General features: G+C 44.1%; 2 protein-coding genes across 3 annotated transcripts; one reads left to right on the forward strand and one right to left on the reverse strand.

Moving 5' to 3' along the window:
- Window positions 1-1124: 1124 nt before the first annotated feature.
- On the reverse strand, window positions 1125-21809 carry LOC139543102 (guanine nucleotide-binding protein G(t) subunit alpha-2-like). Of its 2 annotated transcripts, XM_071349271.1 has the most exons (9): window positions 21333-21785; window positions 15416-15458; window positions 15007-15148; window positions 13675-13835; window positions 11566-11694; window positions 7629-7758; window positions 7048-7201; window positions 5297-5501; window positions 1125-1691 (listed from the first exon to the last, which is right to left on the reverse strand). In XM_071349271.1, the coding sequence occupies exons 1-8, from the start codon at window positions 21442-21444 to the stop codon at window positions 5314-5316; spliced, it is 1059 nt and encodes a 352-aa protein (XP_071205372.1). In that variant the 5' UTR covers window positions 21445-21785; the 3' UTR covers window positions 1125-1691; window positions 5297-5313. The 2 variants fall into 2 exon arrangements, with proteins under 2 accessions (XP_071205372.1, XP_071205373.1); XM_071349272.1 differs by lacking the exons at window positions 1125-1691; window positions 5297-5501 and adding an exon at window positions 5561-5646 and having other exon boundaries at window positions 21333-21809.
- A 27137-nt stretch (window positions 21810-48946) lies between these two features.
- On the forward strand, window positions 48947-116230 carry LOC139543104 (AMP deaminase 2-like). Its single transcript, XM_071349273.1, has 18 exons — window positions 48947-49362; window positions 79884-80008; window positions 80183-80313; window positions 80571-80639; window positions 81538-81649; window positions 81939-82125; window positions 84577-84724; window positions 85007-85096; window positions 85469-85598; window positions 85978-86172; window positions 89005-89136; window positions 99394-99557; window positions 99894-100020; window positions 100708-100871; window positions 109602-109722; window positions 111142-111315; window positions 113556-113666; window positions 114379-116230. The coding sequence occupies exons 1-18, from the start codon at window positions 49257-49259 to the stop codon at window positions 114583-114585; spliced, it is 2493 nt and encodes an 830-aa protein (XP_071205374.1). The 5' UTR covers window positions 48947-49256; the 3' UTR covers window positions 114586-116230.
- The last annotated feature ends 6365 nt before the right edge of the window (window positions 116231-122595 follow it).

Genomic DNA, 122595 nt, shown 5'->3' on the forward strand with positions numbered 1-122595 from the left:
TGACTAGTTAAAGGTTAAATAAAATAAATGAAACCACCAGCTGATGGTAAAGTGTGATTATATGATGTCCATGTTCACAGATCGTTCAGGTTCTCTATGTAATAGTATTAAGTACATCTCAACTCTTGTCATCACAGTGTTCTGATTCAATTGTATCTATCTAAGGTGTTTGGTCCATCCACTCTGCTCTCATACAACAGGTCATACAGAAGAGGAATAGAAGCACTGTTGAGGTCAATTCAGAAAGTAAACAACATTTCTCATTTTCCTCATTTGAAGAGAATTGGATTTAGAATTGAAATGTCGATGTACTTCATGAATTTAAATGGAATTGACTCCAAGTCTAAATGATAGTGCTGCAGACAACAGTTTGTTTTCTCGGTGTCAGTACTGTCTGTAATCTGTGTCTGGTACTGTCTGTAATCGGTGTCAGTCCTGTCTGTGATCTGTGTCAGCACTGTCTGTAATCTGTGTCGGTACTGTCTGTAATCTGTGTCAGTACTGTCTGTAATCTGTGTCTGTAATTGGTGTCAGTACTGTCTGTGTAATCTGTGTCAGTACCGCCTGTAATCTGTGTCAGTACTGTCTGTAATCGGTGCCAGTACTGTCTGTAATCTGTGTCAGTACGGTCTGTAATCTGTGTCTGGTACTGTCTGTGTAATCGGTGTCTGGTAGGGTCTGTGTAATCGGTGTCTGGTAGGGTCTGTGTAATCTGTGTCTGGTAGGGTCTGTGTAATCGGTGTCTGGTAGGGTCTGTGTAATCGGTGTCTGGTAGGGTCTGTGTAATCGGTGTCTGGTAGGGTCTGTGTAATCGGTGTCTGGTAGGGTCTGTGTAATCGGTGTCTGGTAGGGTCTGTGTAATCGGTGTCTGGTAGGGTCTGTGTAATCGGTGTCTGGTAGGGTCTGTGTAATCGGTGTCTGGTAGGGTCTGTGTAATCGGTGTCTGGTAGGGTCTGTGTAATCGGTGTCTGGTAGGGTCTGTGTAATCGGTGTCTGGTAGGGTCTGTGTAATCGGTGTCTGGTAGGGTCTGTGTAATCGGTGTCTGGTACTGTCTGTGTAATCGGTGTCTGGTAGGGTCTGTGTAATCGGTGTCTGTGTAATCTTCAGTTATCAAAAAACAGAGTACAGAGAAGTCTATCCATCTTTATTTGTTTGTCTCTACACTTCGAAAATAAGAACAAACGTATTAATCAAAACGGTCCCTTTCTCACAGTACTTACGATATAATGATCTCGCCAAACAGAGTTTGGTCTATTATTATTTACAGTCTAAACTTGTGTCTCACAATACACAGTTTATGCTATTAAAAATAGACTCAATTAGAAATAGATGAGAATTTTCAAATATCTGCTGTTAACTTGGTAACTTTTTACAAGTTAAAGAGAAACCGCAGGAGACTACTAAAGGTAAAACAAAAACACTAGCTTCAGGGGTTTAAAGGTACGTTACACAATATAAGTGCCGTCCAATTCCTCACGCAAAGGAGCACTTTCTTTATTTTTTTTACAACAAAAATGTTATATGTTGATACTCTGTTTTCTACCCAATGGACTTGACGTTGTTGATAGTAGAGGGATGCATCCGAGGAACCCGGGGCTCGGCGGTGGTGACGATGACAGCAGATAAACCAACTGTCCACCTTCTCCAGCACAGTGCCCAAATAAAGCCAGTGAGTTGGCTCGTGGAAGTTCTGGAGAGATGAAGAAAATAAGGAAGTCCATTTAATATGTCACCTTTTTTTTAACATTCGTACATTATATTTTTGAGAGAGAGAGGGGAAAAAAACTTGGTGAATGCTACTTTTGTCATAGATCAATCATGTCTTCCGATTCAGTTTTTGTTTTTGGTCCCCTAAACTGGAACAAAAGGACACGCTCCAATGCTGCAATGCCTCAAAAGCTGGTCTAATATATATTTGACCACATTTGTATTGAGTAAAATATAGCTTAATCAGTGTCTTCTATTCAAAGTGTATAAAGCTGAAGCGATAGAAATGTAAAGGTCATTTCCGGTTTACGTCGACATACAGTCTCCTGTAAAGCAGGGAGTGTGCTGTACAGCTGAACCTCTGCCATACACATTAAATAGAGCCCTAGGTCTGTTTCATGGTACTTTAGGGAGGCTAATGACGAAAAATAAACCATGAGGAAAAAGCAAAGTGGGAGGGACAGGGATAGTGTGGAAATAGGGAGGGAAAGGGATAGTGTCGAGATGGGGAGGAAAGGGATAGTGTCGAGATGGGGAGGAAAGGGATAGTGTCGAGATGGGGAGGGAGGATACAGGGATAGTGTCGAGATGGGGAGGGAGGAAAGGGATAGTGTCGAGATGGGGAGGGAGGATACAGGGATAGTGTCGAGATGGGGAGGGAGGAAAGGGATAGTGTCGAGATGGGGAGGGAGGATACAGGGATAGTGTCGAGATGGGGAGGGAGGATACAGGGATAGTGTCGAGATGGGGAGGGAGGATACAGGGATAGTGTCGAGATGGGGAGGGAGGATACAGGGATAGTGTCGAGATGGGGAGGGAGGATACAGGGATAGTGTCGAGATGGGGAGGGAGGATACAGGGATAGTGTCGAGATGGGGAGGGAGGATACAGGGATAGTGTCGAGATGGGGAGGGAGGATACAGGGATAGTGTCGAGATGGGGAGGGAGGATACAGGGATAGTGTCGAGATGGGGAGGGAGGATACAGGGATAGTGTCGAGATGGGGAGGGAGGATACAGGGATAGTGTCGAGATGGGGAGGGAGGATACAGGGATAGTGTCGAGATGGGGAGGGAGGATACAGGGATAGTGTCGAGAGGGGGAGGGAGGGACAGGGATAGTGTCGAGATGGGGAGGGAGGATACAGGGATAGTGTCGAGATGGGGAGGGAGGATACAGGGATAGTGTCGAGATGGGGAGGGAGGATACAGGGATAGTGTTGAGATGGGGAGGGAGGGACAGGGATAGTGTTGAAATAGGGAGGGAAAGGGATAGTGTCGAGATAGGGAGGGACCGGGATAGTGTCGGGGTAATGTTAGCGATATGATTCTCTTCATCCATCCTCCTCACCCTCAGCCGTCTGAACCATATAAACTCAATTACTAGAAAGGACAAAGCTCCTCAGACCATGGTATGTCCATTCTAGTAATACATTTATATGGTCTTACCTGACCGTGTAATAGAAGTATAATAAGGCTGTAATAATTAGAACCATAAACTCAGCAAAAAAAGAAATGTCCTCTCACTGTCAACTGCGTTTATTTTCAGCAAACTTAACATGTGTAAATATTTTTATGAAAATAAGACCAATAAGACCATTCAACCATTGAGACATAAACTGAACAAGTTCCACAGACATGTGACTAACAGAAATGGAGTAATGTGTCCCTGAACAAAGGGGGGGTCAAAATCAAAAGTAACAGTCGGTATCTGGTGTGGCCACCAGCTGCATTAAGTACTGCAGTGCATCTCCTCCTCGTGGACTGCACCAGATTTGCCAGTTCTTGCTGTGAGATGTTACCCCACTCTTCCACCAAGGCACCTGCAAGTTCCCGGACATTTCTGGGGGGAATTGCCCTAGCCCTCACCCTCCGATCCAACAGGTCCCAGACGTGCTCAATTGGATTGAGATCCGGGCTCTTCGCTGGCCATGGCAGAACACTGACATTCCTGTCTTGCAGGAAATCACACACAGAACGAGCAGTATGGCCGGTGGCATGTCAGGGTGAGCCTGCAGGAAGGGTACCACATGAGGGAGGAGGATGTCTTCCCTGTAACACACAGCGTTGAGATTTCCTGCAATGACTACAAGCTCAGTCCGATGATGCTGTGACACACCGCCCCAGACCATGACGGACCCTCCACCTCCAAATCGATCCCGCTCCAGAGTACAGGCCTCGGTGTAACCCTCCTTCATTCGGCGATAAACGCGAATCTGACCATCACCCCTGGTGAGACAACCGCGACTCGTCAGTGAAGTGCACGTTTTGCCAGTCCTGTCCTGGGTTTGTGCCCATAGGCAACTTTGTTGCCGGTGATGTCTGGTGAGGACCTGCCTTACAACAGGCCTACAAGACCTCAGTCCAGCCTCTCTCAGCCTATTGCGGATAGTCTGAGCACTGATGGAGGGATTGTGCGTTCCTAGTGTAACTCGGGCAGTTGTTGTTGCCATCCTGTACCTGTCCCGCAGGTGTGATGTTCGGATGTACCGATCCTGTGCAGGTGTTGTTACACGTGGTCTGCCACTGCGAGGACGATCAGCTGTCCGTCCTGTCTCCCTGTAGCGCTGTCTTAGGCGTCTTACAGTACGGACATTGCAATTTATTGCCCTGGCCACATCTGCAGTCCTCATGCCTCCTTGCAGCATGCCTGAGGCACGTTCACACAGATGAGCAGGGACCCTCGGCATCTTTCTTTTGGTGTTTTTCAGAGTCAGTAGAAAGGCCTCTTTAGTGTCCTAAGTTTTCATAACTGTGACCTTAATTGTCTACCGTCTGTAAGCTGTTAGTGTCTTAACGACTGTTCCACAGGTGCATGTTCATTAATTGTTTATGGTTCATTGAACAAGCTTTGGAAACAGTGTTTAAACCCTTTACAATGAAGATCTGTGAAGTTATTTGGATTTTTACGAATTACCTTTGAAAGACAGGGTCCTGAAAAAGGGACGTTTCTTTTTTTTTTGCTGAGTTTATGTCATTGAGGTATTATGTCAGACATAATACAACATGTCATGTTTTAATTTAATTTAATTGCAGATGGACTGTCCACAGCCGGGCCTTATTACAGCGTATCAGCAGATGGTCTGTCCACAGCCAGGCCTTATTACAGTGCGTCAGCAGATGGTCTGTCCACAGCCAGGCCTTATTACAGTGTGTCAGCAGATGGTCTGTCCACAGCCTGGCCTTATTACAGTGTGTCAGCAGATGGTCTGTCCACAGCCGGGCCTTATTACAGTGTGTCAGCAGATGGTCTGTCCACAGCCGGGCCTTATTACAGTGTGTCAGCAGATGGTCTGTCCACAGCCGGGCCTTATTACAGCGTGTCAGCAGATGGTCTGTCCACAGCCAGGCCTTATTACAGTGCGTCAGCAGATGGTCTGTCCACAGCCAGGCCTTATTACAGTGTGTCAGCAGATGGTCTGTCCACAGCCTGGCCTTATTACAGTGTGTCAGCAGATGGTCTGTCCACAGCCAGGCCTTATTACAGTGTGTCAGGCCACAGGACTAATGTCGGTCCTACATAGTGATTTCCTGTTCGGCACTGAGGTGTGTGCGTGCGTCAGGCAGTAATATAGGCCGTCATACTGTACCTTCAGTCAGGAGCTGCTCAGAACAGCCCGGTGTCTTTTAGGTTGGTTTTGATGACGTCTGTGATGGTGTTGAAGGCCTGGTTCACGTCCTGTGTGTCTACAGCGCAGGTGATGTGGGTGTAGATGGGTTTCTCCGCCTGCCTCAAGTTCAGAGACTCAAACTGCATCTTCACGTGGTTGCTGGCGTCTTCGTATGTGTTAGGCCCTATAGGGAGATAAGAAGAGAGCTGTAAAAACTGATCAGAGACCAGTTGCTGGTGTCTTCGTATGTGTTAGGCCCTATAGGGAGATAAGAGAGCTGTAAAAACTGACCAGAGGCCAGTTGCTGGTGTCTTCGTATGTGTTAGGCCCTATAGGGAGATAAGAAGAGAGCTGTAAAAACTGATCAGAGACCAGTTTCTGGTGTCTTCGTACGTGTTTGACAGAGGGAATAAGAGGGAGTTTCTTATTGTGTTTTAATTGAGTGAGAAAGATTTCAATGTATTCATTTTTTAAAAGTTTTTATTTAACCAGGCAAGTCAGTTAATACCACCTCCTAGCCTTAAGAAGTTTTTTCACGTCCAGATGAAAAGCGTGCCCAAAGTAAACTGCCTGCTACTCAGGCCCAGAAGCTAGGATATGCATATCATTAGTAGATTCGGATAGAGAACACTCTGATGTTTCTAAAACGTTTTGAATGATGTCTGTGAGTATAACAGAACTTATTTGGCAGGCGAAACCCCGAGGACAAACCATCCATGAAAGAAAATGTTTGAGGTCACTCTTTTCAATGGGTTTTCAATGGGAATCTAGAATTCTAAGGCAGTTGCTTGCAGTTCCTATCGCTTCCACTGGATGTCAACAGTCTTTAGAAATTGGTTGATGTTTTTCCTTTGTGTAATGAAGAAGTAGGGCTGTCCAAAACGAGGGTCGAGTGAAGTGTACTGTTTGTTAGAGTCGCGTGACCTGAAAAGCTCGCTCCACTTTGTTTTCCTCCGGTATTGAACACAGTTTATCCCGTCTTAAATTTTATCGATTATTTACGTAAAAAAATACCTAAAGTTGTATTAGGAAAGTTGTTTGGACAAAGATTACAGGTAACTTATGAGATATTTTGTAGTCATGTTGCGCGAGTTGGAACCGTTTTTTTTCTGGATCAAACGCGCCAAATAAATTTACATTTTGGATATAAAACGACGGAATTAATCGAACGAAAGGACCATTTGTGATGTTTATGGGACATATTGGAGTGCCAACAGAAGAAGCTTGTCAAAGGTAAGGCATGAATTATATCTTTATTTCTGAGTTTCGTGTCGCGCCTGGAGGGTTGAATTATGATTGTCTGTCTTTGTTTGATGGGGTGCTGTCCTCAAATAATAGCATCGTTTGCTTTTGCCGTAAAGCCTTTTTTAAATCTGACACTGGCTGGATTAACAACAAGTGTAGCTTTAATTTGGTGTATTGCATGTGTGATTTCATGAAAGTTGAATATTTATAGTAATTTAATTTGAATTTGGCGCGCTGCCATTTCAACGGATGTTGTCAAATCGATCCCGCTAAAGGGATTTGATCCCTAAGAAGTTTTAAGAACAAATTCTTATTTACAATGACGGCCAATAGACACTGGGCCAATTGTGCTCAGCCCTATGAGACTCCCAATCACAGCCGGATGTGATTCAGCCTGTATTCATTCATCACACACGGTGAATAAACTCAAACCAAAAGGTCATGGAAAACAACATGTGTACCATTTGGGACTCAGTAGGACTCACCATCGTAGTCGGGGAAGCAGACATTGAGGTGGACATTCTTGATCTTCTCTTGGAAGATGTCCTTCTTGTTGAGGAAGAGCACGTGGGTGGTGTCCTCGAAGAACCTGTGGTTGCAGATACTGTTGAACAGATGGAGAGACTCGTGCATGCGGTTCTGAAAAGAGAAGAGGACAGAAGGATGGGGTCATCGTCGGGCTACAAAAGGGTCAAGCTCAACCTCCACCAACTAGCTGCGGTCACACTGGCTGGTGAGGTTTACAATATGGTTGAACATTATCAGCGTCTCCTCCTTCTCATCTGTACCCTCCTTTTTTTGTTTACTTTAACTTTGAAGTGTGTGTGTGTGTGTGAGAGTGAAACTGTGTGTGTGTGTGTGTGTGTGTGTGTGTGTGTGTGTGTGTGTGTGTGTGTGTGTGTGTGTGTGTGTGTGTGTGTGTGTGTGTGTGTGAAACTGTGTGTGTGTGAAACTGTGTGTGTGTGAAACTGTGTGTGTGTCTGTGAGTGAAACTGTGTGTGTGTGTGTGAGTGAAACTGTGTGTGTGTGTGAAACTGTGTGTGTGTCTGTGTGTGTGTATAATCACCATTTCCTCGTCCTCCAGCAGCACCAGGTCATACGCGCTGAGGGAACTACAGAACAGGACGCAATGGACGCCCTGGAAACAGTGGATCCACTTCTTCCTCTCTTCCCTTCTGCCGCTCATGTCAAACATCCTGTCCGTCAGAGAGACACAACAATCAATCAATTAACCAATCAATCAATTATAAAAGCCCTTTTTACAGGAGAGGAGCGGTCAGTAACTCCAGTACAGTATCATGAGATCCTCCAGTGTGTGCTTTTTACACATAGTTGGTGTGTATGGTGAAGAGCGTGGCACTTGTAATACAAAGATTGATGGTTCAACTCCAGCAGGAATCACATACAAATACTGAAAATACATGCACACTGTACTATACGTTGCTACGGTAAAGACACTACGACGTTGCTATGGTAAAGATGGTAAAGACACTACTACGTTGCTACGGTATACACACTACTACGTTGCTACGGTAAAGACACTACGACGTTGCTACGGTAAAGACACTACGACGTTGCTACGGTAAAGACACTACGACGTTGCTACGGTAAAGACACTACGACGTTGCTACGGTAAAGACACTACTACGTTGCTACGGTAAAGACACTACTACGTTGCTACGGTAAAGACACTACTACGTTGCTACGGTAAAGACACTACTACGTTGCTACGGTAAAGACACTATGTTGCTACGGTAAAGACACTACGACGTTGCTACGGTAAAGATGGTAAAGACACTACTACGTTGCTACGGTAAAGACACTACGACGTTGCTACGGTACAGACACTACTACGTTGCTACGGTACAGACACTACTACGTTGCTACGGTACAGACACTACCACGTTGCTACGGTACAGACACTACCACGTTGCTACGGTACAGACACTACTACGTTGCTACGGTATAGACACTGCTACGTTGCTACGGTATAGACACTACTACGTTGCTACGGTATAGACACTACCACGTTGCTACAGTACAGACACTACTAAGTTGCTACGGTAAAGACACTACTGCGTTGCTACGGTAAAGACACTACTGCGTTGCTACGGTATAGACACTGCTACGTTGCTACGGTACAGACACTGCTACGTTGCTACGGTATAGACACTACTACGTTGCTACGGTAAAGACACTACTGCGTTGCTACGGTATAGACACTACTGCGTTGCTACGGTATAGACACTACTGCGTTGCTACGGTATAGACACTACTGCGTTGCTACGGTATAGACACTACTGCGTTGCTACGGTATAGACACTACTACCTTGCTACGGTATAGACACTACTACGTTGCTACGGTATAGACACTACTACGTTGCTACGGTATAGACACTACTGCGTTGCTACGGTATAGACACTACTACGTTGCTACGGTATAGACACTACTACGTTGCTACGGTATAGACACTGCTACGTTGCTACGGTATAGACACTACTACGTTGCTACGGTAAAGACACTACTGCGTTGCTACGGTATAGACACTACTGCGTTGCTACGGTATAGACACTACTGCGTTGCTACGGTATAGACACTACTGCGTTGCTACGGTATAGACACTACTGCGTTGCTACGGTATAGACACTACTACCTTGCTACGGTATAGACACTACTACGTTGCTACGGTATAGACACTACTGCGTTGCTACGGTATAGACACTACTGCGTTGCTACGGTATAGACACTACTGCGTTGCTACGGTATAGACACTGTTACGTTGCTACGGTATAGACACTGTTACGTTGCTACGGTATAGACACTGCTACGTTGCTACGGTAAAGACACTGCTACGTTGCTACGGTATAGACACTGCTACATTGCTACGGTAAAGACACTACTACATTGCTAGGGTATAGACATTACTACATTGCTACAGTAAATATGGAAAAGGAGGACTGAGCATGCCCCCATTCTCATCGACGGGACTGTAGTGGAGTTGGTTGAGAGCTTCAAGTTCCTTGGCGTCCACATCACCAACAAACGAACATAGTCCAAGCACACCAAGACAGTCGTGAAGAGGGCATGTCAAAGCCTATTCCCCCTCAGGAGACTGAAAAGAATCGTCATGGGTCCTCAGATCCTCAAAATGTTCTACAGCTGCACCATCGAGCGCATCCTGAATGGTTGCATCACTGCCTGGTATGGCAACTTCTCGGCTTCTGACCGCAAGGTACAACAGAGGGTAGTGAGTACGGCCCAGTACATCACTGCGGCCAAGCTTCCTGCCATCCAGGATCTCTATACCAGGCGGTGTCAGAGGAAGGCCCTAAAAATTTTCAAGGACTGCAGCCACCCTAGTCATAGACTGTTCTCTCTGCTACCGCACGGCAAGCAGTACCGGAGCACCAAGTCTCCACCTTGACTCTGTCCTGGTACCCCCTGTATATAGCCTCCACATTGACTCTGTACCGGTACCCCCTGTATATAGCCTCCACATTGACTCTGTACCGGTACCCCCTGTATATAGCCTCCACATTGACTCTGTACCGGTACCCCCTGTATATAGCCTCCACATTGACTCTGTACCGGTACCCCCTGTATATAGCCTCCACATTGACTCTGTATCGGTACCCCCTGTATATAGCCTCCACATTGGCTCTGTACCGGTACCCCCTGTATATAGCCTCCACTATGTCTCTGTACTGGTACCCCCCTGTATATAGCCTCCACATTGGCTCTGTACCGGTACCCCCTGTATATAGCCTCCACATTGGCTCTGTACCGGTACCCCCTGTATATAGCCTCCACTATGTCTCTGTACTGGTACCCCCCTGTATATAGCCTCCACATTGGCTCTGTACCGGTACCCCCCTGTATATAGCCTCGCTATTGTTATTTTACTGCTGCTGTTTAATTATTTGTTACTTTAATTTTTTTTAAATTACATCACACTTATTTTTCTTAACTTCTTAAGCATTGTTGGTTAAGGGCTTATAAGTAAGTATTTCACTGTAAGGTCTACACCTGATGTATTCTGCGCATGTGACAAATAACATTTGATTTGATTTAACACTGCTACTTCGCTACAGTAAAGCCATTACTTCAGCAGCCATGTCCCAACAGTCCTGTGACCAGGCAGCCAAGAATCACGCTCTCATTAAGACGTAGCTCTGCCTTAAGTTGGGCTGTGTTTACAGAGACAGACCAATTCTGATATTTTGCCCGGTTATTGGCAAAAGAGCTGATCTGATTGGTCAAAAGACCCAAGTAGTGAAAAATAATATCAGAATTGGGCTGTCTGTGTAAACACAGCCTTAGACTTGTAAGCCCAAATGCTGCTTTCAGATCACAAGGATTTTCTCTTGGTCTAATGCAGGGCTCTCAACCATGTTCCTGGAGAGCTACCGTCCTGTATTTTTTCATTCCAATCCCAATCCCAATCTAGTCCACCTGATTCTAATAATTAACTGGTTGATACACTGAATCAGGTTAGTTACAACTGGGGCTGGAGTGAAAACCTACAGGAGGGTGGCTCTCCAGGAACAGGGCTGGAGTGAAAACCTACAGGAGGGTAGATCTCCAGGAACAGGGCTGGAGTGAAAACCTACAGGAGGGTGGCTCTCCAGGAACAGGGCTGGAGTGAAAACCTACAGGAGGGTATCTCCAGGAACAGGGCTGGAGTGAAAACCTACAGGAGGGTAGCTCTCCAGGAACAGGGCTGGAGTGAAAACCTACAGGAGGGTATCTCTCCAGGAACAGGGCTGGAGTGAAAACCTACAGGAGGGTATCTCTCCAGGAACATGGCTGGAGTGAAAACCTACAGGAGGGTGGCTCTCCAGGAACAGGGTTAGAGTACCCTGGTCTAATGGTTAAGATGTTGGGTAAGAAGTCGCTTTTTCAATCGCACCAGTTACACTACCTTGCCTTCATTTGACGTCTTTGCAGGTGAACTATAATGTACTGTGACAAAGGAGCCAGGTCGTTAGCTTCTGTAGCTCACCTGAATTTGACGTCTTTACAGATGAACCTCTCCTCATTGACCCCGCCGGTCTTGATCCTGCACCGAAGGATGTCCTGGTCGTTAGGGGTGAAGTCAGCCTGGGTGATGCGCTCCAGGTCACTGAGGAAGCTGTGTGAGAGGCAGTCAATCAATGAATCAATCAAGATCAGATCACTGAGTTAGCTTTGGGAGAGAGGCAGAGTAAATCAATCAACTAATCAATAAAATGTATTTATAAAGCCTTTTTTTAGATCAGCAGTTATCACAGAGTGCTTTACAGTAACTAGACCCCAAAGACAACAGCACTGTCTAGCATCCACAGAGGCCATAGACCAGGGATCCACAACTGGCGGCCCGCAGGCCAAACTTTGGCCCGTGATTGACTTTATTTGGCCCCTCAATTTTTCTGAACACCAAAAAAAAAACACTGAACAAAAATATAAACGCAACATGCAACATTTTCAAAGATTTTTACTGAGTTACAGTTCATATAAGCAAATCAGTTCATTTAAATAAATGAATTAGGCCCTAATCTATTGATTTCACATGACTGGGAATACAAATATGCATCTGTTGGTCACAGATACCTTAAAAAAAAGTAGGGGCGTGGATCAGAAAACCAGTCAGTATCTGGTGTGACCACCATTAGCCTTATGCAGCGCGACACATCTCCTTCACATAGAGTTAATCAGGCTGCTGATTGTGGCCTGTGGAATGTTGTCCCACTCATCTTCAATGGCTGTGCGAAGTTGCTGGATATTGGCTGGAACTGGAACACACTGTTGTACACGTGCTCAATGGGTGTTCTGTTTGGTGAGTATGCAGGCCATGGAAGAACTGGGATATTTTTCAGCTTTCATGAATTGTGTACAGATCCTTGAGACGGGGCCATGCATTATCATGCCGAAAAGGTGATGACAGCTGATAAACGACACAACAATGGGCCTCAGGATCTCATCACGATATCTCATTGTCATCCATAAAATGCAATTGTGTTCGTTGTCCGTGGCTTATACCTGCCCCATACCATAACCCCACCGCCACCATGGGGCACTCTGTTAACAACGTTGACGTCAGCAAACTGCTGGCCTACACGACGCTACACCGGGATTCATCCGTGAAGAGCACACTTCTCCAGTGTGCCAGTGGCCATCGAAGGTGAGCATTTGCCCACTGTAGTCGGTTAAGACGCCGAACTGCAGTCAGGTCAAGATCCTGGTGAGGACAACGAGCACGCAAATGAGCTTCCCTGTGATGATTTCTGAACATTTCTACAGAAATCCTTCCATTGTGCAAACCCACAGTTTCATCAGATGTCCGGGTGGCTGGTCTCAGACAATCCCGCATGGGAAGAAGCCGGATGTGGATGTCCTGGGCTGGCGTGGTTGCACGTGGTCTACGGTTGTGTGGCCGGTTGGGCGCCAAATTCTCTAAAACGGCAATGGAGGCGGCTTATGGTAGAGAAATTAACATTCAATACTCTGGTGGACATTCCTGCAGTCAGCATGCCAATTGCACGCTCCCCTCAACGTGAGACAGCTGTGGCATTGTGTTGTGTGACAAAACTGCACATTTTAGAGTGGCCTTTTATTGTCCCAAGTACAAGGTTCACCTGTGCAATGATCATGCTGTTTAATCAGCTTCTTGGTATGCCACACCTGTCAAGTGGCTGAATTATCTTGGCAAATTAGAAATGCTCACTAACAGGGATGTAAACAAATGTGAGCACTAAATTAGATAGAAAAACTTTTTGTGCGTATGGACAATTTCTGGGATCTTTTATTTCAGCACATGGAACGAACACTTTACATGTTGCGTTTATATTTTTGTTCAGTATAAAAGACTGTAAAAACACCAGCAAAGTTTTTTAATTTTGGAAATCTGTTCCAAAGTATTCCCATTCATAACAGATAGATATATGTGATCGTATACAAATGTCAGAAAGATTTGAAATTGTATTTTGGTCAAATATATCTGTTTATGCTTCTTGCTGTCAATTTGCAGTCTACAAATGATTTGTAATTACGTTCCGGCCCCCTGACCATCCGATCAAGAAGAAAAAAACGGCTCGCGCTTGAATCTGGTTATTGATCCGTGTCATAAACTCACTAGTGAGCGGAGTCGAGGAGATGATAGCCCTCAGCTGCTGACTCGAAACACTCCTGGATGCCAGGGTCCATCCACAGCTTCTTGATGCACTCAGCCAGCTCAGGAGACATGGTTCCCTCCTCAGTAGAGTTGGATAAGTTCTCCAGCTTCGTGCCTTCATCCTGGACACACAGAGAACAACACCCATACATGCATCAGTATAGTATAACATAGTATAACGTAGTATAACGTGGTATAACATAGTATAACGTAACATAACCAGGCAGAAAATAAACGCCTGAAACTACTGTAGATCCATCTACATTCTGATGAGAATACAAAAACAAACTGTGGGGGGAGGTTCTCTTCTGCACCGGTCAACCAATCAAAGTGAATGTGGAGGAGGAGTTAAGATAAAGTCTCGCCGCCTTAACGTCCAACAAGAGGAAGTTGCATCACAGGCTCTCATTCCATTTCCCCTGACAACCGGAACTCCACAGTAGTATAAAATGTCTACAGTATAGTATAACATGTCTATACAGTATAGTATAACATGTCTATACAGTATAGTATAACATGTCTATACTGTATAGTATAACATGTCTATACAGTATAGTATAACATGTCTATACAGTATAGTATAACATGTCTATACAGTATATTAAAGTATAACATGTCTATATAGTATAGTATAACATGTCTATACTGTATAGTATAACATGGCTATACAGTATATTAAAGTATAACATGTCTATATAGTATAGTATAACATGTCTATACAGTATATTAAAGTATAACATGTCTATACAGTATATTAAAGTATAACATGTCTATATAGTATAGTATAACATGTCTATACGGCTATACAGTATATTAAAGTATAACATGTCTATACAGTATAGTATAACATGTCTATACTGTATAGTATAACATGGCTATACAGTATATTAAAGTATAACATGTCTATATAGTATAGTATAACATGTCTATACTGTATAGTATAACATGTCTATATGTAACGGATGTGAAATGGCTAGCTAGTTAGCGGGTACGCGCTACTAGCATTTCAATCCGTTACGTCACTTGCTCTGAAACCTAGAAGTAGTGTTGCCCCTTGTTCTGCAAGGGCCGCGGCTTTTGTGGAGCGATGGGTAACGACGCTTCGTGGGTGTCAGTTGTTGATGTGTGCAGAGGGTCCCTGGTTCACGCCCGGGTCGGGGCGAGGGGACGGTTTTTAAAGTTATACTGTTACATATACAGTATATTAAAGTATAACATGTCTATATAGTATATTATTATATGTTGTAGTATAGTTTTACACACACACGCAAACACCCAGCCTGCAGTACCCACCTCCGCGGCCGGTGATCCGTACTTGATCCCCAGGATGCTCATGCCTCTGACGATGGACAGAGCTGACTGCAGGACGTTACCAAAGATCACCCCTCTGGACGTTACCTTCTCCTCCTTATTAAAACCACCCAGGTGGAGGATTCTGTGGAGAAGTATTGGGTTAGTATTGAGTAATTCCACTTAAAAAAAAAAAAATTGTTTAACGTAGTCCTTGTGCATAGAGTTGTATGGTTTGTGACATCTGAGTCTCAGTATCACTCTGTTAATTAACGTGGAATTTCCCTGTGGCTCAATTATCCAAACTGCCACCTAGTGGTGCTTTTGTGGCAATGCAGCTCACTTCTCTGCTGCCCCATATTAACAGCGAGAGAGAACCCAAAAGCGTACTTAATTTGTAACTTAAACTTACTTCATTTGTTTTACAATGGTGCTTTTCCCTGACTCCTCAGCACCTGAAAGAAAACAAAAATACACAATTTATTACAACCGTTAAATAAAGGTCAACAATGTCATTTTTAATTACAAGGGTTTCATCAGTGACTGGCTCAAAAAAAACGAGCTGACAAGGTGAAAAACCTGCCGAGGTGCCCTTGAGCAAGGCACTTAACCCTAATTAGCTCCAGGGGTGTTGTACTACTATGACTGACCCCTGTAAAACAACACATTTCACTACACTATCCGGTGTACGTGACAATAAAATATCTTAATAGTCCTGGACCTGGTGGCCAGCGAAACATAGGGTTATTCCCAAATGGCACCCTCTTCCCTACATAGTGCCCTCATTTTGACCAGAGCCCTATAGAACCCTCTTTCCTATATAGTGCCCTCATTTTGACCAGAGCCCTATAGAACCCTCTTCCCTATATAGTGCCCTCATTTTGACCAGAGCCCTATGGAACCCTCTTCCCTACATAGTGCCCTAATTTTGACCAGAGCCCTATGGAACCCTCTTCCCTACATAGTGCCCTAATTTTGACCAGAGCCCTATGGAACCCTCTTCCCTACATAGTGCCCTCATTTTGACCAGAGCCCTATAGAACCCTCTTCCCTACATAGTGCCCTCATTTTGACCAGAGCCCTATAGAACCCTCTTCCCTACATAGTGCCCTCATTTTGACCAGAGCCCTATAGAACCCTCTTTCCTATATAGTGCCCTCATTTTGACCAGAGCCCTATAGAACCCTCTTCCCTACATAGTGCCCTCATTTTGACCAGAGCCCTGTAGAACCCTCTTCCCTACATAGTGCCCTAATTTTGACCAGAGCCCTATAGAACCCTCTTCCCTACATAGTGCCCTCATTTTGACCAGAGCCCTATAGAACCCTCTTTCCTATATAGTGCCCTCATTTTGACCAGAGCCCTATAGAACCCTCTTCCCTACATAGTGCCCTCATTTTGACCAGAGCCCTGTAGAACCCTCTTCCCTACATAGTGCCCTAATTTTGACCAGAGCCCTATAGAACCCTCTTCCCTACATAGTGCCCTCATTTTGACCAGAGCCCTATGGGACAGATTGAAAATAGAGCAGTTTGACAGAACAGGCTGTGTGGAGATCACTGACATCTCCTTACTGGGACTCAGAACACAACAGGACAAAGGTCTGGATGTCACTTAAAAAACCTTCATTTTAAACACTATTGTTTGATCCGTGCTTAATAGGATGCCAGAGGCAGCCTGGATCTCTGAGACTTCAGGAAAAAAATACTTTGATGTCACCTAAAATCTTTATTTTAAACCTTTATTTTAAAACCTTTAAAACTAAAATACTATGGGTGCCGACCCCAACATGTAACCAGACCAGACCAGAACCAGATCAGATGGACCCTTATTCCCTACATAGTGCGCTACTTTTGACCAGAGTCCTATGGAACCCTCTTCCCTACATAGTGCACTACTTTTGACCAGAGTCCTATGGAACCCTCTTCCCTACATAGTGCACTACTTTTTACCAGAGTCCTATTCCCTACATAGTGCACTACTTTTGACCAGAGTCCTATGGAACCCTCTTCCCTACATAGTGCACTACTTTTTACCAGAGTCCTATTCCCTACATAGTGCACTACTTTTTACCAGAGTCCTATTCCCTTCATAGTGCACTACTGCTTAAATAGGGTTCCGTTTGGGACGCGACCTGGTTCTCTCAGGCAGATTAGAACAAAGGCCTTGGTGTCACTTATTTAAACCCCTTTATTTAAACACCATATTGAAAAGAAGCCCCCGGCTTTATTGTGTTTTTAGCCTCGCTAACTGTTCATGTTTGTAATGCTGTGTCCAGCTGGATCAACCTGTTCATGTTTGTAATGCTGTGTCCAGCTGGATCAACCTGTTCATGTTTGTAATGCTGTGTCCAGCTGGATCAACCTGTTCATGTTTGTAATGCTGTGTCCAGCTGGATCAACCTGTTCATGTTTGTAATGCTGTGTCCAGCTGGATCAACCTGTTCATGTTTGTAATGCTGTGTCCAGCTGGATCAACCTGTTCATGTTTGTAATGCTGTGTCCAGCTGGATCAACCTGTTCATGTTTGTAATGCTGTGTCCAGCTGGATCAACCTGTTCATGTTTGTAATGCTGTGTCCAGCTGGATCAACCTGTTCATGTTTGTAATGCTGTGTCCAGCTGGATCAACCTGTTCATGTTTGTAATGCTGTGTCCAGCTGGATCAACCTGTTCATGTTTGTAATGCTGTGTCCAGCTGGATCAACCTGTTCATGTTTGTAATGCTGTGTCCAGCTGGATCAACCTGTTCATGTTTGTAATGCTGTGTCCAGCTGGATCAACCTGTTCATGTTTGTAATGCTGTGTCCAGCTGGATCAACCTGTTCATGTTTGTAATGCTGTGTCCAGCTGGATCAACCTGTTCATGTTTGTAATGCTGTGTCCAGCTGGATCAACCTGTTCATGTTTGTAATGCTGTGTCCAGCTGGATCAACCTGTTCATGTTTGTAATGCTGTGTCCAGCTGGATCAACCTGTTCATGTTTGTAATGCTGTGTCCAGCTGGATCAACCTGTTCATGTTTGTAATGCTGTGTCCAGTTGGATCAACCTGTTCATGTTTGTAATGCTGTGTCCAGTTGGATCAACCTGTTCATGTTTGTAATGCTGTGTCCAGTTGGATCAACCTGTTCATGTGTGTAATGCTGTGTCCAGCTGGATCAACCTGTTCATGTGTGTAATGCTGTGTCCAGCTGGATCAACCTGTTCATGTTTGTAATGCTGTGTCCAGCTGGATCAACCTGTTCATGTTTGTAATGCTGTGTCCAGCTGGATCAACCTGTTCATGTTTGTAATGCTGTGTCCAGCTGGATCAACCTGTTCATGTTTGTAATGCTGTGTCCAGCTGGATCAACCTACTACTTTCAAAGATTAAGAGAAAGTTAGACGCACAAATATCATACCCCCCAAAAAAATGCTAACCTCCCCTTATTTAAATGGTAGTCATGGTATCTGTAGTCATGGTATCATCCACATTAATGTAAAAGTGTTCAGAAACATATTCTATTCTTATTTACAATAAAAGTGACTCCTAAATGACACAATACATTATTTACCGTTCATTTCTGTTGGGCACAAAATAATCTGAAACACAACAGAAACCAAGAGCGAAGGCATCCAACAGCTTTGTAGAGTCACAAGCTTGATGTAGTCATTACTGTGCTATCAATATGGGACCAAATACTTCACTTTTTACCACTTTAATACTCAAGTGAATTTGTCCCAATAGTTTTGCTCCCCTAAAATGGGGGGACTATGTACATAAAGTACTGTCATTTCTAAACGGTTCACCTGATATGGATGAAAATACCCTCCAATTAAAGCTGACAGTCTGCACTTTAATGTCATTGTTTGATTTCAAGTATAAAGCCAAAATAAGAAAAATGCTTCACTGTTCCAATGATTAGGGAGGGCACTGTATATACTGACTGTTTCTGGATCTGACCTTTGACCTTGATTGAGACTTTAAGTGGCTACATGCAGAGAGGCTAAGGGAATGACCCTTTTCACACTACTGAACTTCAGCCCAGTCAAACCCTGCTGATCTGAGAACCCTGCTGATCTGAGAACCCATCTGAACCCTGCTGATCTGAGAACCCTGCTGATCTGAGAACCCTGCTGATCTGAGAACCCATCTGAGAACCCTGCTGATCTGAGAACCCATCTGAGAACCCTGCTGATCTGAGAACCCTGCTGATCTGAGAACCCTGCTGATCTGAGAACCCTGCTGATCTGAGAACCCATCTGAGAACCCTGCTGATCTGAGAACCCATCTGAGAACCCTGCTGATCTGAGAACCCTGCTGATCTGAGAACCCATCTGAGAACCCTGCTGATCTGAGAACCCTGCTGATCTGAGAACCCTGCTGATCTGAGAACCCTGCTGATCTGAGAACCCATCTGAACCCTGCTGATCTGAGAACCCTGCTGATCTGAGAACCCATCTGAACCCTGCTGATCTGAGAACCCTGCTGATCTGAGAACCCATCTGAACCCTGCTGATCTGAGAACCCATCTGAACCCTGCTGATCTGAGAACCCATCTGAACCCTGCTGATCTGAGAACCCATCTGAACCCTGCTGATCTGAGAACCCATCTGAACCCTGCTGATCTGAGAACCTAATGATCTATAAAACTTTTACTTTTACTCCGCTACATTCCTAAAGAAAATAATGTACTTTTTACTCCATACATTTTCCCTGACACACAAAAGTAGTCTTTGAAATGATTTATACTTTTACTTTTGATACTTAAGTATATTTTAGCAATTACATTTACTTTTGATACTTATATATATATTTACAACCAAATACCTTTAGACTTTTACTCAAGTAGTATTTTACTGGGTGACTTTCACTTATACTTGAGTCATTTTCTATTAAGGTATCTTTACTTTTACTCAAGTATGACAATTGGGTACATTTTCCGCCACTGTGTGAAAGTACAGTTTGGATTGGGTCAGCGTGATAGTGTGAAAGGTTAAATGATGTCTGACGAGAGGACTGGATTCTGAGACTGGACTAAATCAGTTAGAGTAATAAGCTTGGCCTCTCGTCAGCAAAGGGTACATGATTGACTTGGACCTAAAGTAGTGATTCTTTCAGCACCTCACTGTGTCCAGACTTTCCCCTGGACTTCTGGGAGGGAGCAATGTACCTCAGGGAGAAATGTACTTCAATGTACCTCAGGGAGAAATGTACCTCAATGTACCTCAGGGAGAAATGTACCTCAATGTACCTCAGGGAGAAATTTACCTCAATGTACCTCAGGGAGAAATGTACCTCAGGGAGCAATGTACTTCAATGTACCTCAGGGAGCAATGTACTTCAATGTACCTCAGGGATAAATGTACCTCAATGTACCTCAGGGAGAAATGTACCTCAGGGAGAAATGTACCTCAGGGAGCAATGTACTTCAATGTACCTCAGGGAGCAATGTACTTCAATGTACCTCAGGGAGAAATGTACCTCAATGTACCTCAGGGAGAAATGTACCTCAATGTACCTTAACGTTCTTAGTCTGTACTTTAACAATGTTCCTTATTTTCTAGGTTCAGTCACATATATCTTAAAACATCCTAAGAGAAAGAACATTATGCCTTGATCGGTGTTTGTTTGCTCTTAACTGTCAATGTTCAGACAAAGTGTTGCTCTTAACCAGGGCTGCCCAACCCTCTTCCTGTAGATCTACTGTCCTGTGGGTTTTCAGTCCAACCCTAATTTAACACACCTGATTCTACTAATTAGCTGCTCAACAAGACCTTATTAACTAGCTGAATCAGATACACTAAATTAGGGAAACCTACAGGACAGTAGATCTCCAGGAAGAGGGTTTTGGCAGCCCTGCTCTTAACTGTCAATGTTCAGACAAAGTGAATAATCAATTCACAGACAAAAACAGGACTTAATTGTCAATATTTGATTGAAATGGGACCATAGAGAAAGTATCATATCATTTGAAGGACTATATTAAACAGTAGAAACATTAAATGTGCAAATTAGTTGTTTTTCCAACAGGTGACATCTGGTCAACTCAATTTAATTTTAAATAGTTTTAGTGCTATCCAGAGACCAAATGTGTTGTGTTAAATATCATATCATATGCCACAACAAATATCCTGTTTATTATTCCATGGTATTTAGTTGAAATATATCCTTTCAGTTTCTCTATGAACAGGGAAAAAATATAATGGGGGATGTTAACATTTTAGCTATTAGACCAAAAGGACATCGTTCTGGTTTCAAAGTCTCAGATAGGGTTAACTCTTCACAATAACATAATGATTTTAAAATCACCTCCGATACATTCACACCAACGGGTTCAGTTCACCTACCCAGCATCAGTACTTTCACTGCCTTGGACTCGGCCAGCTGCTTCTTCAGCTCCTTGGAGTCTATCCCCTCCTCTCCTTCCATCTCCAGATCCTCAGGCTCGTCCATCGACATCTTGGCGGTTAGTTGTCCCGGAGTGCCTAGTTACACAGAAACAGCCTTTCAGTCACTAAACGATGTGTGATCGACCCAGATAAAGGAACAATCAGTTAGGTAGTTGTTGGCTAAGTAGGCTACTGTTCAAAGGTTGAGTCAGAGTGTCGCTCCTCTGCAGGCTCAGGTGCTAAATGTCACTCGGGTAGTCTCTGTGGTTTAAAGCTCATGTCATAGAACATGGAACCAGAAGCCAAATCCTATTAACACAGCTAATCAGGCCTGGACTGAAGAGACCAAAACACGACCAATTTGGCTCAGCCTACGATTGGTTAGGGATTTGTCTCCTCCTACGGTTGGTTAGGGATTTGTCTCCTCCTACGGTTGGTTAGGGATTTGGCTCCTCCTACGGTTGATTAGGGATTTGGCTCCTCCTACGGTTGGTTAGGGATTTGGCTCCTCCTACGGTTGGTTAGGGATTTGGCTCCTCCTACGGTTGGTTAGGGATTTGGCTCCTCCTACGGTTGGTTAGGGATTTGGCTCCTCCTACGATTGATTAGGGATTTGGCTCCTCCTACGGTTGGTTAGGGATTTGGCTCCTCCTACGGTTGGTTAGGGATTTGGCTCCTCCTACGATTGGTTTGGTCGGCACGATTGTGTGAGAAGGTTATGGGTGTGTGCAGGCTTTTGATCCAGCACTGCTTTAGACTACCTCATCACAACCGTTAGATCAGGGATTTGGCCTACCTCCTCACGGCCTTGGATTAGGGATTTGGCCTACCTCCTCACGACCTTAGATTAGGGATTTGGCCTACCTCCTCACGACCTTAGTCCAGGGATTTGGCTACCTCCTCACGGACCTTAGATCAGGGATTTAGCCTACCTCCTCACGACCTTAGGTCAGGGATTTGGCCTACCTCATCACGACCTTAGTCCAGGGATTAGGCTACCTCATCACGACCTTAGATCAGGGATTTGACCTACCTCATAACAGCCTTAGATCAGGGATTTGGCCTACCTCATCACAGCCGTAGATTAGGGATTTGGCCTACCTCCTCACGGCCTTGGTCCAGGGATTTGGCCTACCTCCTCACGGCCTTGGATTAGGGATTTGGCCTACCTCCTCACGACCTTGGTTCAGGGTTGGCACGATTGTCGTCAGAAGGTTATGGATCAGTGTGCAGGCTATCTCATCACAACCTTAGACCAGGGTTAACCTACCTCATCACAACCTTAGATCAGGTTTAACCTACCTCATCACAACCTTAGATCAGGTTTAACCTACCTCATCACAACCTTAGTCCAGGGTTAACCTACCTCATCACGACCTTAGTCCAGGGTTAACCTACCTCATCACAACCTTAGACCGGGGTTAACCTACCTCATCACAACCTTAGACCAGGGTTAACCTACCTTATCACGAGAGTGTGATTCTGACTCACCTCCGCTACACCTTAGACCAGGGTTCAGCTCCCGCCCGTGACAAAGGCAACTACAGGAGTGGAGTTGGTGAACCCTGGCAGAACCCTGGTAGAACCTTGGTCAAACCCTGGCAGAACCCTGGTAGAAACTTGGTAGAACCCTGAATCAGTTCAAGAACCTTGGTAACCTCTCCGGGAGAACACTTGTAACCCCAAAAAGCGGAAGGGAACCCCGATCTAAGGCTACATTTCGCATCTCTCCATCTGGACTCACGTGCTTTCCTGAGATAGTCAGCATCAGATGGACGTCACTGAATCTACCCTAACAGAAACGCGAAGTGACAGCTAGCTAATTTACTCCAGAGCCAAATCCCCAAAAGCTTCCATTGTCAGCTAAACATGGCCTCATCATCTAGTCAATCCAATGAATGTCTCTAAGGTGTGGATGGCTGGACTAGGCCAACCACACACACAGGCGCGCACGGACATACACACACGCAAGCGCACACGGACATACACACACACGCTTACATGCATACGCGCAGATGCGTGCACACACACACACACGCATATATATACACACAAGCACAGACACACACACCCACCCCCACCATCATCACTGCTGTTCTGTTGAGGAGATTACCCCCACAGAGCCCCTGATCCCCCCAGAGAGGGACAGGCTTAAACCGGGCAGATGGCCCCTTGCCATCTGTGTGGGTGGACTCTGGGCAAATAGGGGAGCAACTGGGTCACCCTGCTCAGCCATGGAACGGCCCCCAAAGCTTTGCATGTCGTGAGTTTAATACCAAGCGGGTGGCCCCTGTCTCAGACTCCCCGAGAGTCGATCCCCAAGCGTATTGTACTATTTTCGGGTCCCATTGATTGCCGTGTGTGACTAACTGGTCTCTGAACCCAGGTCATCTGTGCACCACAACACTGCGAGGTTCCCCGATGAGTTAGATTCTAGGCGTTACTCACTACGACAGCATGGTTTGACCACATCACCATGGTTACACATGATCAATAATTTTTTTCTCTTGTTTTAGATCAGCTTCAATATTTCAGATAGATTGTAGCTTCTATCAATGTAATTGTCTGCATCATTTCGAATCCCCCATATATGTGTTTTTTAAATGTAGAGTACGAGTCAAAAGTTTGGACACACCTACTCATTCAAGGGTTACTCTTTATTTTACCTGTTCTTTACATTGTAGAATAACAGTGAAGACATCAACACTATTTAATAACACATATGGAATCATGTAGTAACCAAAAAAGTGTTGAACACAAACAATATATTTTATATTTGAGATTCTACAAAGTAGCAACCCTTTGCCTTGATGACAGCTTTGCACACTCTTGGCATTCTCTCAACCAGCTTCATGAGGAAAGATTTTCCATTGTCCATTGTTGTGACCTAGATGAAGATCGGACCAAATTTTATGACCAATTTATGCATAAATCCAGGTATTTCCAAAGGGTTCACATACTTTTTCATGCCACAGTATATACCTTGCTGTGGTGTTTCACAAAAGTTCTAAACCTTTCTATTCTCATAGTTTCTACAGATTGTAAATTAAAGATACACATTTTTGCTAAGAGTATTATTATATTATTGATCGATTTAACTATGAATTTTCAGCCAGCAGTGTTATTTGCAGAGTTAATTATTCAGCCATTCCTGAACTTGCAACCAAAAACAAGCCAAAAACAAATGATCTAATGATTCTGTCTCTTCGCAGCAAAATCTCCCTTCTTAGATCCATGTAGTATTTGTGTTCATTAATTTGCCATGAAACTTTCACACAAACAGAATTCCTATACCGTGGATATAAGACGGTGTTCTATACCTATCCCACTGTATTCTACTGGCTCTACCTGAAGCCTGCATGGGCAACAGGGGAAAAACCTGCCAACTGCCCAAAAGCTTTGCATGTCAACAGTTTAACTTCAATACCACGCGTGTAGCTCTGTCTCAGACTGAGATAAAGGAATGAGAGTCCCTCACACGGAATATTGCTGTGCCACAGGGGGTTCATTCACCCAAATAGATGGAAATAGACTCCCAGCAGAGCCAATCCTATTGCCCCCCTGCACGTTTTTGAGTCCCGTTAGTTCACGCAACTATTTGTTAGAGCCAGTACCATGTGTGACTGACTGGTATTTGAACCCAACCTCGCCTGCTTAGTCACTGGCTGCTACCTCAAACCAATTTGTTAATTTGTTAACTAATTATAGGTTATTATTGTAAGACACGTGTATGTCAGGGGTTTATTGCCTATATTTGAAGCATAGGGCTTTTGAGGTGGGCCGTAGACCAGTTCAGGTAAATACGCATTTAAAAATAAAAAAAAATGGGCGAATAATGGCTGCCTCTAGGAGAAAAAAATGTCTCAGCGTATTAGAAATTCCCGGGCCCATTTCTGTTCTCAGTCCCTCCCTGGTAGAGCTGTCTGCTCTATTTGTCTCTTTCTCTCTCATCTCTCTCTCCTCTCCCTCTCTCCATACCTCTATACCTACCAATCCATATAGGGTCATAGTCTCAATTCAAAGGGATCAGGGATACATTATCTTCATTCACTTTGAATTGACACTATGAAACTGTGGTGAGTGATAGTATGGTGGTTTGAGATTCAACAGATGGTATTTAGTAACCAGAGGAGGGTTCTGTAGATAAGTCTCATCCTTTATTTATACCTGTAGTCAATGAGCTTAGCCACAGAGTTGGATAGAGGGAGCACATGGCCCAAAGCCTGTTTCAGCATGGGTAGCACCGCCTGAGGGCTTTTTCACCAAAGATGGTTTAGTATTGAAGATGCCTAAAACGCTGCAGGTCGATGTAGGCGATGTCATGGTGACTTTAGTTAGCTAAGTTCATGCGCAGAAACATAATTGGATCTGAAAAGGTTTTTGTCATGCCCGAACTGCGCATTCCGTCAAATCAAAAGGCATTTCTACGTTATAAAGTTGTGAGAATGAAAACATGACAGTTTGTCACTTTCACGAGGTCGGAGTAATAACATGTTCAACTACTTAAGACATTGGTTCGAATCTAGGTTGTGCCTTTTTAGAAATCGAGAAAATTAACAACTTAGGAAGAATTGTTCACTTCTCCCATTGACTTGCCAAACCCCGGTCTGTCTCTCTTGGTATTAGCCTGCTAGCCAAATCTAATTTTATTGGTCGCATACACGTTTAGCAGATGTTATTGCGGGGGTGTAGCGAAATGCTTCCTTACATTAAAATGGTGGAATCCCTCAATGGCATGTAGGGCCAGTTACAGGGTTTATCTAGTCTGTCTCTATGGTATTAGCCTGCTAGCATGTTGGGCCAGTTAGCGGGTTTATCTAGTCTGTCTCTATGGTATTAGCCTGCTAGCATGTAGGGCCAGTTAGATTGTTTACTCCAGGCCCTAACCAATACAGCTATACCATAGATAAGTGGTTTAGCCTATAAGAGAGCTTATATAGGGATACTCACAGTGATGACGTAGAGTAAGCCACTACTCACAGTAATCCCTAAAATACTAAAGCAACTACGCACGCAACCTTACAAATTGTTTTGAATACCATACTTATCGTTAAGTTTGTACTTCCTCTTGGGTTGGTTTAAAGAAGCAGACAGTGAAACAAATTCTACTTTTGAGGACAACCGGAAGACAGTCTTGGAGACGCATTCCATTTGAGGACTGGATAAATGGAAATCACATTCCATTTGAATAATGCACATTAGAAACTATCCAATCACCATAGTGATTTGACACAACTGTTGATACAATGTTTAAAAAGTTGATAAAAAAAAATTAAAAATAAAAATTAAAAATGGGAATACACTATTTACATAATATTCAGAACCAGTTTCAGTGTTGTTGTTTTAAAACAGACTGGAATTAAAATAGATTTGACCCCAATCTAGGCTGCCATCAACATCACTTTATGGACACATTGGAAGTGAACAGTATACAAAATGTAGCTACAGGAAATGGAGGAAAGGTAAGTGATACAAATAGTTTACCACACAGGGCCATTTAATATCTACTGTACGGTATTAGTCTCTCCTGCCATTTTTGTTGTTTGTTTACCTTTATTTTAGTAGGCAAGTCATTTAAGAACCAATTCTTACTTACAATGACGGCCTACACCGGCCAAACTCTAACCAGGACCACGCTTGGCCAATTGTGCGTCGCCCTATGGGACTCCCGATCGCGGCTGGTTGTATTACACCCCGGGATTGAACCAGGGTCTGTAGTGATGCCTCTAGCACTGTGCCTTAGACCGCTGCGCCACTTGGGAGCCCAAATGTTTTAAATGGTACAATGGGATGAATGAACAGATTGGGAGAGATGAACGGGCTTATCTCAGGACAAGGATGACACTATTCTCCATCAGCTTTAGAGAAGGATTTTCCATCTTGGCGCCAATGCCAGGTGACGTCCTTCAGTGGAAGTGAAAGTGTGTTAACTCTCTATTATTGGCTATTATATATTTTTGACCAATCGTGCCCTTAGCATTGATGTTTTGATCTGCACTAGTCTCTTTTTCTAAGAGCAGTGAAGTACAGACACAGTATACAGAGCAGTACAAAGGCCTGCATTTTCACAGACTCCGTAACCAAAATACAGGTAACGGACCTGTGTGATTGGTTCTCTGCTTCTCCGCAGGTAAATTCATTAACACTTCCGTTGTTTAACACCTCCCTAATTTGAACTGGAAACAGCATCCATGGTTTAACCACACCCCCAACTCCCTGCCTCTCCCAATTGTCCAGTTACCCACTGATATGTATAAAAGGGACATACCTGCAAGGAAGTGATAAAAAAAGGGGCTGTTTGAAAGGGGGTCATGAAAAACATTGCCTTGTATTTTTTACAGGTAACATACCACATCTTCTGTCTGAAATGGGTTTAATAGTCAACTTATATACACACACACTTACCCCACCAGACATGCCACCAGGGGTCTTTTCACAGCCCCCAGGTCCAGAACAAAATCAAGGAAAGTTACAGTATTATAAAGAGCCATGATTGCATGGAACTCCCTTCCATCTAATATAGTGCAAGTGAAGAGCAAACCTTGCTTCAACAAAACAAATAAAGCAACACCTCACGGAACAACGCCTCTATCCCATGTGACTTACTTTTTGTGTGTATGTACTGACATGTACAGTACCAGTCAAAAGTTTGGACACATGTACTCATTCAAGGGTTTTTCTTTATTTTTTACTAGCTTCTACATCGTAGAATAATAGTGAAGACATCAAAACTATGAAATAACACATGGAATCATGCATTAACCAAAAAAAAGTGTTAAACAAGATTCTTCAAAGTAGCCATCCTTTGCCTTGATGACAGCTTTGCACACTCTTGGCATTCTCTCAACCAGCTTCACCTGGAATGCTTTTCCAACCGTCTTGTAGGAGTTCCCACATATGCTGAGCACTTGTTGGCTGCTTTTCCTTCACTCTGCGGTCCAACTCATCCCAAACCATCTCAATTGGGTTGAGGTCGGGTGATTGTGGAGGCCAGGTCATCTGATGCAGCACTCCATCACTCTCCATCTTGATCAAATAGCCCGTACACAGTCTGAAGGTGTGTTGGGTCATTGTCCTGTTGAAAAACAAATGATAGTCCCACTAAGCTCGAACCAGAATTCTAAATAAATCACAGACAGTGTCACCAGCAAAGCACCATCACACCTCCTCCTCCATGCTTCATGGTGGGAACCACACATGCGGAGATCATCCGTTCACCTACTCTGCATCTCAAAATAACATGGCGGTTGGAACCAAAAATCTCAAATTTGGATTCATCACACCAAAGGACAGATTTCCACCGGTCTAATGTCCATTGCTCATGTTTCTTGGCCCAGGCAAATCTCTTCTTCTTATTGGTGTCCTTTAGTAGTGGTTTCTTTGCAGCAATTAAGCCATGAAGGCCTGATTCATGCACTCTCCTCTGAACAGTTGATGTTGAGATGTGTCTGTTACTTGAACCCTGAAGAATTTATTTGGGCTGCAATGTGAGGTGCAGTTAACTCTAATGGACTTATCCTCTGCAGCAGAGGTAACTCTGGGTCTTCCTTTCCTGTGGCGGTCCTCATGAGTGCCAGTTTCATCATAGCGTTTGATGGTTTTTGCGGCTGCACTTGAAGAAACTTGAAAAGTTCCCTGAATTTTTCCAGATTGACTGACCTTCATGTCTTAAAGTGATGATGGACTGTCATTTCTCTTTGCTTATTTGAGCTGTTCTTGCCATAATATGGACTTGGTCTTTCACCAAATCTTCTGTATACCACCCCTACCTTGTCACAACACAACTGATTGGCTCAAACACATTAAGAAGGGAAGAAATAACACAAATGAACTTTTAACAAGGCACACCTGTTAATTGAAATGCATTCCAGGTGACTACCTCATGAAGCTGGTTGAGAGAATGCCAAGAGTGTGCAAAGCTGTCAACAAGGCAAAGGGTGGCTACTTTGAAGAATCTCAAATATAGAATATATATTTTGATTCGTTTAACACTTCTTTTGGCTACTACATGATTCCATATGTGTCATTTCCTAGTTTTGATGTCTTCAATATTATTCTACAATGTAGAAAATAGTGAAAATAAAGTAAAACCCTGGAATGAGTAGGTGTGTCCAAACTTTTGACTGCTACTGTTTGTGGTACTGATAGATGCACACACACACTACATGTTATTTTTTTTTAAGTATATAAATTGTAAGTATTTTATCTGTAATGTATTTTTCGTTATGTTTCAGACCCCAGTAAGACTAGCAGCCCCTATTGGCGTTGGCTATTTGGGATCCTAATAAAAATGACATTCTAAAAATAAAATAAAAGCTGCGATGTCAAAATTGGGTATATTGTTCAAAAAAAGATCTATGCTTTTCGGTCTTAATTTACGATTTGTTGACCTTGTGGCTGTGCCAACTAGCGACAACTCTGTAGAGCTACCTCCAGATTCATGACAGTAAATGCCAACCTGCTATTTATAGACATTTTTCACCGCTGATACCTAGTCATCTCCACAAGAGGGAGCTAACATACGCTCCCTTTAAAAAAATGTTTTATTTCACCTTTATTTAACCAGGTAGGCCAGTTGAGAACAAGTTCTCATTTACAACTGCGACCTGGCCAACTCAGTCCTTGACTGAGTGACGTAGGAGGCATTCTAATAACTCTTGACATTACACTTGCCCAATATCCCATAATGCTTAGCAATACCTCACACTTTTGTGTATGTTTTTGTATCTATATATACATTTTCTTTTTGAGGTATCAATCACATTAACAGATGGTGCTTTGCACGCACGGTTTACCCTCCTAGACGGCGAAGACATTTTTCTTCCAGTCAACCTATTTTTATAGTATGTCACATAAAAGGTCAATTAAAGGTCAAATAGGACCCTATGACTTTTGAGCTCTGGTCCTCTGGTCAAAGATAATGCACTACACGTGTGTGTGTGTGTGTGTGTGTGTGTGTGTGTGTGTGTGTGTGTGTGTGTGTGTGTGTGTGTGTGTGTGTGTGTGTGTGTGTGTGTGTGTGTGTGTGGTGTGTGTGTGTGTGTGTGTGTGTGTGTGTGTGTGTGTGTGTGTGTGTGTGTGTGTGTGTGTGCGTGCGGCCATCTGTCAATTATAATTTTTCTTTTGTTGGAGATTTCCACCAGCATAATGCCAGAGACTCTACTATCCACTGGTTAAATTGCAGGGTTTATCTTGGTAAGAACACCTCGATGCTGTTGAGTGGAACAAACTACCACAGCAACTCTAAGCCAAACCATAATGTCATTTCAAAACAATGTCAAAAGCTGGCTAATGATTAAACAGTAGAACCATTGTTCATGTCTATATCTCTGTAATGTGTCTGTATCTATGCAATGTGTCTGTATCGATGTAATGTGTCTGTATCGATGTAATGTGTCTGTCTATGTAACTGTAACTGTATCTATGTATCTGTATCCATGTAACTGTAACTATGTAATGTGTCTGTATCGATGTAACTGTATCTATGTAACTGTATCTATGTAACTGTATCTATGTAACTGTATCTATGTAACTGTCTCTGTATCTACGTAACTGTATCTATGTACCTGTATCTATGTAACTGTATCTATGTAACTGTATCTATGTAACTGTATCTGTATCTATGTAACTGTATCTATGTAACTGTATCTATGTAACTGTCTCTGTATCTACGTAACTGTATCTATGTACCTGTATCTATGTAACTGTATCTATGTAACTGTATCTATGTAACTGTAACTGTATCTATGTAACTGTAACTATGTAACTGTATCTATGTAACTGTAACTGTCTCTATGTAACTATAACTGTATCTATGTAACTGTATCTATGTAACTGTAACTATGTAACTGTAACTATGTAACTGTATCTATGTAACTGTATCTATGTAACTGTAACTGTCTCTATGTAACTGTATCTATGTAACTATAACTGTATCTACGTAACTGTATCTACGTAACTGTAACTATGTAACTGTAACTATGTAACTGTAACTATGTAACTGTAACTATGTAACTGTATCTATGTAACTGTATCTATGTAACTGTATCTATGTAACTGTATCTATGTAACTGTATCTATGTAACTGTATCTATGTAACTGTAACTATGTAACTGTATCTATGTAACTGTATCTATGTAACTGTATCTATGTAACTGTATCTATGTAACTGTAACTATGTAACTGTAACTATGTAACTGTATCTATGTAACTGTAACTGTCTCTATGTAACTGTATCTATGTAACTATAACTGTATCTACGTAACTGTATCTACGTAACTGTAACTACGTAACTGTATCTATGTAACTGTATCTATGTAACTGTATCTATGTAACTGTAACTATGTAACTGTAACTATGTAACTGTAACTATGTAACTGTAACTATGTAACTGTAACTATGTAACTGTAACTATGTAACTATGTAACTGTAACTATGTAACTGTAACTATGTAACTGTAACTATGTAACTGTAACTATGTAACTGTAACTATGTAACTGTAACTATGTAACTGTCACTATGTAACTGTCACTATGTAACTGTCACTATGTAACTGTCTCTATGTAACTGTCTCTATGTAACTGTCTCTATGTAACTGTCTCTATGTAACTGTCTCTATGTAACTGTCTCTATGTAACTGTCTCTATGTAACTGTCTCTATGTAACTGTCTCTATGTAACTGTCACTATGTAACTGTCACTATGTAACTGTCACTATGTAACTGTCACTATGTAACTGTCACTATGTAACTGTCACTATGTAACTGTCACTATGTAACTGTCACTATGTAACTGTCACTATGTAACTGTCACTATGTAACTGTCACTATGTAACTGTCACTATGTAACTGTCACTATGTAACTGTCACTATGTAACTGTCACTATGTAACTGTCACTATGTAACTGTCACTATGTAACTGTCACTATGTAACTGTCACTATGTAACTGTCTCTATGTAACTGTCTCTATGTAACTGTCTCTATGTAACTGTCTCTATGTAACTGTCTCTATGTAACTGTCTCTACGTAACTGTCACTACGTAACTGTCACTACGTAACTGTCACTACGTAACTGTCACTACGTAACTGTCACTACGTAACTGTATCTACGTAACTGTCACTACGTAACTGTCACTACGTAACTGTCACTACGTAACTGTCACTACGTAACTGTCACTACGTAACTGTCACTATGTAACTGTCACTATGTAACTGTCACTATGTAACTGTCACTATGTAACTGTCACTATGTAACTGTCACTATGTAACTGTCACTATGTAACTGTCACTATGTAACTGTCACTACGTAACTGTATCTACGTAACTGTAACTATGTAACTGTGTCTGTATTTATGTAATGTGTCTGTATCTATGTAATGTGTCTGTATCTATGTAATACATTTAAAAAAATAAGGACCACAATAGAAATACAGTGCCTTCAGAATGTATTCAGACCCCTTCACTTTTTCATTTGTTTTATGTTACAGCATTATTCCAAAATGAAATGAAATGTTTTTTCCCTCATCACTCTACACACACAATACCCCATAATTACAAAGCAAAAACAGGTTTTGGACATTTTTGCATAAGAATTATACAAAAAAATTGAATTATCACATTTACATAAGTATTCAGACCCTTTACTCAGTACTCAGTACTTAGTACCTTTGGAAGCGATTACAGCCTTGAGTCTTCTTGGGTATGACGCTACAACCTTGGCACACCTGTATTTGGGGGTTGTCTCCCATTCTTCTCTGCAGATCCTCTCAAGGTCTGTCAGGTTGGATCGGGAGCATCTCTGCACAGCTATTTTCAGGTCTCTCCAGAGCTGTTCGATTGGGTTCAAGTCCGGGCTCTGGCTGTCCACTCAATGACATTCAGAAACTTGTCCCGAAGCCACTCCTGCGTTGTCTTGGCTGTGTGCTGAGGGCCGTTGTCCTGTTGGAAGGTGAACCGTCACCCCAGTCTGAGGCCCTGAGTGCTCTGGAGCAGGTTTTCATCAAGGAGCTTTCTGTACTTTGCTCCGTTCATCTTTCCCTCGATCCTGACTAGTCTCCCAGTCCCTGCCGCTGAAAAACATTCCCAGAGCATGATGCTGCCACCACCATGTTTCACTGTAGGGATGGTGCCTGGTTTCTTTCAGACGTGACGCTTGGCATTCACGTTTGGCATTCTGTCCCACCTCGAAGAGCTTCCGGTGAAATTGCAGAGGGCCAAATTCAAATTAAATTACTATAAATATTTAACTTTCATGAAATCACAAGTGCAATACATCAAAATAAAGCTTAATTCGTTGTTAATCCAGCTGCCGTGTCAGATCTCAAAAAGGCTTTACGGCGAAAGCAAACCATGCGAGTATCTGAGGACAGCGCTCAGCACACAAAACATTACAAATAGCAGCCAAGTAGAATAGTCACGAAAGTCAGAAATAGCAATAAAATGAATCACTTGCCTTTGATGATCTTCGTATGGTTGCACTCACAAGACTCCATGTTACACAAATGTTTGTTTTGTTCGATAAAGTCGCTCTTTATATCCAAAAACCTCAATTTTGTTGGCGCGTTTTGTTCAGTAATCCAATGGCTCAAATGTGGTCACGAGGCAGACGGAAATTCCAAATAGTAACCGTAAAGTTTGTAGAAACATGTCAAATTATGTTTATAATCAACCCTCAGGTTGTTTTTAGCTAATATTTCAACCCGACAATAGAGTCAATATAAAAGATGAACAACGAAAGGCGCACTCTCGGGATTGCGCACCAAACAGGTTGGGGAATTTCCACTGGCCTCTCATTGAAACTGCTCATTCTCCCTAATTTTTCAAAATAAAGGCCTGAAACAATGTCTAAAGACTGTTCACAGCTAGCGGAAGCCATAGGGAATGGAATCTGGGTCCCATCCCTTTGAATGGTGGATAGGCTTTCAATGGAAAAACACAAATTTCAAAATAATAGCACTTCCTGGATGGATTTTCCTTTGGTGTTTGCCTGCCATTTCAGTTCTGTTATACTCACAGACATTATTTTAACGGTTTTGGAAACTTTGGAGTGTTTTCTATCCAAATCTACCAATTATATGCAGATCCTAGCTTCTGGGCCTGAGTAGCAGGCAGTTTACTTTGGGCACGCTTTTCATCCAAAATTCCGAATGTTGCCCCTATCCCAAAAAAGTTAATCTGGGTTTCATCAGACCAGAGAATCTTGTTTCTCATGGTCTGAGAGTCTTTAGGTGCCATTTGGCAAACTCCAAGTGGGCTGTCGTGATCCTTTTACTGAGGAGTGGCTTCTGTCTGGCCACTCTACCATGAAGGCTCTGAGTGCTGCAGACATGGTTTTCCTTCTAGAAGGTTCTCCCATCTCCACAGAGGAACTCTGGAGCTCTGTCAGAGTGAGGCCCTCCTTCCCCGATTGCTCAATATGGCCGGGCGGCCAGCTCCAGGAAGAGTCTTTGTGGTTCCAATCTTCTTCCATTTAAGAATGATGGAGGCCACTGTGTTCTTGGGGACCTTCAATGCTGCAGAAATGTTTTGGTACCTGAAACTAGACTAGTTTAGTTTAGTGTGGGACCTTATATAGACCGGTGTGTGCCTTTCCTAATCATGTCCAATCAATTGAATTTAAAACAGGTGGACTCCAATGAAGTTGTAGAAACATCTCAAGGATGATTAATGAAACAGGATGCACCTGAGCTCAATTTCGAGTCTCATAGCAAAGGGTCTGAATACTTATGTAAATAATGTATTTCCATTTTTTATTTGTAATAAAAGTGCAGAAATGTCTAGAACTTTATTTTTTCGCTTTGTCATTATGGGGTGTTGTGATGTCATTATGGGGTGTTGTGATGTCATTATGGGGTATTGTGATGTCATTATGGGGTGTTGTGATGTCATTATGGGGTGTTGTGATGTCATTATGGGGTGTTGTGATGTCATTATGGGGTGTTGTGTGTAGGTTGATGAGAGACATTTTTTATTTAATCCATTTTAGAAGAAGGCTGTAACATAACAAAGTGTGGAAAAAGTCAAGGGGTCTGAATACTTTCCGAATGCAGTGTAAATGTTAACAAACACAGTACAGCCTTAAGACTGGTTTAGTTTCAGGTATGTTGCATTGAAAGTGTCTAATATTGCCTTGATTCGATCACAATTCCCACAGTAAAGGGAAACGTTGATCGTGTTATTAACTAAAGGGAGAAAACTCTAGAAAGTTGAGTGAAGTTCAATCTCGTGCTGGTCTGAGGGCCCAGTGCACCTGCAGTTTAGAGGGAACATTGGCGGTACCCCTCCTCTCTATGAACAAGGGAGTGGCTACAAAGGTGGCTCACATTAGGCTTCTTCCACATACTGTATCAATGATCAAATAAATGTATAGTAGCTGCTGTATGGTTCAGAATTGTATGAATGAAAGCGTATATACTGTATACTGTATATAGTGCCTTCAGAAAGTATTCACACCTGTTTTACTTTTTCCACATTTTGTTGTGTTACAGCCTGAATTAAACATGGATTAAATTGAGATGATGTCACTGGCCTACACACAATACCCCATAATGTCAAAGTGGAAGTATGTTTTTAGATTATTTAAAAAAAGAGTATATATTTAAAATTAAAAGCTGAAATGTCTTGAGTCAATAAGTATTCCACCCCTTTGTTATGGCATGACTAAATAAGTTCAGGAGTAAAAATGTGCTGAACAAGTCACATAATAAGTTGCATGAACTCAATAATAATAATAATAGTGTTTAACATGATTTTTTGAATGACTACCTCATCTCTGTACCCCACACATACAATTACCTGTAAGGTCTCTCAATCGAGTAGTACATTTCAAACACAGATTCAACCACAAAGACCAGGGATATTTTGCCAATGCCTTGTAAAGAAGGGCACCTATTGGGAGATGGGTAAAACATTTATAGAAGCGAACATTGAATATCCCTTTGAGCATTGGCGAAGTTAATAATTACACTTTGGATGGTGTATCAATAGACTCAGTCACTACAGATGTCCTTCCTGACCCAGTTGCCGGAGAGGAAGGAAACCGCTCAGGGATTTCATCATGAGGCCAATGGTGACTTAAAAAACAGTTACAGAGTTTAATGGCTGTGATAAGGGAAAACTGAGGATCGATCAACAACATTGTAGTTACTCCACAATACCAACCTAAATGACAGAGTGGGGGGAAAAAGGAAGCCTGTACAGAATACACATTTTCCAAAGCATCCTGTTTGCAACAAGGCACTTGAGTAAAAATGATAAAAATGTTTCAAAGATATTGCTTACCGAAACGGCATTGAATGTTCCGGAGTGGCGTAGTTACAGTTTTGACTTGAAAATCGGCTTGAAAATGTATGGTAAGACTTAAATGGCTTGATCAACAGCCAACTCGACAGAGCTTGAAAAATAAATAATGTGCAAATATTGTACAATCCAGGTGTGAAGGGCTCTTAGAGACTTACCCAGAACGCCTCACAGCTGTAATCGCTGCCAAAGGTGATTCTAACGTGTATTGACTTCTGGGGTTGAATACTTATGTAAATGAGCTATTTCTGTATTTCATTTTCAATAAATTTGCTAACATTTCTAAAAACATGTTTTCACTTTGTCATTATGGGGTATTGTACGTAGATGGGTGAGAGAGAAAAAATGACGTATACATTTTTAATTCAGGCTATAACACAACAAAATGTAGAATAAGTCAAGGGGTATGAATATTTTCTGAAGGCACTGTAAATGGCTACAGACATTAAACTAAATACATTGACACACCTGCATTGCGTGCTTCTACGCCTGAATGGCGGGCAGTATGCCCCTTTTAGGCTGAGTTTGTTGTACAGCACTTTATAGATATCAGCTGATGTAAGAATAAGCTATATACATTTGATCTGATCTGATACAGAAATAGTGATGGCCTCAATTGCACTGACCGATAGTGCTCTAGCAAACACCATAATGGAACAGATACAGAAGGCCACAGACGACACTCGTATCGTGACTCATTTCACGGCATGGCCTACTGAACATGCTCTATGGAGTCCTGGCGTTGCGATGCCGTCTATGGTCAGTTCGCTCTAGCGTAACAAGCTACTATGGATGTCACTCGTAGCAGTGATGACATGCTATGGAGTCCTCTAGCGTGACTCTATGCGAGTCAAACGTCTGAGCCGTGCTCTGATGGAGTCGGCTCTAGCGTGACAAATAAACTATGGAGTCGCTCTAGCAGTGCTCTATGGGAGACTCGCTACTAATGCGTGTCTCGCAGTAGTAGGAGATACTTCCTAGCGTGCAATACGATGGATGTCCTCTCCAAGCGTGCTCTACGTAGGCCTCTGCAACATGCTCTATCAAATTGTCCTCTGCAACATGCTTTCAAATACAGAGTAGCGTATTGGCTTGGACCATGGAGTCATGCTAGCGTGACTCTATGGAGTCCAAAAGCCTGTTTTAGCTTGAGCAGCACAATTGAGGACATTCGCCATTTTGAAGTAGTCAACTGGGTGGGACTTCCTATGGGTTAAGGAAGGATCACATAATTCCATCTAGGTCATCAGGAGGGATCAGCCAATGAGTTATACTCGTGAGCAAACATTCCATAGCTGCAGGTGATAGTAGATCACCAACCTTGGCTTTGTACCTGTTTAAACAACACCCTCCAGGGGGCAGTATGCACCCTTTCAGTTTGTTTACCAATTCATAGAAGTAGTAAAAGAAGAAAATTGACTACTTCAAAATAGTGATGGCCTCAATGGCACTGCCCATGTGCTCACAAACACCATAATGGAACAGATACAAAGAAGAGTCCTCTATCATGCTCTATGGAGTCCTCTAGCGTGTTCTATGGAGTCCTCTAGCGTGTTCTATGGAGTTCTCTAGCGTGCTCTATAGAGTTCTCTAGCGTGCTCTATGGAGTCCTCTAGCATGCTCTATGGAGTCCTCTAGCGTGTTCTATGGAGTCCTCTAGCGTGCTCTATGGAGTTCTCTAGCGTGCTCTATGGAGTCCTCTAGCATGCTCTATGGAGTCCTCTAGTGTGCTCTATGGAGTCCTCTAGCGTGCTCTATGGAGTCCTCTAGCATGCTCTATGGAGTCCTCTAGCATGCTCTATGGTTTGGTCCTCCTATATTTCCTTATTTTATTATTTCTCAAAATGGAGACAATGGGCCGTCATTGGTCACCACCTTTCAAAGTGCATTGCATTATGGGGATACAAAGTGTCCAGCTTGCGCCTACATGTCAGTAAGGTCACATTAACTTTTGCAGTTAGAGAGGAAGAGGCAAAGCGAGAGGGTTTACTCAACCAATCATTAGGCTGTTTTATTTTTGACCCACGGGAACCTGACCAAAGACCAACTTTGCAGTGATTCATGTCTACATTGAATCAGATATATACAAATGTATGTAATATTTGGGCTCTCTCTCACTAGTTGATTGTACAATGTAAACACATATGATTTCTGTCTGCGAGGGTGTGATATGGGGGTTGGAGACGTGTTTATTGTGACATTATAAATAAACAAATTCATAAACAATGGCAACACTGCCATGTTGATCTGTAGCTTGTCTGACGCAACCCACGTGACTCGCGGCGCAGGGAGAACTGTGACCACAAGAGTCTGGAAAGGAGGCCGTTTGTAATATAATCGCTCAGAAATTGTGCGACGTGTTTTTATTGGTTCTCTCAACAACAACAAAAAAACAAAAAAAATCCTTGACGGTTGAGACCTCTCATTGTTTGAATTTTAAAAAATCCAACCGTTGTAATGGAAGGGGGCAAGCGCACGGGGGCAGCGCACGGGGGCTGTGTGTGTTTGAGTGATAAAGACACAGAGGAGAGCCAACCAGTAGAAACACAGCTCCTTACATCAGAGGAGAGCCAACCAGTAGAAACACAGCTCCTTACATCAGAGGAGAGTCAACCAGTAGAAACACAGCCCCTTACATCATTGGAGCATTGTGTCGACAACATCAAAGAGCCATTCCAGACTCTGAAATCAGGAGGAAGTTAGGTGTTAGCCAGGCTAGTTGGTCTGAGCCTTGCTGTTGAAAAACTAGATTCGTGTTCGACCTTTGATCTATGCAATTGAACAACAGCAAAAATAGGCCTAGAAATATTTAAATCTTTGCTTTTGAAAATCAGAATCCCTGCTGCACTTTGTTTACCAGATTACCAGATTACCATCAATTAGAAAGAGCTCCCAGTGATTTGAACAGATTACCAGATTACCATCAATTAGAAAGAGCTACCAGTGATTTGAACAGATTACCAGATTACCATCAATTAGAAAGAGCTCCCAGTGTTGAACAGATTACCAGATTACCATCAATTAGAAAGAGCTACCAGTGATTTGAACAGATTACCAGATTACCATCAATTAGAAAGAGCTACCAGTGATTTGAACAGTTTACCAGATTACCATCAATTAGAAAGAGCTACCAGTGATTTGAACAGTTTACCAGATTACCATCAATTAGAAAGAGCTACCAGTGATTTGAACAGATTACCAGATTACCATCAATTAGAAAGAGCTACCAGTGATTTGAACAGATTACCAGATTACCATCAATTAGAAAGAGCTACCAGTGATTTGAACAGATTACCATCAATTAGAAAGAGCTACCAGTGATTTGAACAGATTACCAGATTACCATCAATTAGAAAGAGCTACCAGTGATTTGAACAGATTACCATCAATTAGAAAGAGCTACCAGTGATTTGAACAGATTACCAGATTACCATCAATTAGAAAGAGAGTTTTGGTAACCCATACAAACGAATGGAAGCATGAAGGTAGTTTTGTGTCAACAGAAATAAGGGGTTAAATGTGTCCAAACAAACAAAAAAATGTCCTGAGTTTTCTTATATATACGACAGACATTTCAAAACCTTATTCCTTATTGTTATTATTTTGGAGTGTCTTTTTTGCAATTTTCTGAACGTCTTATTCAATGCATGTTTATGGGCTATAGTAGTAAAGTCCAAATTCAACATTTTATCCCCCGAAAAAATTAAAATAAAATGTTTATACCTAAAGGGGTCCTAAAATTCGGAATCATAAAGCTAAATGATCATTGGTATGACCATCTTAAAACAATTCCATATGTTACCTTAGTAGAACCCCCCCACCTTGTAACTGAAAACTAACCAAAATGTAACTCAAAACTAACCAAAATGTAACTCAAAACTAACCAAAATGTAACTGAAAACTAAACAAAATGTAACTCAAAACTAACCAAAATGTAACTGAAAACTAACCAAAATGTAACTTAAAAAACTACCCAAAATGTAACTTAAAAAACTAACCAAAATGTAACTCAAAACTAACCAAAATGTAACTCAAAACTAACCAAAATGTAACTCAAAACTAACCAAATGTAACTCAAACCTAGACGTTGCCAAGTGGGATCTTACTGGGGATAGCTAGTGTAGACTACATCACAAAGCAGGATGAGGTAGCTACTTAACTTTCCTAAATATTCTGAATATTCTTTAAGTAATACCTCATACTATTATGTTGATGTTTTTTACATTTTCTCTTTTATGTATCAATCACATACCTACACACACACACACCCTTCTAATTTCCTAGACAGACAGTCTACCTACACAGGAATTTGGGTGCCATTTGGGACCACTTTCTAAGTCTGCCTGAAGGTTCATCAAAATCAAATCAAATGTTATTGGTCACATACACATGGTTAGCAGATGCTAGTGTAGCCAAATGCTTGTGCGTCTAGTTCCGACAGTGCACTAATATCTAACAAGTAATCTAACAATTTCCCAACAACTACCTTATACACACAAATTTAAAGGGTTAAATAACAATATGTACATATAAATATATGGATGAGCGATGGCCGAACGGCATAGGCAAGATGCGGTAGATGGTATAGAGTACAGTATATACATATGATATGAGTAATGTAGGATATGTAAACATTATTAAAGTGGCATTGTTTAAAGTGACTAGTGATCCATTTATTAAAGTGGCCAGTGATATGAGTCTCTATGTAGGCAGCAGCCTCTCTGAGTTAGTGATGGCTGTTTAGCAGTCTGATGGTCTTGAGATAGAAGCTGTTTTTCAGTCTCTCGGTCCCAGCTTTGATGCACCTGTACTGACCTCGCCTTCTGGATGGTAGCGGGGTGAACAGGCAGTGGCTCGGGTGGTTGTTAATCTTTTTGTCTTTCCTGTGAAATCAGGGTGCTGTAGGTGTCTAAGTAAATCAGCTTGGCTGACCTCCTTTTCCCAGAATTCCATGGGAGTCATCCCATTATGCACTAGGCTAGGGCCTGGGCTGTTATTTTTCCGCAGGGCTGCCAGGCTGATGGTGTTCAGAATGCCTTTGTTATGTAAAAGCCCTGAGCCCAAACCGCAGCAGGAGAGGAGGGGTACCACCAATGTTCCCTCTAAACTGCAGGTGCACTGGGCCATCTCAGACCAGCACGAGATTGAACTTCACTCAACTTTCTAGAGTTTTCTCCCTTTAGTTAACACGATCAACGTTTCCCTTTACTGTGGGAATTGTGATCGAATCAAGGCAATATTAGACACTTTCAATGCAACATACCTGAAACTAAACTAACTATGCAAGACTTATTAGTAAATAAACTAACTATGCAAGATATTTTGTTGTAGGCAGAACACATCGTAGTAGGATTCTATTGCATTGACAGGCACGACTCAGGCCCGTACTCTACACAGACCTGGGTACCACAACCATTATTAGCCCAGTTATAGATCATTTGTAGTCAACAATGGGGGAGGGATTGCTTCCTACAAAAGCATAAAACATGTGTACATTTATTTCTAGACATCGTTGAAAAGCCAGTCAGGTAAAGAGCTTTATTTTGTCTTAAAGGGGCGGTGTTGTATTTTGAGACAGGCTTGAATAAGCTAAGTAGCCAATAGGCAGAAGGTAGCTTAATTTGCCTGATTCTCTGTAATAATTGTATGGAAATTATGATGTATTTTATTTTGTAAAGTGGTTTCTTACTTAAAACAACACAACAACATTTTCAGTCACCACCTTGTCTGGAGGACAAGTGGATCAACAGGTTAATGTCAAGTCCTGCATGTTTTTTTCAGAAGTCTCATGGAATGTAGGCCTACATTGAACACCACACATTGGCTGCTACTGTAGGCTGAATGATAAATCAGCTATTTCCATGTTAAAATGTTATGGGAGGCATTTTCTCCATTGTTTTTGATGGTAGGCTACTCTGGTAGGCCTACATTATGATCAAATAGCCACAGTAGCCTACTTGACTACTGTCTGAAACTGTAACTTATAGCGTGTACAGCCTCAGTGTTCACAGTAAACGCATTCCGGAAGTTACACATAAATTTAACAATGTTCAAGTTTGTGCTCAGCAGACCTGAAATTTGCTTAGTGACGAAAAACATTAGAGGGAACATTGGTTACCTCCCAAATGTATTTCCAATATAGTACACTACTTTTGACCAGGGCCAATAGGGAGTCCCATAGGGCTCTGGTCAGAAGCAGTGCACTACATAGGGAATAGGGTGCTGTTCGGGAAACAGCCGGGAGCTGTTGGAGGGCTTCCATATGTTCTGTCATCTGTCCTGGCTGGCCGCTGAGGGACTGTACTATGATGTCATCTGTCCTGGCTGGCCACTGAGGTACTGTACTATGATGTCATCTGTCCTGGCTGGCCACTGAGGTACTGTACTATGATGTCATATGTCCTGGCTGGCCACTGAGGTACTGTACTATGATGTCATCTGTCCTGGCTGGCCACTGAGGTACTGTACTATGATGTCATCTGTCCTGGCTGGCCACTGAGGTACTGTACTATGATGTCATCTGTCCTGGCTGGCCACTGAGGTACTATGATGTCATCTGTCCTGGCTGGCCACTGAAGTACTGTACTATGATGTCATATGTCCTGGCTGGCCACTGAGGTACTATGATGTCATCTGTCCTGGCTGGCCACTGAAGTACTGTACTATGATGTCATATGTCCTGGCTGGCCACTGAGGTACTATGATGTCATCTGTCCTGGCTGGCCACTGAGTACTATGCTGTCATCTGTCCTGACTGCCATATAAATTGCAAAATAGTTGGGAAGAGATTTTCGATGTACCCATTCCATGGCACATGGTTTATGAATTGATACGGAAAACAACGCCGGATTCAAAACTTCGAATTTTTCAATTTAAATTACTGTACAAAATTCTTGCAACTAATAGAATGTTATATATATGGGGTATACAATCTTCCCAGCTCTGCAGATTCTGTTGTGAGGAGGCAGAGTCATTAGATCATTTATTTTGGTATTGTCCATATGTAGCTCGTTTTTGGTCACAGGTCCAGGAATGGCTGAAGAATTGCAACATTTGCCTAGAACTAACGCTACAGATAGCAATACTGGGGGATTTGAAAAGCCATAGTCAATCAATCAATAATATAATAATTATTTTAGCAAAAATGTTTATTTTTAATTTACAATCTGTAGAAGCTATGAGAATAGGAAGGTTCAAATCTTTTGTGAAGCATCACAGCACAGTTGAAAAATATATGGCAAATAAAAATCCGAAATGGATGATGTTGGAAGATAGATGGGAGGGGTTGAGTGGAACTGAAGGGTGGGACTAATAACAGGATAAACAATGTAGGGCATGCGGGATCTGTGAAATGTGTATAGGTGCGGAGCTTTTGTGAAATAGCACAGTTACAAGTGGAAATAAAATTGGATGGACAACAGAAATAGAGGAAGGACTAAGAACAAACAAGAGAGAACTATTGTAAAGTAGACTGTGTCTGTAAAATAGGTATAAGATGTATAAATTGAAGGTAAAAGCAGAAGTGTTTATTAGTTTACTCCAATTGGGGGAGCGGTGGTAGGGTTGCGGGGAATAATAATAAAGGTATATTCTTTAAAAAAGTATGTATGTCTATATAGGTATGTGTATGTATATATGTGTATATGTATGCATGCATGTATGGATATATATATTTACCCAAAAAAATATGGGGGATTGGAAATGATGCAGACAATTACATTGGAAGCAACATTCTTTCCGCAATATTAAGCTGATCCACCCCTAAAAAAAATAAAAAATAAAAAATATAAAAAATAAAAAATATAAAAAAATAATAAAGAAATATAAAAAAATATAAAAAAATATGATGTCATCTGTCCTGGCTGGCCACTGAGGTACTTTACTATGATGTCATCTGTCCTGGCTGGCCACTGAGGTACTTTACTATGATGCCATCTGTCCTGGCTGGCCACTGAGGTACTGTACTATGATGTCATCTGTCCTGGCTGGCCACTGAGGTACTGTACTATGATGTCATCTGTCCTGGCTGGCCACTGAGGTACTTTACTATGATGTCATCTGTCCTGGCTGGCTACTGAGGGACTGTACTATGATGTCATCTGTCCTGGCTGGCTACTGAGGGACTGTACTATGATGCCATCTGTCCTGACTGCCACTGAGGGACTGTACTATGATGTCATCTGTCCTGACTGGCCACTGAGGTACTGTACTATGATGTCATCTGTCCTGGCTGGCCACTGAGGTACTGTACTATGATGTCATCTGTCCTGGCTGGCCACTGAGGTACTGTACTATGATGTCATCTGTCCTGGTTGGCCACTGAGGGACTGTACTATGATGTCATCTGTCCTGGTTGGCCACTGAGGGACTGTACTATGATGTCATCTGTCCTGGTTGGCCACTGAGGGACTGTACTATGCTGGCATATGTCCTGACTGGCCACAGAGGTACTATGATGCCATATGTCCTGGCTGGCTACTGAGATACTGTATTATGATGTCATCTGTCCTGGCTGGCCACTGAGGGACTGTACTATGATGTCATCTGTCCTGGCTGGCCACTGAGGTACTGTACTATGATGCCATCTGTCCTGGTTGGCCACTGAGGGACTGTACTATGATGTCATCTGTCCTGGTTGGCCACTGAGGGACTGTACTATGCTGGCATATGTCCTGACTGGCCACAGAGGTACTATGATGCCATATGTCCTGGCTGGCCACTGAGGTACTGTACTATGATGCCATATGTCCTGACTGGCCACAGAGGTACTATGATGTCATCTGTCCTGGCTGGCCACTGAGGTACTGTACTATGATGCCATCTGTCCTGGCTGGCCACTGAGGTACTGTACTATGATGTCATCCCACCTGGCTGGCCACTGAGGTACTGTACTATGATGTCATCTGTCCTGGCTGGCCACTGAGGTACTGTACTATGATGTCATCTGTCCTGGCTGGCCACTGAGGTACTGTACTATGATGTCATCTGTCCTGGCTGGCCACTGAGGTACTTTACTATGATGCCATCTGTCCTGGCTGGCCGCTGAGGGACTGTACTATGATGCCATCTGTCCTGGCTGGCCACTGAGGTACTGTACTATGATGTCATCTGTCCTGGCTGGCCACTGAGGTACTGTACTATGATGTCATCTGTCCTGGCTGGCCACTGAGGTACTGTACTATGCTGTCATCTGTCCTGGCTGGCCACTGAGGGACTGTACTATGCTGTCATCTGTCCTGGCTGGCCACTGAGGTACCATGCTGGCATCTTTACTGGCTGGCCACTGAGGTACTGTGCTGTGAATGTTGATGTTGATGTGTGCCCTGAACCTGCAATTACATAGTAAAGAAGGTTTATATTCTCATGAGTTTAACAGATAGTTAATCTTCCCCATACATGGAGTGGAATAATATATTCTAGATAATAGATCTCTGTAATAAAATTTTGTTTTTTGATAATAAAAAAAACATACTTTTTTGTATTATCTTAATAGTATTATCTTAAGAAATTATATGATAAATAGGACTTGTGGAGTTATGTCACACATGCAGCTAACACAGACATATGGAAATGTCTGCTCTACCCAAAATTACAACCAACTAATTGCAGCATTACCACAAAAAATGAAAGAGGAAAGTGGAAGGGGAGAAAGTAGAGAACTTGTCTGTCGGCATTAAAGGCCATAATTAGTTAAAGACAACTGGAATAAATAAAGAAGTTTACCAGTTTCATTTAAGGACCAAAAAATGGACAGCCGTACCATATAGATTGCAAAATAGTTGAGAAGAGATTTTTATTATACAAAATTCTTGCAACCAATAGAATGTTATTTATATCGGGGATACAACCTTCCCAGCTCTGCAGATTTTTCTGCGAAGAGACAGAATCATTAGATCATTTGTTTTGGTATTGTCCATATGTAGCTTGTTTTTGGTCGCAGGTCCAGGAATGGCTGAAGAATTGCAACATTTACCTGGAGCTAACACTGCAGATAGCAGTACAGGGTGATCTGAAAAGTCATCGTCAATCGATCAATAGTATCATAATACTTTTAGCAAAAATGTCTTCTTTAATTTACAATCTGTAGAAACTATGAGAATAGAAAGCACAGTTGAAAAATATATGGCACATAGAAATCCTAATATGGATGGTCTTCAGAGATAGATGGGAGGTGTTGTATGGAGCTGAAGGGTGGGAATAATAACAACAAATAATAACAAGATAACTAATGTATAACATACTGTGTTTTACTGAACTCAAACCGGATGGCCATCAGTAATAGATGGGAGAGGTTGAGAGTAGAGAAAGGACATCAGTAATATATGGGAGAGGTTGAAGTTAGAGGAAGGACAGGAGTAAAAACAAATAAAAATACAACTATTGTAAAATAGACTTGTGTCCTTAAAATGTATATAGTATGTATAAGCTGGAAATACAGGCCTAAGTGTTGTTGTCCATTAGTTTACTCCAATCAGGGGAGAGGTTGTGTCACGTGTGCTCTCTCTCCGGCCTCTAGGTCACCAGGCTGCTCGTTAGGGCGCACACCTGTCACCATCGTTACGCGCATGATGACACTCACCTGGATTCCATCACCTCCTTGAATACCTGTCCTTTATGTGTCTCTCCCTTTGGTTTCTTCCCCAGGTGTTATTGTTCCTGTATCTGTGTCATGTTGGTACGGTTGTATTTGTTGGTTTATTTATTAAATGTATTCACTCCCTGAACTTGCTTCACGACTCTCAGCGTACATCAATATATATATATATACTGTATATTTAAAAATATATATTTATAAATATATATGAAGATGTATGTATGTATGTATGTATGTATGTATGTATGTATGTATGTATGTATGTATGTATGTATGTATGTATGTATGTATGTATGTATGTATGTATGTATATATTTGCAAAAAGATCAATTGGGGATTGTAAATGATGCAGACAATTATATTGATGGAAGCTACAATCTATCTGCAATATTAAAGCTGATCCTCCCACTAAAATAATTATAATCCCTGTTTATGGTAGTCTAGTGGGTCATCCACACTCCACCCTCCCCTGAGAGAGAGATCTTCCAGTCCAGTGGCTTGTGTTCACGGTCTGCTCAGCCCCTCTCTACAGGCTGGCCTGCCACCCTGGCTTTCCTTCAAAAGAGAGGCTCACTCTCCTTCTCTCTCTCTCTCTCTCTCTCTCTCTCAATTTAATCCAAAGGGCTTTATTGGCATGGGAAACATATGTTTACATTGCTAAAGCAAGTGAAATAGATAATAAACTAAGTGAAATAAATAATATAAAATTAACAGTAAACATTATCTTTCCTCTGTCTCTCGCCCTCTCTCTCTCTCTCTCTTTCCTCTCTCTCTTAGTTTCTCTCTCTCTCCTCTCTCTCTCGCCCTCTCTCTCTCAGCCCCTCTCTCTCTCTCTCTCTCTCTCCTATCCTCTCTCGCCCTCTCTCTCTTTCCTCTCTCTCTCGCATTCTCTCTCTCGCCCTCTCTATCTCTCGCCCTCTCTCTCTCTCTCTCCTATCGTCTCTCTTTCTCCCTTTGCTTATCTTTCCCCTCTCTATTTTACTATCTCTCCTCCTCATATCCTTATCATACCTCCAGATCTTTCTTCTAATGTGTCTCCCAAAATGATCTTTAATCAACGACCTTTAATGCAATAACTGTTGATGTTATTGTTTGACTATCAGTCAGAGAAATTCATGTCTACTTCTCATTTTCCCATTGGATTTTTCTTTCTCCACATGATGGTTGCCGGGGCAACAGAACAGAGCAGAGTGTAGCTGGCTGGAGCCGTGTTGTGTGTAACGTTGAGTAGCTCTGTCACGCCCACCGCAGGACTGTCGACACCGCATCCAGGCGTAGAACACACACACACACACACAATCAGTGTCACACACACACACAATTAATTTTACATACACTCACACATTCAGTGTTACACACACTCACACACACAAGCAATGTCACAAACACACACACACGCACACACACACACACACACACACACACACACACACACACACACACACACACACACACACACACACACACACACACACACACACACACACACACACACACACACACACACACACACACACACACACACACACACACACACACACACACACACACACACAATCAGTGTTACACATGCAGGGATGGAGTACTGTGGGATGTAGGAGGAGGCAGCCTTACTGCAGCATGAGAGCAGAACAGGAGCACACAGTACAGCAGTCCACACTTGAACATCCCCCCTCTCACACACACCCCCCCCCCGGCTCGCTCCCTCTCTCAGCATCTGTGCTGCTTCCATTTATCTATCTATCTATCTATCTATCTATCTATCTATCTATCTATCTATCTATCTATCTATCTCTCTGTCTCTCTCTCTGTCTCTCTCTCTGTCTCTCTCTCTGTCTCTCCCTCTCTCTCCTCTCTCTCTCTCTCTCTCTCTCTCTCCTCTTTCTCTCCTCCTCTCTTACTTCGTGGCTCCCTGACTCTCCCTCTGCATTCTGCTCCAGCTCCACCGTGCTGTGCTGGTCTTTTCTTTCTTGACTGAACCAGCCAGGGAAGATGTCGTCCAACCCGTCCCCAGGAGCAGGGTCTGGACCCGGGACCAAACCCAAATCCCAGTCCCCCTTCAGGAAGAGGGGCAGCCTGCAGTACTCAACCAGCCCATGTAAGGAGAGGGACCAGGGGATGGGGATGGGGATGGAGGGGTAGTGGGTAGTTTATATACCATGTTATCTGTGACTGACTGTGTTGTGTATGTATGACTGATGAAGAATGAGAGGATGCAGGTTATTCTCATTAAGATCAAATCTATTTTACAGTTGTCAGTTACTTAATTAACTCACAGAATGAGTTATTATGTTCTATAACTGGGATTATGTGCTGTTTACATCGAAGCGTTCAGTCCATTTAGCAGGTGTAGGGAATATGATGAAGGCAGAGTTTCCGTGACGACGTTTGTCCTCGAATAGTTCGGGGAGCTAGAGACCTGTTGATCGAGGGGAAAGGAGGGGAATTTTTTTAACAAAATATTTAGTATCCCAAAAAAAGCACCATGGATTCCTTGCGTTCAGTGATTTCCATTTTTGCTAGATGGTTCTTAAAAAGTTAATATAGAATTGTTGTCGTTTTTTGCTTATCGTTAGTTTTCCACAAAACGGTGAGATTCAAGCCAGACTCAATCCATATTCTACGCTTGAATATTTCAGTGGACCCAGAGGCAGTCTCTCTATGATGGAGTAAAATATGCTGTAACCTTGCTGCACCAGTGATTCTGTGATCCTCTTTGATCCCTATAACTGAACGAGAGGATTAACTATGCTGTATTACTATATGCACAGTACGCCATTCACACTGCCATCACCGCTACAGAGGATCTATCTGACATGTTCTGAGGTCTAGAACCATAGAAATCACAGGAGGTTGGTGGCACCTTAATTGGAGAGGACGGGTTTTGTGGTATGAGTGGAATGGTATCTAATACATCACCTGGTTACCACCCGGTTACCACTTGGTTTCCACCTAGTTTCCACCTGGTTACCACCCGGTTACCACTTGGTTTCCACCTAGTTTCCACCTGGTTACCACCCGGTTACCACTTGGTTTCCACCTAGTTTCCACCTGGTTACCACCCGGTTACCACTTGGTTTCCACCTAGTTTCCACCTGGTTACCACCCGGTTACCACTTGGTTTCCACCTAGTGTCCACCTGGTTACCACCCGGTTACCACTTGGTTTCCACCTAGTTTCCACCTGGTTACCACCCGGTCTAGTCTATTCGCTCCATTCCAGTTATTATGAGTTGTCCTCCCCTCAGCAGCCTCCTGTGATAGAAATAGAAGATCTAGAATGGAAAAGTAGAATGATAGAACAGAACGTACCAGTATATAATAGATAGAACATAGAATATCTCTGTGTCTTAGACTATTACTTGGTGAAAGATACAACACCCTTATCTTCCTGCTCAATTCCTGCATATTCTTCCTTCAGTTTCAGTGGGGAAAAACACAGTTCAGTTATTTCTTGAAAAGATTATGCAAATGAGAATAGCACATTCCTGTTGTCGTAGGACTATGTGAATGTTGTGAAACAGAGGAGTCAGGGGGAAGGTAGCTGACAGAGGTTTCATGCACTGATGGCCGTGTTCTACATCTTTGAATTCTGGGTAAAAAAAAAAACACACAATATTTTCATTATATTCAACATACAAAGCAAGAGCATGGTGACTATAAGGTTCTATCTGCAAAAAGACGATTCTGAGACAATAGGCTTTAAAGTTGGTTTGAATAGTGTCAGCGATATTTATAAATTTTCTTGTATTCTTTTGAACTTAACATGAATTGGGGCATTTAGATGTCTATATAGGTAGAGAACATTGAACAGAACAAGGTTATGTCAATAACTAAACTTAGGATAGGACCCTTATGGTAGGACCCTTATGGTAGGACCCTTATGATAGGACCCTTAGGATAGGACCCTTATGATAGGACCCTTATGATAGGACCCTTATGGTAGGACCCTTATGGTAGGACCCTTATGATAGGACCCTTAGGATAGGACCCTTATGATAGGACCCTTATGATAGGACCCTTATGATAGGACCCTTATGATAGGACCCTTATGGTCCTAAACTCTCAAAATGTTTAAAAGTGAGTGGGCCGTGTGCCTCTCCAGTCCCCAGACACACAGACAGACAATGTGTTATTAACACCTAGCCCAGTAGGCAATAACATATCAGATGTCAAAACACCACTACTGGGGAGGTTATCGGAATTTTGTAATCTGTTTACATAACGTGTTATTAAATAAACAAATGTATCATTAAAAAAAGCTGAGCATTTACGTCTGTGCAGGAAGATTGAATTAATTTGCTTAAAGGGTAGGTAGCATAAACGTAATCACATGTAACATATGGATTTGCATTAGAATACGCATTAAAAGTCCCAATGCAAAATTACATCTCACTTTTCAATTTTTAGAGTAATTACATAAAACTGATCAGAATTCCAATGAACGCCGATGACATGCCAGAAAAAAACATTTGCCGGCGTGTGACGTAACATGGATGACCCAGCAAGCCAGCCTATAACAGTCAACTTCAAATGTACAGTGGCTTGCGAAAATATTCCCCCCCCCCCCTTGGAATTTCTCCTATTTTGTTGCCTTAAAACCTGGAATTAAAATTGATTTTTTTGGAGGGGGTTGTATCATTTGATTTACACAACATGCCAACCACTTTGAAGATGCAACATATTTTTTATTGTGAAACAAACAATTGTCATTTTTGAGTATAAGTAAAGATACCTTAATAGAAAATGACTCAGGTAAAAGTGAGTCACCCAGTAAAATAGTACTTGAGTCTAAAAGTTTCTGGTTTTAGGCCTCCCGAGTGTTGCAGCGGTCTAAGGCACTGCATTGCAGTGCTAGAGGTGTCACTACAAACCCAGGTTCGATCCCGGGCTGTATCACAACCAGCCGTGATCAGGAGTCCAATATGGTCAGGGGAAGGTTTGGCCAGTGGTGCTTTACTTGGCTCATCGCTCTCTAGCGACTCCTTGTGGCGGGCCGGGTGCCTGCAGGCTGACCTCAGTCGTCAATTGAACAGTGTTCCCTCTGACACATTGGTGCAGCTGACTTCCAGGTTAAGAGTGCGGGTGTTAAGAAGCGCGGTTTGGCGGGTCATGTTTCGGAGGACGCATGACTCGACCTTCGCCTCTCCCGAGCCTGTTGGGGAGTTGCAGCGACGAGACGAGATCGGAAAACGGGTCAAGTACAAAAAAATAAAAAATAAAAGTTATTTGAACAACTTTATTGTCCACTCAGTGTGGAAGTTTGGATTGAATGAGGCAACAGGTTGGAACTGGAAGAGCTGTGGTAGTGATCCTGGAATGGATGAACTGTTAGGATGAATCATAACAGTTTAAGCAGAGAAACAGTTGGCTTGGTATTAACACCTCTCCACGCACCATGTGTCCTGGTGGTGAACCTGGTACATTATATTGGATAGACCCAGAGAGAGAATGTTCTAAAAAGAGATGATTCATTTAAAATGTCACCATCTGGTTAATTTAAACAGGAGAGAGAGAGAGAGAGAGAGAGAGATGTAGAGAGATGTAGAGAGAGAGAGATGTAGAAAGAGAAATGTAGAGATAGAGAGAGAGAGAGAGAGAGAGAGAGAGAGAGAGAGAGAGAGAGAGAGAGAGAGAGAGAGAGAGAGAGAGAGAGAGAGAGAGAGAGAGAGAGAGAGAGAGAGAGAGAGAGAGAGAGAAAGAAAGATGTGTATATGTGTCTGGTCCCAGTAGACTTACTTGACGTATTCCTAGTGGAACAAAGCATAGAAATAGAATCAATTCAGTTTATCAGTCAAATTGCCAGTGTTAAAGGTTCAAAGCCCTTTCTAGTGATTCTATTTCTATGGAGCAAAGGGCCTCATGGTCCCCATAGATTCGTTTTGAAACATAATGTAGGCCTTGTGTTGAGGTCAAGGAGTGTAGACACTCCCCTTTCCACTTGAGGTTGTATCAGAGTAAGGGAATAGTGGTGTAGAGTGGGCCCCGCAGAACCTGGGAGCTTACAGCTAACACTGTGGTGGCCATAATGGGAGGGTGAGTATAGTAACCTTAGATTAGGTTTGATCTGAGGATTACCTAATAATTATTGATAATAATTCTTGATCATTCCCACTATTGGTTTTGGTTGTGTTTGTGTACGACCGCTCAGAGACGTTTTTCCCAATAACTATGGATCAATAACTATGGGATCAATAACTATGGATCAGTAACTATGGATCAATAACTATGGGATTAATAACTATGGATCAATAACTATGGGATCAATAACTATGGATCAGTAACTATGGATCAATAACTATGTGATCAATAACTATGGATCAGTAACTATGGATCAATAGTTAAGGATCAGTAACTATGGGATCAATAACTATGGATCAGTAACTCTGGATCAATAACTATGGATCAGTAACTATGAGATCAATAACTATGGGATCAATAACTATGGATCAATAACTATGGGATCAATAACTATGGATCAGTAACTATGGGATCAATAACTATGGATCAGTAACTCTGGATCAATAACTATGGATCAGTAACTATGGGATCAATAACTATGGGATCAATAACTATGGATCAGTAACTATGGATCAATAACTATGGATCAGTAACTATGGATCACTAACTCTGGATCAATAACTATGGATCAGTAACTATGGGATCAATAACTATGGGATCAATAACTATGGATCCATAACTATGGGATCAATAACTATGAGATCAATAACTATGGGATCAATAACTATGGATCAGTAACTATGGGATTAATATCTATCGATCAATAACTATGGATCAATAACTATGGGATCAATAACTATGAGATCAATAACTATGGGATCAATAACTATGGGATCAATAACTATGAATCAATAACTATGGGATCAATAACTATAAGATCAATAACTATGGGATCAATAACTATGGATCAATAACTATGGATCAGTAACTATGGGATTAATATCTATCGATCAATAACTATGGGATCAATAACTATGGGATCAATAACTATGAGATCAATAACTATGGGATCAATAACTATGGATCAATAACTATGGATAAATAACTATGGATCAATAACTATGGATCAATAACTATGGGATCAATAACTATGGGATCAATAACTATGGATCAATAACTATGGATCAGTAACTATGGGATCAATAACTATGGGATCAATTACTATGGGATCAATAACTATGGATCAGTAACTATGGGATCAATAACTATGGATCAGTAACTATGGGATCAATAACTATGAGATCAATAACTATGGGATCAATAACTATGAGATCAATAACTATGGATCAGTAACTATGGGATCAATAACTATGGATCAGTAACTCTGGATCAATAACTATGGATCAATAACTATGGGATCAATAACTATGAGATCAATAACTATGGGATCAATAACTATGGGATCAATAACTATGAGATCAATAACTATGGGATCAATAACTGTGAGATCAATAACTATGGATCAATAACTATGGGATCAATAACTATGGATCAATAACTATGGATCAATAACTATGAGATCAATAACTATGAGATCAATAACTATGGGATCAATAACTATGGGATCAATAACTATGGATCAATAACTATGGATCAATAACTATGAGATCAATAACTATGGGATCAATAACTATGGGATCAATAACTATGGATCAATAACTATGGATCAATAACTATGAGATCAATAACTATGGGATCAATAACTATGGATCAATAACTATGGGATCAATAACTATGGGATCAATAACTATGGGATCAATAACTATGAGATCAATAACTATGAGATCAATAACTATGGGATCAATAACTATGAGATCAATAACTATGGGATCAATAACTATGGGATCAATAACTATGAGATCAATAACTATGAGATCAATAACTATGAGATCAATAACTATGGGATCAATAATTATGGGATCAATAACTATGAGATCAATAACTATGGGATCAATAACTATGGATCAATAACTATGGGACCAATAACTATGGGATCAATAACTATGAGATCAATAATTATGGGATCAATAACTATGAGATCAATAACTATGGGATCAATAATTATGGGATCAATAACTATGAGATCAATAATTATGGGATCAATAACTATGAGATCAATAACTATGGGATCAATAACTATGGATCAATAACTATGAGATCAATAACTATGGATCAGTAACTATGGATCAATAACTATGGATCAATAACTATGAGATCAATAACTATGGATCAATAACTATGGATCAATAACTATGGGATCAATAACTATGGGATCAATAACTATGGATCAATAACTATGGGATCAATAACTATGGGATCAATAACTATGGAGCAATAACTATGGAGCAATAACTATGGATCAATAACTATGGATCAATAACTATGAGATCAATAACTATGGATCAGTAACTATGGGATCAATAACTATGGATCAGTAACTATGGGATCAATAACTATGGGATCAATAACTATGGGATTAATATCTATCGATCAATAATTATGGGATTAATATCTATCGATCAATAATTATGGGATCAATAACTATGGGATCAATAATTATGGGATCAATAACTATGAGATCAATAATTATGGGATCAATAACTATGAGATCAATAACTATGGGATCAATAACTATGGATCAATAACTATGAGATCAATAACTATGGATCAGTAACTATGGATCAATAACTATGGACCAATAACTATGAGATCAATTACTATGGATCAATAACTATTGATCAATAACTATGGGATCAATAACTATGGGATCAATAACTATGGATCAATAACTATGGGATCAATAACTATGGGATCAATAACTATGGAGCAATAACTATGGAGCAATAACTATGGATCAATAACTATGGATCAATAACTATGAGATCAATAACTATGGATCAGTAACTATGGGATCAATAACTATGGATCAGTAACTATGGGATCAATAACTATGGGATCAATAACTATGGGATTAATATCTATCGATCAATAATTATGGGATTAATATCTATCGATCAATAATTATGGGATCAATAACTATGGGATCAATAACTATGAGATCAATAACTATGGATCAGAAACCACTTGTGTTTAGGTGCGCAATATGCATCTGAAGATGCTGTATCTGACTACTGGTGATAGAAATGAACTCATGAAACTCAGCGTATTCCCTGTCGTGTGGTGTCCTCTCAGTCAGACTGGGTGGGATGTAATCTCTACATCAAACAGCTTCCAGTTCGTTTCAACAATGATTGACAGCTAGGGCCTGTTATACAACAGGGTCTAATCCTGAATTCTGATTGGTTAAAACCGCATTCCAGCTGGTGTCTATTCCACAAGTTACCACCGGCTAAATCTATGAAGTTAAAATGCCTTTTTACTCTGTTCCATCTGATTGCGCAATCCACTGTCTCATCAGCCCAGCCAGGCAATTTATAAACTTGATCTCCACTATAAAAAGCATCTCGACATTATCTCACATTTCTTTTAGACTAGCATTTGGTTTTCAACAGCAGAGATTTGTAATAACCTTGCTCTCTGTCTCTGACATTTGCAACATTGTTGCAATATTCAAATCTCCATCTGTCCTATGGTAATGAGCGTGTCGGGAGTCGGGACGAGACAGACAGGCAGACAGCTTTTCTCAGCCAGTCGAAATCATGAATCAGCTGGCCAAATTTGTATGGATACATACAAAGACATGTCAATTGGAAAAAGGTAGTTTGCAGTCTTTCCAGCTTCAGTTTGAAGTGATTGTGTTAGCTGTGTTGTTGGCTAGCTCCTCTGAACAACAGTGTCCTGACGAGAGAACACATTTTCTATGCCAGGCGAAATCGCACCTCATTACCTGTTATGGATGCATCCAAATATATGTCACTAGAAAACAGCTTTAACAAATGAAGCTACTGTTGTTATTGTGGCTGCACTGTTTGATGTGACTGTAAGTTAGCCGTAGTTGGCTAGCTAGCAAGGGATAAGAACGTTGCCAGCCAGTATGGCAATGGAACATTTTAAAACGAAAGACTGGGTCTCGTCCATAGATACAGAACAAAAAGACTGAATGAACGACCAGCCGGCTTGGGTAGCAAACCTAGATTTGTGCCGGGACTATATCTTGTGGAAGGATGAAACAGTACGAATACATTTATCAAAATATATATATATATTTTTTTTATGAAAATACGTCAATCATTATTTGAATATGTTGGTAACCCTGTGTCTAAAAGTGCCCTTGAAGCCGGTGTTTTTGGAGGATATATTGGCACAGTTTCGACTTTGTCTTGGGTCTAACAACACCCGTGCCAATACATCCTCCAAACACCAGCTTCTCGGGCATTATCACTTAAATAGCTCCCACCGCCTGGGGATTCAAATGTCTTTATACAGAATGACCCTTAATACCCAGGCACCCCTCTGTTGACACAACAGCTTGATGGATCTCCCTCTCTCTCTCTGTCCAGGCTCACCCTCGAGATTACCTATGTCAATGGCATGTGACTAACCTGTGGACCCATATTTGTACGCTCCCTGCTGCTATCACTCATATAGTAGTTGATAGAGGACTGGGTGTTGAGATATAAGGATCCCCTGACGGGTTTGGTTCCTCCATTTTACTTCAGCTCCACCTCATGTCTCAAGACGACCAAGTACCGGATATATTTATTTTGGGGGGGGGGAGAGGAAACAGTTGAAGAGGTACTGTAGAAATATTCAATCGTAACTTCTGACTTTTGTTGTGTTTTGATAGGTTAAAAATGTCTTTATGTGGTTGTGGTTGAGAGAGGGTTTTGTGAATAGGATGAGTATTCTTGCTGTTTTTTTTATTTTATTTCCTTAATAGCAGTTTGGTTTTTGTGTTTAAACACGCTGTATAATGTTATGTACACCGTATATTGGACTCACTTGCATAGTCTGTGTAATACAACGTTGTAGACTCTGGGGGGAGTGTGACGGACACAAATGCAGTCAGATTACCCATCACGAGCAGCGTCAGGAGTCAGACCATAAAAGAGCTGTTTAAAACACATATATGTCTAAGGAATTTTAATTATGAGATTTCTGTTGTTTGAATTTGGCGCCCTGCACTTTCACTGGCTTTTGTCATATCGATCCCGTTAGCGGGATTGCAGCCATATGAAGTTAACAAGCATCCCAGCTGTGAGAGTAATTCTACCACGCTGTTAAATGGTCAAAAGTAGCGCACTATATAGGGAATTAGGGTGCAATTTGGGACACACACCGTGTCTACGGTAAGAGTAGTGTAGAAAGCTCTTAAGGTTGCATTGCTGCTGCATCTGCTCAAAAACCCTCGAAGGACAATTTCATCTCACTGAGTCGTGCTCTCTGTATTGTAACGACGTTATCTTAACACCTAGCAAGCTCGTCGAGAGGTCCAGATCACTTTGAGTAACAGCTAATGTTTAATACATAGACATTGGTAACATTTTACTCGACACTGACAGGTATAAGGCATTATGATGCAGTTATTAAAAGGCATTATACGATTTGTTCTAAGCTTGTATGCCAATATTATAATGTATTAGTACCATCTTATAATGCCCCTCTAGATGGTTAAAGCACTGATTAACCTCGGATGATGTTTGAGAGAGCTTCCCGGCTTTGTTCTTCTCAACACGGCTGCTATAGAAACTGCATGTTGTGACGCGTGTTTTGCTTCATCTGTTTTAGAAGATAGAATAAATGTCTAACTAAACTTCAGAGGTCCCATCTGATATAATGACAGTGGCCATTGTCTAAGGAGCCATTGTCCTCTCGTGATCTTGTCAAAGCTGCCGATTGGCTGATTGATAAGAACGAAAAAAGACTATTCGTTCTTCACTCGTCTACGTTGAGAGGAAAACAACCAAGTTTTGAAATCAAATCACATGGAGAGCATTCAGACCTCCATCAGATCAGCTGTAACCTCTCTTCTCCTCCCACCTTTTCAAGCACAATGTCAGAATTCACCACCTTTGACCTGATTGCCTTAAAGGGATGACCCTTTTTCCCACAATTTTTTGTTGACATTCAGATAATGATGATGGTGTGTTATTAATAATACATTAACATGTGTTTATGTATTTACCTCAACAGTGTTATTCTGTGTCTTGAAAGTGCAGATGAGAAAAATTCCCTTTTACCTTATCCCTTTTTCTGGCTATTTCTACCGTTATCAACTTGGTTGGGAAATTGGGACATATTTTTGACAAAGAGACACATCGCAACAATGCATCACTGCATGTTCCCGAGAGAATACAGCTCCACCAATGACACGAGGTGAAATAAATACACACTGGCCCTTTAATTTTATTAATGTGAGGGAGGAGGGGGGTGGTCTTCCTTTTAATTACACATCTGGTTCAAACCAGAGACACAAAGACACACAATCATCTGGTTCAAACCAGAGACACAGAGACACATAGAGACACAGAGACACATAGAGACACAGAGACACAGAGACACAGAGACACATAGAGACACAGAGAGACACACAGAGACACAGAGACACATAGAGACACAGAGACACATAGAGACACAGAGACACAGAGAGAGACACATAGAGACACAGAGACACAGAGACATAGAGACACATAGAGACACATAGAGACACAGAGACACATAGAGACACATAGAGACACACAGAGACACAGAGACACATAGAGACACAGAGACACATAGAGACACAGAGACACAGAGACACATAGAGACACAGAGACACATAGAGACACAGAGAGACACACAGAGACACAGAGACACAGAGAGACATAGAGACACATAGAGACACATAGAGACACATAGAGAGACACATAGAGACACAGAGACACAGAGACATAGAGACACATAGACACATAGAGACACATAGAGACACATAGAGACATAGAGACACATAGAGACACATAGAGACACAGAGACATAGAGACACATAGAGACACAGGGACATAGAGACACATAGAGACACATAGAGACACATAGAGACACAGAGACACATAGAGACATAGAGACACATAGAGACACATAGAGACACAGAGACACAGAGACACATAGAGACACAGAGACATAGAGACACATAGAGACACATAGAGACACAGAGACACATAGACACACAGAGACATAGAGACACATAGAGACACATAGAGACACATAGAGACACAGAGACACATAGACACACAGAGACACAGAGACATAGAGACACATAGAGACACACAATCATCTAGTTCAAACCAGACACACAGAGACACATAGAGACACAGAGACACATAGAGACACATAGAGACATAGAGACACAGAGACACATAGAGACACAGAGACACAGAGACACATAGAGACACAGAGACACAGAGACACATAGAGACACAGAGAGACACATAGACACATAGAGAGACACATAGAGACACATAGAGACACACAGAGACATAGAGACACAGAGACACAGAGACACAGAGACACAGAGACACATAGAGACACTAAGAGACACAGAGACACAGAGACACAGAGACACATAGAGACACATAGAGACAGAGACACATAGAGACACATAGAGACACATAGAGACATAGAGACATAGAGACACAGAGACACAGAGACACAGAGACACATAGAGACACTAAGAGACACAGAGACACATAGAGACACAGAGACACATAGAGACACATAGAGACCTAAACCTTCCCCAGAGCAAAACAAAACGATGGAAAAAGCTAAAGAGGAGATAGACGGGGGGTGATGAGAGAGAAACAGACCAGGCTAGAGCAGCCTCTTTCCTCAGTGATGCATCTTCTCAACCCCCTACCCCTCTGCACCACAACCAGGAGGGAGGGGGGGGGGGGGGGGGCAGACACAGGCACTAGAACAGCCAACCAGGAGCAGGGGGGGAGGGGGGCAGACACAGGCACTAGAACAGCCAACCAGGAGCAGGGGGGGAGGGGGGCAGACACAGGCACTAGAACAGCCAACCAGGAGCAGGAGGGGGAGGACAGACACAGGCACTAGAACAGCCAACCAGGAGCAGGGGGGGAGGGGGGCAGACACAGGCACTAGAACAGCCAACCAGGAGCAGGAGGAGGGGGGGGGGGCAGACACAGGCACTAGAACAGCCAACCAGGAGCAGGGGGGAGGGGGGCAGACACAGGCACTAGAACAGCCAACCAGGAGCAGGGGGGGGGGGGCAGACACAGGCACTAGAACAGCCAACCAGGAGCAGGGGGGGCAGACACAGGCACTAGAACAGCCAACCAGGAGCAGGGGGGGCAGACACAGGCACTAGAACAGACAACCAGGAGCAGGGAGGGAGGGGTGGGACAGACACAGGCACTAGAACAGCCAACCAGGAGCAGGGGGGGCAGGCACAGGCACTAGAGCAGCCAACCAGGAGCAAGGGGGGCAGACACAGGCACTAGAACAGCCAACAAGGAGCAGGGAGGGTGCAGACACACTGGAACAGAGACTGGATAGATCTACAAGACCAGCTCTGTGTATGTATGACATGACAGATTAGAGAGGACAATAGACATGTGTGTGTGTGGAGGTGTATCGGAGTACAGAGAGAGAGAGAGAGAGAGAGAGAGAGAGAGAGAGAGAGAGAGAGAGAGAGAGAGAGAGAGAGAGAGAGAGAGAGAGAGAGAGTGAGAGAGAGAGAGAGAGAGAGAGAGAGAGAGAGAGAGAGAGAGAGAGAGAGAGAGAGAGAGAGAGAGAGAGAGAGAGACAGAGACAGAGAGAGAGAGAGAGAGAGAGAGAGAGACGGGGGTGAGAGAGAGAGAGAGAGAGAGAGAGAGAGAGAGAGAGAGAGAGAGAGAGACGGGGGTGAGAGAGAGAGAGAGAGAGAGAGAGAGAGAGAGAGAGACAGAGAGAGAGAGAGAGAGAGAGAGAGAGACAGAGAGAGAGAGAGAGAGAGAGAGAGAGAGAGAGAGAGAGAGACAGAGAGAGAGAGAGAGAGAGACAGAGACAGAGACAGAGAGAGAGAGAGAGAGAGAGAGAGAGAGAGAGACTGAGACTGCATGCAGAATTCTGCAAAAATATCCTCCGTGTACAACGTAGAACACCAAATAATGCATGCAGAGCAGAATTAGGCCGATACCCACTAATTATCAAAATCCAGAAAAGAGCCGTTAAATTCTACAACCACCTAAAAGGAAGCGATTCCCAAACCTTCCATAACAAAGCCATCACCTACAGAGAGATGAACCTGGAGAAGAGTCCCCTAAGCAAGCTGGTCCTAGGGCTCTGTTCACAAACACAAACACACCCCACAGAGCCCCAGGACAACAGCACAATTAGACCCAACCAAATCATGAGAAAACAAAAAGATAATTACTTGACACATTGGAAAGAATTAACAAAAAAACAGAGCAAACTAGAATGCTATTTGGCCCTAAACAGAGAGTACACAGTGGCAGAATACCTGACCACTGTGACTGACCCAAACTTAAGGAAAGCTTTGACTATGTACAGACTCAGTGAGCATAGCCTTGCTATTGAGAAAGGCCGCCGTAGGCAGACATGGCTCTCAAAAGAAGACAGGCTATGTGCACACTGCCCACAAAATGAGGTGGAAACTGAGCTGCACTTCCTAACCTCCTGCCCAATGTATGACCATATTAGAGAGACATATTTCCCTCAGATTACACAGATCCACAAAGAATTCGAAAACAAATCCAATTTTGATAAACTCCCATATCTACTGGGTGAAATTCCACAGTGTGCCATCACAGCAGCAAGATTTGTGACCTGTTGCCACAAGAAAAGGGCAACCAGTGAAGAACAAACACCACTGTAAATACAACCCATATTTATGTTTATTTATTTTAACTTGTGTGCTTTAACCATTTGTACATTGTTACAACACTGCATATATATAATATGACATTTGTAATGTCTTTATTGTTTTGAAACTTCTGTATGTGTAATGTTTACTGTTCATTTTTATTGTTTATTTGACTTTTGTATATTACCTACCTCACTTGCTTTGGCAATGTTAACACATGTTTCCCATGCCGATAAAGCCCCTTGAATTGAATTGAATTGAATTGAGAGAGAGAGACAGAGACAGAGAGAGAGAGAGAGAGAGAGAGAGAGAGAGAGAGAGAGAGAGAGAGAGAGAGAGAGACGGGGGTGAGAGAGACAGGGGTGAGAGAGAGAGAGAGAGAGAGAGAGAGAGAGAGAGAGAGAGAGAGAGAGAGAGAGAGAGGGTGAGAGAGAGAGAGAGAGAGAGAGAGAGAGAGAGAGAGAGAGAGAGAGAGAGAGAGAGAGAGAGAGAGAGAGCACATTGTTAGCCATAATATGACATTTGAAATGTCTCTGTTCCTTTGTGAGTGTTCATTTTTGGATGTTTATTTCACTTATGTTTATTATCTATTTCACTTGCTTTGGCAATGTAAACATATGTTTCCCATGTCAATAAAGCCCATTGGATTTAATGGAATTGAGTAGGGAGAGAGAGAAGAGTGAGAGAGAAGGGAGAGAAAGAGAGAGTGAAAGAAAGGGGAGTGGGTGAGAGGGAATGCGGTGAAGATGTGGGCTGAAGATGTGCAGTGAAGGTGTGGGCTGAAAGTGTGCAGTGAAGATGTGGGCTGAAGATGTGCAGTGAAGGTGTGGGCTGAAGATGTGGGCTGAAGATGTGCAGTGAAGGTGTGGGCTGAAGATGTGGGCTGAAGATGTGGGCTGAAGATGTGGGCTGAAGATGTGCAGTGAAGATGTGGGCTGAAGATGTGCAGTGAAGATGTGGGCTGAAGATGTGCAGTGAAGGTGTGGGCTGAAGATGTGGGCTGAAGATGTGGGCTGAAGATGTGGGCTGAAGATGTGCAGTGAAGGTGTGGGCTGAAGATGTGGGCTGAAGATGTGGGCTGAAGATGTGCAGTGAAGGTGTGGGCTGAAGATGTGCAGTGAAGGTGTGGGCTGAAAATAAGGGCTGAAAGTGTTGGCTGAAGGTGCGGGCTGAAGATAAGGGCTGAAGGTGTTGGCTGAGATGTGGGCTGAAAATGTGGGCTGAAGATGTGCAGTGAAGGTGTGGGCTGAAAATAAGGGCTGAAGGTGTTGGCTGAGATGTGGGCTGAAAATGTGGGCTGAAGATGTGCAGTGAAGGTGTGGGCTGAAGTTCTGGGCTGAAGGTGTGGGCTGAAGTTCTGGGCTGAAGGTGTGGGCTGAAGGTGCGGGCTGAAGATAAGGGCTGAAGGTGTGGGCTGAAGATGTGCATACTGTAGGTTTCTGTTGTGCTGCCTGCATGTTGGTCACAGTATTATGCTTATGTATTATGGAAGAAAAACTCTCAGCTGCACAATGTGTACAGCATGTGGAAGTAACTAACGCAGAGGAGTCCTGAGAACTGAAGACATCAGTTAACTCCCTGGCATTAGCTCTGCAGACTATGAGAACTGAAGACATCAGTTAACTCCCTGGCATTAGCTCTGTGGACTATGAGAACTGAAGACATTAGGTAACTCCCTGGCATTAGCTCTGCAGACTATGAGAACTGAAGACATCAGTTAACTCCCTGGCATTAGCTCTGTGGACTATGAGAACTGAAGACATTAGGTAACTCCCTGGCATTAGCTCTGCAGACTATGAGAACTGAAGACATTAGGTAGATAGCTCCATGGCATTAGTTCTGTAGACTATGAGAACTGAAGACATTAGGTAGATAGCTCCCTGGCATTAGCTCTGCAGACTATGAGAACTGAAGACATTAGGTAACTCCCTGGCATTAGCTCTGTAGACTATGAGAACTGAAGACATTAGGTAGCTCCATGGCATTAGCTCTGTAGACTATGAGAACTGAAGACATTAGGTAGATAGCTCCATGGCATTAGCTCTGTAGACTATGAGAACTGAAGACATTAGGTAACTCCCTGGCATTAGCTCTGCAGACTATAATCAATGTGTCAGCCTAACATATTTGACAACAATCTGAGTTTTATAGGGGGACATCTGAAACTACAGTGCAATGTAGGAGGTTAATAACACAGGAAGTTGTAACCTTTGACCTTTGTTTCTCCTCTTCCCAGTCAGTATCAAATGGTTTCCACGTGATGGCAAGGTGGCACCGACAGACACGGCAGCTCTGCTTCTAGCTCCTAAGCAACTTTGCAGTATTACATTTTTTTTATATGTTATTTCTTACATTATTAGACCAGAACATATTTTGTGTTATTCCATAAAAATAACCTCTCCCTCAACGTCAACAAAACGAAGGAGCTAATCGTGGACTACAGGAAACAGCAGAGGGAGCACGCCCCTTTCCACATCGACGGGACCGCAGTGGACAAGGTGGAAAGCTTCAAGTTCCTCAGGGTACACGTCACTGACAATCTGAAATGGTCCACCCACACAGACAGCTTGGAAACAGTGTGGCGAAGAAGGCGCAGCAGCACCTCTTCAACCTCAGGAGGCTGAAGAAATTCGTCTTGGCCCCTAAGACCCTCAGAAGTTTTTACAGATGCACAATCGAGAGCATCCTGTCGGGCTGTATCACCGCCTGGTATGGCAACTGCTCCGCCCACAACCGTACGGCTCTCCAGATTGTAGTGAGGTCTGCACAACGCATCACCGGGGGCAAACTACCTGCCCTCCAGGACACCTACACCCCCCCCCTGATGTCACAGGAAGGCCAGAAAGATCATCAAGGACAACAACCACCCGAGCCACTGCCTGTTCACCCCGCTACCATCCAGAAGGCGAGGTCAGTACAGGTGCATCAAACCTGGGATCGAGAGACTGAAAAACAGCTTCTATCTCAAGGCCATCACACTGACATTGCTCGTCCTAATATTTATATATTTCTTAATTCCATTCTTTTACATTTAGATTTGTGTGCATTGTTGTGAATTGTTAGATACTACTGCACTGTTGGAGCTAGGAACACAAGCATTTAGTTAGATACTACTGCACTGTTGGAACTAGGAACACAAGCATTTAGTTAGATACTACTGCACTGTTGGAGCTAGAAACACAAGCATTTAGTTAGATACTACTGCACTGTTGGAGCTAGAAACACAAGCATTTAGTTAGATACTACTGCACTGTTGGAGCTAGAAACACAAGAATTTAGTTAGATACTACTGCACTGTTGGAGCTAGGAACACAAGCATTTAGTTAGATACTACTGCACTGTTGGAGCTAGAAACACAAGCATTTAGTTAGATACTACTGCACTGTTGGAGCTAGGAACACAAGCATTTAGTTAGATACTACTGCACTGTTGGAGCTAGGAACACAAGCATTTAGTTAGATACTACTGCACTGTTGGAGCTAGAAACACAAGCATTTAGTTAGATACTACTGCACTGTTGGAGCTAGGAACACAAGCATTTAGTTAGATACTACTGCACTGTTGGAGCTAGAAACACAAGCATTTAGTTAGATACTACTGCACTATTGGAGCTAGGAACACAAGCATTTAGTTAGATACTACTGCACTGTTGGAGCTAGGAACACAAGCATTTAGTTAGATACTACTGCACTGTTGGAACTAGGAACACAAGCATTTAGTTAGATACTACTGCACTGTTGGAGCTAGAAACACAAGCATTTAGTTAGATACTACTGCACTGTTGGAGCTAGAAACACAAGCATTTAGTTAGATACTACTGCACTGTTGGAGCTAGAAACACAAGCATTTAGTTAGATACTACTGCACTGTTGGAGCTAGGAACACAAGCATTTAGTTAGATACTACTGCACTGTTGGAGCTAGAAACACAAGCATTTAGTTAGATACTACTGCACTGTTGGAGCTAGGAACACAAGCATTTAGTTAGATACTACTGCACTGTTGGAGCTAGAAACACAAGCATTTAGTTAGATACTACTGCACTGTTGGAGCTAGAAACACAAGCATTTAGTTAGATACTACTGCACTGTTGGAGCTAGAAACACAAGCATTTAGTTAGATACTACTGCACTGTTGGAGCTAGAAACACAAGCATTTAGTTAGATACTACTGCACTGTTGGAGCTAGAAACACAAGCATTTAGTTAGATACTACTGCACTGTTGGAGCTAGAAACACAAGCATTTAGTTAGATATTACTGCACTGTTGGAGCTAGAAACACAAGCATTTAGTTAGATACTACTGCACTGTTGGAGCTAGGAACACAAGCATTTAGTTAGATACTACTGCACTGTTGGAGCTAGAAACACAAGCATTTAGTTAGATACTACTGCACTGTTGGAGCTAGAAACACAAGCATTTAGTTAGATACTACTGCACTGTTGGAGCTAGAAACACAAGCATTTAGTTAGATACTACTGCACTGTTGGAGCTAGAAACACAGCATACACCCGCAATAACATCTGCTAAATATGAGTATGTGACCAATGAAATGTGATTTGATATTGCCCTTAACCCTTCATCCCTGACGTCTGTTGGCAACTACAACACCAGCTGATGGAGATTGAAAAGGGAGTCTACTGTATACGCAGTTCAGTTCAAATGGCCAACTAATCAGCCTGTTACCAACCCTCAGTTCAGTTCTGTGTTTAGCTGCTGAAATATTAATTTGAGTGGAAGTCAAAATATCAAGGTGATTATCATTATCCTATTTCATTTCGCAGGGGCATGTAGTGTTTCCAGGTCAGATCTAGGTCAACAGATAGTACCTGATAGCCCTCGTAGCCCTCGGACATCAGGGGCCATCAGGGGTCACCAGGGGTCACCAGGGGTCATCGGGGGTCACCAGGGGTCATCATGGGTCACCAGATGTCACCAGGGGTCATCATGGGTCACCAGGCGTCATCAGAGGTCACCAGGGGTCATCATAGATTCTGCTTGTATGGAACTCCAGGTGTACATCCCAAATGACACCCTATTCCTTTTATAGTGCAGACCAGAGCCTTCAAACGTAGGGTACCACACACCAGAGCCCTCAAACATAGGGTACCACACACCAGAGCCCTCAAACGTAGTGCACTGTAAAGGGTACCACACACCAGAGCCCTCAAACGTAGTGCACTGTAAAGGGTACCACACACCAGAGCCCTCAAACGTAGTGGACTGTAAAGGGTATGATGACCCCTGGTGACCCCTGATGACCCCTGGTGACCCCTTATGATCTATGATGACCCCTGATGACCACTGGTGACCCCTGATGACCCCTGGTGACCCCTGATGTTTATCCTCCGGACATAACACAGCTTCATTCAGTACTAGATTCTGATTGGCAGAAGTTCAGCATCACACCACAGTAATGGTTATCCTGTCTCTCGCCTGTCCATAAAGGGTTCTCCGAATCCTGTGAAGCGTGGGAGTGGGCAGATTTCCTCGTCCTTCTCGCCAGCCGTGATTGGGTGGACAGCTCCATGGAAAAGAATGTGACCGTTCCTGGTGCAAAAACAATGTCCTACCCCGGAGCTCGAGTAAATGACATTACTAAGCTGCTCCTGAATGTACTACACCAGGACATGGAAATCCATTCTATCCTAGTCCATGGGGGTTTTAATGACATTACTAAGCTGCTTCTAAATGTACTACACCAGGACATGGAAATCCATTCTATCCTAGTCCATGGGGGTTTTAATGACATTACTAAGCTGCTTCTAAATGTACTACACCAGGACATGGAAATCCATTCTATCCTAGTCCATGGGGGTTTTAATGACATTACTAAGCTGCTTCTAAATGTACTACACCAGGACATGGAAATCCATTCTATCCTAGTCCATGGGGGTTTTAATGACATTACTAAGCTGCTTCTAAATGTACTACACCAGGACATGGAAATCCATTCTATCCTAGTCCATGGGGGTTTTAATGACATTACTAAGCTGCTTCTAAATGTACTACACCAGGACATGGAAATCCATTCTATCCTAGTCCATGGGGGTTTTAATGACATTACTAAGCTGCTTCTAAATGTACTACACCAGAACATGGAAATCCATTCTATCCTAGTCCATGGGGGTTTTAATGACATTACTAAGCTGCTTCTAAATGTACTACACCAGGACATGGAAATCCATTCTATCCTAGTCCATGGGGGTTTTAATGACATTACTAAGCTGCTTCTAAATGTACTACACCAGGACATGGAAATCCATTCTATCCTAGTCCATGGGGGTTTTAATGACATTACTAAGCTGCTTCTAAATGTACTACACCAGAACATGGAAATCCATTCTATCCTAGTCCATGTGGGTTTTAATGACATAATGAAGGGCAGCTCTGAACAGTTGAAACTGGATTTTAAAGAGCTGATTTGACTCTCTGCTAGACACTAATTATAAGGCCCATCATATCTGGCCCTGTGCCCTCTCTGAATCGTGCCAATGAACGCTTTAGCAGGATTATTTCTCTTCACAACTGGCTCTGTGGTGATCAAATCAAATCAAATGTTATTGGTCACATACACATGGTTAGCAGATGTTAATGTGAGTGTTGCAAAATGTGTGTGCTTCTAGTTCTGACCATTCAGTAATATCTAACAAGTAATATAACAATTTCACAACAACTACATTATACACACAAGTGTAAAGGAATAAAGAATATGTACATAAAGATATATGGATGAGCGATGGCCGAACAGCATAGGCAAGATGCAGTAGATGGTATAGAGTACAGTATATACATATGAGATGAGTAATGTAGGCTATGTAAACATTATATAAAGTGGCATTGTTTAAAGTGACTAGTGATACATGTATTACATCCAAATTTGTATTATTAAAGTGGCTAGAGATTTGAATCAGTATGTTGGCAGCAGCCACTCAATATTGGTGGTGGCTGTTTAACAGTCTGATGGCCTTGAGATCGAAACTGTTTTCAGTCTCTCGTTTCCAGCTTTGATGCACCTGTACTGACCTCGCCTTCTGGATGATAGCGGGGTGAACAGGCAGTGGCTCGGGTGGTTGTTGTCCTTGATGATCTTTTTGGCCTTCCTGTGACATAGGGTGGTGTAGGTGTCCTGGAGGGCAAGTAGTTTGCCCCCGGTGATGCGTTGTGCAGACCGCACTACCCTCTGGAGAGCATTACGGTTGTGGGCGGTGCAGTTGCCGGAGCATGCGGTGATACAGCCCGAAGGGAATCTCTCGATTGTGTATCTGTTAAGGTTTGTGAGTGTTTTTGGTGCCAAGCCAAATTTCTTCAGCCTCCTGAGGTTGAAGAGGCACTGTTGCGCCTTCTTCACAACGCTGTCTGTGTGGGTGAACCATTTCAGTTTGTCCGTGATGTGTACGCAGAGGAACTTAAAACTTTCCACCTCCTCCACTACTGTCCCGCCGATGTGGATAGGGGTGTGCTCCCTCTGCTGTTTCCTGAAGTCCACAATCATCTCCTTTGTTTTGTTGATGTTGAGTGTGAGGTTGTTTTCCTGACACCACACTCCGAGGGCCCTCACCTCCTCCCTGTAGGCCGTCTCGTCGTTGTTGGTAATCAAGCCTACCACTGTAGTGTCGTCTGCAAACTTGATGATTGAGTTGGAGGCGTGCATGGCCATGCAGTTATGGGTGAACAGGGAGTACAGGAGGGGGCTGAGAAGGCACCTTGTGGGGCCCCAGTGTTGAAGATCAGCGGGGTGGAGATGTTGTTTCCTACCTTCACCACCTGGGGGCGTCCCGTCAGAAAGTCCAGGACCCAGTTGCACAGGGCTGTGTTGAGACCCAGGGTCTCGACCTTAATGATGAGTTTGGAGGGTACTATGGTGTCAAATGCTGAGCTGTAGTCGATGAACAGCATTCTTACATAGGTATTCCTCTTGTCCAGATGGGTTAGGGCAGTGTGCAGTGTGATTGCAATTGCGTCGTCTGTGGACCCATTGGGGCGGTAAGCAAATTGGAGTGGGTCTAGGGTGTCAGGTAGGGTGGAGGTGATATGATCCTTGACTAGTCTCTCAAAGCACTTCATGATGACAGAAGTGAGTGCTACGAGACGATAGTCATTTAGATCAGTTACCTTAGCTTTCTTGGGAACAGGATCAATGGTGGCCATCTTGAAGCATGTGGGGACAGCAGACTGGCATAGGGATTGATTGAATATGTCCGTAACACACAAGCCAGCTGATCTGCGCATGCTAGGGATGTAGTCTGGGCCGACAGCCTTCCGAGAATTAACACATTTAAATGTTTTACTCACATCGGCCAAGGAGAAGGAGAGCCCACAGTCTTTGGTTGCGGGCCATATTGTCCCCAAAGCGTGCAAAGAAGTTGTTTATTTGTCTGGGAGCAAGACGTAGATGTCCGCGACGAGGCTGGTTTTCTTTTGTAGTCCGTGATTGTCTGTAGACCCTACCACATACGTCTCGTGTTTGAGCCGTTGAATTGCGACTCCACTTTGTCTCTATACTGACGCTTTGCTTGTTTGATTGCCTTACGGAGGCAATAACTACACTGTTTGTATTCGGTCATGTTTCCAGTCGCCATGCCATGATTAAATGCGGTGGTACATGCTTTCAGTTTTGTGCGAATGCTGCCATCAATCCACGGTTTCTGGTTAGGGAAGGTTTTAATAGTCACAGTGGGTATAACATCTCCTCTACGCTTCTGTATGAACTCGCTCACCGAGTCAGCGTATACGTCAATGTTATTGTCTGAGGCTATCCAGAACATATCCCAGTCCACGTGATCGAAGCAATCTTGAAGCGTGGAATCAGGTTGGTCAGGACAGCGTTGGATTGACCTTAGCACGGGCGCATCCTGTTTTAGTCTCTGTCTATAGGAGGGGAGCAACAAGATGGAGTCATGGTCAGATTTTCCAAAAAGGAAGGCGGTGGAGGGCCTTGTATGCATCGCGGAAGTTAGAGTAGCAGTGGTCAAGTGTGTTACTCGCTCGTGTACTGCAATTGATATGCAGATAGAATTTAGGTAGCCTTGTTCTCAGATTGGCTTTGTTAAAATCCCCAGCTACAATAAATGCAGCCTCAGGATATATGGTTTCCAGTTTGCATAAAGTCCAGTGTAGTTTCTTAATGGCCGTCTTGGTATCCGCTTGCGGGGGGATAAACACGGCTGTGACGATGACCGAGGAGAGTTTTCTTGGGAGATAATACGGTCGGCATTTGATTGTGAGGTATCCTAGGTCGGGTGAACAAAAGGACTTGAGTTATTGTATGTTGTTACAATTACACCATGAGTCGTTAATCATGAAACATACACCCCAGCCCTTCTTCTTACCAGAGAGATGTTCGTTCCTGTCGGCGCGATGCTCTGAAAATCCCGTTGGCTGTACAGACGCCCCAGATATTTCTTTGGAAAGCAAGTCTTGCCCTAATTTCGTCGACTTTGTTAACTTCTTATGGGACGGTAGCGTCCCACCTGGCCAACATCCTGTGAAATTGCAGAGTGCGAAATTCAAAAAATACCAAATTCTAATATTTAACATTCTTGAAAATATATACATCAAAATAAAGCTTAGCTTCTTGTTAATCTAGCCGCTGTGTCAGATTTCAAAAAGGCTTTACGGCGAAAGCAAACCATGCGATTATCTGAGGACAGCGCCCCGCATACAAACACATGAAAATCATATTTCAACCAGGCAGGTGCGCACAAAAGTCAGAAATAGCGATATAATTCATGCCTTACCTTTGAAGATCTTCTTCTGTTGGCACTCCAAAATGTCCCAGAAACATCATAATTGTCCTTTTGTTCGATAATGTCCTTCTTTATGTCCCAAAAATGTCCATTTATTTGGCGCGTTTGATTCAGAAACACACCGGTTTCAACTCGCCCAACATGCCTACAAAGTATCTAATACGTTACCTGTAAACTTGGTCCAAACATTTCATTTCAAACAGTGTTCCTAATCCAACCTCAGGTACTCTAAAACGTAAATAATCGATAAAATTTAAGACGGAATAAACTGTTTCCAATACTGGATAAAAACAACGTGAAGTGCGCTCCAGTTCACGCGCATCAAAACAGTAGAGTCCACCTGGAGGGACACTTACAATGAATAGCACTACTTCTTCATTTCTCAAAAGAAAAACATCGAACAATTTCCAAAGACTGTTGACATCTAGTGGAAGCCATAGGAACTGCAACCAGGTTCCTAATAATAAGGGCATCCCATATAAAACAAATGGAAAATCCTAAGACCTCAATTTCTTTTTCCCTGGATGGTTTGTCCTCGGGGTTTCGCCTGCCATATCGGTTCTGTTATACTCACAGACATTATTTTAACAGTTTTAGAAACTTTGGAGTGTTTTCTATCCATATCTACCAATTCTTTGCATATCCTAGCTTCTGGGCCTGAGTAACAGGGAGTTTACTTTGGGCACAATTTTCATCCAAAGGTGAAAATACTGCCCCCTACCCAAGAGAGGTTAACTAGGTACTGGACATTAGCGAGTAATATACTCGGAAGCGGTAGGCGCACATCTAAAGCCTCACTAGAAGAGCATGCACCCATTAAAGGTTCATCTGCCTCACCTAAAGCCCATTCTGGTGGGAAGCTACTATAGACCCCAAAGTGCTAACAGTCAGTATCTGGATAACATGCGTGAAATGCTTTATAATGTATGTGATATCATAGTTAAATAAAGGTTAGATAAAAAAGATTTAAAAAACGTGATATCAACAGAGAGGTATATTTTCTGGATGATTTAAATATTGACTGGCTTTCCATCAAGCTGCCAACTCAAGACAAAGCTTCAAACTGTAACCAGTGCCTGCAACCTGGTTCAGGTTATCAATCAACCTACCAGGGTAGTTACAAACAGCACAGTAATTAAATCATCAACATGTATTGATCACATCTTTACCAATGCTGCAGAAATCTGCTCTAAAGCAGTATCCAGAGCCATCGGATGTAGTGATCACAATATAGTAGCCGTATCTAGGAAAACCAAAGTTCCAAAGGCTGGGACTAATATAGTGTGGTCATACAATAACTTTGTCGTGATTCCTATGTTGTTGATGTAAATAATATTTGTTGGTCTGTGGTGCGTAATGAGGAGCAACCAGATGCTCCACTTGACACATTTATGAAATTGTTTATTCCAGTTATTAATAAACATGCACGCATTAACAAAAACTGTTCAATCCCTGTGGTTTGATGAGGAATTTAAAAATTGTATGGTTGAGAGGGATGAGGCAAAAGGAATGGAAAATAAGTCTGGCTGCACGACCGATTGGCAAACGTACTACAAATGTAGAAATCATGTGACTAAACTGAATAAAAAGAAGAAGAAACTACACTATGAAACAAAGATAAATTATATAAAGAATGATAGTAAAAAGCTTTGGAGCAACTTAAATGAAATTTTGGGGGAAAAGGCAATCTCAGCTCCATCATTCATTGAATCAGATGGCTATTTCATCACAAAAGCAACTGATATTGCCGACTACTTTAATGATTTTTTCATTGGCAAGATTAGCAAACTTAGACATTACATGCCAGCAACAAACGCTGACACAACACATCCAAGTATATTGGACCAAATTATGAAAGACAAGCATTGTCATTTTGAATTCTGTGAAGTGAGTGTGGAAGAGGTGAACAAATAGAGGTACATTTTTTGTTGTTGTCTATCAACAATGACAAGCCACCCGGGTCTGACAACTTGGATGGAAAACTATTGAGGATAATAGAGGACGTTATTGGCACTACTGTTGGTCATATTTTCAATTTAATCCTACTAGAGAGCGTGTGCCCTCGGGCTTGGAGGGAAGCTATATTTATTCCACTACCTAAGAATAGTAAAGCCCCCTTAACTGGCTCAAATTGCTGAACAATCAGCCTGTTACCAACCCTTAGTAAACTTTTGGGGAAAATGTTGTTTGACCAGATACAATGCTAATTTACAGTAAACAAATTGACAACAAACTTTCATCATGCTTTTTATAGGGAAGGACATTCAACAAGCACAGCACTTACACAAATCATTGATAATTTTATTTTTATTTGACCTTTATTTAACTAGGCAAGTCAGTTATGAACAAATTCTTATTTACAATTTACAATGACAGCCTACACCAGGCAAACCCAGGGGACGCTGGGCCAATTGGGCGCCACACTATGGGACTCCCAATCACGTGATACAGCCTGGATAATTGGCTGAGAGAAATTTACGATAAAAGATTGTGGGAGCTGTTTTGTTAGACTTCAGTGCGGCTTTTGACATAATCGATCATAGTCTGCTGCTGGAAAAACGTATGTGTTATGGCTTTATACCCCCTGCTATATTGTGGATGAAGTGTTACCTGTCTAATAGAACACAGAGGGTGTTCTTTAATGGAAGCCTCTCCAATATAATCCAGTTAGAATCAGGAATTCCCCATGGCAGCTGTCTAGGCCCCTTACTTTTTTCAATCTTTACTAATGAAGCTTTACTAATGAATCTTTACTAATGACATGCCACTGGCTTTGAGTAATGCCAGTGTGTCTATGTATGCAGATGGCTCAACACTATACATGTCAGCTACAACAGCAACTGAAATGACTGCAACACTTAACAAAGAGATAAAGTTAGTTTCAGAGTGGGTTGCAAGCAATAAGTTAGTCCTAAATATTTCAAAAACTGAAAGAATTTGTATTTGGGACAAATCATTCACTAAACCTCAACTAAATCGTGTAATAAATCATGTGGAAATTGAGAAAGTTGAGGTGACTAAACTGCTTGGAGTAACCCTGGCTTGTTAACTGTCATGGTCAAAACATATTGATACAACAGTAGCTAAAATAGGGAGAAGTCTGTCCATATTAAAGTGTTGCTCTACCTTCTTAACAGCACTATCAGCAAGGCAGGTCCTACAGGCCCTAGTTTTGTCGCACATGGACTACAGTTCAGTCATGTGGTCAGGTGCCACAAAAAAGGACTTAGGAAAATTGCAATTGGCTCAGAACAGGGCAGCACGCCAAAGCTGGCCCTTGGATGTACACAGAGAGCTAATATTAATAATATGTATGTCAATCTCTCCTGGCTCAAAGTGGAGGAGAGATTGACTTCATCACTACTTGTAATTATGAGAGGTATTGACATGTTGAATGCACCGAGCTGTCTGTTTGAACTACTGGCACACAGCTCGGACACCCATGCATACTCAACAAGACATGCCACAAGAGGTCTCTTCACAGTCCCCAACAGACAATGGGAGGTGCACAGTATTACATAGAGCCATGACTACATGGAACTCTATTCCACATCAAGTAACTGACACAAGAAGTAAAATTAGATTTTTTTTCCAAACTAATAAAAATACACCTTATGGAACAGCAGGGACTGTGAAGTATGTGAAGTAACACAGACACATGCATACACACACACACAATAACATACGCACTATACACACACGTACACATGTATGTAATACTGTAGATATGTGGTAGTGGTGGAGTAGGGGCCTGAGGGCACACAGTGTGTTGTAAAAGCTGTGAATGTATTGTAATGTTTTAATAATTGTATAAACTGCCTCAATTTTGCTGGACCCCAGGAATAGTAGTTGCTGCCATGGCAACAACTAATGGGGATCCATAATAAATACAATAGAAATGGTTCAGCATCATACCACAGTAATGGTTCCGCATCACACCACAGTAATGTTTCAGCATCACACCACAGTAATGTTTCAGCATCACACCACAGTAATGTTTCAGCATCACACCACAGTAATGTTTTCAGCATCACACCACAGTGATGGTTCCGCATCACACCACTGTAATGTTTCAGCATCACACCACAGTAATGTTTCAGCATCACACCACAGTAATGTTTTCAGCATCACACCACAGTGATGGTTCCGCATCACACCATTGTAATGTTTCAGCATCACACCACAGTAATGTTTCAGCATCACACCGCAGTAATGGCTCAGCATCACACCGCAGTAATGTTTCAGCATCACACCACAGTAATGGCTCAGCATCACACCACAGTAATGGCTCAGCATCACACCACAGTAATGGCTCAGCATCACACCGCAGTAATGGCTCAGCATCACACCGCAGTAATGTTTCAGCATCACACCACAGTAATGGTTCAGCATCACACCACAGTAATGTTTCAGCATCACACCACAGTAATGTTTCAGCATCACACCACAGTAATGTTTCAGCATCACACCACAGTAATGTTTCAGCATCACACCACAGTAATGTTCCAGCATCACACCACAGTAATGGTTCAGCATCATACCACAGTAATGGCTCAGCATCACACCACAGTAATGTTTCAGCATCACACCACAGTAATGTTTCAGCATCACACCACAGTAATGTTCCAGCATCACACCACAGTAATGGTTCAGCATCATACCACAGTGATGGCTCAGCATCACACCACAGTAATGTTTCAGCATCACACCACAGTAATGTTTCAGCATCACACCACAGTAATGTTTCAGCATCACACCACAGTAATGTTTCAGCATCACACCACAGTCATGTTTCAGCATCACACCACAGTAATGTTTCAGCATCACACCACAGTAATGTTTCAGCATCACACCACAGTAATGTTTCAGCATCACACCACAGTCATGTTTCAGCATCACACCACAGTAATGGTTCAGCATCACACCACAGTAATGTTTCAGCATCACACCACAGTAATGTTTCAGCATCACACCACAGTAATGTTTCAGCATCACACCACAGTAATGGTTCAGCATCACACCATAGTAATGGTTCAGCATCACACCACAGTAATGTTCCAGCATCACACCACAGTAATGTTTCAGCATCACACCACAGTAATGTTTCAGCATCACACCACAGTAATGTTTCAGCATCACACCACAGTAATGTTTCAGCATCACACCACAGTAATGTTTCAGCATCACACCACAGTAATGTTTCAGCATCACACCACAGTAATGTCTCAGCATCACACCACATGTTGATGGACTATTTCCATAGAACTCACAGAGCCCCTTGTTGTCCATTACAGTATGTATCTGCATGTGAACCCTTCCTGCTGGGTTTAGTTTCTCCTTGGTGTGTGTTGTGTGGATGGGGAGTTATGTAACCGTTTGATGATCTAAATATAGCAGCCATTAGGGGATTAGATACATACAGGACAGTTCCAGTGGCGGAGAGATCTGCTGTCTTTGCCGCTTGGACACACACACACACACGCACGCACACACACACACACGCGCACGCGCACACACACACACGCACACACACACGCACACACGCACACACAGACACACACACACACACACACACACACACACACACACACACACAGCTGGATTAGATACAGAGAAGCCTGGTAGGCTCAGCTCTACTGCATTACCCACCACTGACCTTGGCTGGCCACTTCTGTCAAAACGACATTCCTGCTCTAAGTCTTACCATTTACATGTTTACATGAAACACAGCAGAGTAGATGCAGACAAGTTATAATGTAGCTAGCTATCATACAACTGTAAGACCTGGGTACCATATGCACTGTGTGTGAGTATACTGGTGGGTAGCGGTCTCTCAGACATCCTACCACTTCAGCGGCTGGATGCCAGGGATTAAATATTCAACAGGAACATTAATATTTTAGATCCTAGTCCTCTGTTTGGGAGGGGAGATTTATATTGTTACACGCACAGACACTGCTGACCACTAAATACACTCTGGGGGACACGAGGGTGAACTATATCCCTCTGTCTGTCTCTGTCTCTGTCTGTCTCTGTCTGTCTGTCTGTCTGTCTGTCTGTCTGTCTGTCTGGCTGGCTCCCTGGCTGGCTCCCTGGCTGGCTCCCTGGCTGTCTGTTTGCTTGCCTGGCTGGCTGGCTGGCTGGCTCCCTGGCTGGCTGGCTCCCTGGCTGGCTGGCTCCCTGGCTGGCTCCCTGGCTGGCTGGCTCCCTGGCTGTCTGTTTGCTTGCCTGGCTGGCTGGCTGGCTGGCTGGCTCCCTGGCTGGCTCCCTGGCTGGCTCCCTGGCTGTCTGTTTGCTTGCCTGGCTGGCTGTCTGGATGTATGTATGTATGTCTGTCTGTCTGTCTGGCTCCCTGGCTGTCTGTTTGCTTGCCTGGCTGGCTGGCTGGATGTATGTATGTCTGTCTGTCTGTCTGTCTGTCTGGCTCCCTGGCTGTCTGTTTGCTTGTCTGAATTGTTTTCAACCACTTTGTATTCACTTTATGTTAATGTTAGCATCACTCATCTCATTTCCTTCCATCCTAGCTTCCACAATCTGTCCCCCTTCGGCCCAGGTCCGGTTACTGTAGTCGGTAGATGCCTGGATGATGCCAGACCATGTGGCATAGCGCAAACTTTACCCATCAAAAACTATGAGTTCAGTAATATCCAGGCTAGCTCAGATCAGTATAGAGACATTGAATATTGTGCTGGCAACAATGATTGGCCCATGGAGATCCTGTTAAATTACCAGAGGGGCTATTTCATAAAACCCTCAAAGTTCCCAGAATGGGGTGAAAAAATTAGGCTTGGAACATGGCTGCTGCACCTGATTGGTCCTTTGTCTGTTTGGACTGTTTGGAATTAGAAACAGCTGCTGAGCTCAGACCTCAAGCACTGGGATGGGTTACTGTCTCTTCACTGCTTAGTGTACTGTAGTGACCGTCAGGCTGGGGAACAACAACCATCTGGATGAAACTGTGGAGTTGGCTAAGCATAGCAGAAATTAGAAAACGTAGATCTGATTTGGCAAGGTGCAGGACGACTGAACATAACACTTTGCACTTCTCTGTCTCTCTCTCTCTCTGTCTCCCTCCCTCCCTCCCTCATTAGTTGACCCCCGTGGTGCCCGCCACCTCCTGACTTCCCAGCATTCCTTGCCAGGGATCCCCGTAGCGCTGAAACAGACCATTGACCTGCGCACCTCCATGGACGGCAAGTACAAGGAGATTGCTGAGGTGAGTAAGATAGAAAGATGGACTTTAAAAACATTTACGATTTCAACCACACAAGTGGATAGACTGCATTTAAAATAACTGAGGATAATACAACAACAACAACAAAAATTACGGTTTATTTCCAAGCAAGCTCTAAACAAGCTACCCTCTCTGTGTGTCTGTGTCTCCATGTAGGAGCTGTTCTCTCGCAGCTTAGCAGAGCGTGATATGCTCAGCGCCCCCTATGAGTTCCCTGAAGACAGTCCCATAGAACAGCTGGAGGAGAGACGACAACGACTAGAGAGACAGATCAGCCAGGATGTCAAGTAAGAGAGAGAGGGAGGGAGGGAGGGAGGGAGGGAGGGAGGGAGGGAGGGAGGGAGGGAGGGGGGGGGGGGTGAGGGGAAGGGAGAGAAGGGGGGGGGGGAGAGAGAGAGAGAGAGAGAGAGAGAGAGAGAGAGAGAGAGAGAGAGAGAGAGAGAGAGTCCGAGGGAGGGAGTTAATATTCAGCAACAAGTCCTCATGAATCCCAATGGGATCATGTTGATGTCTCTAAAATAGCTTTTCATTATGTCTTCTACAGGTTGGAGCCAGATATCCTTCTGCGAGCCAAACAGGAGTTAATGAAGACTGACAGCGCTACTGACCTAGAGTGAGTACAGTAAGGAGACTCACATTAGCTACGTTAGCTACTGACCTAGAGTGAGTACAGTAAGGAGACTCACATTAGTTCCTCTAGCTACTGACCTAGAGTGAGTACAGTAAGGAGACTCACATTAGCTACGTTAGCCTCTGACCTAGAGTGAGTACAGTAAGGAGACTCACATTAGCTCTGCTAGCTACTGGCCTAGAGTGAGTACAGTAAGGAGACTCACATTAGCTCTGCTAGCTACTGGCCTAGAGTGAGTACAGTAAGGAGACTCACATCCCTAAGCTAATATTAGCTTAGGTTTTAGCTAAGTGGGCTAGCACAGTCTCGTGGCATACAGAAGACCTTGGGTTTGAGTCCTGGTTGGTCACATCTCTCTTGTGCTCAGCAGGCTACCATGGTCTATACACAGTCTCAATTCCCTCTTTATAATATAATAATAGTCATCATTAAGTTTCAAGTTTTATTAGTCGTATGTACGGGATACACATGGGATACACGCGGGATACACACGGGATACACACGGGATACACGCGGGATACACGCGGGATACACACGGGATACACACGGGATACACATGGGATACACACGGGATACACACGGGATACACACGGGATACACACGGGATACAAATGGGATACACACGGGATACACATGGGATACACATGGGATACACACGGGATACACATGGGATACACATGAGATACACATGGGATACACACGGGATACACATGGGATACACATGGGATACACCGTCCAATGAAATGCTTACTTGCAGGTTCCTTCGGGACAAATGCAACAACAATGAGAAACAATAAAAGATAAGAACAGGAAACATAAAGTAAATGGCTCAGTAGAATAGAACAAACGTTATAGAATAAACATGATTATGGTGTGTTAGATACCTGAAGGAGCAGAGCCAGGCATTCATGGACCTGTACCCCAAGGAGATGGAGCGAGAAGGAGAGAAGGAGTACCAGCGGGTCGCCATCTCTGGAGAGGAGAAATGTGGGGTAGGTCACAGAAATATCCCCCCCCCCAAAAAACAGCCATTACCGTTTTCAACACGGTTCAACACCTTGAGTTCTATTCAGTAAGGTTCCCTGGCTTTGATTAATGGTGTTGAATACAGGTCCTATGTAAAAACGTGTGTTTCTCTCCACTTGGATTTTACCACAAGCAGCCAACCGTCCGACACGTTACGTGTTTCTTCGAAGCAGATTCCTCCGGTAGTAGGAGGCTAGAAGTAGGACTGGCAGTACTAACTTGTGCCCTCTCTCTCTCCACGCCCCCTCCCTCCAGGTTCCCTTCACAGACCTGCTGGATGCTGCTAAGTGTGTAGTGAAGGCCTTGTTCATCAGGGAGAAGTACATCGGCCTGTCCATGCAGAGCTTCTGTCGGACCACAGCCAGCTACCTGGAGGAGCTCAGTGACAGACCTCTAGATATGGGCATCTACGAGGAGATACCTGAGACTTCTGTTACTGCAGGTAGAGTACACACACGTACATAAATACCTACATACATATGTACACACCTACCTACCTACCTACATACATCCAGAATCACATCCGGCCCTGATTGGGAGTCCCATAGGGTGGCGCATAATTGGCCTAGCGTCGTCCGGGTTGGGCCGGGGTAGGCCTTCATTGTAAATAAGAATTTGTTCTTAAAAACATCTGGGATCTGCCCCTTTTTTTCAATTTCCGCCTAATATGACATACCCAAATCTAACTGCCTGTAGCTCGGGCCCTGAAGCAAGGATATGCATATTCTTGATACCATTTGAAAGGAAACACTTTGAAGTTTGTGGAAATGTGAAATTAATGTAGGAGAATATAACACATTAGATCTGGTAAAAGATAATACAAAGAAAAAAAACATCCTTGAAATGCAAGGCAAGGCCATAATGAATTATTCCAGCCCAGGCGCAATCTAGACTTTGGCCACTAGATGGCAGCAGTGTATGTGCAAAGTTTTAGACTGATCCAATGAACCATTGCATATCTATTCAAAATGTTGTATAAAGACTGCCCAAATGTGCCTAATTGGTTTATTCATACATGTTCAAGTTCATAACTGTCCTCAAACAATAGCATGGTATTCCTTCACTGTAATAGCTACGGTAAATTGGACAGTGCAGTTAGATTAACAAGAATCTAAGCTTTATGCCCATATCAGATATGTCTATGTCCTGGGAAAATTTATTGTTACTTACAACGTCATGCTAATCACATTAGCTCACATTTGCTCAACCGTCAAGAGGGTGGGACACCGATCTGTAGAGGGTGGGACACCGATCTGTAGAGGGTGGGACACCGATCTGTAGAGGGTGGGACACCGATCTGTAGAGGGTGGGACACCGATCTGTAGAGGGTGGGACACCGATCTGTAGAGGGTGGGACACCGATCTGTAGAGGGTGGGACACCGATCTGTAGAGGGTGGGACACCGATCTGTAGAGGGTGGGACACCGATCTGTAGAGGGTGGGACACCGATCTGCAGAGGGTGGGACACCGATATGTAGAGGGTGGGACACCGATATGTAGAGGGTGGGACACCGATATGTAGAGGGTGGGACACCGATATGTAGAGGGTGGGACACCGATCTGTAGAGGGTGGGACACCGATCTGTAGAGGGTGGGACACCGATATGTAGAGGGTGGGTCACCGATATGTAGAGGGTGGGACACCGATATGTAGAGGGTGGGACACCAATATGTAGAGGGTGGGACACCGATATGTAGAGGGTGGGACACCGATCTGTAGAGGGTGGGACACCGATCTGTAGAGGGTGGGACACCGATCTGTAGAGGGTGGGACACCGATATGTAGAGGGTGGGACACCGATATGTAGAGGGTGGGACACCGATCTGTAGAGGGTGGGACACCGATATGTAGAGGGTGGGACACCGATATGTAGAGGGTGGGACACCAACCAATATGTAGAGGGTGGGACACCGATCTGTAGAGGGTGGGACACCGATCTGTAGAGGGTGGGACACCGATCTGTAGAGGGTGGGACACCGATCTGTAGAGGGTGGGACACCGATCTGTAGAGGGTGGGACACCGATATGTAGAGGGTGGGACACCGATATGTAGAGGGTGGGACACCGATCTGTAGAGGGTGGGACACCGATCTGTAGAGGGTGGGACACCGATATGTAGAGGGTGGGACACCGATATGTAGAGGGTGGGACACCGATATGTAGAGGGTGGGACACCGATATGTAGAGGGTGGGACACCGATCTGTAGAGGGTGGGACACCGATCTGTAGAGGGTGGGACACCGATATGTAGAGGGTGGGACACCGATATGTAGAGGGTGGGACACCGATCTGTAGAGATCCTTAAGAGGTTTTAACTGACTTGCCTAGTTAAATAAAGGTTAAAAAAATTAAATTAAAATACCTACCTACCTACCTACATGCATACACTTACAGGTGGTAGGTAAAGCAAGCCAGCTACGATGAAGAGGTGGTTTCACATGTGCCATTCCCCCTCTACCTCCTGCTAGAACAGACTATCACTCAGTGTAGGAGAATTTTCATCACTGAAATTCAGCGTGAAAATAAATGTTTAGTTTGTCTGTGCATTCCCATTCCATCCCAAATGTTTGGGTAGATAGAATGGCTGTGTCTGACGGACACAGACTTTAGTAACGTTCTATTTGATTCTATTCTATTTAATTCTATTCTATTTGATTCTATTCTATTTAATTCTATTCTATTCTATTTAATTCTATTCTATTCTATTTAATTCTATTCTATTTGATTCTATTCTATTTGATTCTATTCTATTTGATTCTATTCTATTTAATTCTATTCTATTCTATTCTATTTAATTCTATTATATTTGATTCTATTATATTTGATTCTATTCTAATCTATTTAATTCTATTCTATTTAATTCTATTCTATTGTACTATATTCTATTCTAGACTTAGACCAGACGGTCCACCCTCCCGTCTCAGCCACTCACCCCTACGAGAACCAGGACCCTGCCTGTATGCCTCCTGATATAGGCTACGGCTGCAAGATGGTAAACGGTGTCGTCCACATCTACACAAAGAAGGACAGCATGGACACGTGAGACACATCAATTAACTCTCAACATATCATAGTGTTAGCCTTATTATAGCACATTGTAAAGGCTCATATGTTCTCATAACAAGTTGTCAAGCAATATACCTATTGGCTTTAGATAAATTGTTACCGTGGTTATAAACATGCCAATGCCTAGCAACCGTACATCTTAGGTTGTTATAAGTTCATCATTATGAAAATACTATTTGTGACAGTGCCTTTTAGTTTGTTGGCTGTATGCTATCGAGACGGTGTTAATTAAAGGCCTGTGTGCTGCCATGTCAGGTCTACAGAGTTGGAGCTGCCCTACCCAGACCTATCGGAGTACATCGCTGATATGAACGTCATGACGGCCCTCATCATCAACGGACCTGTGTGAGTTAACGTACCTCTGATGGTACATGTGATGATGTGGTAGTGTTGATTCAATCCGTAGCGCTGAAGACTTGCGCTGCAGCGTGACAGATATTTAAAGACAATGTTCCCGCATTAGCGGAGACTGCATTTACGGTAAACACGGCATATGTCGGCTCAATTGCAAGTTAACTTTCAATTTAAATCGTGCTACAGATTGGACCAAACCTAGGGTTTCTGTAATGGCCATTCTGTCAAGAAGCAAATCTTCTCCAGATACAGAACATCATGATGACAGAACCTGAGAGTCGTCTGTCAGTTACTCCTGACGGTTTCTGTTATCAGTTGGAACCAACTGACGTTGTGTCCGTTGTTCACTTCCTGCCTTCACAGGAAGTCGTTCTGTTACCGTCGCTTACAGTACCTGAGTTCTAAGTTCCAGATGCACATCCTGCTGAATGAGATGAAGGAGCTGGCAGCCCAGAAGAAAGTTCCTCACAGAGATTTCTATAACATACGCAAGGTGAGTCCTCAATTAGCGTGTTGGAGAGGACCATGCGTGAGCTATACTGTCCTCCACTGTCTATACCGCTACGCAGAATCAGTGATCTACATATAATCTTGCACCCTAAATAACTGCTCATTATGTGACCAAGATTTTGAAATATGCACAGAGCCTTGTTCAGGCCCGATGCCCTCCGAGTGTTGCGTATTTCTTGAGCCTCGTGACAGAGGTTCGGTCTGACGCTAGATGTGAGCCATTTGTTCTTAACTGACTTGCCCAGTTAAACAAAGGTTAAATAAAATAAATACATAGAATATTCACATCTTCATTTTGAATGATGAAGAGCCAAATAACAGCTTCATCTGTGTCTGTATCTGCTTCCTTGTTGCGCACCCAGGTGGACACCCACATCCACGCCTCGTCCTGTATGAACCAGAAACACCTGCTGAGGTTCATCAAGAGGGCCATGAAGAAGTATCCAGGGGAGATAGTGCATGTGGAGAGAGGCAAGGGACAGACGCTCATGGAGGTGTTCCAAACCATGAACCTCACAGCCTTCGACCTCAGTGTGGATACACTGGACATGCACGCTGTGAGTAGTGCTGGAGAGGGAGAGGGAGAGGGAGAGGGAGAGGGAATGAGAGAGGGAGAGGGAGAAGGAAAGGGTGAAGGAGGGAGAGGGAGAGGGAGAGGGAGAGGGAGAGGGAATGGGAGAGGGAGAAGGAATGGGAGAAGGAATGGGAGAAGGAATGGGAGAGGGAGAAGGAGAAGGAATGGGAGAGGGAGAGGGTGAAGGAGAAGGAGAGGGAGAGGGAGAGGGAGAGGGAGAGGGAGAGGGAGAGGGAATGGGAGAGGGTGAGGGTGAGGGAGAGGGAAAGGGAAAGGGAGAGGGAGAGGGTGAAGGAATGGGAGAGGGAGAGGGTGATGGAATGGGAGAGGGAGAGGGTGAAGGAAAGGGTGAGGGTGAAGGAGGGAGAGGGAGAGGGAGAAGGAATGGAAGAGGGAGAGGGAGAGGGAGGGGAGAGGGAGAGGGAGAGGGAGAAGGAATGGGAGAGGGAGAGGGAGAAGGAATGGGAGAGGAAGAAGGAGAAGGAATGGGAGAAGGAATGGGAGAGGGAGAGGGTGAAGGAGAAGGAGAAGGAATGGGAGAGGGAGAGGGAGAGGGAGAGGGAGAGGGAGAGGGAGAAGGAATGGGAGAGGGTGAGGGTGAAGGAGAAGGGATGGGAGAGGGAGAGGGAGAGGGAGAAGGAATGGGAGAGGGAGAGGGAGAAGGAGAAGGAATGGGAGAGGGAGAGGGAGACGGAATGGGAGGGAGAAGGAATGGGAGAGGGAGAAGGAATGGGAGAGGGAGTGGGAGAGGGAGAAGGAGAAGGAATGGGAGAAGGAGAAGGCGAGGGAGAGGGAGAGGGAGAAGGAGAGGGAGAGGGAGCGAGAGAGGGAGAGGGAGACGGAGAGGGAGAGGGAGAGGGAGAGGGAGAAGGAATGGGAGAGGGAGAGGGAGAAGGAGAAGGAATGGGAGAGGGGGAGGGAGAAGGAGAGGAATGGAAGAGGGAGAGGGTGAGGGTGAAGGAATGGGAGAGGGAGAGGGAGAAGGAGAAGGAATGGGAGAGGGAGAGGGAGACGGAATGGGAGAGGGAGAAGGAATGGGAGAGGGAGAGGGAGAGGGAATGGGAGGGAGAAGGAGAGGGAGAGGGAGAGGGAGAAAGGGAAGGAATGGGAGCGGGAGAGGGAGAGGGAGAAGGAGAAGGAATGGGAGAAGGAGAAGGCGAGGGAGAGGGAGAGGGAGAAGGAGAGGGAGAGGGAGCGAGAGAGGGAGAGGGAGACGGAGAGGGAGAGGGAGAGGGAGAGGGAGGAGGTAGAGGTAGAGGGAGAGGGAGAGGGAGAGGGAGAAGGAATGGGAGAGGGAGAGGGAGAAGGAGAAGGAATGGGAGAGGGGGAGGGAGAAGGAGAGGAATGGAAGAGGGAGAGGGTGAGGGTGAAGGAATGGGAGAGGGAGAGGGAGAAGGAGAAGGAATGGGAGAGGGAGAGGGAGACGGAATGGGAGAGGGAGAAGGAATGGGAGAGGGAATGGGAGAGGGAATGGGAGAGGGAATGGGAGAGGGAATGGGAGAGGGAGAAGGAATGGGAGAGGGAGAGGGAGAAGGGGAAGGAATGGGAGAGGGAGAAGGAGAAGGAGAGGGAGAGGTAGAGGGAGAAAGGGAAGGAATGGGAGCGGGAGAGGGAGAAGGAGAAGGAGAAGGAATGGGAGAAGGAGAAGGAGAAGGCGAGGGAGAGGGAGAGGGAGAATGAGAAGGAGAAGGCGAGGGAGAGGGAGAGGGAGAGGGAGAAGGAGAAGGAGAGGGAGAGGGAGAGGGAGAAGGAATGGGAGAGGGAGAGGGAGAAGGAGAAGGAATGGGAGAGGGAGAGGGAGAGGGAGAGGGAGAAGGAGAAGGAATGGGAGAGGGAGAGGGAGAGGGAGAAGGAGAGGGAGAAGGAATGGAAGAGGGAGAGGGTGAGGGTGAAGGAATGGGAGAGGGAAAGGGAGAAGGAGAAGGAATGGGAGAGGGAGAAGGAATGGGAGAGGGAGAGGGAGAAGGAATGGGAGAGGGAGAGGGAGAAGGAGAAGGAATGGGAGAGGGAGAGGGAGAAGGGGAAGGAATGGGAGCGGGAGAAGGAGAGGGAGAGGGAGAAGGAGAAGGAGAAGGAGAGGGAGAGGGAGAGGGAAAAGGAGAGGGAGAGGGAGAGGGAGAAGGAGAAGGAGAAGGAATGAGAGGGAGAGGGAGAAGGAGAAGGAGAGGGAGAAGAAGGAGAAGAGAGGGAGAAGGAGAAGGAGAAGGAGAGGGAGAAGGAGAAGGAAAGGGAGAAGGAGAGGGAGAGGGAGATGGAGAAGGAGGAGGAGAGGGAGAGGGAGAGGGAGAAGGAGATGGAGAAGGAGGAGGAGAGGGAGAAGGAGAAGGAGGAGAGGGAGAGGGAGAGGGAGAAGGAGGTGGAGAAGGAGGAGGAGAGGGAGAGGGAGAAGGAGAGGGAGAGGGAGATGGAGAAGGAGGAGGAGAGGGAGAGGGAGAGGGAGAAGGAGATGGAGGAGGAGGAGGAGAGGGAGAAGGAGAAGGAGGAGAGGGAGAGGGAGAGAGATAGGGAGAGGGAGAGGGAGAAATAGAGGGAGAGGGTGCATGTCGATAGTCTTATGTAGCTACCTCTCCTTCATCCTCTCTGTTTATACTATATTGGTTTTGGTTCCTATATTAAGAGAGGAAACAATAGAGGAGACAGGAAGGTCAATGAAGAGATCTCAGGAAAAGGATGGATTAACAGTCGTTCAATTATTTTTAGATTTTTGATTAACAATTGTACTTTAAAGACAAGATGACAATCTGACGTGACAGCTTGGCAGCGACATCAAAAAGTGAGACATTGACTGAGAACTGTCCCCCTTTTCTCCTCACAGGACCGTAACACTTTTCATCGCTTTGACAAGTTCAACGCCAAATACAACCCCATTGGCGAGTCCATCCTGAGAGAGATCTTCATCAAGACAGACAACCACGTAGAAGGGAAATACTTTGGACATATCATCAAGGTGAATGTATAATCAGCATACTGTACATGCCCTCTACCTTAACCTAGTAAACAATTGTTGCGTCACAATTCTCGACCCTTTCTCCTGATGTGTGAACTTTCACAATCCCCATCTGAAATGAAAAGCGTTGGATTTGTGTAAGCAAATTGGAGGGAGTTTCAACAAGAGAATAAGTGTTCAAATCATAAGAGTAGAGAATTGCGATGGAACCAAAAACAGTATAAAGGGCAGTGGGGCAGTATGCTAATTGGAGTGGGTCTAGGGTGTCCGGGAGGATGCTGTTGATGTGAGCCATGACCAGCCTTTCAAAGCAGTTCATGGCTACCGACGTGAGTGCCACGGGGTGGTAATCATTTAGGCAGGTTACCTTCGCTTCCTTGGGCACAGGGACTATGGTTATCTGCTTGAAACATGTAGGTATTACAGACTCGGTCAGGGAGAGGTTGAAAATGTCAATGAAGACACCAGACAGTTGGTCCACTCGTGCTTTGAGTACACGTCCTGGTAATCCATCTGGCCCAGCGGCTTTGTGAATGTTGACCTGTTTAAAGGTTTTGTTCACATCGGCTACCGAGAGCTTTATCACACAGTCAACCAGAACAGCTGGTGGTCTCGTGCATGCTTCAGTGTTGCTTGCCTCGAAGCGAGCATAAAAGGTTTTTATCTCGTCTGGTAGGCTCGCGTCACTGGGCAGCTCGCGTCTGGGTTTCCCTTTGTAGTCCGTAATAATTTTCAAGCCCTGCCACATCCGAAGAGTGTCAGAGCCGGTGTAGTAGGATTCAGTCTTAATCCTGCATTGACACTTTGCTTGTTTGATGGTTCGTCTGAGGCCATAGCGGGATTTCTTATAAGCGTCCGGATTAGTCTCCCGCTCCTTGAAAGCGGCAGCTCTAGCCTTTTGCTCGATGCGGATGTTGCCTGTAATCCATGGCTTCTGGTTGGGATATGTACGTACAGTCACTGTGGGGACGACGTCATCGATGCACTTATTGATGATGCCGATGACTGAGGTGGTGTATTCCTCAATGCCATTGGATGAATCCCGAAACATATTCCACTCTGTGCTAGAATTTTTTTCCCCCTGGTTGCACATGTGACATGCTGGTAAAAATTTGGTAAAACTGATTTAAGTTTGCCTGCATTAAAGTCCCAGGCCACTAGTAGTGCCGCTTCTGGGTGAGCAGTTTATTCTTTGCTTATGGCCTTTACATAGTTGGTTGAGAGCGGTCTTAGTGCCAGTTTCGCTATGTGGTGGTAAATAGACCACTACAAATAATACAGATAAGAACTCTCTTGGTAGATAGTGTGGTCGACAGCTTATCATAAGGTACTCTACCTCAGGCGAGCAATACCTCGAGACTTCTTTAATATTAAACATTGCGCACCAGCTGTTATTGACAAAAAGACACACACCCTCACCCCTCGTCTTACCAGAGGTAGCGTCTCTGTTCTGCCAGTGCATGGAAAATCCCGCCTGCACTATATTGTCCGTTTCTTCGTTCAGTCACTTCTCGGTGAAACATAAGATGTTACAGTTTTTAATGTCCCGTTGGTAGGATCATCTTAATAGTAGGTCATCAATGTTATTTTCCAACGATTGCACGTTAGCAAGGAGAATGTAAGGCATTGGGAGGTTACCCGCTCGCCTACGGATTCTCAGAAGGATCCCCGATCTACGTCCCCTTTTCTGGCATATTTTCTTCACGCAAAAGGCGTGGACCTTATGGGGCGGCAGGTATCCTAGGGGTTGGAGCGTTGGGCCAGTAACCCAAAGGTTGCTGGATCAAAAATCTGTCGTTCTGCCCCTGAACAAGGCAGTTCACCGGTAGGCCGTCATTTTAAAGAATTTGTTCTTAAGTGACTTAAATAAAGGTTAAATGTAAAAAAATAAAATAAAAATCTGGGCCTGTTGCAGTGAAAACAGGATATCCTTCTCGTCGGACTCGTTAAAGGAAAACGTTTCTTCCAGTCCGCGGTGAATAATCAGTTTTCTGAAATCTGAAGTTATTTTCGGTCATAAGAGACAGTAGAAGCAACATTATGTACACAAAAATAAGTTACACAAAAAAATAACAAAATTGCACAATTGGTTGGGAGAATGTAAAACGTCAGCAATGTTCTTCAGCGCCATCTCTGCCATTTCTGCCATCTCAGGGAACCAGACATATATAGGGAAGGTAATGACAGAGGTGATTGAGTCCAGGTGAGTCCAATAATCGCTGATGAGCGTGACAGGGTGGGAAGTCAGGTGTGCCTAATGATGATGGCAGGAGTGCGCAATGCTGGGGAGCCTGGCGCCAGGGGGGGAAAGCGGGAGCAGGCGTGACATCTACGGATGTTGTAGAGCATGAACCTACAGGAGCGAGTCATTGTCCACCGTGATGGAGAAGTCTTTGAGCGGGCAGGCCTTCCCCGGGAGCAAGAGCAGTTCCGTCTGGTTGATTTTGAGCTTGAGGTGGTGGGCCAACATCCAAGCTGAGATATCTGCCAGGCACGCAGAGATGAGTGTCGCCACCTGGGTGTCAGAAGGGGGGAAGGAGAAAAGTAGTTGAGTGTCATCTGCATAGCAATGACAGGAGAGACCATGTGAGGATATGACAGAGCAGAGTGACTTGGTCTATAGAGAGAAGAGGAGAGGTCCATCCTCATAGCAGTGATAGGAGAGACCATGTGAGGATATGACAGAGCTGAGTGACTTGGTGTATAGAGAGAAGAGGAGAGGTCCATCCTCATAGCAGTGATAGGAGAGACCATGTGAGGATATGACAGAGCTGAGTGACTTGGTGTATAGAGAGAAGAGGAGAGGTCCATCCTCATAGCAGTGATAGGAGAGACCATGTGAGGATATGACAGAGCTGAGTGACTTGGTCTATAGAGAGAAGAGGAGAGGTCCATCCTCATAGCAATGATAGGAGAGACCATGTGAGGATATGACAGAGCTGAGTGACTTGGTGTATAGAGAGAAGAGGAGAGGTCCATCCTCATAGCAGTGATAGGAGAGACCATGTGAGGATATGACAGAGCTGAGTGACTTGGTCTATAGAGAGAAGAGGAGAGGTCCATCCTCATAGCAATGATAGGAGAGACCATGTGAGGATATGACAGAGCTGAGTGACTTGGTGTATAGAGAGAAGAGGAGAGGTCCATCCTCATAGCAGTGATAGGAGAGACCATGTGAGGATATGACAGAGCTGAGTGACTTGGTCTATAGAGAGAAGAGGAGAGGTCCATCCTCATAGCAATGATAGGAGAGACCATGTGAGGATATGACAGAGCTGAGTGACTTGGTCTATAGAGAGAAGAGGAGAGGTCCATCCTCATAGCAATGATAGGAGAGACCATGTGAGGATATGACAGAGCAGAGTGACTTGGTGTATAGAGAGAAGAGGAGAGGGTCTAGAACTGAGCCCTGTGGGACACCAGTAGGGAGAGTACGTGGTGGGGGGGGACTAAGGAGGGAGGAGAAGGTGGAAAACGTTTCCTAGGGTTAGATGATTGACATGTAGGGATAGAATGAGGAAGAGGATAGAAAGGGGAAGAGGATAGAACGAGGAAGAGGATAGAAAGGGGAAGAGGATAGAACGAGGAAGAGGATAGAAAGAGGAAGAGGATAGAAAGAGGAAGAGGATAGAACGAGGAAGAGGATAGAACGAGGAAGAGGATAGAAAGAGGAAGAGGATAGAACGAGGAAGAGGATAGAAAGAGGAAGAGGATAGAACGAGGAAGAGGATAGAAAGAGGAAGAGGATAGAAAGAGGAAGAGGATAGAACGAGGAAGAGGATAGAAAGAGGAAGAGGATAGAACGAGGAAGAGGATAGAAAGAGGAAGAGGATAGAAAGAGGAAGAGGATAGAACGAGGAAGAAGATAGAAAGAGGAAGAGGATAGAAAGGGGAAGAGGAGAGAACGAGGAAGAAGATAGAAAGAGGAAGAGGAGAGAAAGAGGAAGAGGATAGAACGAGGAAGAGGATAGAAAGAGGAAGAGGATAGAAAGAGGAAGAGGATAGAAAGAGGAAGAGGATAGAAAGAGGAAGAGGATAGAACGAGGAAGAGGATAGAAAGAGGAAGAGGATAGAAAGAGGAAGAGGATAGAACGAGGAAGAGGATAGAACGAGGAAGAGGATAGAACGAGGAAGAGGATAGAAAGAGGAAGAGGATAGAAAGAGGAAGAGGATAGAAAGAGGAAGAGGATAGAAAGAGGAAGAGGATAGAACGAGGAAGAGGATAGAACGAGGAAGAGGATAGAACGAGGAAGAGGATAGAACGAGGAAGAGGATAGAACGAGGAAGAGGATAGAAAGAGGAAGAGGATAGAAAGAGGAAGAGGATAGAAAGAGGAAGAGGATAGAACGAGGAAGAGGATAGAAAGAGGAAGAGGATAGAAAGAGGAAGAGGATAGAAAGAGGAAGAGGATAGAACGAGGAAGAAGATAGAAAGAGGAAGAGGATAGAAAGGGGAAGAGGAGAGAACGAGGAAGAAGATAGAAAGAGGAAGAGGAGAGAAAGAGGAAGAGGATAGAACGAGGAAGAGGATAGAAAGAGGAAGAGGATAGAACGAGGAAGAGGATAGAACGAGGAAGAGGATAGAAAGAGGAAGAGGATAGAACGAGGAAGAGGATAGAAAGAGGAAGAGGATAGAACGAGGAAGAGGATAGAAAGAGGAAGATGATAGAACGAGGAAGAGGATAGAACGAGGAAGAGGATAGAAAGAGGAAGAGGATAGAAAGAGGAAGAGGATAGAAAGAGGAAGAGGATAGAAAGAGGAAGAGGATAGAAAGAGGAAGAGGATAGAAAGAGGAAGAGGATAGAACGAGGAAGAGGATAGAACGAGGAAGAGGATAAAAAGAGGAAGAAGATAGAAAGAGGAAGAGGATAGAACGAGGAAGAGGATAGAACGAGGAAGAGGATAGAAAGAGGAAGAGGATAGAAAGAAGAAGAGGATAGAAAGAGGAAGAGGATAGAAAGAGGAAGAGGATAGAACGAGGAAGAGGATAGAAAGAGGAAGAGGATAGAACGAGGAAGAGGATAGAACGAGGAAGAGGATAGAACGAGGAAGAGGATAGAAAGAGGAAGAGGATAGAACGAGGAAGAGGATAGAACGAGGAAGCGGATAGAACGAGGAAGAGGATAGAAAGAGGAAGAGGATAGAAAGGGGAAGAGGAGAGAAAGAGGAAGAGGATAGAACGAGGAAGAGGATAGAACGAGGAAGAGGATAGAACGAGGAAGAGGATAGAACGAGGAAGAGGATAGAATGAGGAAGAGGATAGAAAGGGGAAGAGGAGAGAAAGGGGAAGAGGAGAGAAAGGGGAAGAGGAGAGAAAGAGGAAGAGGAGAGAAAGAGGAAGAGGATAGAAAGAGGAAGAGGATAGAACGAGGAAGAGGATAGAATGAGGAAGAGGATAGAAAGGGGAAGAGGATAGAACGAGGAAGAGGATAGAAAGGGGAAGAGGAGAGAAAGAGGAAGAGGAGAGAAAGAGGAAGAGGATAGAACGAGGAAGAGGATAGAATGAGGAAGAGGATAGAACGAGGAAGAGGATAGAACGAGGAAGAGGATAGAACGAGGAAGAGGATAGAACGAGGAAGAGGATAGAACGAGGAAGAGGATAGAATGAGGAAGAGGATAGAACGAGGAAGAGAAGGTAGAGAGGAGGGTTTGATTGGATGATAGGAAGTTTAATTTTCCTCCATTTTCGCTTAGCTGCACGTAGCCCTGTTCTGTAAGCTCGCAATGTGTCACTCAGCCATGGAGCAAGAGGGGAGGGCAGAGCCAGCCTGGAGGAAAGGGGACAGTGTGAGTCATAGGATGCAGAAAGGGAGGAGAGTAGGGTTGAAGAGGCAGATTCAGGAGATAGGATGGAGAAGGATTTAGCAGAAGGAAGAGATGATAGGTTAGAAGAGGAGAGAGTAGTGGGAGAGAGAAGATTGTGACGGCACATGACCATCTGGGTAGGAGCTGAGTGGCTAGGATTGGAGGAAAGGGAGACAGGAAAGGAAACAAAGTAGTGATCAGAGACCTGGAGGGGGTTACAGTGAGATTAGTAGGAGAACAGAGACCTGGAGGGGGGTTACAGTGAGATTAGTAGGAGAACAGAGACCTGGAGGGGGTTACAGTGAGATTAGTAGGAGAACAGAGACCTGGAGGGGGTTACAGTGAGATTAGTAGGAGAACAGAGACCTGGAGGGGGGTTAGAGTGAGATTAGTAGGAGAACAGAGACCTGGAGGGGGGTTGCAGTGAGATTAGTAGGAGAACAGAGACCTGGAGGGGGGTTACAGTGAGATTAGTAGGAGAACAGAGACCTGGAGGGGGGTTACAGTGAGATTAGTAGGAGAACAGAGACCTGGAGAGGGGTTACAGTGAGATTAGTAGGAGAACAGAGACCTGGAGGGGGGTTACAGTGAGATTAGTAGGAGAACAGAGACCTGGAGGGGGGTTACAGTGAGATTAGTAGGAGAACAGAGACCTGGAGGGGGTTACAGTGAGATTAGTAGGAGAACAGAGACCTGGAGGGGGGTTACAGTGAGATTAGTAGGAGAACAGAGACCTGGAGGGGGGTTACAGTGAGATTAGTAGGAGAACAGAGACCTGGAGGGGGTTACAGTGAGATTAGTAGGAGAACAGAGACCTGGAGGAGGGTTACAGTGAGATTAGTAGGAGAACAGAGACCTGGAGGGGGTTACAGTGAGATTAGTAGGAGAACAGAGACCTGGGGGGGGTTACAGTGAGATTAGTAGGAGAACAGAGACGAGGTCAAGCGTATTGCCTTCCTTGTGAAGCAGGCCGGTTCCATCACCCTCTGATGAGCAGGCCTGTTCCATCACCCTCTGATGAGCAGGCCTGTTCTACCACCCTCTGATGAGCAGGCCTGTTCCTCCACCCTCTGATGAGCAGGCCTGTTCTACCACCCTCTGATGAGCAGGCCTGTTCCTCCACCCTCTGATGAGCAGGCCTGTTCCTCCACCCTCTGATGAGCAGGCCTGTTCCTCCACCCTCTGATGAGCAGGCCTGTTCCATCACCCTCTGATGAGCAGGCCTGTTCTACCACCCTCTGATGAGCAGGCCTGTTCCTCCACCCTCTGATGAGCAGGCCTGTTCCATCACCCTCTGATGAGCAGGCCTGTTCTACCACCCTCTGATGAGCAGGCCTGTTCTACCACCCTCTGATGAGCAGGCCTGTTCTACCACCCTCTGATGAGCAGGCCTGTTCTACCACCCTCTGATGAGCAGGCCTGTTCTACCACCCTCTGATGAGCAGGCCTGTTCCACCACCCTCTGATGAGCAGGCCTGTTCCACCACCCTCTGATGAGCAGCCCTGTTCTACCACCCTCTGATGAGCAGGCCTGTTCTACCACCCTCTGATGAGCAGGCCTGTTCTACCACCCTCTGATGAGCAGGCCTGTTCCACCACCCTCTGATGAGCAGGCCTGTTCCTCCACCCTCTGATGAGCAGGCCTGTTCCTCCACCCTCTGATGAGCAGGCCTGTTCCTCCACCCTTTGGGGGTCAGATGAAGAGAGAGCATCTAAAGAGAGAGCAACGTTCTCTGGCTTGGTCCATGTCTCCTTCAAGGCCAAAAAAGTCTAGGGACTGAAGGGCAGCATAGGCTGAGACGAACTTGGCGTTCTTGACCGCAGATCAGCAATTCCAAACGCTGCCGGAGACCAGGAATTCAACATGGGTTGTGAGCGCAGGGTACATAAAATTAGAAGGGTTGCAGCCTACAGGGTGAGAAGATCTTCACAGCCTACAGGGTGAGAAGATCTTCACAGCCTACATGGTGAGGAAGATCTTCACAGCCTACATGGTGAGGAAGATCTTCACAGCCTACAGGTTGAGAAGATCTTCACAGCCTACAGGGTGAGGAAGATCTTCACAGCCTACATGGTGAGGAAGATCTTCACAGCCTACAGGGTGAGGAAGATCTTCACAGCCTACATGGTGAGGAAGATTTTCACAGCCTACATGGTGAGGAAGATCTTCACAGCCTACAGGGTGAGGAAGATCTTCACAGCCTACATGGTGAGGAAGATCTTCACAGCCTACAGGGTGAGGAAGATCTTCACAGCCTACAGGGTGAGGAAGATCTTCACAGCCTACATGGTGAGGAAGATCTTCACAGCCTACAGGGTGAGGAAGATCTTCACAGCCTACAGGGTGAGGAAGATCTTCACAGCCTACATGGTGAGGAAGATCTTCACAGCCTACAGGGTGAGGAACGAGCTGAGATAGAAAACACACACATAGATGCCAAAGCTTCAAAAATAGAGAATCTGAAAATAACTAGGTAAGATACTGAGAGAGTGGTGTGGAGCATTCCTCTCTTTCCCTTCTCGAAGACCTCTGCAAAAACCGTCTTTGTTTCGGCAAAGGTCTTAGTTTTGGCAATGAGACCGCCGCTGACACTGATTACCAAAACCACAACAGTCACAAATTTCCCCTTAATCCTGGTTGATGTGTCAACAATCAGCTTCAAGTTATGAGCAGTCAGCAGTTCACACACCAAGGAGGCTTCTGGGAAGACAGGAAGCAGTTCACACACCAAGGAGGCTTCTGGGAAGACAGGAAGCAGTTCACACACCAAGTAGGCTGCTGGGAAGACAGGAAGCAGTTCACACACCAAGTAGGCTGATGGGAGACAGGAAGCAGTTCACACACCAAGTAGGCTGCTGGGAGACAGGAAGCAGTTCACACACCAAGTAGACTACTGGGAAGACAGGAAGCAGTTCACACACCAAGTAGACTACTGGGAAGACAGGAAGCAGTTCACACACCAAGTAGACTACTGGGAAGACAGGAAGCAGTTCACACACCAAGTAGACCACTGGGAAGACTGGGAAGACAGGAAGCACTTAAAGTAGATGGACCTAGCTAGCAAAAAGACAGTACTAGACAACAACAGATAAAGACAAAAATTCTACTTATCACTCCTGGAGATATCAGGAGTCCTCTGTAGTAATGCTGTATTGTAGTAGTGTTGTAATGCTGTATTGGGGTAGTGCTGTATTGTAGTAATGTTGTATTGTAGTAATGCTGTATTGTAGTAATGCTGTTTTGAATGTTGTATTGTAGTAAGGTTGTTTTGTAGTAATGCTCTATTGTAGTAATGCTGTATTGTATTAATGCTGTATTGTAGTAACGCTGTATTGTAGTAATGATGTTTTGTAGTAATGCTGTATTGTAGTATTGCTGTTTTGTAGTAATGTTGTATTGTAGTAATGCTGTATTTTATTTTGTATTGTAGTAATGCTGTATTGTATTAATGATGTATTGTAGTCATGCTGTATTGTATTAATGGTGTATTGTAGTAATGCTGTATTTTATTAATGTTGTATTGTATTAATGCTGTATTGTAGTCATTCTGTATTGTAGTAATGTTGTACTGTAGTAATGCTTTATTGTATGTTGTATTGTAGTAATGTTGTATTGTAGTAATGCTGTACTGTAGTAATGCTGTATTGTAGTCGTTCTGTATTATAGTAATGCTGTATTGTAGTAATGGTGTATTGTAATAATGCTGAATTGTATTTTGTATTGTAGTAATGCTGTATTGTAGTAATGGTGTATTGTAATAATGCTGAATTGTATTTTGTATTGTAGTAATGCTGTATTGTAGTAATGTTGTATTGTAATAATGCTGAATTGTATTTTGTATTGTAGTAATGCTGTATTGTAGTAATGGTGTATTGTAATAATGCTGAATTGTATTTTGTATTGTAGTAATGCTGTATTGTAGTAATGTTGTATTGTAATAATGCTGAATTGTATTTTGTATTGTAGTAATGCTGTATTGTAGTAATGGTGTATTGTAATAATGCTGAATTGTATTTTGTATTGTAGTAATGCTGTATTGTAGTAATGTTGTATTGTAATAATGCTGAATTGTATTTTGTATTGTAGTAATGCTGTATTGCAGTAATGTTGTATTGTAATAATGCTTAATTGTAGTAATGTTGTTTTGTAATAATGCTGAATTGTATTTTGTATTGTAGTAATGCTGTATTGTAGTAATGTTGTATTGCAATAATGCTGAATTGTATTTTGTATTGTAGTAATGCTGTATTGTAGTAATGCTGTATTGTAGTAATGCTGTATTGTATTTTGTACTATAGTAATACTGTATTGTAGTAATGCTGTATTGTAGTAATGTTGTATTGCAATAATGCTGAATTGTATTTTGTATTTTAGTAGTAATGTTGTAGTAATGTCCTATACTAGTTTTTAGCGCCCCCTGCTGACTATTGTACGCCTCTGCATCCCATCAGGAGGTGATGGCTGACCTGGAGGAGAGTAAATACCAGAACGTGGAGCTGCGTCTGTCCATCTACGGTCGCCAGAGGGACGAATGGGACAAGCTGGCCCAGTGGGCCGTCAAACACCAAGTCTACTCTAACAACGTACGCTGGCTGTTGCAGGTGCCACGACTCTTGTGAGTACCACCAAAAGCCTCTCACCACATTATATACCATCTCTGTTACTACTACTTTCATCCATTCAACAACAATTGTCTGGTGTTCCCACTTGTTCCACATTGTTCTGAATGAAGAAACATATTATCATGTTTGAAATAGACAGAGGTTAAAGTGCTTCAATCCTTCCACACAGCTATAGTCAAGCCAGCTGCCAGAGAACATTTAATTACTGTGAAAATACCTCATTATTGTTGCTGAACCATGATTCTGTAATTTGACCTGAAAACCCACCCGATACAATTCAAGGGAAGAAAAGGTGAGCAGACCTGCATGCTCTCTATCTCTCTCCACAGTGACGTGTACCACACCAAGAAGCAGCTGTCTAACTTCCAGGAGATGCTGGAGAACATCTTCATGCCTCTGTTTGAGGTCACCATCGACCCCGCCAATCACAGTGAGCTGCACCTCTTCCTACAACACGTGAGTAAACAACCATTGGTTTTAGTGGGTTCAGAGAAAATTGTGTGTTTTTTGGATCCGTTTATTATGGCTTTTGTCTAGCAGTAAGCTAACGTAGCAGGTTTTTAAAGATAATGCCTGGGGCGGCGTTATCTTTCTGGTCCTGACGGAGGAGGAAAAAAATAACTATGTGTGGGGGAGGTTCTCTTCTGCACTGTTCAACCAATCCAGTTAACGTGGAGGAGGAGTTAAGATGGAGTGCCCCGCCTTGTTAACGTCCAAAAGAGGAAGTGACGTCACAGGCTCTCATTTCATTTCCCCTTGAAAACCGCAACTTCCGGTTTTGTTTTCCCAACTCCACAGAGGGCAGTCTGACAGAAAACCTCTCTGAGACACTGGCCGTGTTTGAGAACATCAATTCTGACGGATCTACGCATCACAATACGTCGTTAAATCAGTCAGTTAACTCAGTCTGTCGTCAGCGACTGACCTAAACTGACGCTCTCAAACACGACCACTGATCACGAAGATGATAACGTCGACAATGATGATTACGATGACTGTGTGTGTGTGTGTGTGTGTGTGTGTGTGTGTGTGTGTGTGTGTGTGTGTGTGTGTGTGTGTGTGTGTGTGTGTGTGTGTGTGTGTGTGTGTGTGTGTGTGTGTGTGTGTGTGTGTGTGTGTGTGTGTGTGTGTGTGTGTGTTCAGGTGGTGGGCTTCGACAGTGTGGACGATGAGTCTAAACCAGAGCAACACTGCTTCAACATGGAGAGTCCTCTGCCAGTCAACTGGACTGAAGAAGACAACCCTCCTTATGCCTACTACCTGTACTATATGTACGCTAACATGACCGTGCTCAACCACCTGCGCAGGTATGGGCCTACATGACAATGCAGCACTGTACCATTTACACTGATTCTAGCATTGTCACTGTAAACAGCTGGCTATATGTGGGACCGGTAGCTAGGACTCTCCATCAGGGCCCTCCAATCCTGTTGCTGTAGGTTTTCAGTACAATCCTGTTGCTGTAGGTTTTCAGTACAATCCTGTTGCTGTAGGTTTTCAGTACAACCCTGTTGCTGTAGGTTTTCAGTACAACCCTGTTGCTGTAGGTTTTCATTCCAACCCTGTTGCTGTAGGTTTTCAGTACAATCCTGTTGCTGTAGGTTTTCAGTACAACCCTGTTGCTGTAGGTTTTCATTCCAACCCTGTTGCTGTAGGTTTTCATTCCAACCCTGTTGCTGGAGGTTTTCATTCCAATCATGTTGCTGTAGGTTTTTCATTCCAACCCTGTTGCTGTAGGTTTTCAGTACAATCCTGTTGCTGTAGGTTTTCATTACAATCCTGTTGCTGTAGGTTTTCATTCCAATCCTGTTGCTGTAAGTTTTCATTCCAACCCTGTTGCTGTAGGTTTTCATTCCAACCCTGTTGCTGTAGGTTTTTCATTCCAACCCTGTTGCTGTAGGTTTTCATTCCAACCCTGTTGCTGTAGGTTTTTCATTCCAATCCTGTTGCTGTAGGTTTTCATTCCAATCCTGTTGCTGTAAGTTTTCAGTACAATCCTGTTGCTGTAGGTTTTCAGTACAATCCTGTTGCTGTAGGTTTTCATTCCAACCCTGTTGCTGTAGGTTTTCATTCCAACCCTGTTGCTGTAGGTTTTCATTCCAACCCTGTTGCTGTAGGTTTTCATTCCAACCCTGTTGCTGTAGGTTTTCATTCTAATCCTGTTGCTGTAGGTTTTCAGTACAATCCTGTTGCTGTAGGTTTTCATTCCAATCCTGTTGCTGTAAGTTTTCATTCCAGTACAATCCTGTTGCTGTAGGTTTTCATTCCAATCCTGTTGCTGTAAGTTTTCATTCCAACCCTGTTGCTGTAGGTTTTCATTCCAACCCTGTTGCTGTAGGTTTTCATTCCAACCCTGTTGCTGTAGGTTTTCATTCCAACCCTGTTGCTGTAGGTTTTCATTCCAATCCTGTTGCTGTAAGTTTTCATTCCAACCCTGTTGCTGTAGGTTTTCATTCCAATCCTGTTGCTGTAAGTTTTCAGTACAATCCTGTTGCTGTAGGTTTTCAGTACAATCCTGTTGCTGTAGGTTTTCAGTACAATCCTGTTGCTGTAGGTTTTCATTCCAACCCTGTTGCTGTAGGTTTTCAGTACAATCCTGTTGCTGTAGGTTTTCAGTACAATCCTGTTGCTGTAGGTTTTCATTCCAACCCTGTTGCTGTAGGTTTTCATTCCAACCCTGTTGCTGTAGGTTTTCAGTACAATCCTGTTGCTGTAGGTTTTCAGTACAATCCTGTTGCTGTAGGTTTTCATTCCAATCATGTTGCTGTAGGTTTTTCATTCCAACCCTGTTGCTGTAGGTTTTCATTCCAATCCTGTTGCTGTAGGTTTTCATTCCAATCCTGTTGTTGTAGGTTTTCATTCCAACCCTGTTGCTGTAGGTTTTCATTCCAATCCTGTTGTTGTAGGTTTTCATTCCAATCCTGTTGTTGTAGGTTTTCATTCCAACCCTGTTGCTGTAGGTTTTCATTCCAATCCTGTTGTTGTAGGTTTTCATTCCAATCCTGTTGTTGTAGGTTTTCATTCCAACCCTGTTGCTGTAGGTTTTCATTCCAACCCTGTTGCTGTAGGTTTTCAGTACAATCCTCTCCAGGAACAGGGTTGGAGAGCCCTGGTGTGACCCTACAGGAGGGTAGCTCTCCAAGAACAGGGTTGGAGAGCCCTGCTGTAAACCTACAGGAGGATAGCTCTACAGGAACCGGGTTGGAGAGCCCTGGTGTGACCCTACATGAGGGTAGCTCTCCTGGAACAGGGTTGGAGAGTGTTAGGGTTCGTTCCTTACGTCCTTCTTTGTCAATCATTGGTTCATTGGTGAAATTAGCATTATGACAATATCTTTAATTAAATCATTCAAAAACCTTTATTAATGCAATCGCAGACAGAAGTCGACAAACAGGAACATAGCACGCATGTTTCTGAGTAAGTTCTGCCTCAAACAAAAGGTCTCAAGTTGTTTTATTAAACCGAAGTCCCACCTTAGTGATGTCACTAACTAGTCATTACCTTTTTACTTCTGAGACCAAAACCCTATATAAACAATGGCTTTTAGTGTTATCTTAAACTTAGCAGTAAACGTCCACTCCCCAAAGCTGATTTATTGTGGAATGTTTGACTAGTCTTATCTCCTCCACTCCCCTGCAGAGCTCCTTCTTCACAGTCACACATTACTCAGAGGGGCCTCTTCATAATGATATAGAGAGAGAACTAAAAACAATTGTGGAATATTAAACCTCTACAATGAATTTGTATTGTTAATCTGTAGTCTATGACCCTCTAAATGTAAGGAGGGAGGGGTCTTATAACCCCTCCCCTTCTATTAATATAACATAAGTGTCACAAATCCCGCTTCCTGAGTCTGTGTTTGCCTGTGTTTCTGTCCTGGAACGCACCCTGTCTGGTTGCCGGGCGAATTAGCTTGTTGGGAGATCAATGTTCACCCGCACCTGTATCCCATCAGTAATCTGCACACCTGTCCTGATCATCACCTCTCCCCTTCAAAAGCCCTGACCTGACATCCATTCCCTGCCGGATCGTTAGCCATGACCAGTATGTTTTGCTCACGAACCAGTCTCCAAGTTATAGAGTTTGTTTTGTTTTGGTTTATTGTTTTGTACATCTGCTTGCCTTTAACTGACCTCCGTTTTGTTCTATCTACAGCCATTTCCCCGGAACCCATCACCCATCCCTGTCTGCTCGTCGCTAGTGTTTTTTTCTATCCTTTGGATCTGCTCATCCACTCCCATCATTCCATCTCCGCTGCCCGCTCCGCCACCCGGAACTATCTACCTCCACGTTCTCATCATTTAAATAAATTCTCACCATCTTCATACTCACCTTGTCCTGGTCTGCTTCTGGGTCTGATTTTTGTAAAGCGTGACAGAACGATCCGGCCAAGTATGGACCCAGCGGACCTGGACTCCGTTCGACATGCCATTTCCCATCAGGGGATGATATTGGGTCAACACAGCACAGCGCTACAGGAGATAGCGAGTTCAGTCCAGAACTTCTCTGCCAGCTTGGCGAGAATCCAGGATCAGCTCAGTTTGCCGGCGGATTCTCCACCACCTGTTTCACCCCTCTCACCTGCCGCTTCTGGAGCGGTTTCCTTCCGTGAGCCCAAGGTACCGACGCCGGATAAGTATGAAGGGGATTTGGGAGGATGCCGTTCATTTATTATGCAGTGTGGGTTAGTATTTGAGCTGCAGCCCCACTCTTACGCCACAGACAAGGCTAGGATAGCTTTTGTTATTGAACTGCTGCGTGGTAGAGCTTTGGAATGGGCTTCAGCTGTTTGGGAACAACAGGACACCTGCATGGCATCATACCAGGAGTTCACGTCAGAAATGAGAAAGCTTTTTGACCATCCAGTCCGAGGTAAGGACGCAGCTAAGCGGTTGTTTTCTCTTCGCCAAGGAGCTCGTTATGTGGCAGACTTTGTGATTGAGTTCCGAACATTGGCTGTGGAGAGTGGGTGGAATGAGGAGGCACTACAAGCGGCTTTTTACCAGGGGTTGTCGGAGCAACTCAAGGATGAGCTGATTTCCTATCCGGAGCCTTGTGACCTGGACAGTTTGGTCGCATTATCCATTAGGGTGGATAACAGAGTTCGAGAGAGAAGGAGGGAGAAGCAGTGGGTCCGGTCCAATCAATCAGCTACTCGGTTACCATTCGGGTCAGGAGGAGAACCAGAAGGTGTTAATCAGGTTTCCTCACACGGGATTAGTAAAGGAGTCCTGCCGCCAGATCCTGAACCTATGCAAGTGGGGCGGCACGGGTTAACTAAGGACGAGCGCCAACGTAGACGTGAGACCAACAGCTGCCTCTACTGTGGTAGTTCGGGACATTACATCTCCGTTTGTCCTCAGCGCCCGTTAAACTGCTCGGCTTGTTAAGTTTGGGAGGGTTGTTAGCGAGCCAGTTTCAACCTCTCAAGATCCCCGTCAGACCCCGTTTTCCTGCTACCCTCATAAATAAGGATCAGAGTTTAGCGATTAACGCTTTCATCGATTCAGGGGCCGATGACAGCTTCATTGATGCCGACTTAGTGGAACAGCTGGGGCTTTCCAAGGAGCAATTACCGGAAGCCATTGAAGCAACCACTCTGAACGGTAGTGTTCTGGCACGGATCACTATGAGGACTGAACCGGTTAAGATGTTGTTGTCGGGGAATCATTCAGAGGTTATTTCTTTTTTCATTTTGCCTTCCCCCCATGTACCTCTGGTTCTTGGATACCCCTGGCTAAGAGAACACAATCCTTCGTTCGATTGGGTGACTGGTAAGGTAACTAGTTGGAGCATTGAGTGCCATGCTAACTGCCTCAGGACTGCCTGTTCTCATGCTGTCCCCAGTCGGGTCAGTGAGTCTGCTCCTCCTGATTTGTCCCTGGTTCCTGAAACATATCACGAGTTGGGTGAGGTGTTCAGTAAGCAGAGAGCTCAGTCACTTCCTCCCCACCGACCTTATGATTGTACGATTAAGCTGTTCCCTGGAGCTGCCTTTCCCAAGGGACGGTTATACAGTATTTCTCGACCTGAGCGGGAATCCCTGGAGACCTACATAAAGGAGTCTCTTGCTGCAGGTCTCATTCGTCCCTCGTCATCACCCCTGGGAGCTGGATTTTTTTTTGTGAGTAAGAAGGATGGCTCTCTTCGACCGTGTATTGATTATCGGGGGTTGAATGATATTACGGTCAAGAACAAGTACCCCTTGCCCTTGATGAGCTCCGCTTTCGATTCTTTACAGGGTGCTACTGTGTTTACGAAGCTTGATCTACGCAATGCGTATCATCTGGTTCGGATCAAAGAGGGGGACGAGTGGTTGACTGGATTCAATACACCTATGGGACATTTCGAGTACCAGGTGATGCCGTTTGGACTTTCCAACGCTCCAGCAGTGTTCCAAGGTTTGGTGAATGACGTGCTGAGGGATATGATCGGTCTGTTTGTGTTCGTTTACCTGGATGACATCCTGATTTTCTCCAAGGAGCTTTCCAGCCACATCCAGCAGGTTAAGCAGGTCCTGCAGCGGTTATTGGAGAACCGTCTGTTTGTGAAGGCAGAGAAGTGTGATTTTCACGCCCACACTACCTCCTTCCTCGGGTACATCATCTCCAGGGGTGAGATCAAGATGGACCAAGAGAAGGTTCGGGCGGTTCGGGATTGGGCCCAGCCCGGTACGAGATTGCAGCTCCAGAGATTCCTGGGATTTGCGAACTTCTATCGGAGGTTTATCCGTGATTACAGCCGGGTGGCCGCTCCTTTAACTGCTCTGACGTCTTGCACCAGAGTTTTCTGTTGGACTCCTGAGGCAGACCGAGCATTTCTGAACTTGAAGAGCCGATTCACCAACGCCCCAATTCTCTCTCAACCTGACACTTCCCGTCAGTTTGTGGTTGAGGTGGACGCGTCTGATGTGGGGGTGGGCGCCATCCTGTCCCAGCGTAGCTCCACTGACGGTAAACTCCATCCCTGCGCCTTCTACTCTTGTCGTCTTTCACCAGCTGAGAGTAACTACGATGTGGGTAACCGGGAGCTTCTCGCTGTGAAGCTTGCCTTGGAGGAGTGGCGTCACTGGTTGGAGGGAGCGGAGCAACCGTTTGTGGTCTGGACTGACCACAAGAATCTGGCTTACGTGCAATCGGCTAAACGTCTCAACTCCCGTCAGGCCAGGTGGGCTTTGTTTTTTGGACGCTTCAATTTTTCCCTGACGTTCCGACCTGGGTCGAAGAACGGCAAGGCGGACGCCTTGTCCCGGATGTTCTCCAAGACGGATGAGAGTGGGGCCAAGACTGAGACGATTCTTCCCCAGAACCTTGTCGTGGGAGCCGTTACATGGAGGATTGAGGAGGATGTGATGACGGCCCTTCGGACGCAGCCCGGCCCCGGTAACGGTCCACCCGGTCGGTTGTTCGTGCCTGAGTCGGTCCGTTCTGCTGTTCTTCAGTGGTCCCACGCCAGCAAGATAGCTTGTCACCCTGGCGTTGCTCGGACTATGGCGCTACTGCGCAGACGATTTTGGTGGCCTGCCATGGGAGAAGATACCCGGAGGTTTGTTGCCGCATGTCCTGTTTGTGCTCAGAACAAAAGTACCAATCGGCCCAGCTCTGGGCTTCTTCACCCCCTACCTATTCCTCTGCGACCTTGGTCGCATCTGGCCCTAGATTTTGTCACGGGATTGCCCCCTTCTGTTGGGAACACGGTCATTCTGACCATTGTGGACAGATTCAGCAAGTTTGCTCATTTTGTCCCTCTCTCCAAGCTTCCATCTGCCACGGAGACGTCCGAGATCCTGGTTAGGGAGGTTTTCAGGGTCCACGGATTGCCCAGTGACATTGTTTCTGACCGTGGTCCTCAGTTTACCTCTGCTGTCTGGAGATCCTTCTGTTTGGCCATTGGAGCGACAGTCAGTCTCACTTCTGGATTTCACCCACAATCTAATGGTCAGGCGGAGAGAGCCAACCAGAAGATGGAGTCCACGCTGCGTTGTCTTGTCTCCTCTGATCCCACCTCTTGGTCATCTCAATTACCCTGGGTCGAGTATGCCCATAATACCCTTCCTTCATCTGCCACTGGGATGTCCCCCTTCCAATGCCTGTACGGATACCAACCTCCCTTGTTTCCTTCTCAGGAGAGGGATCTTTCGGTTCCTTCTGTCCAGGCCCACATTTGTCGTTGCCACCGGACCTGGCATCGGGCCAGGAAGGTCCTCCTTAGAGTTTCTGACCGGTATCAGATCCAGGCGAATCGTCGCCGTATTCCTGCTCCCGCTTATACCATCGGAGATAAGGTTTGGTTGGCTACACGGGATCTTCCTCTACGGACTGAGTCGAGGAAACTGTCACCAAAGTTCATTGGTCCGTTTGTGGTGGATAGAATCATTAACCCGGTTGTGGTCCGACTCAAATTGCCGGCAACGCTTCGAGTACATCCCTCATTTCATGTCTCCTGCCTTAAGCCGGTTCTCCTCAGTCCTCTGTTGCCCCCTCCTCCTCGGCCTCCTCCTCCTCGGATGATCGGAGGTGGTCCTGTCTACACGGTGCGCCGCATAATGGATTCCAGACGGCGGGGTCGAGGTTTCCAATATCTCGTGGATTGGGAAGGATATGGTCCAGAGGAGAGGAGTTGGATTCCTCGGCGTCAGATTCTTGATGACGACCTGCTTCGTGACTTCTACCGCCTCCACCCTGGCGCCCCAGGTAGTCCGCCCGGTGGCGTTCGTCGGAGGGGGGGTACTGTCACAAATCCCGCTTCCTGAGTCTGTGTTTGCCTGTGTTTCTGTCCTGGAACGCACCCTGTCTGGTTGCCGGGCGAATTAGCTTGTTGGGAGATCAATGTTCACCCGCACCTGTATCCCATCAGTAATCTGCACACCTGTCCTGATCATCACCTCTCCCCTTCAAAAGCCCTGACCTGACATCCATTCCCTGCCGGATCGTTAGCCATGACCAGTATGTTTTGCTCACGAACCAGTCTCCAAGTTATAGAGTTTGTTTTGTTTTGGTTTATTGTTTTGTACATCTGCTTGCCTTTAACTGACCTCCGTTTTGTTCTATCTACAGCCATTTCCCCGGAACCCATCACCCATCCCTGTCTGCTCGTCGCTAGTGTTTTTTTCTATCCTTTGGATCTGCTCATCCACTCCCATCATTCCATCTCCGCTGCCCGCTCCGCCACCCGGAACTATCTACCTCCACGTTCTCATCATTTAAATAAATTCTCACAATCTTCATACTCACCTTGTCCTGGTCTGCTTCTGGGTCCGATTTTTGTAAAGCGTGACAATAAGCATAATCAATTATTCTAATACACCAAACATTTGTACAGCCCCAGTCATGACCCCTAGGTAAATCCTGACAAGAGCCCTGCTGTAAAACCTATAGGATGGTAGCTCTCCAGGAACAGGGTTGGAGATCCCTGGTGTGAACCTACAGGAGGATAGCTCTCCAAGAACAGGGTTGGAGAGCCCTGGTGTGAACCTACAGGAGGATAGCTCTCCAGGAACAGGGTTGGAGAGCCCTGCTGTAAACCTACAGGAGGATAGCTCTCCAGGAACAGGGTTGGAGAGCCCTGGTGTGAACCTACAGGAGGGTAGATCTCCAGGAACAGGGTTGGAGAGCCCTGCTGTAAACCTACAGGAGGATAGCTCTCCAGGAACAGGGTTGAAGAGCCCTGACCTACTGTAGATACTTGCCACTAAAAGTCATAAGCAACACTTCTTCTACATTGTACCCGTTCATATTTCCGTGAGGGTCATGACCCTATACAGACGTACCAATAGATAATTCTCATCCCCACCGTACCTCTATGATTGTGTGTACCACCAACCAATCAATCAATCAACCAACCAACCAACCAACCAACCACTATCTATCTATCTATCTATCTATCTATCTATCTATCTATCTATCTATCTATCTATCTATCTATCTATCTATCTATCTATCTATCTATCTATCTATCTATCTATCTATCTATCTATCTATCTATCTATCTATCTATGAACCATCTATCTATGAACCATATATCTATGTGTGTCCTAGGCAGAGAGGTTTCAACACCCTGGTGCTGCGTCCTCACTGTGGGGAGGCGGGGCCTATCCATCACCTGGTGTCAGGTTTCATGCTGTCAGAAAACATCTCCCACGGACTACTGCTTAGGAAGGTACTGCTGCTCCTTTTAATCACACGAGCACACAGAGACACACACACTCACACACACTCACACACAGAGACACACACTCACACTCACACTCACACTCACACGCACACACACACACACACACACACACACACACACACACACACACACACACACACACACACACACACACACAGAGACACACACACTCTCACACACACACACACAGAGACACACACACACACACACAGAGACACACACACTCACACACAGAGACACACACACTCACACACAGAGACACACACACTCACACACAGAGACTCACACACAGAGACACACACACTCACACACACAGACACACACACACAGAGACACACACACGCGCACACACACACACACGCACAGAGACACACACACTCACACGCACACACTCACACACAGAGACACACACACTCACACACAGAGACACACACACTCACACGAGCACACTCACATACAGAGACACACACACTCACACGAGCACACTCACACACAGAGACACACACACTCACACGCACACACTCACACACAGAGACACACACACACACACAGAGACACACACAGAGACACACACACGCACACACACACAGAGACACACACACTCACACGCAAACACACACACACACACACACAGAGACACACATACACACTCACACGCACACACACTTGTCAGCCTCCACAATCTCTCTATTTCCCACCACTACAATGGGGACAAGGCCTCAGTCAACTACAGTACGAGCTTGTGACCATCTGGTGCCTTTCAAACATGGCGGCTACTGTAAACGTTTCCAAATCAAACGGTTGCTCTGTTCTATCGACAATGTTTCCAGTCCAAAGGGACAACGGCCCCGCAACAACAACACATAGTGAATCACCATGTCTTCCCCTTGTCCCCTCCAGGCCCCTGTGCTGCAGTACCTGTACTACCTGGCTCAGATCGGCATCACCATGTCTTCCCCTTGTCCCCTCCAGGCCCCTGTGCTGCAGTACCTGTACTACCTGGCTCAGATCGGCATCGCCATGTCTTCCCCTTGTCCCCTCCAGGCCCCTGTGCTGCAGTACCTGTACTACCTGGCTCAGATCGGCATCACCATGTCTTCCCCTTGTCCCCTCCAGGCCCCTGTGCTGCAGTACCTGTACTACCTGGCTCAGATCGGCATCACCATGTCTTCCCCTTGTCCCCTCCAGGCCCCTGTGCTGCAGTACCTGTACTACCTGGCTCAGATCGGCATCACCATGTCTTCCCCTTGTCCCCTCCAGGCCCCTGTGCTGCAGTACCTGTACTACCTGGCTCAGATCGGCATCACCATGTCTTCCCCTTGTCCCCTCCAGGCCCCTGTGCTGCAGTACCTGTACTACCTGGCTCAGATCGGCATCACCATGTCTTCCCCTTGTCCCCTCCAGGCCCCTGTGCTGCAGTACCTGTACTACCTGGCTCAGATCGGCATCGCCATGTCTCCTCTCAGCAACAACAGCCTGTTCCTCAGCTACCACCGTAACCCGCTGCCTGAGTATCTGTCCAGAGGACTCATGGTGTCACTGTCCACGGACGACCCTCTACAGTTCCACTTCACTAAGGTTGGTGAACCCCAACGACGTATATAAATAAACACTATGAATACTGGTATGTGAATATATACTATATTATATGTCTATGGTGCCTTGGTCACTAGCTAGACATCTTTCCATCCAATTGGCAACAAAATTTCATTAAAAAATTATAAAAATCTACATTGAGAAAATATGTGCATTTTCCCACCAGCGGTGGTGTTTCCACCAAACTGACAAATCAGTGATAACGTAGTTCACACAATGTCCTTTTTCTCTTCAGTTTTCATCCGAATAAAAATATACGTTCAATAAGTTTCCATCACATTTTCATCTCTACTGATTTTGTTTTGTCACAAAAAAACAACAACGGTTGTGTTAAATAACAAACGTTCCTACTCTGGTCTTGGTGCCTGCGCTCTAGACAACAGCTCTCAGATACAGGGCGGGTAGGCTAGTCTACACCATGACATTATTATGGAGAAGAGAGAGAATATTTGTATTTGTCAAATGGCAATAAAGCATCGATCATCATGTCATCAGAAGAAGAACCGCGATATTTCTTGGAAAGGAGCATCATCAGTATTTGCGAATAGACCATGTTCTGATAGGTAGATAAGTAACTGTGGAGACTAGACCATGTTCTGATAGGTAGATAAGTAACTGTGGAGACTAGACCATGTTCTGATAGGTAGATAAGTAACTGTGGAGACTAGACCATGTTCTGATAGGTAGATAAGTAACTGTGGAGAATAGACCATGTTCTGATAGGTAGATAGGTAATGTGGAGTGGACCATGTTCTGATAGGTAGACTGAGACCATGTTCTGATAGGTAGACTAGACCATGTTCTGATAGGTAGATAAGTAACTGTGGAGACTAGACCATGTTCTGATTGGTAGATAAGTAACTGTGGAGACTAGACCATGTTCTGATAGGTAGATGAGTAACTGTGGAGAATATACCATGTTCTGATAGGTAGATAAGTAACTGTGGAGAATAGACCATGTTCTGATAGGTAGATAAGTAACTGTGGAGACTAGACCATGTTCTGATAGGTAGATAACTAACTGTGGAGAATAGACCATGTTCTGATAGGTAGATAAGTAACTGTGGAGAATAGACCATGTTCTGATAGGTAGATAAGTAACTGTGAAGCCTAGACCATGTTCTGGCGGGTAGATAAGCAACTGTGGAGAATAGACCATGTTCTGATAGGTAGATAAGTAACTGTGGAGACTAGACCATGTTCTGATAGGTAGATAAGTAACTGTGGAGAATAGACCATGTTCTGATAGGTAGATAAGTAACTGTGGAGAATAGACCATGTTCTGATAGGTAGATAAGTAACTGTGGAGACTAGACCATGTTCTGATAAGTAGATAAGTAACTGTGGAGACTAGACCATGTTCTGATAGGTAGATAAGTAACTGTGGAGACTAGACCATGTTCTGATAGGTAGATAAGTAACTGTGGAGACGAGACCATGTTCTGATAGGTAGATAAGTAACTGTGGAGACTAGACCATGTTCTGATAGGTAGATAAGTAGCTGTGGAGACTAGACCATGTTCTGATAGGTAGATAAGTAACTGTGGAGACTAGACCATGTTCTGATAGGTAGATAAGTAGCTGTGGAGACTAGACCATGTTCTGATAGGTAGATAAGTAACTGTGGAGACTAGACCATGTTCTGGAGGGTAGATAAGTACATGTGGAGACTAGACCATGTTCTGATAGGTAGATAAGTAACTGTGGAGACTATACCATGTTCTGGTAGATAGATAAGTAACTGTGGAGACTAGACCATGTTCTGATAGGTAGATAAGTGACTGTGGAGAATAGACCATGTTCTGGAGGGTAGATAAGTAACTGTGGAGAATAGGCCATGTTCTGGAAGGTAGATAAGTAACTGTGGAGAATAGATCATGTTCTGGAGGGTAAATAAGTAGCTGTGGCGACTAGACCATGTTCTGGAGGGTAGATAAGTAACTGTGGAGAATAGACCATGTTCTGATAGGTAGACAAGTAAATGTGGAGACTAGACCATGTTCTAAGAGAGAATAAATAAAGTAAATAAGTATGTGAAAGTGAACAGACTTTACATAGTCATAATTCCATGCTTGGGGCCCTCCCTGCTGGGGCCCTCCCTACTGGGACCCCCCTATCCCCGACTCCAAGAGCTGGGTGTTCTGGGCCTTCCTCAGGCTGAATGTCATTATCAGGATGGAATATATGACATATTACTGTTACTCTATGCTGTCCCGTTCCAGGAGCCCCTGATGGAGGAGTACAGCATCGCTGCTCAGGTGTGGAAGCTCAGCTCCTGTGACATGTGTGAGCTGGCCAGGAACAGTGTTCTGATGAGCGGTTTCTCCCATAAGGTACTACTGCCTTATCTTTAACCACCGGATTATCAAGTTTCTACATTATTTACTTGAGCATCTATTCCCTATTAGCCTGTTCCTACTGTTAGCCTGGTCCTACTGTTAGCCTGTTACTACTGTTAGCCTGTTACTACTGTTAGCCTGTTCCTACTGTTAGCTTGTTCCTACTGTTAGCCTGTTCTTACTGTTAGCCTGTTCCTACTGTTAGCCTGTTCCTACTGTAAGCCTGTTCCTACTGTTAGCTTGTTCCTACTGTTAGCCTGTTCCTACTGTTAGCTTGTTCCTACTGTAAGCCTGTTCCTACTGTTAGCCTGTTCCTACTGTTAGCCTGTTCCTACTGTTAGCTTGTTACTACTGTTAGCATGTTCCTACTGTTAGCATGTTCCTACTGTTAGCATGTTCCTACTGTTAGCCTGTTCCTACTGTTAGCCTGTTCCTACTGTTAGCCTGTTCCTACTGTTAGCCTGTTCCTACTTTTAGCCTGTTCCTACTGTTAGCCTGTTCCTAAGGCTATGTGCATGTTTGAGATTGACAGACTTTGCTTAGGTCTGTTCAGATCAACAGATCTTCGTAATGCATGCAACCAATCAATGTATCTCTAACACACACACTACTATTTCCCACGGTCACACGTGATCTGTTTGGAGGAAACCTCGTTTATCACCTGACAAGTTACAGTACTTTTCCTCAATCCACTTTCTGTCCTCAGGTGAAGAGTTACTGGCTGGGCCCTCACTACATCAAGGAGGGGCAGGAGGGAAACGACATCCGACGCACCAACGTCCCCGACATCCGTGTGGCGTACCGTTACGAGACCATGTGTGAAGAACTCAACCTCATCACCCAGGCCATCCGCACAGACGAGCTGGAGGCCATCACAGAAGAGGAAGGGACTTTGTGTATGGGGCCTGTCTAGGGGGGAGAGAGGAGGGGAGTCTATGGGGCCCGTGTAGGGTAAGAGGAGGGGCAGAGAGGAGGGCGGTCTGTCCATGGGGCCTATCTAGGGGGAGAGAGGAGGGGAGTCTATGGGGCCTGTGTAGGGTAAGAGGAGGGGCAGAGAGGAGGGCTGTCTGTCCATGGGGCCTATCTAGGGGGAGAGAGGAGGGGAGTCTATGGGGCCTGTGTAGGGTAAGAGGAGGGGCAGAGAGGAGGGCAGTCTGTCTATGAGGCCTGTCTAGGGGGAGAGAGGAGGGGCAGAGAGGAAAGAGGTCTGTCCATGAGGCCTGTCTAGGGGGAGAGAGGAGGGACAGAGAGGAGGGAGGTCTGTCTATGAGGCCTGTCTAGGGGGAGAGAGGAGGGACAGAGAGAAGGGAGGTCTGTCTATGAGGCCTGTCTAGGGGGAGAGAGGAGGGACAGAGAGAAGGGAGGTCTGTCTATGAGGCCTGTCTAGGGGGAGAGAGGAGGGACAGAGAGAAGGGAGGTCTGTCTATGAGGCCTGTCTAGGGGGAGAGAGGAGGGACAGAGAGGAGGTGAGTCTATGTATGGGCTCATCCTTGGCTCTGGCATCTTCCCCAATATTTGGAACCAAGGACTGATCACCTCAATCCACAAAAGTGGAGACAAATTTGACCCCAATAACTACCGTGGAATATGTGTCAACAGCAACCTTGAGAAAAAACTCTGCATTATCATTAACAGCAGACTAGTTCATTTCCTCAGTGAAGACAACGTACTGAGCAAATGTCAAATTGGCTTTTATCAAATTACCGTACGACCGACCACGTATTCACCCTGCACACCCTAATTGACAAACAAACATGGGGCCTGTCTAGGGGGAGAAAAGGAGGGACAGAGAGGAGGGGAGTCTGTGTATGGAGCCTGTCTATGGGGAGAGACGAGGGAGGAGGAAGAGGAAGGAGGAGTAACAAGGAGGAGGGCAACCTGCATATGGGACAGGTGTAGGAAGGAAGAGGGCAACCTGCATATGGGACAGGTGTAGGAAGGAAGAGGAAGGAGGAGTAACAGGAAGGAGGCGGCAGGGCCGTAACTACAAATGAGGACACAGAGGTCCAATATACAGTATATTTACAGTATATTATATTTACAGTACATTTACTGTATATTATATTTACAGTATATTTACAGTATATTATATTTACAGTATATTATATTTACAGTATATTATATTTACAGTACCAGTCAAAAGTTTAGACACACCTGCTCATTCAAGGTTTTTTTATTTTTTTAAACTATTTTCTACATTGTAGAATAATAGTGAAGACAGAAAAACTATGAAATAACACATATGGAATCATGTAGTAACCAAAAAAGTGTTTAAACAAATCAAAATCTATTTTATATTTGAGATTCTTCAAAGTAGCCACACTTTGCCTTGATAACAGCTTGGCATTCTTTCAACCAGCTTCTGCCAAGAAGGAGAGTAACGGAGTGCTGCATCAAATGACCTGGAAAGAAAAGCAGCAAACAAGTGCTCAGCATATGTGGGAACTCCTTCAAGACTTTTGGAAAAGCATTCCGGGTGAAGCTGGTTGAGGGAATGCCAAGTGTGTGCAAAGCAGTCATCAAGGCAAAGGGTTTTATTTCCTGGGTGGGGGGGGGGGGGGGGGAGTCCCTTCCCGACCTCTCTAGAGCTTAAACCCTGGTTACGGCCCTGGGAGGAGGAGCATGGAAGAGGAGGGAGGAGGAGGAGCATGGAAGAGGAGGGAGGAGGAGGAGCAGGGAAGAGGAGGGAGGAGGAGGAGCATGGAAGAGGAGGGAGGAGGAGGAGCAGGGAAGAGGAGGGAGGAGGAAGAGCAGGGAAGAGGAGGAGGAGGAGCAGGGAAGAGGAGGGAAGAGGAGGGAGGAGGGAGAGCAGGGAGGAGTGGGAGGAAGAGGAAGGAGGAGGAGGAGGAGCAGGGAAGAGTGGGGGGAAGAGGAGGGAGGAGGAGGCACAGGGGAGAGGAGGAAGGAAGAGCAGGGAAGAGGAGAGGGAAGAGGACAGACCTCAGTCCTGAGGAACCAAGAGTGTTGCAAGAGACCATATCATTCACTTCATACTGTATCCTTTCAAATCTCTCCATATTCAAGCCCATTGTCAGGACAGAGTAGAGAATAGTTTGTTTTGTTTTTTTGAGACATGGAAGAGATCTGGGCAATGCAATATTAGAGAACAAACCTATTCCTGTCTGTCAAAATGACATGTTTTTGATTAAGATTGTTTTTGCGCTATCTGATATTGTGACTTTCCATTGTATCTTTGATTTCATCATTCTTACTGTCCAACCTTTCCTTGTCACTGTGATATCATTTCTGAATTTATTTATTTGCGAGTGAATATAGGCTACATATTATTTAGAATGTAAAAAATGTCTGGCAGTATTTAATAAAACAACTACATATTTCTGGCAATATTTCTTATGCCTTTATGGTTTTATACTAGCCTGGTGAATTCCAGTCTGTTTGTGCTAACATTCCACTCATTGCCACTTCTTGTCATATCAAACAACATGTACAAATGAGTGGAACGTTAGCACAAAACAGGTTCTGGATTTCAGGCTAGTTTTACATCTGGGTGGCATAAATACCTTTTACTGGAGCTGCTGCTTAACTTATCTTTTGTCTCAGATTCATCCTGACAATAGACTTTTATTATAGTGACTGTATCCTATCTTATCATGTAATTTCATTGCGTACGATGTCACTCTGTGAACTCTCTATCTGACCTCGGATCAGTTTTCCTGCATAGCCTACAATACAAAATAAAGCTCCAAGTTTGGAATCGTCAACTAGATGGAGATACTGCATCACGTTTCATATCTGTTTTTACAATCAATAATACCTGATAGATTTGTCTGTGTTTCCATAAAACGTATGTCCCAAAATGAAGGGTGAACACACTCATCCTAGTTTTGTATCACCAGTAGTGACGTACAGTGGCTTCATTATGGTCTCTTTTTCGACTTGCGTGCCCAAGGTAAACTAACGTCACACCTCAGACTGGATGGATGACTGGTATTTGCATTTACTTTCCCAATAACTGTGGACTGAAAAGCCGTCTGACTTGGTTCAATATGTGCTGTTGATTTATAGTTGGTGTTTGTTTGTTTGTTTGTTTGATTATCTCGTAAATAAATTTCTCTACAACGCAGGAATTCATTGCAGTTGTTGAAGTGTGTGATTCATTTCGAAACTTCTATTCCATCAATTAAGCCTCACGTAGCAAATTAGCAATTGCATTTTTTTGTTGACCAAATTCTACACTCTCTCATTGACCTCCATACAAAATTCCTCACTTCATGGTCTCATTTTTGTGGAAGTAAAGTCTCTCGCTTCGCCTCTTCCTCTCAGACTGTTTGAGGAAATTGTTATTTATTTAACTAGGCAAGTCAGTTTAAGAACAAATTCTTATTTACAATGACGGCCTACCCTGGCCAAACTGTAACCCGGACGACGCTAGGTTAGGGTATGCAGTTACCCATAACACAGCACTGGGGGCCTGAGGCTATATTGTAATGCAGCATTATTTCTAGGATTACTCTCAAATTAGCTTTTTTAAATTCATAGATGCTGTACTGCTGTACTTTTGCCTAGATTATTTCCAGCAGCAGGTGTACTCGCATTCTGTATGTAAACAAGACAGCCAGGTGTTCTGAGGACAGCAATTAGTCATTTATGTGAATAAAAAAAAAATTAAGTCAAATTTTGTCCCAACTAATAGACTTTAGACATGTAGAAATACAACTGCATTAGGTAGTTTATATGTAGTCCTTGATCATCTCTACATTCCATTACATCACACTGGTAGTTTACATGTAGCCCTTGATCATCTCTACATTCCATTACATCACACAGGTAGTTTATATGTAGCCCTTGATCATCTCTACATTCCATTACATCACACAGGTAGTTTATATGTAGCCCTTGATCATCTCTGCATTCCATTACATCACACAGGTAGTTTATATGTAGCCCTTGATCATCTCTACATTCCATTACATCACACAGGTAGTTTATATGTAGCCCTTGATCATCTCTGCATTCCATTACATCACACAGGTAGTTTATATGTAGCCCTTGATCATCTCTGCATTCCATTACATCACACAGGTAGTTTATATGTAGCCCTTGATCATTTCTGCTTCCATTACATCACACAGGTAGTTTATATGTAGCCCTTGATCATCTCTGCATTCCATTACATCACACAGGTAGTTTATATGTAGCCCTTGATCATTTCTGCTTCCATTACATCACACAGGTAGTTTATATGTAGCCCTTGATCATCTCTGTATTCCATTACATCACACAGGTAGTTTATATGTAGCCCTTGATCATCTCTACATTCCATTACATCACACAGGTAGTTTATATGTAGTCCTTGATCATCTCTACATTCCATTACATCACACAGGTAGTTTATATGTAGCCCTTGATCATCTCTGCATTCCATTACATCACACAGGTAGTTTATATGTAGTCCTTGATCATCTCTGCATTCCATTCCATCACACAGGTAGTTTATATGTAGTCCTTGATCATCTCTGCATTCCATTCCATCACACAGGTAGTTTATATGTAGTCCTTGATCATCTCTACATTCCATTACATCACACAGGTAGTTTATATGTAGTCCTTGATCATCTCTGCATTCCATTACATCACATAAGTAGTTTATATGTAGTCCTTGATCATCTCTGCATTCCATTACATCACACAGGTAGTTTATATGTAGTCCTTGATCATCTCTACATTCCATTACATCACATAAGTAGTTTATATGTAGTCCTTGATCATCTCTGCATTCCATTACATCACACAGGTAGTTTATATGTAGTCCTTGATCATCTCTGCATTCCATTACATCACACAGGTAGTTTATATGTAGCCCTTGATCATCTCTACATTCCATTACATCACACAGGTAGTTTATATGTAGCCCTTGATCATCTCTACATTCCATTACATCACACAGGTAGTTTATATGTAGCCCTTGATCATTTCTGCTTCCATTACATCACACAGGTAGTTTATATGTAGCCCTTGATCATTTCTGCTTCCATTACATCACACAGGTAGTTTATATGTAGCCCTTGATCATCTCTACATTCCATTACATCACATAGGTAGTTTATATGTAGTCCTTGATCATCTCTACATTCCATTACATCACACAGGTAGTTTATATGTAGCCCTTGATCATTTCTGCTTCCATTCCATCACACAGGTAGTTTATATGTAGTCCTTGATCATCTCTACATTCCATTCCATCACACAGGTAGTTTATATGTAGCCCTTGATCATCTCTGCATTCCATTACATCACACAGGTAGTTTATATGTAGTCCTTGATCATCTCTACATTCCATTACATCACACAGGTAGTTTATATGTAGTCCTTGATCATCTCTACATTCCATTACATCACACAGGTAGTTTATATGTAGCCCTTGATCATCTCTACATTCCATTACATCACACAGGTAGTTTATATGTAGTCCTTGATCATCTCTACATTCCATTACATCACACAGGTAGTTTATATGTAGTCCTTGGACGACGGTGTCTTCTGTACGGGGGAGTTTTGTTTAGAGCCCCGGTACTCGGTCTGAACATTAACCTGCAGCATAAGGACCTTATCTTTGATATCAGCGAGAAAACATTTTCAATTGGTACACACCTTCGTAGGGTTTGGGTTAGTGTTCCCACATGGCCATATCTCAGTGTTACCAGTGAGTGTTTATGGAAGACAGACGGAAGACAGAGGAAACGTCTGTGTGGAATGGAAGACAGGGGAAACGGCTGTGTGGAATGGAAGACAGGGGAAACGGCTGTGTGGAATGGAAGACAGAGGAAACGGCTGTGTGGAATGGAAGACAGAGGAAACGGCTGTGTGGAATGGAAGACAGGGGAAACGGCTGTGTGGAATGGAAGACAGAGGAAACGACTGTGTGGAATGGAAGACAGAGGAAACGGCTGTGTGGAATGGAAGACAGAGGAAACGGCTGTGTGGAATGGAAGACAGGGGAAACGGCTGTGTGGAATGGAAGACAGAGGAAACGGCTGTGTGGAATGGAAGACAGAGGAAACGGCTGTGTGGAATGGAAGACAGAGGAAACGGCTGTGTGGAATGGAAGACAGAGGAAGACAGAGGAAACGGCTGTGTGGAATGGAAGACAGAGGAAGACAGAGGAAACGGCTGTGTGGAATGGAAGACAGGGGAAACGTCTGTGTGGAATGGAAGACAGAGGAAACGGCTGTGTGGAATGGAAGACAGAGGAAACGGCTGTGTGGAATGGAAGACAGAGGAAACGGCTGTGTGGAATGGAAGACAGAGGAAACGGCTGTGTGGAATGGAAGACAGAGGAAACGGCTGTGTGGAATGGAAGACAGAGGAAACGGCTGTGTGGAATGGAAGACAGAGGAAACGGCTGTGTGGAATGGAAGACAGAGGAAGACAGAGGAAACGGCTGTGTGGAATGGAAAACAGAGGAAGACAGAGGAAACGGCTGTGTGGAATGGAAGACAGGGGAAACGTCTGTGTGGAATGGAAGACAGAGGAAACGGCTGTGTGGAATGGAAGACAGAGGAAGACAGAGGAAACGTCTGTGTGGAATGGAAGACAGAGGAAGACAGAGGAAACGGCTGTGTGGAATGGAAGACAGAGGAAGACAGAGGAAACGGCTGTGTGGAATGGAAGACAGAGGAAGACAGAGGAAACGGCTGTGTGGAATGGAAGACAGAGGAAGACAGAGGAAACGGCTGTGTGGAATGGAAGACAGAGGAAGACAGAGGAAACGTCTGTGTGGAATGGAAGACAGAGGAAGACAGAGGAAACGGCTGTGTGGAATGGAAGACAGAGGAAACGGCTGTGTGGAATGGAAGACAGAGGAAACGGCTGTGTGGAATGGAAGACAGAGGAAACGGCTGTGTGGAATGGAAGACAGAGGAAACGGCTGTGTGGAATGGAAGACAGAGGAAGACAGAGGAAACGGCTGAGTGGAATGGAAGACAGAGGAAGACAGAGGAAACGGCTGTGTGGAATGGAAGACAGGGGAAACGTCTGTGTGGAATGGAAGACAGAGGAAACGGCTGTGTGGAATGGAAGACAGAGGAAGACAGAGGAAACGTCTGTGTGGAATGGAAGACAGAGGAAGACAGAGGAAACGGCTGTGTGGAATGGAAGACAGAGGAAGACAGAGGAAACGGCTGTGTGGAATGGAAGACAGAGGAAACGGCTGTGTGGAATGGAAGACAGAGGAAGACAGAGGAAACGGCTGTGTGGAATGGAAGACAGAGGAAGACAGAGGAAACGTCTGTGTGGAATGGAAGACAGAGGAAGACAGAGGAAACGGCTGTGTGGAATGGAAGACAGAGGAAGACAGAGGAAACGGCTGTGTGGAATGGAAGACAGAGGAAGACAGAGGAAACGGCTGTGTGGAATGGAAGAAGGCCGCCAGAAATGTGATGTCACTGAAAAAAACACTGTTTTCTGCAACTGTGATGCAGCAGGTTAAAACAGTGGACAGGAAGTGTATATTTATTATGTTGATGCGATATGAAAGTTAAGGGCTTTATGTTTCTAGAATCGTATCACAATTGAGAATCGATTTGCGTTTAGATGCAGTATTTAGCTGTTTTGGTTGCCAGAGCCAGTCTACCTCTGAAAATAACATACAAGGTCCTTGAACCGGTAACGGTAGGCTCCTTAAGAGTACATCGGGCGGCAGCCTACATGAACCTTTCCATTAACGTTCTCCTAGCAGCAGAATATTATGCTGGTAGCATAGCGTCGTTTAATACAGAGTACTGGTGAGTCCTTACTCCACCCACTCCGTTTACTGAAATGCAATACATTTGGGATGATTATGGGCTTGTAGAGAGAACTGTTCTTTCTACCTGTCTCAGCAAAAGTGGGGTGGGAAAGACTCAGTAGGGTCTCTACTAACCAAATATGTTTAGAGGGGGACTGTGTTGTACATATCCAGCAG

This window comes from Salvelinus alpinus, chromosome 17 (genome assembly GCF_045679555.1).
Source record: "Salvelinus alpinus chromosome 17, SLU_Salpinus.1, whole genome shotgun sequence".
NCBI classification, from domain to species: Eukaryota; Metazoa; Chordata; class Actinopteri; order Salmoniformes; family Salmonidae; genus Salvelinus; species Salvelinus alpinus.

Bases quoted from the DNA above. Each gene is read 5' to 3' on its own strand.
- LOC139543102 (XM_071349271.1), bottom strand. From the start codon at position 21,444: ATGTCGATGGACGAGCCTGAGGATCTGGAGATGGAAGGAGAGGAGGGG. The intron at 15,459-21,332 runs GTAGGTGAACTG...GTTTTCTTTCAG, and splicing joins AGTGAAAGTACTGATGCTGG to GTGCTGAGGAGTCAGGGAAA. The intron at 11,695-13,674 runs GTGAGTTTATGA...CCTCTCACACAG, and splicing joins CTCCTCGACTCCGCTCACTA to CTTCCTCAGTGACCTGGAGC.
- LOC139543104 (XM_071349273.1), top strand. From the start codon at position 49,257: ATGTCGTCCAACCCGTCCCCAGGAGCAGGGTCTGGACCCGGGACCAAA. The intron at 49,363-79,883 runs GTAAGGAGAGGG...CTCCCTCATTAG, and splicing joins GCAGTACTCAACCAGCCCAT to TTGACCCCCGTGGTGCCCGC. The intron at 82,126-84,576 runs GTAGAGTACACA...ATTCTATTCTAG, and splicing joins TGAGACTTCTGTTACTGCAG to ACTTAGACCAGACGGTCCAC.